This window comes from Pyrgilauda ruficollis, unplaced genomic scaffold, assembly GCF_017590135.1.
Source record: "Pyrgilauda ruficollis isolate IOZ18807 unplaced genomic scaffold, ASM1759013v1 scaffold2, whole genome shotgun sequence".
NCBI lineage: Eukaryota > Metazoa > Chordata > Aves > Passeriformes > Passeridae > Pyrgilauda > Pyrgilauda ruficollis.
This window is the reverse complement of record NW_024519206.1, coordinates 13,559,837-13,702,532: the sequence shown is the minus strand read 5'-3', so window position 1 is coordinate 13,702,532 and position 142,696 is coordinate 13,559,837. Positions and strand designations below refer to the sequence as shown.

General features: G+C 41.4%; 5 protein-coding genes and 1 long non-coding RNA gene across 9 annotated transcripts; 4 read left to right on the top strand and 2 right to left on the bottom strand.

The window, feature by feature from the left end:
- Positions 1-63: 63 nt before the first annotated feature.
- LOC121352914 lies at positions 64-3,895 on the top strand. Its single transcript, XR_005955008.1, has 3 exons — positions 64-1,451; positions 2,636-3,093; positions 3,792-3,895. It is a non-coding gene; the product is annotated as an uncharacterized LOC121352914 (long non-coding RNA).
- Positions 3,896-4,381: 486 nt separating this feature from the next.
- Positions 4,382-14,680, bottom strand: BTD (biotinidase). Of its 2 annotated transcripts, none has more exons than XM_041466292.1 (5): positions 14,543-14,680; positions 13,123-13,196; positions 9,657-9,891; positions 7,955-8,104; positions 4,382-6,723 (listed from the first exon to the last, which is right to left on the bottom strand). In XM_041466292.1, the coding sequence occupies exons 3-5, from the start codon at positions 9,885-9,887 to the stop codon at positions 5,542-5,544; spliced, it is 1,563 nt and encodes a 520-aa protein (XP_041322226.1). In that variant the 5' UTR covers positions 9,888-9,891; positions 13,123-13,196; positions 14,543-14,680; the 3' UTR covers positions 4,382-5,541. The 2 variants fall into 2 exon arrangements, with proteins under 2 accessions (XP_041322226.1, XP_041322227.1); XM_041466293.1 differs by lacking the exon at positions 14,543-14,680 and adding an exon at positions 13,636-13,842.
- HACL1 (2-hydroxyacyl-CoA lyase 1) lies at positions 14,149-35,303 on the top strand. Of its 2 annotated transcripts, none has more exons than XM_041466290.1 (17): positions 14,149-14,276; positions 15,229-15,333; positions 18,974-19,014; positions 19,566-19,646; positions 22,315-22,387; positions 22,872-22,949; positions 23,935-24,029; positions 24,442-24,554; positions 26,175-26,310; positions 27,459-27,564; positions 28,957-29,040; positions 29,321-29,422; positions 30,337-30,491; positions 31,641-31,799; positions 32,087-32,194; positions 32,796-32,982; positions 33,367-35,303. In XM_041466290.1, exons 1-17 carry the CDS (start codon positions 14,220-14,222, stop codon positions 33,397-33,399), a joined length of 1,713 nt encoding a protein of 570 aa, XP_041322224.1. In that variant the 5' UTR covers positions 14,149-14,219; the 3' UTR covers positions 33,400-35,303. The 2 variants fall into 2 exon arrangements, with proteins under 2 accessions (XP_041322224.1, XP_041322225.1); XM_041466291.1 differs by lacking the exon at positions 14,149-14,276 and adding an exon at positions 14,774-14,910.
- A 9,601-nt stretch (positions 35,304-44,904) lies between these two features.
- COLQ (collagen like tail subunit of asymmetric acetylcholinesterase) lies at positions 44,905-83,024 on the top strand. The gene is made up of 17 exons (XM_041466545.1): positions 44,905-45,010; positions 57,265-57,374; positions 59,276-59,371; positions 62,184-62,228; positions 62,991-63,017; positions 64,403-64,474; positions 66,858-66,920; positions 67,820-67,846; positions 68,458-68,502; positions 69,222-69,257; positions 70,140-70,220; positions 73,377-73,473; positions 75,106-75,245; positions 77,980-78,099; positions 78,569-78,689; positions 80,876-80,978; positions 82,955-83,024. Exons 1-17 carry the CDS (start codon positions 44,905-44,907, stop codon positions 83,022-83,024), a joined length of 1,359 nt encoding a protein of 452 aa, XP_041322479.1.
- Positions 83,025-94,176: 11,152 nt separating this feature from the next.
- On the bottom strand, positions 94,177-125,463 carry PLEKHA8 (pleckstrin homology domain containing A8). 2 transcript variants are annotated; one of them, XM_041466294.1, is made up of 14 exons: positions 125,341-125,463; positions 115,291-115,407; positions 114,484-114,639; positions 112,673-112,797; positions 111,095-111,253; positions 110,135-110,175; positions 109,282-109,439; positions 106,671-106,830; positions 106,181-106,266; positions 105,483-105,541; positions 104,075-104,205; positions 103,505-103,575; positions 102,157-102,218; positions 94,177-101,242 (listed from the first exon to the last, which is right to left on the bottom strand). In XM_041466294.1, the coding sequence occupies exons 1-14, from the start codon at positions 125,378-125,380 to the stop codon at positions 101,045-101,047; spliced, it is 1,563 nt and encodes a 520-aa protein (XP_041322228.1). In that variant the 5' UTR covers positions 125,381-125,463; the 3' UTR covers positions 94,177-101,044. The 2 variants fall into 2 exon arrangements, with proteins under 2 accessions (XP_041322228.1, XP_041322229.1); XM_041466295.1 differs by having other exon boundaries at positions 101,135-101,238.
- A 471-nt stretch (positions 125,464-125,934) lies between these two features.
- Positions 125,935-133,680, top strand: FKBP14 (FKBP prolyl isomerase 14). The gene is made up of 4 exons (XM_041466296.1): positions 125,935-126,249; positions 128,992-129,143; positions 131,793-131,920; positions 133,256-133,680. Exons 1-4 carry the CDS (start codon positions 126,041-126,043, stop codon positions 133,412-133,414), a joined length of 648 nt encoding a protein of 215 aa, XP_041322230.1. The 5' UTR covers positions 125,935-126,040; the 3' UTR covers positions 133,415-133,680.
- The last annotated feature ends 9,016 nt before the right edge of the window (positions 133,681-142,696 follow it).

Here is a 142,696-nt window from a genome sequence, read left to right as displayed (position 1 = left end):
AGTGTGGTGGTCTTTCTGTTGTTGATGCTGCAATAACTGGGTGAGAGGATCAGTGTGTAGAGAGATGGGAAGTGTCAGTGAGTGCTGCCCAAAGAACTGGCTCGCATGACTTGCGAGAAGCTTGTCACAATCAGGGAACATTTTTAACAGTGCTAGATGTCTGCAGGGAGCCCATACTACTCAATTCTATGTTTGGATCAGTGAAGTTCACATCTTAAAAAAGTAAAGCCTAAATTAAAAGGGTAAATGTTTATGGAACAGCAGTTCTGCAGAAGTGGAGGTTGTGCTTTGGCTCCATGTACCCAGGGCAGGCGAGGGAGCTCCATGGGCTCCTCTGGCTACAGCTGCAGGAGCAGCAGGAGGATCTTCCTCTTCTCCCACAACTTTGCACTGGGCCTCTGCTGATGGTATGTATCCACAAAAGAAATGCCATCACACTTCTGGTTAAAAAGCATTGATTCCCCCTGATAGTAATTTCTGATAATCCAGTCCTGTTGGAATCAGACTATCTACTTTGGAGAGAAGGGTATTTTTTTATCTCTTCATAAGTAGTTTAAACTTCTAACACAACTTCCATAGGTCTGAATTCAAACTTTGTAAAACTGATATTAATATCACACAAAAGTAAGTATTTAAATTCTTAACGCTGGTCAAGCCAATTCATACAAATCCTTAAATCCAAGACTGATAGTTATTGCCTCTTGGAGTAATCTCAGTGATTTGTGATGATTTCCTTATAATCCTCTTTAATATACTGCAGAAGCTGGCAAGACAGTTGGAGTAGAATTCTGATTGGGATGGAAAACTTTTTTTTTGTATATAAATGTGTAGCTGTGACTCTGAATCAGACAAGATAAGAATTTATAAAACATGGGGTTCCAAACTTTACAGACTGAAACCTGAGGTGGAAATGCTCTTGGGAATGTGGTGTGATCTTTGGGGTGATCATGTGCAGGGCCAGGAGTTGGGCTTCCATGATCTTAGTGGATTCTTTCCAGTCATAGCCTCTGAAATGAGAAGAGACACAGCACAGGCATCTTTGTTAGCTGATAGCATTGGCCTTTGCTTTTTCTGGAGTCCTTCTCACTCTAATATCCATGTGTTTTCATATGTTAAGTGCAAAGGTATCACTGTGCATTAATTTTAATGATGAAACAACTGGCTATTCTTAAGAAACCATCCTGTTATTGTATTTATGAGAATCTGTAAGCCTTACCACAAAATCCCTTCATTTTACTGCTTAACAGGAGAAGGAAATGCCTGGCTGGACATGGTGAATATCACCCAGGCTTCCATCCTGATCTGTGTTCCCTCTCAGACCTGCTGAGAGCAAAATGGTCTGAAATGGCAGCCTTGGAAAGAGCATTTTGTTCAGTTGTTCAAGCATCTACAGCCAGCAAGATCACAAGACTTTTTTGGTTTCCTTTCCGAGGGGAAGATAAGTTATAAATGTGACTAAAATTTTCAAATTCTACAGCTCATCTCACAACTGAACTTTCCTGACAGGGAAAGATGACTGTCCCTGCTTAGAGGACTTGGAGATTTCTTGCAGCTCTTTCCAACCTGGTATCCCAGTCTCTTTAGCACATTATTTGTCTTCAAATAAATCAGTATTTAAATTATCCCTGCTTCCCTGGTGTGCTGTGTGTTATTTTACATTAGGATAAATTTAGCTCACTCCATTCTATGCTATGTTTTGGCAATTTTCAAGCTGAGGTTGGGAAAAAGATCTTGCAGTGTTCCCCCATGTAACTGTAAACATAGTTGAATAATAGAGAACTTAAAGAGCCTTTCAAGTTGTCTTCACGTTGATGGTGTCACTAAATATTTAAAGAGGAAAAAAACACCTTACAATCTTTCTTTTTTTAATTAAAATTGCAATAGATGCAGCCAGAACTCTTGCTATTCAGGTTTACAACAGAACAAAACAAAACCTGCTTTGAAGTCTTGTCAAAGGACAGACTTGCAGGATTTCTTTTCTGTACCTGGGATCTGACATAAGTCTGACATCTCAGGTGTTCTATGTTAAAAGAATGGATAAGATAGCTTAAATAGTTTTATAACCAAATCTAGTGATTCATGTATCCTGTCATGTATTTCCTGTCTCTTGCCAAACTTTGTTACTCAAACTGTCTGCATAATTTTCTAAAAATCTTAAAAATCTTCCTAATCTAATAAAGTCTTAATTAATTCAACCTTTCTAATCTCTTCTGTCAAGAGTTTGTTTCATTTGTTGTGGTTCCCACTATTATCTCTGCTTTCTGACCTGTGTTGCCCGCACCTGCTCTCCTAGGGCAGGGAAAAAGAGCACAGTGACTCTCCCAAGTATTTTCATTGTTGTTGACTTTTAAAAACTTGAGGGAGTGATAATTCAGTTCAGCCTGTGAATATTTGGGGTTTTCATCTCACTGGCTGAGATCTGCCTCAAGGAGCTTGTGCCCAGCTGGGCCTTGTGAAGGTCTCTGATCTGAGCAGATTGTGTTGCCTCAGCCACTTCCCAAGTCTCTTGATAGCTCAACTCCAAGGTTCTGTTTTCCAGCTGTGTCACATCAGCTTCTTCCCATGCCTCTTGATAGCTCAACTCCAAGGTTGTTTTCCAGCTGCTCCTTTGATCTGCTTTCTGTTTCTCTTACAGTAAGGAGAGTATCCCGACATCCACCTGGAAAAATCACTGTTAATCCTGAAGCAGCAGATCCCTTATGAGGAACCTTCCAACCCCCTGGACTCACATGCTGTTACTCCTACCTGGACAGAGAGTTTTTATGGTTGTTATCCTTCCCAGGAGCAGTGTCCTTTAAAGACACCATCCCCTGCTGTCTCAGAGAGGAAGTTTCTTTAGTCTCAGTACAAATTCCAAATCCTGGTTTCACTTTGGTCCACAGACTGAGAGGTTTAAAGCTGCTCTAGATTTCAGCTCTACTTCCTCTACGTCAAAATCCTTGCGTCCTGGTTTGGTTTTGTTCCACTCTCAGACAGGAATGGCTTGGGAAGCTTTAATAAAACTTCACATCCACTAGATGATGGGATGCATTACAGTGTGTAACTAATGAACATCAGCTTTGCTGAAGGCTTCTCACACCTCCTCAGCACGTGGTAAGTAGCTTCACCCAAAAGACTGCAGGCTTGTTTGGGAACAGAGCAGTGCTGGGATTGCTGCTCCAGCACACACTTCCAGAAGCCATCCATGTGTGGGGCTGACTGCTGGTCACCCCAGGTCAGGCTCCAGCACACACTTCCAGAAGCCATCCATGTGTGGGGCTGTTGCAGGTGACTGCTGGTCACCCCAGGTCACACAGACACATCTGTTACTCAAGGATCAGGGTGGGAGGTAGGAGTAGATACTTCCTGCTAATCCATTGTGTCTAGTACTGCCTGTTCAACCTTTCCAGTGACTCTTTGCTGGAGGCAGCTGTTTTGGGTGAAGGGAACAAGGTATGAGAACACTCTCTGACACTGCCTGCTCCTCTCAGGGAGGGGACAGGAACGTACCTCATGCAAACTCTAGTAGGGCTGAGGTCTTGTTCTAACAATTTTAACATACCCAGACTTGGAATAGCTCTTTGGAACACACTTTGCAAGTATTTTACAGGTAAGTACCTCTTCTTTCCTTAAGCATAGCAAATATGTGTAATGCTATTTATTTGTTTAGCCTGACTTACTGTGACAATGGTCTGCTCTGGAACTAAATCCCAAGCAGTATTTTAGTGCATGAAGCTGCATGTTTTTCAGCCTCCGAAGTGAAGGGTCCTGAGAGCTGAAATCTCCAGTTGTTCATTGTTCCATTCTTTCAGACTTGGTCATGTGGTACTGGAAGCAGCAGCAGCACCACCAACCACTGCAAATGCTTTTCTGTTCTACCCTGTACGTCCTGGAATCATGCAGCATTCAGCAAGAACATGGTATGGGTGCCAAAGAATTAATGATCTTTAATAACCCTGTGGTGGAATGGCCTACTTTTATAGCAGCAAGTTTATGCCTAATGAGATACAGACATTCCCCTCTCCATATTTCTGTCCAATATATGCTGCAGGATAAACAAACCTGGTGTGCTGCTGTATCAGAGTGGTGTTCAACAAGGGCCTGATTCACAGGGATACAGACTGACAGAGCCCAAGATCTTCCATAATCATACACTAATTCTGTGTAAATATCTCAGAAACCCTAAGGTAGAAATTCAGCAGTTTTTCGGTTGTTTTGCTTTCTGAAACCAGAAAGTGAGCTCATTTGAAGCAGGAGCTGATTGAGCACCTCTCAGGACTCATCCTTGTAGCTGTGGTGGTTTCAGTTTGAACCAACTCAGACCACCAGAACAAAGAGAGACTCTGAGCTCTCCTGTCTCCTGTGCTCTGCTCCTCAGCCTGAGCAGCTGGAACACAAGGACTCACCAAAGGAACAGTTGTGTTTATTCCATTACTTAACAGCCATTACCCAGATGAAGTCATAATAGCCAATAAGACCCCATAAAATTATAATGCTTGAGAATACATTAACTTGTCTGAATGTAACCCCAAATTAATAACCTTTAAATATTCTCTTCCCAGCTTCTTCACTGCACTAGAACAGCTATAGCACTTAATCCAGTTATTGCTCTGGAAAAAATGGTGTGTTTTACTGAGCAGCACAAACCTGCCATCTGGCACATGAAGCATTGATGCAAAATCCTTGCTGTCCCACAGCTTATTATGTGCTTTTCATAACTCCTCTTGAATAAATTCATGAACAGTGTGTAAGATGTTTTAAAGTCAAAACAGTCTTAAAATGACTACTCTTTTAAACAGGGAAAGTTAAAGTACTCAAACAGTACATAACATGGCCACTGATATTCAATGCTGATGTTTTCTTTGAACATAATTCCTTGTGAATTGTGTCTTGCTGCAGTCTAGGCTTTCACAGTCACTGATACCCTGTTTCTCAGATTAGCCATTCTGTAGATGTTTACAACTGTAACATGCAGTTAAATGTGTAACAGGATTATAGATACCTGAGTGGCCAGTCCATGGTAATGATTTCAGCTGGAAGTTTTTGACTCTAAGAAAAAAAAAATCACGGCACCCTAACCAGAGATCAGAACTTCAGCAAATCAAAGCCATCTGTATGTATACCTACGTGTTCTTGTCCATGTTATGCACAATATTTATGTCTTCCAACCCTTTATTTTGTTTGTTTGGGTTTTTCCTCTTGCAGTAGTTTTCCATTCTATTAATTTCCACACTCCCAGCCAGGGCCCCCAAAAACCAAAGGATTAAACTACAAGGAACAAATTCAAATTCAGTTGAAATGAGAAGTGTCTGGTATAAATCATCTCACCAGATCACAGCAAGCTTTTACCTTTGCAAGGCAGTTCCTTCACTCCTGGTAGGACATAAGCTACCAGAGTACAGACTGTACTAACAGCCATTATTTCAAATGTGGGACCTAATCAGGCAGTGATGGGACAAACACACGTGAACCTCTAGCAAATATGGATATTTAACAATTTCTGTTAAGATACATACTCTGAACATATGGGCTGTTTTTTTCTGACTCACTCAAGTATCTGTGCTAGTCCTTTTCATACCATCGTCCATAGAGAGCAGCTGTCAGGAGGCCAGCAGATGTTCTATTTTTGCTGAGGAAATAGTGGTTGTTTTTCCAGCCCATGTGATCAGCAAAGTCCAAGGTAATACCAGATGTCAGCAACAAAGGAAAGATGTAAGGGGTGCTCATATTTCCCCATAGCTGGAAATCTATCAGAGCAGTGGCATCCGTGACCTCCTGTCCACAAGTGCTAAAGCTGAGACCACCACACTTCACCAAGGCACAGGCCTGGACATAATATGTGCCATGCACTGTGTGGAGCCCATCAAAAACTCCCAAAGCATATAATTCATCACTCAGAGCAGCTCTCCGATAGTTTAAGTAACAACAAAGGCTATTGGCACAAACCTGGAGCTCTCCCTTTTCCCCCCATAATGGAACAAAAGTGAAGTTGTCATACATCATTTCTGCATAAAAGGAAGGAGGTGACTGTTCCTTTCCTTTTTCAGATACTCTGCCAGAAGTCTCTTGCTCCTTAAAGCAAACTTCATCATCCAGTGAGGTGCTTGTAAAAGTCCTGCATGAGTCATGTAAGTTCTCTCTAAATCTTTCATTACTCTCTAAATTGGTTTTATAATCTGCAGTAATCACAGGAATTTCTGCTACTATGAGCTTGCCACCATAACTTTCCATGTTGTGATAGATGAATGATTTTACTGGAGTGTATATGCCACTCCCTGTCATGCCCAAGGTAGGGTGGTGGATGTTGGCTGCTAAAATATTGACATTGAAAGCTGTTGAAAAAGCTTGTTGAAACTCTACAGCAGACAAAAGCGGGAGCTGGTTCATCCAGGCAGTCGGATAAACAATTTGCTTCAAATTGTATTGTCTGATGAGGCTCACTGCAGGCTCAAAAAAGAGTATATCAAAGCAAGTGAACATGCCAAACTTGCCAGCAAAAGGGGTGTCAAAGAATGCATAGTCTGGCTCGGCAGGGGTGTCAAAGGCGTTCTCAAAGTACAGGTTGTGTTTGCGGTACGTGGCCAGCAGCGCGCCGTCGGCGGCGAACGCCACGTTGGTGTTGAACTGGTACCTCCCGTCCGGCGGGCACCGCGGCTCCGAGCGCTCGCACGGCTGCTTGGTCCCTAGGTTTGCCACAAGGAATATCTTGTTCTTCAGAGCCATGCAGCTCAGGCGCTGAACGACCTGCAGAACAGTATGGACAAATGATTTTGTGACAAGAGCTACTGGAACCAGTAGCTTTGCAGGCAGAAAGTTATTTCAGATGTTTATTTTAAAACAGCTCTGAAAAAAATTGTCTAAATTTTATTTCCTCAGAAGGAAGTAAGAAAATAAATCTATTCCAAGGGTGTTAATCTTTAGAAACTTGTGACTTGTAGGAGCACCAATGGCTTTAAAACAGTGTATGTCAACTGCAAACTTTGCCAAGGCAACACAACTGACCTGTGTGTGCCTTTAGAACAGCAAGATCATCTGCACTTGGATGTTTTTACTATAAATTTTTAGAAAGTAATTACTACCTATGACTTAGAGAAGCAGATATGGAAAGGGATAGACCTTGCATATTACAGCAAAGAAATAGAAAACATTGCAGACCACAGTATTACTGAGATATTTCTCCCATAACACAGAGTGCTGTACCAAAGACTGACATGACTGCAATCTCCAAACAGCATCTGAATGCCAAACTTAGCTCTTGCTTGTTTGGCAGTGATCACTGGTAACAAAGATTCAAATAGATCATTGTTTACAACTGTGATTCGTGTTCACACACAAATGCTGCTCACTAGGTACAGGCGTGATTTCTTTCATTATATTGATTACTGGAAGAATTAGCAGTCTGTATTTACTGAGCATGGTTATTTTCAGTTCAGGTCCAGAACAGTCAGTGACAATACTATTTTTGTAACATCCAGGTCACTCCTTATGTAATCACACTTGGTCCGTGCCAAGCTGTGACTTCTATTACATTGTATCAGCTAAGTCCTGTTACTTGTGCTAATCATTTGACAATGATTGCTGAGTCAGAATGCTGTGATGTCATTAAGTCATTAAAGCCAAATAACAAGAATGCACCAAAAGGGAAGCTACTACTGTCTTGTCTTATCTAAAACAATGTTGCTCAAACTAAACCCACACAGAAGGATCTTACGAAAGAGCAGTTACCATTTCAGAGGTTGGGGAGGAGGAGATGACAAATCCACATGGTTCATACACAACTGATCTCCTTGCATGTATGGATCTAAACCCTTCTCTGCTAAGAATGAATGTGGCGGAGCTTGAGCATCCAAGAAAACAGAATCTGGTACTAGGAGTTGTTAAACTTCTTGCTTACTTCCCTAAGCAACCCAACTTGAACTATTTCCCACTTGGAGCATTCAGTTATCCCACCCCTGCAGGCATCACCTGCATTTACCTCTGTGTCATTGTACAAATAGGGCTCTCTGCAGGGATTCCACTTCCCAGAGTGTGAATGCGGAACGAAATCCAAGTAAGGGTATATGGAGCTTCTGGTGAAGTTGAAGCCATGGATTCCATCTTCAGGAAAAACAATGATCTGTGCCCCCTGTATGTAAAACAAAGACATGTTTTGTAAGCAAGGCAAAGGGGGGATCTCATGGGTAAAAACAGTTAAAGAGAGTTAAGGATAACCCAATTATGTTTTGCCAATAGTGTAGCTTGAAGATGTCTTTTCTTCAACTTCATAGCAGGTGTAACTATGTAGTAGGTGTGTAACTGTATAAAGAAAACTTGTTTAACCTGACACATACCTTTATCTTGAAAAATAATGCATGTGACATCATTTTAAGGGCATGCAAATAAGAGCATACTGCATCCAATTTCTTACCAAAGATATCCTCCTTTCACACAAGTTAGGAGAATGTCATCATTCAGGTTAAAGACTGATAATGTTAAAACTTGTCTTAAATTTTTTATCAGAATTATGCTATTTGCATAGTTACATATATTGACACTTTGTCAAAGGTGCAGCATCACTTAATTAATTAGGAATTGGGTGATCTACAGCTCCCTGAATTATTCCAAAGCAAATACAGACTGACAGACACATGCATGAAGAGACTTCTCTAAATCCCATTATACTATAGGGTTGGACAGGATACTGGGAATGTTGATTTCAGAAACAGCTTCACTGTGAAAGCAGTGCACAGTCTGGTAAAAATGTAGTGATGCCAGAGGCTCAGCCTGAAATTCAGGGAGATCTGAACTGTTCCTAAAGATGAGGTGGACACAGTACCAGTCACTCAAATTCCTGTTCGTTTTCAAAAGTCAGCTCAAACGTGTTATCTATGTGATGGTTTTGGGATAATTTATGTGTCTTGAGTGCAGGGCTGCATAAAAATTGCTATTATGCTTCTGCCCAAATATCTGAACTTCTCAAGAAAAATAATGTTTTCAATTTATATAAAAATAGTAATTATTCTCTCCCACAACAACAGATTTCTGAAAACTTCAAGTCAGCTCTTCTCTGTGTAGGGCCAGTAACACTTGCTTCCTGTCACTAGAACCAGCCTGGGATTTCTTGGGAGGGGAGGAAAGAGGGCTGTGCCTAACAACAGCTGGCAATACTAGTCTTCCTCCTCTAAATATATTTAGACTGAGAACCATTCCATGGTGGGTAGGAGAAAGGAATGGAAAATTTTAGTTCCACAAAGTTGTTAAAAGCAGAACATTCATTTCCAAAGCATCTGACTTCCTTAGTTTTTAGAAACATTCAGGAATTTCCATTGAGAGCACTGGAATAAAACCAAACCCAAGACAGCTGCCAGCAAGACAAACTTTCAAGGAAACCCTTCCATTTAAGAAAAGAGAAAGGAGCTAGGTATTCAGACCAAAATAGAAAATTGATTTCCCTTTACTAAATAACGATGGGCATGTTTTTCCAAGCTTGGAATAGCCCGAGTCAGGCGGGATGCTAATTGGCCTGCTTCTTTTTCAAGCTGCTGGCAGGTCAGATCGTCTGAGAACCCAGACCATAGTTATGGATATAAATACAGCTTTAGTTGCCAGGGAACACAAATGTGAAAGATTATCTTCAAATAGCACCTCCTCTATATATACCCAGGGTGCACACGAGTGCTGCCTGGAGCTGGGCATACCTGCCTGGCAGCAGCCAGCGCTTGCTGCTCGTAGATGTCGAGGTTCCTGCCCATGAGCTCCAGCGCGGAGCGTCGCTCCACCAGCGCCGCCGGGGTCGGGCTCAGGATGGACTCGTGCTCGTACACGGCCGCCACGTAGTGCCCCTCCCTCCTCACCCTTCCTGAGACCACTTGATAGAAGAGAAAGCAGATGGACAGCTTCCAGCACAGAGCCACCATGGTGAATGCCATAAACCTAGAGGAGAAAAGCCCCAGATAGGTGGGGTGGGGGAGCTTGAGGAAAATGTCATGCCAGGAATTTGAATTTACAATTAAGTGTGGATGGTAAGTGAGGCTCTCAGCAGTGTGGTACTTTTAAGTTCCTGAATGACCATGTGCATGTTGTTTCTAAAGCTTAAATCCATCAGCACTGGTGCTTTAAACAACTATGTCCTGTTCAAAAGCATTTAAGCTTCATATACAGTTCTAGTGATCTCCTTGCTTGGTTTCCCTTTATAATTGACATTCATTTATAGATTATTTCACCATATATCAAAACATCTTTGAGAAAAGTTTAAAGCAGCTCACATATTTGCAGTTCCTCCCCGTTCAGTGATGGGAGATGTATTTAAAAGTAGCATTTCCCAAAATTACTTGGAGACTGTATTTAGCAGTCAAGCAGAAATAGGACTTATTTTATCAACAGTGAAACAGATAATTGCCAAGAGAATTACACTAGACAATACCTCTGCATCTATCACAAAAATGCCTCTCCTAATGGATTATGAATTCACTGTATTCTAACTCCAAATATGAAATAGGCAAATATTTCTCCTACAGTGCAGCTTTTTTGAGCACTTATAAAAATGTTGAGTGCAATTCAGATCTGCATTCCTCCCACGCAACGCAGATAAGTAAGTTTAAAAATGCTTTCATAGTAACAAAAATAAATTAAAAAATCTATACAAAATGGAGAAAATTTGCATTAGTTAGCTTTTCTTAGAAAAAATGAAGAACTATTGAGTCTGGAAGGCTGGAGCACTCTGCAATATGGGCTCCCCATGTAACCCTTTGACTTCCCAAGTTAGGAAAGGACTTAGAACAAGGACTGACACAGTCAATGGTTGTGCAACAGTTCAGAAAGACTACAGAAATGCCTTTTTATTCAGAATTATTCTCATAATATGAGAACCCTGTATTTGTCACCACAGTGTCACTAGTATCATTAAGGAATTAAATCTCAAATATTAGTGAAGTTGAAAGAGCGTGTAGGAGAGATTACTGGTGCTATACATTAATAGCTCTAAGTTCAGTTACTGATTTTTTAAATTGTATTTGCTCTCAGGGACCTTGTATCCAAGAAAAAAAAGTTCCAAAACACTCTTAGTGCCCTTCAGTCTTTGTGATCTACAGCTCCCTGAATTTTTCCAAAGCAAAAACAGACTGACAGACACATGCATGAAGAGACTTCTCTAAAGCTCAGCAGGAAAAAAAGATCAATCCTAAACTAATCACAGTCTTATTTTCATTCATGTTCTAGTAAATGTAGTTTTGTGCCTAAAAAAAGAAAGTCTATGGCAAGTTAACTGAAAATATCACTTTGCTTGAATTCCAGGATGAAAAACAGATAATAACAATCTTCAATACTGCTTTTTTTTTCCTAAACACCAACTGCTTAGTATCTAACAATGAGCAAATGGAAAAAGCATTATGTAGGACAGCAAAATTATAACCTTGGTGCCCATGGTAGGCAGAAGAATTATTTGTTCAACCAAAAGGTCTTAACATGTAATAGTAACACTTCTAAGGGTACAGGAGTAACTTAGCTGTTCAGTGCTGCTAAGCTCAACTACATATTCCAATTTCCTTGAGCTTTAATTAGCCAATGTGTCCATAGATACATGCCTTCAAGGGTAAATTTATTTAAAGTTTGATGAAAACAGAATAAAACCTCGGCCTCTCTGTAATCAGATGGATTAAAGATACTCATTTACATAAACAGTTTTGAAAAGTGATGTATGACAAGCTATCCTTGCTATATCCAAGCTATCCTAAAACATTTGGTACTTTTGGGGGGTGATTTGGCAATGTACACCAAGAATGGAGGGGCCTCCCTGTTCTGTGCAGCTCAGCTTTGCAACTGAAATACCAAAGCATATGTGAAGATATAAAGCAGTAGCAGGAGGAGGGAGTTCAGGGGTAGAAACCTCTCACAGTTAAGGAACATACTGAAAATAAACGAGCTGTGCTGCACTTCACTGACAAAAATCTCTTTTCTATTCCTTGTCACCCCTTCAAAGCCAAAATGCCTATTTAGGGCAGAAATGGGTTCTAGCCAGCTGCTCCTTAATAAAGTTGTCAACTAAAATGTAATTAGAATTCATCATTATTAGTGATGGAAAAAGTTGGAGAGTTTCAGATCACGAGATGGAATTGCTATGCATTAGAAAAAGTGCCTTTTTAAAAAGCCAAAAACACTAGTAAAAAAACCAAACAAACAGGTAGTGACCCTCTACAAAATGTTACATTTTACAAACATGCTTGGAGAGGTCTTATTTTTCTATCATGTTTCATTTCCTGGTGGTCAGAAACACTCCAAAGTACTAACCTGAATCTTTTGCTCACTTAGATGCACAAGAGGTTTAGCACTGAACATGCAACTCCACAACTCCATCTGGCTGAACCTGGGGCAGCTAAAATAACTAAAATAATTCCTCTGATTCCAAGCCTGGGTTGTGATTACTGCCAGTCCTACAGATGATGGCTGAGCACTTGTGTGAGTGCTCCCTAAAGCCTTTCCCCTGTCTGACAGCTTAAACAACAGGACTCTGCTCCCTCGTGGATTGCTTCTAACACAGAGCCATGACAAGCCCCAAGGCTGGGCTTGGGTGTATTAAACTTTCCAGCCAAAATAAGGATACCAATAGGGTTTACTCAGCCCTTAGGCTGTTGAGATACCAAGTAGTGTGTCTCTGCCACACTCTGGATGCTTTTACTACTAGAAGATGTCGCACCATCTCATAAATCCTTTCCTTGAAGGGAAGTTAATTTGCTTAGGATCTACAGAGCTGTCACCTCACCTGAGCCATGACTTGAAATTTTCATTACCTGAAATGCTTTACAATTTTATCTCTTTTTATGTCCCTTTTCTATGATTTATGTGGTCTTTTGCCTGACAGACAAGCTTCAGCAGGATCATGTCACGCAAATATAAATACTTCATAGCAGTATTACTGTCATGCAGTCACAATATTCCAGCTATAGTTCCACACAAAGGGTAAAAAGACTGGTGTCCAAGTTTGGATGCCAAGTTTTCTCCCCAGTCACACTGCAGCCTGTTTTCCTATTTACCTTTTCAGAACCACCTGATCTCAGTGTGTTGTGAAATAAAGCATCCACTCATTCGCTTTTCAACAGAACATGAAGCTTAGAAGTCTGTCACCTGTCACCACACCTGGATGTATAGACAGAGAAAAGCAACACATACCCTTCTTCTTCACACTTCTACGCTCAGAAGAATCTTGAAATAACAGAAGTAGCACAGCACTAGTCTGGGTCCTCCTGAGTGATTAATAGTAAATGCACGTTAAGCTATGCCCAACATATAGTATAATAACATAAACAGTCCTAACAGTAACATACACAGTAATGATTACTATTCAATGGGGAATGAAAAAATGAAGTGTTTTTTAGGCTGAATGGTAACCATGGATTGTGAGGTTGCTGACATTCCGCTATATATTATACAACATATTTTAAAAATACAGATAGTGAAATCCAAGGGGTTTTCCACTGATACTTCCTGTCTACTGCTTTTATTTGCTGCATTATATTACAGTATTTTATAATGTAGGTTTTGTGAAGGTTTTTGTTATCTATGCCCTCTGTGTTTTGTTATCTATGTTTTTTTGTTGTTTGGCGAGCGAGGGCGAATGGAGCGCTGCTGTCACCAGTGGTTTGACTGGACAAGCCGGACCGTGAGGCAAGGACGTGCTGTCACCTGTGTCACTTCGGCGACACGTGCCGGGATGGGCAGGGGGGCGTGCGCCGTCCCTCAGCCGGGATTTTGGGAGGGTGTCTGGCACTGCTCCCGGTGCGCGCCGGGCCCCGGCCCCTCACACAGCCCGCGCACTCTGCCCCGCTCCGCGCCCGCCGCCTCTGACCAGCCCCACACAGCCGGAGCGCGCGGGGACGGCTGCCCCGGGTACCGCGCGGCCCTGCGGCTCACGGAGGCCACCGGGGCTGCGGCCCTGTCACCAGCGATCCCTCCCGGCCCGGCCCGCCCCGCTCCCGGGAACACCCGGCCGGATCCTGATCCTGATCCTGGTCCCAGCCCCGATCCCGACCCCGCGCGCAGCGAGCCTCACGCTGCAGGGCCGGCGCCTCGCGGCCTCTGATTGGCTGCCCGCGCTGGCCAATAGGAAGCTGTTCCGATCTCCGCCCCGCGCAACCCGCCAACGGGGTCAGGGTTGCGTTCCTCGGGCCCGCCCCCTCCGTTGTCTGATTGGCCGAACCGCCTGTCAGCCACTGCGCGCGCCCTTCGCCCCGGGTGCCGGCCCGTTCCAGGCGGGCGGCGGGGCAGCCATGGAGGGCGAGGCGGTCAGCGGGGCGCAGATCATCGCCCAGGCCCTCAGGGCGCAAGTAAGAGCGCGGGGCGGGAGCCGGCAGCCTGCGCGCCGGGATAGCCTGCAGCGAGTGAATGTGCGCGGCCGGACTCACCCCGGGGCTGACGGAAAGGGCTCGCCCCGCCGCTCTGTGGGAGCGAGGGAGGGAGAGGAAGGGCGGTTCCGCCGCACTGCCCCGGCCCCCGGGCGGCGGTCCCCAGGCCGCCACTGATTCCCTTCTTCTGCAGGGCCTGCCCCATTCCCGAGCCTGCCCCGTTCCCGAGCTCAGCCGATCCCCGTTACCAGCAGGCGATGCCGAGGGTCCTCCGCGGCCCTGCCCGTGACAGCTGGATGTGCCTCCTGCGCCGCCTTTGCAGCGACGAAAACTCTGTGTTGTCTCTAGACTCGAGATGCTGGCACGGGTCTTGCGAGAAGACTTTGCGTTTGGCCTGTGAAACATGGAGAAGTAGTTAATTTGTAATCCAGACAAGCGTACTCTTCTCCATCTCTGTGTTTCCGTGGGTACGGTACTTTCCCAACCATTTATTGGGAGCTTTTTGCCCTTAATTTTCTGTGAAAGTGTGAAAACACAAGGTGCCATGAGGCATTTTCGGAGTAGAGGCAGCTGACATACTGAGAATCAGGAAAGTGATGTAGCAGAGATGTCCCAGGTAAGCATTGCTCGGTGGAAAGCACTAAACACACGTTGACTGAGGCACTGAACCTTTATCCCACTGCTTGTAGACTCCCACAATAAAATCCAGGGCTTTCACAACCACAGAGGGCTGACCTACAGACATCAGCTGATGTTTCCACATCAGCTTCTCATGATGTTTCCACATGGGAGCTTCTCTGTGACTATATATGTTACATTTTAGTTTTAGATTGCCTGTGTAGTTAGCATATCTGTGTTTGGCGTGTGCTTATTAAAGTTGTCTTTTGGGGAAAAAAAAAAAAAGTCTGACTTTTCTGAACTTTTTTCTTTACAGAATATTGAATACATGTTTGGCATTGTTGGTATTCCGGTCACTGAAATTGCAATTGCAGCCCAGGCAGTTGGGATAAAATATGTGGGAATGAGAAATGAGCAAGCTGTAAGTATATATCTGTAGTGGGACCAACCCTTTCCTTAACTGTTTTGCAGTGGAATCAAACCCAGTTTAAGTTTTCTTACTAGAAAGAATGTGGTCTCTGAATTCTCTTTAAAGAACCTATACAGGAGCAGCCACTGTTATTTTGGAATAATAGAGAACATTGGTGCATTGGGTTGAGTGTTTCTTTGTGCCCTTCTTTCCCCACTTCCATTTTAAAGTGGCCCCTCCTTTTCTGTTAAGGGAATTACATCTTCTTTCATTTAAAAATGCTATTCTCCAATAAGCGAGCAAGGATAGGAGACAGAAAAAAAAAATTAAAGACAGCATGTGATGGAGAAAAAAAAATTTAAGAAGTTACCTCCTTCAAGTGATATACTGTCAGATATTATCTGTCAGGTTTTGAGATGCTCATCCTGGGCTTTTTGTTTTTCTGTAGCTTTCTACACACTTCCCAATATTATCATTCTTACTCCAACTGGTAGTATTTTAGTTCTTTTTAGGACTTTATTATCTGGTCCTTTACTTTTTTTTTCCCCTGTCTGCGTGGTATTCTTAAGTGCCCAAAGAGGAAAGTTTACCTGTTGACTGATAAAGTTATTCTGACAATTTAAATAATTCCAGGTTTTTTTCCTTAACTGTGTTTTAAAAGCTCACAGAACAGCAAACTGCAGAAAGTAATAATGCTTCCAGGTGCTCAAAATCAGCCATGAACATACACATAGATCCTCTTATTTTTGTATATTTCAGCTTTATTGTGTAGGTGTCAGAAATTAAAGAGCCAAGCTCGTCAGCATTTTGGTGCTGTGCTGCTAGTTCTCATTTGTTTGGTTTCCCACAGTAGTAACTCTTTAATCTCCGTAGTTTCTTGGATAGTCTGGGGTTGAAGATAATAACCTTGGGATTATATGTTGTTTTGAAGAGTTGCTGCACAAGATGGGGAGCTGGCTGCTGAACTGGTGGCTGAGGGACCAGCAGCTTCCCATACCTGATCTATAGCAGTTGCCAGTTTTCCTTAATTTGTGTAGTTAATAACCTTTAGGATTGTCCCAGTCCTCAACAACGTATTGTTACAGTACTTCTTCTAAATCAGAGGGTTGTGAGCTGTATGTTTTGCTGTCTGATCCTTACATTGTTATATTGGAATGTGAGAATTCAGAGGAATGCATGTCTCTATGGAAAATCTGTAACATATGAGAGAGGCAAGCATCTACAAACATATTTAAAAGTTGTATTTGAGTTTTTGAAGAACTGGGAATTTGGCACAATCTTTATGTTCCTGTAGGCCATTTAGCAAATATTGTAGTTTTAGCTGTGGTTACTAACATGATTAAAATTAATTTCCTCATCTGTCTGTAATTAACAGAGAAGATTGCTTTGCACTGCCAAACGAGATGCTGTTCTATTTATTAGTCTTTACTAGATGAATGAGGCAAAAAACATTCTGCTGATTAATTATGAGCTGCTTTTGTTAGTAGAATAAAAACAGCACAAAGACTGTTTTAAAGTCAAAATGTCATGATTTCTCTTCTTTGGGGAGTTGAAAAGGATGAATGAAGCTGCATCTTGTAGTGAGTTTTGGTTTGTTCTTTATCCTCAGTGAATAATAGAGTAATTTCTTGGCAAAGGGTGAAAGGTATATATATAGAGTATATATATATCTATATATATCTATATATATATAGTATATTCAAGATATACTCAATATATATGTGTCATAGTTTTAAATGGCTCAGTCGTGTGGTCTGGCTGTGAAAGATGTCTCTACAGCTGCCTCCTTTTTTGGTGAAGGCAGCTGTATATGATACATGGAAAATTAAGGGATTTTTTCCCAAGCATTGAGTTTCTACCTCATTTCTAGGCCAGATGTAGCAAAAGGATTTCCCTGTAAAAGTGATAAAATTTTAATTAGTAGTGTTCATAGGAAATAGGGCCCATAAACAAGTCAAATCACAATAAAATCGCATGATGAGATAATAATCAAGCACTGTACTTGTTGCTTGGCATCCTTATGTTCTTATTCTGCCCAGGATGGTGGTGGAGTCACCATCCCTGGAGGTGTTCAAAAACGACTGGATGTGGCTCTTAGGGCCGTGCTCCAGTTGACAAGATGGTGATTGGTCACAGGTTGGACTCAGTGATCTTGGAGGTCTTTTCCAACCTTAATAATTCCGTGAAAAGCTCATAAAAGTGCAGAATAGAAACGCCTGATGAAAGCACGGAGCTGAAAGTAGCACTACCAATAGCATAAGCCGTTCTCCTGTGGCCTTTGACTTGGTGTAAGTTCCCCTGAAGCGCCTCACTTGCACCCACGTGCCCTTTGAACAGTGAAAACTGTGTTGCAACTTCACAGGGGTGTGTGTTTTTTGTATCTGTCCTTAGGTAATTAGAGATTGTTGCAGTTGTTCAGAAGACTGATAACCCAGCTCAGTTCTAAACTTCAAAACCCCCTTTACAATATGTTTATTGACAAAACACATTGCTTATGTTAGCTCTTAATCTTTAATAATAATTATCACTACATATTCAAAGCAATCTCTTTATATTTGTATCCTAAGGTAGTTGTGAGCATACAATATCCTGGAGTTAGTGCAGCTGTGAAGGGAATCAGGCTTAAAGAACCCTTTAATAATGGCAGCTGGAACCAAAGTGGGCATCTTACCACTAGAGTACTCAATTATAATTAAAATCAAATCTCCACTCTATTTAAAAATGAAAGAGGCAGGTTCTAAGGCCAGAAGCTTACTTTAAAAAAATTACGAAATATTGCAAAATTAGGTTTTTTTCCGCTAAGTGTTAGAACTCACTGATTTCAAGACAGGAGTATGAAAATATGAGAGACTGGGCAATGTCACATGTGAATTCTTGAGTTCTGTTGTCACCTGTGAACACAGGTTCTTGATCACATACTGTCATTTTACCAGGTGAAATTTATATCCAAATGTTTAATATCACTACAGGAATGGCTTAAAAACATATTCTGCCGTAACACTGCTGATGAGCTCTGCCAACACATGTTGTAGATGTCACTTTTGTGATTTTTCTTCAAAACATAATTTTTCTTTAAATGTGTGGTACCAAAGTGGAGTGAGACGTATTTCAGCAGCTCAGCTTGTAAAAGACAATCCCAAATCATCTAATTATTCTCTCCAATGTGAGATTTCAACCTTTTGCTTGATTTCTGAAATACAATTCAGAATGGCTGCATTTCTGCTTGTTCACTTTCTTTTGCAAGTCTCTCTTCCATGTTCATCCAGAAGGCAGTGGAAAGCAGAAGTTTTGTGTTTTGGTCTATTTCTTTTTCTTCCCTTGTTTTAGTTGGGTTTTTTTTGCTGCTTGATTGTTTTCTATTTCAAATCCCAAATAATCCTAATGTAATGCCTTCTGTAATTCAGAGCAGGAACCTGAATTGTGGAGAGAAGTGGAGAAGAGTCTTGAGATTTTTCACATTAATTTCCATGGACACATCCTATAATGGAAAGGGCGAAATGGAGCTTTTACTTACATTTAAGCTCTTATAGTCAGGGAAGAATCTGTACCTGCTTATTTTTAGTATTTTTGTTGAAAGTTATTTACAAAATATCATCAAATGTATGCATAATAATAATAATAATAGTATCACTAACTCCAGTATTTTCAACAGGCCTGTTATGCTGCATCTGCTGTTGGATATTTGACTGGCAGGTATGTAAAGAGTGTGCAAAGCTGTTAAGAAATGCTCACTAGTTAAGAATTACCATTTTTTATCTCATCACCTGGAATAGCAAGTGTCTCTGCCTGAATTAAATTTCAGTAAAATTTGTGTTGAATCAGATGCAGTTCTTCCAGTGTGAGCTTTCTTCATTAGAAACTGCTGATGAAGTGCAGTTGAGAAAACTGCAAACATAAGTTTCCCAAATTGGATATGAACATTAGGTAACAGAGCAAATGTGATAGAAGTCAGGAGCTGTGTCAGGATAAGCCTGTGTGTATTGCCCACCTCTGTGTGGGTGGCACATAACTGTTCACTTGCCTTTCTAATTGGAGTGATAGAGCTTCATAGTTTCTGATTTCCATGTCGACCTTTAGTCATTCATACAAATTCCTAGCCATTCATGAATTTTGGTGACATGTAAAGCTTTAATATTCTATATTTCACCACCTTACTAATTTTTATTAATTATTTATTTGGTGTTCTTTGTGCTCACTTTCCTTTTCTCTCTTCCTCCTTTTTTCTTTTTGTATTTTCTGTGTAGACCAGGAGTATGTCTTGTAGTGTCCGGTCCAGGTTTCTTACATGCCCTTGGAGGGATGGCAAATGCAACCATTAACTGCTGGTAATTTATCTGCATGTTTCCTTTAAAATTCCAATAATTGTGTGTTGTTACTTGTTTCAGATGTTGAGCTCCATGGTATTTAGTATTTTACTTTTTTTCCCCTTTCATGTGGATAATGAGAAAGGAATTCTTCATTTATCAACTTTAAAATTAGTTTAGTTACATTTTTTGTATTCTCATGGATAAAATTCTTGGTTTTGTCCTGCCCCATTGTGTGTATATTAGAAAATCTAGCAGTGTAACTGGTTGTATGGATGTGTTTGAAAATGAAGTCAATATTAGCCTGTAATGCTCTCATGATCATGGAGATCATCTGAAAGGTGTTTCCTAAACTTAAATTCATACTGCCTTTGAATTACTGTATTTCATATGTGAATAAATTCACAACTGCATTGTTAAAATCCCTATTTGCTCCCCACGCAGACATTTAGAGCAGTAATTAAGTATTGAACTAAATGATGTGCAGAGGGATAGTATTTACTCCTATAAGCCTTCACTGAGACGTGACAGCTTTGTCTGGTCTGTCACTGAAAGCTGTTCAGAAAGCTGTACTGAGGTATTTTGGGAAGAAGCTGTAGCAATACCAAGCAGATGTGTTCACAGAACAGAATGTGACCCAGAGCAGTGTGAACACTGGAACACTGAATTAGCAGTGGCTGATGGACAAGGGAAGCTCGGTAATGGGAACACTACAAATCAAGTCTGACATTTTGAAAAAAAAAGTCCTCTAGTGTTCAAATTCTTTTTTTAAAAACTGGGTTATTGACTAAAGCTTTGCTGTCACTATTTGACCTTAGACTAAAAAAGATTATAGGAAAACCTTGCTTTTGAATAGTTGGGAGTTTGATTATAAGAAAGAAGTGTACATGTAACTTAATGGATTTGCAGGAGACATTTTTGAGGGCAAACTGCATTTTCAAGGGAAAACCTCTTGATACTTCATGCTGAAAGTTACCTGCCATGCTGCTGCCTCCTGTCCTGTCTCATTCTGAGCAAGATTTTGTATCTCATTCTGGCTGTGACAATAAACTCCAAAGTGTGTGATAGTTGGTAAGATTTGGAGTAAACACAAGCAGGCTGAAATTGCAGTTAAATTTTTTTTTTCAGTTTACTGAAGTTGCTCTCTTGCAAGTCCATAAGACTTACCATTATTAGTTTCATTATAGTCAAATGTTCTTTCTGCTTCACTGTTGTTTTTGCCTTGGTCTATAACCACTGCTCTTCAAAATGTCTACAATATTGTGACAGTAGTACAATGATTTCCTTGAGGGAAAAACTTCTTTCTAGTCAGAATTATTTAAAACTTCAAGGGCAAAACTAAACCTTTTCAAGATACAGCTGTTGGGGCTGGCTTTCTAAATAGACCAGTTTTGTAATTGTATTTCATTATTGGGAAGTAGTAGCTAATTTGTTCATTAACATATTTAAATTAATTTGGAAAAGGCAAGTGAGAGGAACACAGGGTTTGTCGCTGTCAAATACTCTTGGATAGTAACAATCATTTTGCTAAGGGGAGAGAATAAGCAGAATGAAATGTATAGAGCAGTCACCAAGTGAATTTTTCCATAATGATTTTTCATGGGGGTAAGATACAGCCTGAAGTTCTCATTTCACTGCTCAGGGGAATTCAAACTGAGATTTTTGATGCATGGCAGAGAAATGGCCTGGTTATGAAGCTCGGATCTAGATACACATATCCCCAAGTCTTATGGGTGATTGAATTTAGGATTATGCATGGAACACTCTGCACATGTTTCAGCTTGATACATTTTATAGTTAAATGCAGTCTATAAGGCCATATCTGAAGAGAAATTGTTTAAGAGAAAAAGCCTAGAAAGCTATAGACCCAATACAGTGTGGATGAATAAGGAGATTAATAAAACAACTTTCCTCTGTTTACTCAGTGCTTAGCATTTTAAGAGTTTGACCTACAATTTGAATAAAAGACAGGTTTTCATTCGCTGTACGAAAATTATTTATTATATTTTTTGGAAATTACGGTAAAAATGTGCTCCTGTGGAATGTATAACCCTCATTGTAAAGTAATACTGCCTTCCTTGCATAGCTGTGAACTGGTTTAAGTTCAGGACTGCTTGCAGGCATGTTAATTTTTGGTCTGTTTTTTTTGGTTTTGCAGTTTTTTTACTAAAAACAAAATACAGGGGCTTGTGCTCTCAGCCAGCTAACTTGACTGTGTTCCAAATTGTATACGAAGAAAGCATCATCTTTTTGAAAAATTGTATCCTAGCTTGTTTCTTAGTTTTAGTGCTTGTGCTTATCCTTTACAATTATGCATCTTAATGCTTTTTGGACCAATCAATACTTTTTAACTTCTTATTAGGTGTTATCATTCCCTCAAACCACTGTGTCACCCATATTTTCAAATTTGAATGAAAACTGCCTGCAATGGGATTTGGTTTTAGAACTATGATCCAAGACACTTAATATGGCCAAATTGTCCCAAAACTGGTGACCCAAAAGCTGCTGGGAAGGCTACTGGCTGACACTCTGATATTTAGAATCCATTTCTGCATTCTGTATTTATTCTTGCACAGATCTGTGGATGCTGTATATATGAATATATATATAAGTATATGTGTGTGTATATATATATATATATATAAAAAAAAACAGCATTTTTTGTTTGTTTTTTAATATACTTTTCTAGGCCTTTGATTGTTATTGGCGGTTCTTCTGACAGAAATCAGGAAACCATGGGAGCTTTCCAAGAATTCCCACAGGTACACAGACATAAATTTCTGCAGGAAGGTATCAGTTAAATAATTCTTGTGTCTTCTTTATTGTAGGAAAAACAATCCTGAACACTAACATTTCCTAGCAGATCTTATAATGCTGTTGATTTGCTCCATCTACTGGTTTAAAATTGACATTGTGTAAATACTGCATATTGCCTTCATATCGGAATTCATACTCTGTTTTAGGTTTTCAGCTAGTATAAATTACCTTGGTTTGTTCTGAGATGGACAAAAGCAAAATGTCCAAGAAAATAAATCAGTTTATGAGAGAAGGAAAAAAAGCCAAAAAAATCAAGCACTTGGAGGAACGAGTGTGGTTTTGACAGTTTTCACCAGCTGCTACTGTATTTTTCTATGGGGAAGTGTCCACTTTGTTGGTTTTCATCTGGCATTTCTTTCATTTTATTCATGTGGAAATTAGAAAATTACTTTGATAAATCAATACAATGGTCATTTTGCCTTTATTCAGGTTGAAGCTGGCAGGCTGTACAACAAGCTGTCTGTCCGCCCAAGCAGCCTGGAAGTTATTCCTGCTGTTATTGAAAAGGTATGAAAAAATACAAAATGATCAACAGAACACCAGGTAACTGTCTTCTGTTTAAGTTTTGAGGGTTTATTTTTATATAGTTGGTATTCTGAGTAATTTGCCCTGGCAGATAGGAGGTGATGGTTGATTGAGTAAATTAACAACTGAGGAGGTTCTACCATATGAACAATGCTATGAAGTAGGCTAGAAATAGATCCTAGTCCAGTCAGATGCTTACTGATCCCTGCAGTGACTTTTGTTAGCTTCAGATAGAGTTGGAAAATTTTTATGAAATAAATGCTTTTAGGGAGAGATGCAATAACAAGAAATGCAATGATTCAGCTGTTTTACCACTGTCATGTGAAGGAGATTTGGAGGGGGCAGTGGAGATGGTTGTGCCTGGGGTTTGAGTTTGGCTGTTGCTCTGTTGGGTTTTTTTTGAGAGTGAGAAAAAAAACATCCTTATCTCTGTGCTTCAGAGAGGATTAGAGAAGTCTCTTGATACTGCTGTAGCAGCCCTTCAGCCATGTCAGCCTAAATTCTGCATACAGTCATACTGTTTCCAGAAGTGCAAATTCAGCAGAGCATCTACCTGCAATAGAAGAACTGGGATCAAAAGTAATAGAAAATGGAGGCATTGGTTATCTTGGTTTTACTCTCTTTGCGCTACTTTAAGTAGAATTCAGCATGAATGTTTAATTTTGTATCTCCAATCGTAACAGCGGATAATGCAGTTGTCTCATTGCAAATTAAACAAAGAATTTAAAGTCTAATACTGTGCATCTCCTGAAAGGCCCCAGCTGGTGTATAAGATAAAGTATAAATAGCTGTCAAAGCTTTATTTTGTTGGTATAAATCAATCCATAAAAGCTTCCACTGTGATGAATCAGCAAAATGAAACTACACACCTTGTCTGCCTACAGCAGAGTTTTCTTGCTTTTTTGAATATAAATATTTTTAAAATCCTGTCAAACAGTGATTAAAACTGTGATTGTATGTTTTCTAGGCTGTAAGGACCAGTATGTATGGTCGTCCAGGTTCCTGCTATATTGACATTCCTGGGGATTTTGTGAATCTTCAGGTGAACAAGAGCTCTGTCAAGTGCGTAAAGATTACGTTCATTATTTTTAAAGTCACTGAACAAAAGAAAATTCATTTATAGGTGAATTTTCTATTTTATTTTCCTAAACCAAGAAAATCCAGCCTCTAGATGTGACATTCCATCATAACATGATACAGATGACAGTAATGAAGTGTGCAAAAAAGAATGAGTTAATATGATAATATATTGATGTCACTCTGTAAATCTCTGAAACAACACTACCTACAAGATTAAAGAAACAAGGAGAGAAAACTTCAAAACCTGTTTTGAAAAAAAAAATTTCCTGTTCTAATAAATGCTGCAACATGGTGTGTAGCAACTGCAGTTTTATGCTAAACAATAGGTTTTGTCTTTTAGTATTTCTTGTTTTGAATTTTTTAAAGAGCCTCTTTTTGTTTTGCTTGGCTGCAGGTACATGGAGTGCTGCCTGCCACCTCCCATCAGCATGGCTGAACACTCTGCTGTATCCAAAGCAGCCTCTGTCATTGCTCTTTCCAAGCAGCCTCTGCTCATCATTGGCAAAGGTAGAATGCTTTGTTGTAGCTTTGAACTGTGCACATTCAGAACAAGAACTGTGATTGCTTTTCCCCAGAAGAGTTACCCATCTTCTTTTTAGTCTAACAAACCAACCAACCAGTATTAAAACCACAAAATTCTGTGGAATTTAATGTTAAAATCTGCTCTGGTTTTAGATATTTTTTTCTGTTCTGTAATGGTTTATTTTTAATCTAAGTTTAAAGAAAAATCAATTGATAAAATACAAGTTTATGTAGAAAAAAATCAGATAACTGTTGTCTTTAGTACTAGAGCCAATACCAAGGGATCACTTCCAAAATTCTGAACAATTTAAATTCTGTTAAAGAAATTATATTCCCTATCTGATGCTCTGGCATATATAGCAACAATCAGAGTAACCAAAGGTAATTTTTCTGTTGGTTCTTGCTGAAAGTGCCAGCCTACCTGTGTGGGGATGTACAGCAGCACAGCAGGTGCTGCTGCTGTTGCTGTTTTACAGACTTTTCTTTGTACTCTGCCAGTCTAATCAATTCCTGCAGATGGGGGTAATTATTTTCTGTGCTGGTTCACTTCTTTTGTGCCTCCTTGTGGAATGTTGACCAGTGCAGTGGTGTTTCTGTTGAAGATACAGGTCAGCTAGGAAGAGAATTAAAATAACCAGCCCATTTAACCCAGGCTATTTTCCTGTAGATGTGGGGAATGATCTCTGTCTGTGTTTAATTGGGGAGTTCAGTGATTGAAATTAGATGGATCTTATGATTGATTAAGTTATGAAATTGAAAACAGAAGGTGGATCAGAAGAGATTATGGGTTGGTTTTTTCCTCTCTGGCTGGATACACATGAAGAAAAGGGTGTTCTTTGAAAGGGAAAGGTGGAAAACTCAAAAAAAAAAAAGACGTGTTTTGTCAATGTCAGCAATTGAGAATCTACTCAACAAATGCACCTGGGTGTTGTGCTATATATTGTTGTTAGCAGAATTTTTGAAATATTTACAAAAGTATATTTTTCAGGAATTAAGACTCACATATTCAAGCCATTGCACAAGGACCAGTCAGTTATTCCAGGTTGCCTGGGCAAGCTTAATTCAGCAGCCATGTACTGCTGCAACATCATAGGAAATGTGTGCACAAACACATACCTTTGCAAGGACTTGTATGTGTTTCTCTCTTTTCTATAAAGGCTTATAGTAGAGTCTTTGGGCAGGTTGTTGTGGAGCAGGGGTAAGCAAGAAATTACATGACACAGCATAAAGGTCATCTCGTGTTGCTGCTGCAGAAGGCTCTGTCCCATAATACCAAATTTTACTCACTAAAAAATTGTCATTTTAAATAAACAAGATCTCCTATTTTTCCCTGTCCTGCTTAGCAAAAATTGATAAAATAGTTCAGCTGAAATCTTACAAAAAAACCGAGCAAACAAAACTTTTTGTAAAAAATATGTGAAATTTTAACTGCAGATATCTGTGGTTTGGCATGTTTAGTTTTCAGTTCTTCAGAATGAAAAGTAACAGGCAGTTTTCATAATGGGAAACAGTACTCTTTCTGCCATAATATAATCAGCTTAATTGAAATGCAAGCAAATACAGTTGGTTTCTGTAGTACTAAGCAGTCTCTTTCATTTCATTCAGGTGCTGCTTATTCACATGCTGAAAACAACATCAGAAAGTTGGTGGACCTTTGTGGACTGCCTTTTTTGCCTACACCAATGGCAAAAGGAGTAGTTCCTGATAACCATCCAAATTGTGTAGCTGCAGCAAGATCAACGTAAATATAAAGCAAGGCTTGTAATCCTAACAGCTGAGAAACAGCTAGGAATTTTGGTGGGCTACAGATGCCAGGAAAGAGAAAATTCATACCACAAAAATTTTTTCAACGATGTTTTGCACCTCACTGTAGAGCACTGGAGATCCTGCTGGAAAAGGGACAACAGATTTAAGTGGATCACTTTAGAATGCTGACCAGGAAGATACTTTGAGATATATTATATTCTGTAGCTATGAAACCTATGGCAAGTAGATGTATTAATGTTGCTAGTGTGTATTTTGTAACATAAAACAGAGCTGGCAGACAGGTTATGTTAAACATTTAACTTTGTGCACTAGACAAACTCCTTTTTGCTTTAAAACCATAAACAGAAACTTGAACTGCACATGTTGCAGTTGAAGTTTTGCCAGCTATTGTCTCTGTGTGGTGTTTGCAATACCCTATCATTAAATTGCACTTTATTTATAAAGAAAAGTAAGATATTTCAAACTACCCTGAATGACTATGTTTAAAGTGATTTTTAACAGGGTTTTTTTTTTGGCTTTTGGCAAAATTAATGTGAATGGACTCTAAGAACCCTACTATGTATGAATATGCACAGAGTCAGTTTGCAGATGGAGCATTTATATACCCTGAAAGTAAAATGCTGTCCATTGCTGAGCATATTAGCTTTAGCACTGTTAAGCACGCTGCTAGAAAGAATGGAGAATAAAAGAATATACCAAATATTGTCTGCCTATCTGAAAGGTAAATTAATGGGTGACTAAACTGAGAGGCCCATCCCAATCTTAATTTTGGCACCCACTGTTGCCAGTGTCACAATAGTGAGTCTTTTGCTTTAACCTCAGCATCATTTTAGCATCTTGTTGGTCTCCCAATGTAATGATTCCTCTCCTATATATGGTGTAATAGGAAAATAGTAATTAATTTTCTTCTGAAGTTCCTTAACTCTAGAATGGCTTGGTGATAGGCTGGATAAAAGGATACAGGGTTTTGGGGCTAAACAAGCAGCTTAGAGGAATTAGAAGACGAATTCTGTGTGTATTCTGGGGTTTGCTGTAGTGGGTAGGGTTGCTTCTAATTTTGCAAAGACTGTTAAATGTAGTAGTGATTCCTTCTTACCTGCTTCTGTCATTTCCATTTATTAGGGCATTACAGCATGCTGATGTAATCATCTTGCTTGGTGCAAGGTTGAATTGGATCTTGCATTTTGGTCTTCCACCAAGATATCGACAGGATGTAAAGGTTATTCAGGTAAGCAGGAAAATTATTATTATTATTATTATTATTATTATTATTATTATTATTATTATTATCACTTAATGGAAGTCTTCTGTGTTCTGGCATTGACCAGAGCAATTATTGTAAAATATTTTCGTAATGTATTTCATGTGGCAAATACTACCATGTGGACAGTGCAGTATGGTGCATATAGTTATGGTAATTCTCCAGAAGTACTTATGCTATCTTTAATTACTGTTTTTATTTCCTAACTTTTTTCAAGAATGCTTACAATATCGTTCTTAGTATCAAGAGCTTGGTGCTGCTGTAATGAGGAGGGCAGACACATCTATGCAGTTGGCCAATACAGGGTTAGACTCAGAATACTGTTGTGATCTTTGGAGCATTGGAATTTCTATGATTGATAGAAAACTGTCATTGAAATTGTGGAATCTTTTGTACTGCTCTCTTGGCTGATTTTTTTTTTTCTGAAAAAGAACTGCTTTCAGATCCTGTCATAATGTAAGAGCTCAGTCACTCAGAAATGAAATAAGAGAAAGAAAGGCTGTTTAACTAATTAATGCATTTGACAATCTGCCAGCTCTTAGAAAGAGAAGTCTTTAAATTGTGTCCTTAAAATCTCCTCTCCAAGACTCTGTGATCAAATAGTAATAGTTGATCCAACATATTGGCTGTCCTGCTTACACTGACCTGGAACTTAGTCTAAAGTGCCAAACTTCACAATAGCATTAATTTTTAAATTAATTTTTTAAAATACACATTATTTTTGCAAATATTATTTTTACAAATAATACATATTTTATGATTCCTCTTCCTAAAAAATATAAAGAAAATTTTTTTTCATGTCACTTAATTTTTTTCACAGTCAGAGATTAGTATTAAAACACTAAGTCAGTTCACAGTCTGTGTGACCTGGTCAAAAGTAATAGTTTATGTAACCTTAGAGGGCTCATGCATTACTGATAGATTTGCTTCCGTAGTTGCAACTTTTCAGTTTCTTCATGCTAACTAGGTTCTTACTGTCAAGTAGCATACACACAATTTTCTCAGTGAGAAAATTGCTGCTTTGTGTCAACTTTAAAGGTATACCTGAACCTAGATTTTTAACTCACATACAATGCTGTATTAAAGTTCCGCAGTGTCTGTAGGAGCTTGAAAGAAGCAAGCAGTCAACTTTAAAGATATATATGCCTTTTCATTAAAATAGGCATGTACCATAGGGTTTTACTTTGTATAAAGGGTTTCCTGATGTCATGTCAAGGAAAGACAAAGGAAGTTGCCTGTACAGCCGAAACAGGTTATGAAGACAATGTTAGACATCTATGTATGTTCCTCACTTGAACTGAAAAAAAAATTCTGGTTAACATCCTTGAGTTAATGGTTGTTTTTCTTTTTGAAATACAGATTGATATTTGTGCAGAAGAGCTGGGGAATAATGTAAGGCCATCTGCAACTTTATTAGGTCACATAAACGCCGTGACTGAGCAGGTAACGTAATGCCCCGTGTCCTCTGGTTTTGACCTCAATTTCCTCTGATTATTGTGGTGTAATTTATCAGTTAAAAATAAATAGCTGTTCAAGGAAAACCATTTTTCAGGCAGTATATTCGTGTTGTATATCCAGTCTATTCTCAAATTTTATGTTAAAGATTCTGATTAGTGTTACTGTGATTGTGCTGGGATGGTTCTTGATAATGTTATTATTGATGCTTTTGTTATCTTTTAAACATGTTGAAAGACTCCTTTACAACATTTTGATATTGTTCCAGCTCTTAGTAGAATTCAACAAAAGATCATGGAAATACCCTTCTAATTCAGAGTGGTGGCAGAAGCTAAGAGGGAAAATAAAGAACAACGAGGAAAGATCGAAGGTAGTGTGACATTAAAGAAATTAAAAGCTTTCTTGCTGTAACAGGCACTGATAAATTGTCAGTTTTGTAACTGGTCTATATCCAGCTTCCTCAATTATTTCTCAGTTAAGTCACCCAGACTTTGAAAATTTGTACCATTCTGGTACAGGCTTACTCTTCTTATGCTTAGGAACTGTAAGCATTATAGGTTAAGTTTTCTATGATTTTGTGTAAATTCAAACTGTGTAGAAATCATTACACTTTGGGATTGGATTCTTGAAGCCATTAGTAGGAGACCACAGCCAGAGCTGCTGTATTATGGGGAGTAGCTTTTAAGCAATGGACAGATACTCCAAGTAGTAGAAACAGGCTTAGGTGAAGACACATTCTTAGTTTTCTTCTAATTGTAATCATTGTTTGTAATTGTGCAGTTTAGCAATGCTGGTCTAGGTTTAATCTGTGTTAAAAGCAATGAAGGCCAAGAGACCACAGATGCTTGGTATATACCTAACTTTGTGTAACTCATATTCTGCAACTTCAGGTGCATGTTCCCAAGACTGGGATCTAAAATAATGTCATTTTAGCAGATTGCTCTTTTGAATTATCTCCCAGCACACAGATGACAGCTAACTTAGGGTTGTCAATAGTCACACCTGGTGCAGAAAAATTTCATGTCTCTTGGGTTAAACTGAGTTTTAATAGCTTCTGCTAATTATAGGCCGTTGAAGGGCTGCTGAGCTTGTTGAGCCTCTGATAAATATGTTGTGTCACCAGCACAGATACAGAAACAGTGACCTTCATGCAGTGCCTGAAAAACCAAATACTCCAGCCTTACCTAGCAGAGTGTATTTTATTTCCATGGTTATTATTTATGTGTCTCTGTTTTGCACCCTAAATTCTATTCATGGGAGTTACTAATATCTTTTATTTTTAAGGGATTAGCATTACAGAAATCTCTGCCTATGAATTATTATACAGTCTTTCATCACATCAGAGAGCTGATACCCAAGGACTGCATTTTAGTAAGCGAGGGAGCAAACACCATGGACATTGGACGAACTATGCTTCCAAATCTCTATCCCCGTCAAAGGTGTGATATCTTTTGTTCTGACTCAACGTGCTACATTTCTGCATAAATGTTTTCATTTAGCTAAGAGGAATAATGGCCTGGGAAAAAGAAGTATAATATGTTGGGAGAGGGATTAAGGAAAGTTTTCCACTCACATACTGATGTCCTGTCATTGATTTTAGCAATTCTCTGCATGCTTGGCAGCAGAATGGTGATAGTTGCTCTCTTCCTGTGGAAAGGGAGTGATGAAGATTGTGTTCAATTCCCTGACCTTGATGTTTGTTTCTGTGTTCAGAGTCTGTGGTAAATATTGATGAAAAATAAAAACAATTATTGGGATTTTTATGTTGAAAAGAATTCACGTGAAGAGTTTTTCTTTGGAACACTTCAGAACAGGGAAAACTTGAAAATTGGATTATATATTGGGCATGCTTTCATGTAAACCTGCATGCCTAAGGTGTGGGTACTCAAAATACTGCTTTGTGAGCAAAACAACCAGCAACACCCATGTACTTCCAGTAGAGCTGGGGAAAGTGTGTGTTCTTGCCCCTTATTTAAAATAAGTACACAGTAATGTTACTGGTTGTCTCTTCAGACTGCACTGCACATATCTGAAAGGAAATTCGAGTAGTTAACCCTAGAATAATCTACTACTTTATGTACTTTTTTATCCATTATGTGCTTCTGATGGAAATGATCTAACTAAATTATAGTTTTCAATTTGATTTCAAATGGTTGAACAGAAGACTAGAATTTGAACAGCAGTATTTAATCAATGGCTTTCAGACTAATAGTTATATTTTCAAGGAATTAAATATAGAAATATTTCATGTTGTCTGTCTCTACAGTAATTGAATGTTTTTGAAATACTGTAACTGTGCAAGCTAGAAGCATATGAGAATAGTTCTTTATTGTAGCACTAGTGTACAAGAGTTCTTCATTTTGATTTGAGCTCCAGTATGTTTATATCACTTAAAACATTTGCAGTTTTATCAAATGTTTGGCTGACTATAATAATCTCTACATGTGCTATCTCTTTATACCAATTATTTATAAAACAATATTTGCATACCATATGGCAAAGTATTGAAAGTAAAGGTAAGGCACCATGAATTAGTTGAAGAGATTGAGTAGAAATAAAGGGATAGTGATTCTGTATTCTCCCTTTAGGCTTGATGCAGGTACTTTTGGAACCATGGGAGTGGGGCTGGGTTTTGCCATAGCAGCTGCCATGGTAGCCAGGGACCGCACACCTGGAAGGCGAGTTGTCTGCATAGAAGGGGATAGTGCTTTTGGATTTTCTGGAATGGAGCTGGAGACTATCTGCAGGTAAGTGGTTTTTTTGCCTCAAGAAGATGCTCTTCAGGGTCACTTTAACTAGAAGAATTTAACTGCTGGTAGGTGGAGCATCCATGAAACACATGAAAACAAGACAGAAAACATACAAGCTCATTTTTTATTTTGTTGTGATGTAGTGCTTTACTAGTGATGGTTGAATCATTTTTCAGGTGGAAATGGTTTTTTTTTTTCATTTTACTTGTGAGGGAAATTACACTCTTAGCATCTTATAGAAGGGGCAAGTATTTCAGAATTCTTCCAAATGTGTCTTTATATAGATACAACTTGCCAATCCTGATAATCGTGGTGAACAACAATGGGATTTACACTGGTTTTGATGCTAATTCCTGGGAGGAGATGTTAAAGTTTGGTGACCCTGCTACATGGTAAGCATCTTCAAAGTATGTCCTTTGCAACTATGGAAGAAGTGACCAAAATGGTCATTCTCTTAATTTTTAATGCTTTGTGATCAAGATTAAAAGTACATTTATAAAATCAATTTAATCCTGGGCTAAGTTCATATAAGTAAGAACCAATTACCAAAAGCAAACAGCCTACCTAATTCCAGCCTACTGTTTGCACAACAGTGCAGTAGAGAGATGATTCTTTATTTGTTTTCTCAGGTTCTGCAGCACTTCAGCCCATACAGTACAGAGTTCATCATGGGCTAACTTTCAAAATCCTGATACTCGCCAAAATTACCCGAGTTCTGAGTTTACACAGGACTTCTGCTTCTGAGCTGGCATCTCTGTACAAAGACAACTAGGCTAAAGCTTAGCTGAGGAATGACTGCACAAGATAAAATTGAGTACAGTACCCTATAAACACATCTTAGGTGATACAGGAGCCATAGTTCTTTCAGCCCAGAAGAATTCATCCGGCCAGCACAATAATCATCTTGCATTTTAAAATTGGTGCTAAAGTAATTAAATTAGTCAGCCTGGCAATTTTCCCATACCATTAGTCATGTTTTCCATTCTGTTACAGTGTACCTCCTGTTTCTCTCCTGCCAAATGCACACTATGAGAAAATTATGTCTGCCTTTGGAGGAAAAGGATACTTTGTTAAAACACCAGAAGAGTTGCAGAATGCTCTGAAAGCAAGTGTGACTGACAAGCAAACACCTTCTCTTATAAATGTAATGATTGATCCACAGTCTGAGAGAAAGAAACAGGTATGTATGTGCTTTCCTTTCTTTTTCTGCAAGCTTCATAGTGGTGAGCTTCTGAAAACCTTAGGGACTATCACTTAAACCACAGAGGAGGCAGAGATGGTTGGAGGGCAGAAAGATTGTTCTTCGATTTGGGAGATGGAAAAAATAGGTCCTTTTGCACTATGCCATCTGCTTTCCTTGCTATCTGCTTGTTTGGGTTTTTCCCCCACTGGCTGTATAGTGCCCTTAATGACTGTTTCCAGTATTTAAGGTTATTCTTTTTCGTTCTAGACCAAAGGAGATGAAACATTTTTGAGCAGTCTGTATATTCTGTGGATTCCCTCTTACTGTTTGCCCATTCTGATGCAGTTTTTATTCTGTGTTGCTTTGTTTTTTTGCTTCCAGGAGTTTCCCTGGCTGACTCGTTCTAACCTGTAGTAGAAGAGGAAGATGATGGTGGTGCAAGGCAGCACGTTAAACAAAACTGAGTTGTTTTCTGGAAGTGGAACTGAAACAACTGTATTTTGCATAAGCATTGAAACAAAGTGGGATTTTAGAACTGCTGTTAGAGGAATCTTTAAATGCTGAAATTAGCTAATTGTAAAATGGGAAAGACACATATGAATGTATATCAGGCCTTCCATCAGATTGTACACAAACACTGATGATAAAATGATATACTTTTTCTTTACTCCAAGTAATACCCATTATCTGTGAATTAAAATCTTGAATGTTGTGGATGAACAGAATAAGGTGAGGGTTTTATGCTGTCCGAAGCATAGAAGTGTTTGCCAGTCTGCAATTATAGTAGCTTGATTTTTAACCAACTACACCACCATTCTACTTGTTAAAACATTTGTCCTCTAAGGACCAAACCAAAGCATCTTCCTGTGAATGATTCCTGATTGGCCTCATTATGCACAGAAACCTGTTGCACTTCCTAATTTTATCTTCCTAATTTTAACTTCCTAATTTTACAGATTGATTTTTCACCTTCTTCTGTAGGTAGAAGTAGTGTATTAAAAATGCAGACTTACTCAAGGGCTAAGCTTCTGTCTACTGATTTTTTTTTTACTTACACTTACGATGTTTGTAGGAAAAGCAAACCCTGGATTTTTGTTTGAAGCTTAGTGCTTCACAAACGCCACCATGTCTGTAGGCTGAAAATGTGGCCATATTTATTAGTGAGATTTCCAGTATTAATAGATTGTAAATCTTTATAATCAGAAACATTTTAAATAAAACATTACCACCACCATCACCAAAATATCAACAGTGATACCAGCAAAAAGACCACAAAAAACCCCCAAATGAAAGCAGAATTTTAAAAAATCCATCACCAGAGCAACAACAAAAAAAAAAGTAATAATGTTTAGCATAATGTTCATTTTGGCTGACATCACAAAGCAACCACCATTGTTTGTGCTGTGGCTGGCTAATTGTACAACAAACATTCTTCGTGTAACTATAGAAACCTTGAGTCTCACCTGCATGTGATGCAGAGGTGACATTTAAAGCAGATCTTTGGCCTGCCTGGTGTTTTTTTCTACTGTGTTTTCATTTGTTGCTGCATCTGACAATCTGACTTAGAGCTCAGACTTTAAAAATGAAATAGCTCTTTGTCTATGCTTCTGTCATGGCCTACAACAGGTACTATGCAGGATATTCTTAAACAGATTACTTTATATTTACATCTGGTCTTAAATGCACAGGTTTGTTGTTGTTACATGCAGAAAGGGGAATATTCTGTCTCTGATTTGGGTTTTGCTTGCTTTATTTTCTGTTATTCCATTGTCAGTAAGTGTTATCTAGTGGAAGGCACTTGATGACCTGAGGAGAGAAAGGACTGGGCTGGCAGGGGATTGTGTCCTGCAGTCAGGTTTGTTGCAAAAGGTTTGGCTTATTGGGTCTGGCACTTTAGTTTGGGTCTGGCCCAAGGCCATGGGTTACTGTTAGGCAGAGGAATGTAGGAATGTCTCTGCACACAAGTACAGGGAGAAAATATCAGAAAGAAATACTACCTGAAATAATCTGAAGTGCCAAATGATAAAAATCCTAGAATGAATACAGCTCACAAAAAAATGTAAGGCTGCTGTGTTCTCTGAGGTACTCTGCAAGAAAGATGGAACAATGTTGAATCTTGACATTAATTTTATTTCATTCTTCTTGTCTCACAAATTCATTTTGATACGTTTCTGTGATTAAACACAATCCATTATCATGGTGTAAAATACCTCTAAGAGTTAATGCTGGAACTGACCACAGGGGAGATAATTTGCATTGGATAAGCAAATGTAGAAAATACTGTTTTATACTTGAAAATTAATAAAAAGTGATTTTCATGCTGTTTCTTCTTTAATGAGAGTGTTTGAATTATGTCAGCATTTTTTGTCAGCTGTTGGATATCGGCTTATATTTAATTTCCTAAAATGTTGTTGAATAACTACAATAATATGCACAATTTATTTCAGTAAGTCAAGATGTGGAAAATGGAAAGCAAAGAATTTGAAACTCTGGGGAGGTGATAACATAATTGGTAACATCAGTTTGGATTTAATTAAGCTTTTAAAAAGCTTAAGAAAGAACTAACACTGCATTTCTTACCGCTTTAAAATAGACATAATACCGTGATACAGTAGAATTTCTTAGGTTGCAATGATTAGGGGGTTTGAGATGAGAGAGGGCATGATTTCCATGTAAAACCAAGGAGAGAGAAATCTCTGCTGCTTTGTTTATAGAGCTTACCTGCTGGGTATTGTTTTACACCATAGGGTTAACCTAAGAGGTGTGTTAGGCAGATGACATTACATGAAAGAGAACAGTTTCAAAGATGAGACAGAAATGTCTCTGACATGTCCTAATTTTATTAAAAGAAGAAAAAAATTACAGATATTCTAAGCTTGGAGAACGCTGTTACTCATGTGGCTTCACCAACTGGCAGTTTTCCTTCAACACCAGAACTTGGAATTAAAGGTATTGAACAGACTCAAGAGGAAGAAAATGTCTGGGCCTCATCTGAGGGAAGATGCTGTGAAAGAGGTAGTGAGTGTAATTTTCTGGGACATTCCAGGAGAAGTTTGTGTTTAAATAAGATGCAGTTCTGAGCCTCTTTCTTACGGTTTTCAGGTAAATCAAGATTACTTGAAATGCTTGCTGTACATGTTATGGGTGCCCTCCATTAATCATTAATCCAGTGCCTGTGAAAACTTTTCTAAGTTTTCTAAGGGCCTGCTCAGTTCTTGGGGTTAGGAAGACCAAGGTTCAGTCCAGCAGCACTTGTCCTCTACAGTAAAGACACATGGAAGGGGTTGAAACTTGGGACCAACAAGTGGTACAGGGTAAGTATTACAGAGATGTCCAAAACCCAGTGGGTAATTTCATTATGGGACCAGAGGTGAAACCATTAGGAGCCACACATAAATGGCCTGGTATGAGAAATAAGAACCATGGAATCACAGAATATTCTGAGTTGGAAGGGACCCAGAAGGATCATCCAGTCCTGCTCTTGAAGTGGGTGGCCCACAGGGATCAAATCCCCAACCTTGGCATTGTTAGCAGTGTGCTCCAGCCACCTGAGGTAAGAGGTCACATTTGTTACTGTCTCAGCACCTCACAAAATAGCATAACGTGTTGAGTGCATGTTCCTGCAGCCTCTTTTGTGCTCAGCTTGCTAACAGGTTTAGTTTGCAGTAATTCCACACTGCTCAGTAATTGTGTTCCACCTTCAGTCTGCAGTGAATTCTGTAGGCTCTGCCCTGTGAGCATTTGGGTGTACAGTGTGTCTGCTTGCCTTCAGCTGTTACGGCCATGTAGCACACGTGCATTGTCATGAGAAATCAGGTGTAGGTTTGGTCTGGCCAGATTTGATTTTAAGCACTCCTTCAAAAGCCCAAGTACACATAAAACAAGCAGCTTTGCATCTTCAACTCTGCCACTCTGGACCCACAAGCAACAAGCACACGCTGGCTGGAAGCTATGGTAAAAGTCTTATTAAGAAATATGTCTTCTGCACTGACTGCCTCTTACTGTATATGTTGTAATCAAAGTCCCCCCTGCAGTTCTTTTCAGGCTGTTTCAAGAGCTTGATGGCTGTACTTAGGGGAAAGAGGGCTTGACACTCCTCTACTTAGTAATGTTCTGAGGTGAGACCAGTGTCAGAGCTGCTCTTCTGTATGGCAAACTGGCAATGTGACTTCTGTGGATTTATTGACCTCTAAGTGCATATTGAAATGAGTAAAAACCAGCTATTCTGAAGGAGACATTTGCTGTTTCTTTTGATGAGGTGATTGAAACCAGATGGACAAGCTTTAAAGAGGCCCTCAGTAAAGCAGACCCTTCTAGGTAATTATGGCACATGTTAATATAAATGAGAGTTATTTCAGTGTCTGTTCTTTCCAGGAATCTCTAAGATGTCTGAAATAGTGATGAAATAAGTAAGAAAAGTTAATAAAATGACAGTCTGCTTGCTTGAGTCAATATGCCTAAGAAATTTTGGGTTTCATCAGTCTTTTCAAGGGGGTGATAGAAAAAACAAGGAAGGATGCTACTGAAAATGTTGCATAGTTTAATTATTTTTCTTTTTGTCAGCTATAGAATGTCTGAGAAATCTAACTAGCAATTATTTGTATGATACCTTGGATCAAATTCTAAACTGGATGCAGAGAAGAGATGCTTTTGAAGACAGGATATGAATTGCTGTACTTGAGATCTGGAGAAAGGGATTAGCATCTTATCTAGGATTGCATAAATCCATGGCCATGATGATCACACGAATGTAAGCAGCTTAGAACAGCTTTGCACATAAGTGATGGGAGATTTCCCCTAGTGCTGGTAATGTTACCACATGAGGAAGATAGTGGAAGACTCACGTAAGCCTTTTTATGTCTCCTATACAGTAATCTAAGGTTTTGTGGCTCTTGATTCCCGAAAGCAGTCACTGTTTCTTGGTGTGAATTTTGTGCAATGATTACCTGTAGCTGTTGTAGCATGAAACTTGCCAAAACCTGCAGGCCTACCTGAGAACAAAACTTTTGGACAGATACGCCGTTCAGTTTTCTCCTGTGGGTTTGCATACCTCTGCATACCTTGCAGCTCTATGGGTGATGTGATGTCAACACACACTCAGTGATCCAAGCTAGAGCTCCAGAATGTCTGGATGCAAGTCCCTCTTTAATTAAATCTTCACATTAAAAATATATTTCTCTTTAAATTTGCACTTTTCTAAGTGTTTGAAGGATTTGTCTTCTGTCTCCTTGGCACTGTCATTAAGACAATGTGCATGTATGGCATTTTATAAGCCTTGGTGCTGGGAAGTACTGTACCAGAACTGGTGGATATGCAGACATACTTCAGGTTCCAGCTAAAGCTGGGCCTTAACCAGGCTATAGAACACCTGCTTGCTCTGCAAATACAGGGGTATCATTCAAGTGCCCAGAAAATAAGTAAAAATCTGTTAGGTAAAATTAATATTTCAGTCCTGCCAGCAATTTCAATCTACCCCACCTAAGCAGCTAATGCTGGGTCTCATTTTATGTAGTTGAAATCAGTGAGACCTTATTTTGGTGGAAAAGCTGTTTTTTCTCAAAGTTTTCATCTCTGTGTGCCAAATTACCATTTGGTAAGAATGTCTTAAATACAAATTAGTGAATCTTCAAAAGTAGGACTTTATGATGGAATTCTAATGCAGTCTTAATTACAGTTCCCTGGTTCTGCAAAGGGTGCTGAGAAAATTCTCTTGTCTAATTTGATTAGGTGCAGTTATCCTGTGTTTGGCAGATGACAACCCTGGCATCCCAGAATGACTGGGCAACAGGCAGTGCCCAGGCATTTTCTATGGCTGCTGCGGTAACTCTGTAGCTGGGCTTCAAAATTTGAACCACTGTAAAAAGAGAAATCCTCTCCACCTTTAGCCTGAACCAGCATCTTTTAAAATCAGCCTGAGATTCATGATCAGCTTACAAAAACAGAGCAGTTTTCCACCATGGATGTGGCTTGCCCAGCAGCTATGGTGCCAGAGGACTCTGACTGAGTCCTGCTTGCTGAGTGTCATGATCAGCACTTGTAGCCATCCCTTTGCTTAAAACACCCTAAAAATCAAAAACATTCTGCTATTTCTTCTTGCTCTTTTACTGTGACCTATTTCTTTACCTTTCCCCAGCTTTATAATGTTGGTTCTTCTGTCAAGCCTTTGGGTAAACCCTTGGATGTTGTCCTCTGCTACTGCTCCCCAAGTGGTTTTAGCAGCTCCGCTCCTGGTTTTGCATTCTGTAAGTCACAGGATCCCGAAACATTTGATGCCCAGAGGTATCCAGGAGAGAGAAAAATGAGCCATGGGAAAATGAGGCTTCCTGTTATTTAAAAGACAAGGTGTCTGCAGCTTTTTCAGGCCCTGATTTGGCAAGGCACCTGTGCATATGCTTCATTTCAGGAGCACCTTCATTGCTTTCACTTGCAGGCCTGCAGTTACACTCATTATTAAGTATTTTCCTGAGCTAGTGGTGCTTTGGCCTCTCATCTGAAGGGCACTACAACCTTCTGTAGAGGATTCCTGTGACTGGGGCATTCTCCTAGGCATGTATGCACTGGTGTTTGGATCCATGTTTCTTTGCATCTCAGTGTTGTAATGGGCTGTACTGCAGCATGAAAGTCAGGATGCTGCGTTGCAAGGCATCCATGAAACTCTCTGGAATTGAAAGTCCTGAGTTTAGTGTGAGCATTAATAATTTTTTTCTGAAAAATAAAAACAAAATTTTCTCTGTTGACAGAGAAAAAAGATTGTGCTTTGTGGTGTTTAATTCATTGGGCTCTTTGGCAAGACAGATGATAAATCACTTAAATTAGGAGTTGTGGCAGCCAATTACTGCCAGATATTCCTGTGTTCTGTGCTTCCAGCAGCATGGCAGCAATACTGGTACAGGCAGTGAGTTCTGCAGACATTTACTAATCAAAGTAAATTGCAGTAGACAATCCAAATGAAAAGAAGATGAAAAAAATTGCCCTGCACACAATTTGCATCTCTTCTAGTTGGAATTACCAAGACCAGACTGGGTTATAGCTGTGACTTGTTTGTGATTCACTGTCTGAGGATGTTGAAGACAATATATCTGCTTAGATACTGGTGACTGGAGACCTGAGTTGGCTGGGACTATGACTGTCAAGGCCATCTTCTTTGTTCTGTAGGACATTTTCCTATGAATCATTCTGAGGTTTTGTATGTTTGCCCCAGATTTTCAAAACCTGGCAATCCTGGACATATACCTTTATTCTCTGCATATGTGTGAGCATGTATGATGAGTGCATCTCATCCAAGAAGCATTCCATGTTCTGCAGTTTGACAGGCAAGGTTTAAAACAAACACGAAGTGAAAAAGAGAAAGAAGAGCACTTTTATAAAGGTCAGCACCTGAATCATTGTTTTAAAGTTGTTCTACTTAATTGTGCCTTCCAACAGTACAAGTCCACAAGTGGGGTAGTTTTGGTAGCTTTGATGGAAGTCACTTTGAATTATCCCATAAACTTTAATCATGTCCTTAACTCTTTTGTACAGACTTCAGTAGAAAAAGAAATGTGTGCATGTGGATTACTCATTGGAGTGAAAAAAAAAAAAAAAAAAGTGAAGGACTGAGCCTTTGAATTAAGTCTTAAAGTTAACATTTCAAGATGAACTTCCTAAACATGGAATGAGAGCTCGGCTGCTCTGTAAACAAATATGCCCTGAAGAGTGTAAAGATAAATCAGCTTCCCTAGTCACTTTTGCATTTCTGTGAACCATAGAGCACAGAGAAAAGAGGAGGCCAGAAGGCTGCTGCTTGTTGTGGAATGTATAACATCCATTAAGTGCCTAATTTGCAAAAAGGAGTTGCTTCTGGAAATTGCTAGTCATAGATGTCCTGCCATCAATGTCCTCCTTCACCCTGTTCATGCCGAGGGTGGTGATGTGAAGACTGACTCGTGCTGGCTTGCCTTCAGCCAGCCACCTGCTCCTGTCCTGATATCCAGCTGGGAGACTGGCGCTGCTGGAGCTGTGGGTGAGCCAGAGCTCCGCCAAGTGTGAATGTGCTTGGGTTTACTTCATGCCAGTTAGTGGCTCTGTTCCTATTGGGCTTCTGGATTAAATTTAAATACACCAGCAGGGAAATGGTGAAGCCACTCACTGGCTTTGTGCACTTATTATCATTTTGCTTCAGCAGCTGCCTTTGTACTTTAGGCAACACCATCTTCCAAGGTGACGTTAGCTGTGTTGTCATAGCACTAAATCTAAGTGTTAGACATAACTGAGCCAAGTGTGCAAAACTGAACATGTATTTTTATTGTGAAAAACAATTGTTGCTAAATAACTATCTCACAAGGAAAATGTAATTATAAAGATTCTTCTCCAGCTCCTGCTCTAATTGAATGAACAGGATTCTTCTGTACTGCTTTGCAGACACGAGCTGTTATTGAATTACTGCATTAACTTGGGGTAGCTGTTTTACCTTTGCCCCACTCAGCAAAACAGCTTTCAGACTTTTGAACTAGAAATTATATATTATCTCAACAGGACACGGGGGAATGGTTTTAAACTAAAAGAGGGTAGATCTAGGCTACATAAAAGGAATTTTTTTTTTTTTTTTTTTTTTTTTGTGGTGAGGATGGTGAGACAGTGGAACAGTTTGCCCCAGGAAATTGTGGATGCCCCTTCCCTAAAAACATTCAAGTTCAGATTGGGTGGAGCTCTGAGCAACCTGATCTAGTTGAAATGTCCCTGCTTATTGCAGGGGTTTGGACTAGATGACCTATCTAACCCAAATTATTCTATGATTATCTTGTCCTTCTAACTAGAATGGTGTTCATGAAAGAATTTGAGATTGATGGTATTTTAACTATATTCGTTTTACCTTGTCTCGTTGATGCAGTACCTGCCAACCAAAATTGAACAGGGCTGGGAAGAAACTTTCTTTTTAACAAGTATTCATTAATTCTTGCATAGAAAAAGGTTCATAAATTCTGTTTATGTGGCAGTGTCATCAGCAGATTCCTCCACGCACTTCTAAGAGTTCAAGTTTGGGCTGCAAAGGTCAAGCAACAGCTCCTTGAACAGACAAACTTTCCAGGCTATTCTTTTCATTATGTGTTGGTTGGCTTTTGGCATTTTTAGTTGCTGTGGCATCTACCATAAATTAAAAAAAAAAAAAAAAAAAAAAAAAAAAAAAAAAGAATAGCTGGAGAAATGCATTACTTGGCTGAGCAAGTTCTCAGGGCTCAGGGCCTGGAAATCACATGTTTGTCAAGTCTCTCATGCCAGACTCCCCCTGCTACATGACACATTCCCTCCTCAGGATTCTCTGTGCCATAGGCACTGCTGCCATGGAGGCCAGAAAGAAGCTGTGTGACCAGGTGTGCAGCCTTGTCACCCAGCCTGCGACAGGGAATGTCAGTCTGCTGCGCTGCCACCTGCCTACCTCCAACCAATAAGGCCACAGCCACTGGCCATTTTATTTCCAATGGACTTTGTCCTTCTCTTGTGAAATCACTGCCAACCTTGCCAGCAGCCTCAGCTGGTAAGGCCAACACCTTAAAATTAGAGGAAGCAGAGCACAGGACTTGCACTCCGATGTGGCCCGGCTTGCTGCCCTGTAATGAGAGTTCTCCACTAAAATCTAAAGAGAGAATGGAACTACATAATGAAGAAGAGGTCTCTTCAATCAAATATAAGTCCAAACATCTCATTTTGAGTTTTTGTGGGCAATGGTGTGTTTTCCACTGAAGAGGGTGTGCCCACAGAGATTTCTCCTCTCATTGGCTGGGAGCCATTTCAGGCCAAACAGGCTCAGAGTGATGGAGATGCTATGCTGAAAGAAAGGAGAACATTGACAAAACCTCTATTTTAATCAGGGTTCTCCACTGCAATAAGTTGATTAAAAATCTCTATTTAAGAATTGACTGCAAAGCTAACTTCGTGTGTTTTTTTGTAACTGTGAACCAGCCCTGGCTTTCTGGCTACCTCTGATATAGAATCATAGAAGCAGGGGAAAGATATTGGTCCTACTGCATGATCTTAGTTCTTTCTAGTATTATTGGATTAATTATTTCCTCATCAAATAGAACTTGTTTTGTACTAGAAATTTCTACCAATTTTTCAATTGCTAAAAGGCTGCTGGAGGATTTCAGCAGGATTTGGAATTATTCACTTGTTCCTTTGACTAACTATTGTGTTGGTCACCTATTTTCAGAGGTGAATATTTTAACACAATCTTGACATTTTAACATTTGAGCAATTTTTTTCCAGCCTCCATGCAGACTTCTAACATGGGGATTGCAGCTGGACATTTATCTTGCATGCTTAGGGCTTGTCATGATAAACTTCCCAAGAGCTATTCCTTTCCCTCTGAGATATAGCATGCCAAAAGAACTAATGGCACTCACTTCATCCATGGTTATCTTGGTCAAAGAAGAAAGAGAACAAATTACTATCTTCACTAAGAAAAGCCAAATACTAAAAAGTAACAGACAGTGGAATAAAGTGGGTAAGATTAAATTAAAGTAGAAAATATGTTATCCAAAATATTGCAGTACTGGAAAGAGATTTTAGAAAGCATTATGGTTATATTAAGCATGTCCTTTAGGGATAAAAATGAGTAAGGCAGATGTGATTCTTCCCAAGTAGCCATTACATTTAGAAAAATTTTGTCAATATGTTTGCAGTGTGTTGAAAGTAACAGCCAAGACTGTTTAACCAGAATTGTGGAAATACCTCACTTTGCTCTTCAGTGGAATTAATGCCCAGGGGGGACATGTCACCATTTCTGTCAGTGGGAACTCTTCTCAAATGGGGAAAAAAAATACATTCTATAATTAATACAAAGTATTTTCAAATTTTTCTTGGGGGAAACTATAAACAATGGGCAAAAAAAAAAAAAAAATCTCCATCTGGGAGAGAATAATGTTTTTCACAGCAAAGGATGTACCTCTGATTTTCATGGAAACCACTGTCAGATTCCAGGCAGAAAGGAAGATCTCTCTGATACTTATTTAGAGGGCACAAATTAATCTGTAGAGCCCTGCATGTTGCAATAAGGCACAGAAACCCCAAACTTTTGTACAGGTAGCAAGGGTACCTGCTGCTTTTTAGAGAATTTCTGAATTCTCTGAAACCAGGGAGGTTTATTTTCTTTGCATGGTGCTGTGTAGTGTGTTGTCTACCTCCACACCCAGAGCTGATAGCATTTAATTCACCCCATCATGGCATTTGTATTGTTTCTTCCCCCTGTTGCACCCCATCAGTGAACTCTGCAATCCTGCAATGCCTGGCACTGTCAGTGATACAGTAATTTTCACTTAAACCCAGAATAATAAAGTGTTTGTCAGTTTGTGAAGCCTTTGTGGCATCATCCCTCACCTTGAGCTGCACTCTGTACATAAATGCAACATGTGTAGCTATCAGGGATGAGCAGATGGTAGGTCACTGCTCATCGCTCATTAAGGCAATTAGTGACCTGTAGGAGATGATCAATCAGGGATTTTATCCATCTCGACGCCGGTGTCTGGTTGCCTGACTGAAGGATTCTGTTTACAGTCCAGTTCTTAATTTCTCCCATTCCTGCTCATCATTATTATTATCCAAAGAGCCTTTTTGCTTCTGTTAGCAAAACCAGAATCCCCCGTGCCTCAGTTTTAGCAGCTAATGTCCACAATAGGGGCAACTGATCCAGCACAGGAGTTAAATATAACTGTGTCTAGTGTAAGGAGAAGATTTAATGGGAAATGGTTGGCATTCTTTCTTCCTAAAGGCATGGAGAGGGAGGGGGAAGAGAGAGAGAGAGAGAGAGAGAGAGACGTACACAGACAGACACACGCATCCCATAGTGAGGGCAGAGGCAGAGAGCAGGCAAGGGAGAGAGGGCAGAGAGAGAGCCCCAAAGCAGCCTTGTGCCTCTGAGCTGGGATCTGCCAGGGCAGAGCCAGCATGCTGCTCCTCAGCCCGCTTGTCCGGGGATCTTACCTGCTGCTTTTCTTCTGCTTTGCTTTGTCTCAGACTGCGTACGCTGACAATGTCTTCTCACTTTCAGCAGGTAAATTGCTTTAAGTCGTTGCTTTTCCTCGCTTGGAGCACTCTGCACTCTGATTCTTGCACTTTCTGGTGATTGGGAACACAGGAGGAAAAAAACCCCTTCAAATAGCAGATCTCAGCTGAGGGATTTTGCATTGCAGATCTGCTCAGCCACAAGTCAGGACACTTTGTTGCTTGGTCGGTTTTGCTTTTTGCCTTATAATTTCTGGTTTTAAACCCCTCCCTTCTCTTCCCCATGAGAAATAATGAGCAAGATCCTCGGCTGTTCAAAAATGCTTTTTTTCCATTGGCCTCTGTGGTGCTGTGCTAAGGCATGGATCTGGCCCAATTAGTTTATTTCTTGCATGTCTGCATGTTTCTTTCTATTTTGGATGAGTTTAGGCAGAATACGGCAAGGGAAAGAAAATGAATCTCAATGTATATCTGCTTCTATAAATAAAGCCCTGACCTCAATGAGTGCTGCCGGTGCCCGACTGGATGTTAGCAGAATAAACATCATCTGGCTCTGGCTATGACACTAACAAATACTCGGATGACTTACATAGCAAACAAGAGCCCACTGCATGGAAAATCCCTGCTAGGCAAAGACAAAACAAATTAGTTGTCAGCTGAGCCAGGGCACTGGAAATCCCTCTTAATAGATTTTACAGTTTCAGCAGTAAGACTTCCCTTCAGTCACGTTCTGTGCGAGGGAAGAGGAAAGGCAGCGAGAGCTCTGACTCCATCTTCTTTGAGGAACATCCACCAGTTTATGGCAAATTGCTGTCTCCCACCTTCTGCCTGCTATTCTGTATCAATACAGATGCTTCTAACTAATGTCCTGTGTTCCTTCAGTGTTAGATTTGAGATGGTTCAACTGAGGTTGGCAGGTCAGGGCCTGCTGTACCTATAGATCCTCCCCATGGCTTTCACAGTGATCAGAGGGCTGCATATTTTAAGTCTGTACATAAAATCAACCCTGGACATGACTTAAAGGCACACAGCCTTTCTTGCTCTCAAATCCCTCTGCTGTACCCACGGAGCCAAATGGTTTACCTTCAAGCTCTCTAAGATGCTGAAAAGCCTTTAAATTTGTTACCATTTATTTTCTATTGGGATGTGCTTTTTCTGTTATGTTGACATTAGTCAACGGTGAGGTACAGGAATCACCAGGATTTATTTTCCCTGATATACTCCAAATTGCTTTGCAATAACATCAGACCTCAAAACTTGTTTTGAAGACCTTTGTATTTTTCTGATGCTTGTAGATGACACACAGGCAAGCAAGAATGTGATGTTTCCTTTGCCTACTCCTGTGCCACACACTTGTGTTTCTACAGAAGGCATTTGATCTGTCCTGTTAAATAACAGTTCAACAAATAACCTGCCCATAAAAAGAAGGAAGACTTGTCATCTCTGCTGAAACCACAGTAGAAGAGGTAAACATGAAGGAAAATGCCAGAGCCTGCTCCTTGTAGTGGAGCATTTTCCACAGGGCAGTCCTGGGCTCTGCAAGACCCCATTGGGCAGACCCCCACCCCACAGTCTGCTCCATGGCAAAGTCCCACAAAGTCCCTCTGTTCTACTTGCCAAGACACTGAAAATCACCTTTATATCCAACAAGCTCTTAGTGCGGCTCCTGCCATTTATGCATTGTCAATGTTTGCTTGATAAAATGTGGAAAAAACAGCAGTTGGCCGAAGATTCTGTCATAATCCCACAGCTGCAGGGCTGGATTGAGACATACCTATGTGTCATTATTACTTGGTAATCAGGGCTATTTGGTATTAAAAATATAATCAGGTATTCCTTTAGTGCTTTGGTTGCATCTGTACTTTAAGAAACTTCTAAGAAAAAAAGCAGTATGTTCTATTTTTCTGGTAGAAATCTGACAGTTGGCACAGAAGATGAATTCATTAAATTTACTCTGAAGGTGAATTAATTCTGCTTACATTCTCAGTTATTTTAGTGATTTCTCAAATGTTCTCTGACTGTCAGCAGAGTCAATTATTTGTATTCGGCACCAGGATTCTTTCATTTAAAGAATGAATTTCAGCAGTGCACTTTCCAATTCTGAAACTAATCCCATTTAGCAGAGAGAATGTTCTTAAGCAATGGCTTGTCTTTCCTATAGTTGGAGAAAAAACATTCGGGTATCTTCCAGGTGTGTCTGGAAACTTCTAGCCTAAAGGAACTTTTATTTCTGTCCTCACAAATCTTTGCAAAGCAACAGGTCACAAATAAACAGGTCACTTAAATAAAAAGCTTACAGGTCCCAAAGCAGTAACTAGAAAGCAAAGAGGAAACAGCCTGTAGGGTGGAAAAGTGTTTGTACAATAACTGGGGAAAGAAGAATAAGCCGGATCTTTGTTTTCCACCAACTCCACCTTAGAGTCTCATCAGCCTCAAGCAACAGTGCATCCTGGTTTCTAGAAGTATTTTGAGTGTCATGTCAGCTCCAAGGAGTTGAGTCTCACAAAGCTGAAGCATCATTTCTGGAGAAAATGTTCCAGGGAATAATATTATAACATATTATAACAGCATCTAGCCGTGGTTCCACATGGCAGTGAAGAACCCCAGGGTGGGTAGCTCAGCTCCTGGAGACAGCAGGTTATTTTCAGGATAACCTGTCATGCCCCACCCTTACACTACTTGTGTTTGTGGTGTCATTTACATCTATTTTTCAAAGCTCTGCCCTACTGAGGTTCCTGAACTGCTGCACTCACATGATGAAGGCATGAGTTCTGTAGTCATTTTTAGTAGGGCTGTATGAACCAGTCTGGACCTTGTAGGAACCACCCTGAAGAAAGCCACCTTCCAAATTCAGGTAGTAGAAAGACTCTCTTCCTCTCCTTCTCATTCCTTCTCCTCCCCTTTACTGCTCACCCAGGCCCATCAAGGTTTGACAGTGAGATGGGACAGTATTTCAATTACCAGAAGCATCTGAAGAAAAAGAACTGCATCTCAGTGCTTCTTCTGGCCTTTTATGCATGCCACAAGAACACCCCTTGATTCAGTTGGCTCCTACAGTCAATACTGATTCATAGTCCTTTGGAAATATTCTGGTGGATCAGTTTAAAAGAACTCAATGGGATATCAGAGCACTATTGACAGTATTCCTCACACTTTCTTTGCCTTTGTCCTATTATTTTCCTGAAGAAAAGGAACATTATATCTCACTGGGTATTAGGTTCATCCTCTTTGAGTCATGAAGGTGTAATATTTGCAACCAGATATCTTGTGGCAAAGCTGCAGAAAATAATTCCGTTTTCTTGTGGACTGACTCTGTTGGAGCCATGGTGATGGGCCGGGAAGAGCAGCTGTGTGGGGTGGCAGCCGTGGCTGGGCAGCACAGAGAAGGGACCTTGGGAGCCACTGTGGTGCTGTGCTGTGGGCAGAGGGCATTGTGCATTTGTGAGAGAAACAGCAGGACAGAAAGGACACAGAAACAAGGGATGATTCCTGACATTGGGGGAGCTGGGATCAGGGCTGTGATCCCAACTGAATCTTTCTATAAAATTAATATCTGACCCCATCATCAGGGTTTGGTTTTCTTTTCCCTGCAGGAACCTGAACTATTGTCATGATGGACAGCAAAGCTGTCAGGTGGATGTATTTTGTTTCTAAACAGAGTAATTGTAAATATTTATTTATGTAAAATCACAAGAGAATGACTTATCAGAGTGTTTGCAAGAGAAAGAAAGTTGCATAAGGAATTTAAAACAAGATGAAGAAGACTTTCAAAAGGCAGCAGTCAGAGCCTGCTGGGGAAAGGGCCCAAAGGGTGACTAGCAAGCAAAAATATCAGACCAGGGAAGGAAACCTGGCTCTGCTCTGTAAATCAGCATGGGCCCAGGAGGTGCTGAGCATCCTGGTACCATTGGGTAGTGGGTTTCTCATGGAACAAACATAAGCAGGAAAGCTGGGGTTAGATTAAAATTCCTGATAGAAATGAGCCACTGGCAAAGGCTACAGCTTCATTAGAAGAAGGAAAGCAAAGTATATTAGCCATGAGAGGGCAGTCACCTAGCTGTGGAACTGAGCAGCCAAAGGTCTTGGGGCAGGATGTTTGAGAGCTTCCTGTCTTGTTTGTGATTCATATCAGCCTGAAAGGGAAACAAAATATTCTTTCAGTGGATTCTCTGTTCAGCTTCAGAGAAGAAAATAACCTTGTGATTGGCTGGTTTAACTTGATAGCCCAAATGGGGAGCTGGAAAGATAAGCCAAAAGAAGGAAGGCATAGTGGCTACCTTTCTAAGCTGATAAAGATTCCTGAGCAGCTTCTGGGGAAGGCTTGGACTTGTAGCAAATTAACAGCCTAGTATCATGTGGTTACTGTTGCTTCAAGTAAATGAGTTTTTAAATAAGCAGAGTTTAAAAAACACCTGATTTGACTTTATCTGTATATTCTCCCCTGGTAGATATCACCTGTGAAAGTCCCAAACTGGGTGTCCTGCTCAGGTCACTGTAGATGATACTCAGGAAAGGAATCACCTTAGGACTCACAGACCTTCTCTGGTGGTGTATGCTGCAAAAGCTGTGCTCAGTGAGGTGAGAGCAGAGCAGCCACACTGGTGCACAGCCTGCCCGTGACTCCGTGCCTGCATCCACCTTCTCGTCAGCAAGGACAAAGGAAGGGAGCCCTGATGTCATCCTCAGTAGACAAGGCCCCCCAGAGATGCCCTGATATTCACAGTAAACCAGTGAGTAGGAACCCACTCAATCCTGTGGGTAAGGGACAAGGAAAGGACATCAGACGTTGGGCCTTGCAGCAGTAAATAAAAATCAGAAGAGGACATAGCCTCTAGTGAGGAAGCTGGAACCTGTCTGCAGCAAAGCTCCTTAAGTGCAGCCCTGGCCTTGCATGCAGGAGAAGGAAGAGGCTTCTGACGTGTTTATGGCATTACTTGGCATTACATATGGTTGACAAGGTGCTTGTGTTGTCAGAAAGGTTCAGTGATAATGCAGATGAAGTGAAGGGCTTCAGTGAAATGCTGTTGAAGTTGAAATTCATGACATTCGCTTGTTGGGTTGTGAAGAAGTCCTCCAGCTGCCAGGGACAGAAGTCAGTACAGGAGCTGAGGCAGTGCTTGCTTGGCTTTCCAGCCAAGGAAGCAGTAACTGATCTGGAGGTTTCTCTATAACCTCTGCATGCTTCCGACAGGCAGCATTCCCCAAAGGAGAACCTCAGCTGAAAGTGATCTGCAGCTGACGTGGAGATCCAGCTGGTCCAAGTTGTCCATGCTGTACCATTGCCATGAATGAGGACAGCACTGTCTGTAGTCCATGGGTATTGGACATGCTGGTGAATGCTAGATTTTTGTTATGAGCAGACTGAAAGGTGGAGGCTTAAATTCCAGCACAGCAGAGCTCCACCAACAAGCAATCCAAAGTGATGCAAAATCAGCTTAGTCCCCATGTAGCTGTAGACAGATGGTGTTTGTAGACCTCTGCCTTTAGTACAGACAGTCCATTTGTGGGCATGTCAATATTACCAGACCCCTGCACAGGAGGGGAACAGTCTGTGGCTTCACATTTCAGCCGCCTTGCATCTGACAATCTGTTTCCTATCAGACACTGAGGCTTCCCATGGGTGGGCTCTTGGCACAGAAGCACCAGCAGTGCGACTGCAGCAAAAGAAACTGCTAATCTTAGTTAAAACCATAGAAAAGTATCAATTGTGTTTAGGCAGGAGGACGTTTGCTGTCACAATAGAGCCTGTATCCCTGCAGTCTTTAGCTCCTGGAGCTAGGGTGGTGTGTGGCTGCAGACTCAGCTGTGGTGCAGCACAGCACTCAGCCAGGACACAGCTGGGAAATCTGTCTTGTGCTGCAGCTTAGGAGGTAGAAAAGAACAGGGAAAGACCTTCAAATCTAGGGGGAATTGTTTGAGGAAGATCAGAAATAAACAAGAGAGGAAAAACTCTACAGGAATTAACAGACCCCAGCCTAGGTGTTCTGTTTGCTCCCTTCTCCTCTCCAAGGAATCACCCTTTTAACGGGAAGGAAGTTGTGGGGACTCTCTGTAGTCACACAGCTGTGATGGTAAAAGAGAATTTGGGAAGACGAGATGGGTGTAGGAAAACCACAGACGAGAACTGAAGCATTGTGAGGAGAAGAGGTTCACCATTTTCCTCAGGAACTAGCAAGAAGTTGTGGATAAATGTAGCTTCTGGGGAATGCACACAAGTAAAGGCAGTGCCACAATTTCAGTTTTCTTCTACCCAGGGAAGTGCTTATGGAGTATTTTTACCAGCTTCTTGAAACTACAAAGTTAACAATTTTTTACAGTACAAAGTCAATACATAGTTGGGTTTTTTGGTCAAAGGCAGAAGAACAAGGTTGCCTGGCCTGGGAATCTGTTGCAGCAAGGGAGTCAGGAGGAATTAGTCTAGTTAATGGCAACAAGCTTTCAAAGAAGAATTGAGAGGCTTTTCTCTGAAGTCTTTTTGAGTGCACAGCAACACCCACAGTCTCGTAGGGATTGTCTGGGACTGTCTGAGCATATGGTGGAGCAACATCAAAGTCAAGTACATGTTTGATCTATGCCAGCACTGACAGATGAAGATCTTGCACTTGCAGAAGGGTGGAACTGGTGTCTCTCAGCTGTGTTGCTACTTACACAAACTTACACAGAGTGGGAGAGGACTGTGTGGCAGTGAACGACATGCAGAAGTCTTTCGGAGCATCCTGCTTTAATCTTTTGGGCTTTAGGCTCTTCTACAGGTTACAGTAAATTCTTAGGCTTTAATACTCAGAGTATTTGTGCTATTGCTCTGGTGTGAAGAGCAGTTGAGTTTTATGATCTGGATCATAAAATGATTGAGATGAGATACTGTAATTCACCAGATGGTACTGTAATTGAGTTATCCCTGGACTTGGGGGACTTGCTTAGCTTCTCTGTGCCTCAGTTTCTCATGCACTGATGGGGAGTGCATGGAATTGTTAACATATTTTAGCAATGCCTAGAGCTCTGGAGCTCTGCAAGTGAAAGGCAATAGAAGGAAAATTGCACAGAATGGCCCTGTCAGGGTTATTGGGATTTATAAGACATAGGTTTATTTTTCAAACCTGTTTTATAACCACTGAAGTGTTACACCCATCAGATTTTACTGGGCTTTTTCATTGTTTCATGAAACAGAATGCAGAGCCAACACAAGCAAATCCTCCTCTCTCTCTCTCCCTGTACTGATCTCAGAATTTTTCTTCTGCAGTGAGTCTGAGAGAACAGTGTATAATCTTCTGGTGTATGTGTTGTCCTCACACATGCACAAACACACAGATAAAATGTCCAAAATGTTACATACAGGGAGTAAAAGACCTTTCCTTTGCTAAAAAAACCCACAGGCCCCTTTGCTCTCCTACATCTTACCATGTCTGCTGTGGTTTTTAGGGTTGACCTCAGAGATGCAGCCACCCCTCTCTCCCCAACCAGGCTGCCAGACCTGCTGAGGGATGTGGGCTAAATGTTAGGTGGGGATGGAGAACAGAGTGTCCTTGCTCCTGTGGCCAGGTGAATATCCAGACCTGCTGTCAGGCAGAGTGCCAGGGATTATGCTATTGTCAAGCTTTGGGAACACAGACTGATTTTTAAATTTTTTTTTTTTATTTTATTTATATATTTATGACAGTTTTTGAGTGTGCATCTGCTGGCAAAGTACTGCTGCCACAGCCTGTGGTTCTTCAGAGATTAAAAATGGAGCACTTTCAAATTTTTTTGAGATTTTTCTTGACTGTGCTAGATTAACATTTAGAACTTAGTAGTCTTTTTCAGCCTAAAGAATGCTAGGATTCTATTAAAAGAAACTTGCAAGGTTTCATTGGGATTTCTTAATTTTCTCCAATTAATTGAAATAATTTCTGATCTGTGTTGTTCTGTTTCTTTAGGAGTCTGAAGCTCATCTAAAGCAAAAGGAAACTAGTAGCAGGGCAGAGCTGTATCTCTGTGTCTCATTTTGTAATTCCCATGGGAATTTCATGGGTCACCACCTCCTCCACACAGACATCATTACCTAAGCTTGATATATTTCTTTGGCATATTTAATGTGGTTTATAGGAAAGGATATATTGCAGCCATCAACTATAAGGTTCAAGTTCACAAATGTACTAAGAGATGCAGACAATACACTAAGTTGACTGTTCAACCCAGCTCCAAACACAAGCTGTATTCTCATCTCTGCTTATATGCCCTTAAAGCACACTTTGGGTCAAAAAGTTTCATAAAACACACTTTAGAGAAGCATACATTGATAATGATGGGCATTATCTTTGGGCACTTCTCTCTGGCATTTTGAAGGAGAACTTAATATCTGCTTCTGCTCTGTAAACAAAGGCAGCTTTAACAAGCTCTTAAACTTTCCTAACTCTGGAGAATGTGCCCTAGTTGCTTGCAGTAGATGACCAGAGTGGAGCTGGGTGGCTGCAGCCTGTGGTGCTCTGCTCTCCTTGCAAGGAGGCTGAGAGGAGCCTGAATGAATGACAACAAAGCAGATGAAAGGCTCGGTTTCAGCTGGACAAGCCCACATTCATTAACTGGCTGGTCTGCCCAGCTGGTTTATTATTAATTCTGAGTGCCATGCGTGTGGGAGAAGCATCTGTGATGGGTGTCAGCCGTCAGAGGGCTCCGTCCAGCAGAGCCCTGCCTGTCACAAGCTGGGCAAGCCACCAGCCCTGCTGTCAGGGTGAGACTTTGGGTAATAGCTCGGCTTCCCATCAGGGCTTGCTGGATCAGTGTGGTCATAAATAGGAAGGGAAACACATGTTAAGTATCCTTTTCCTTTCTTGTCCTTTCCTCCTGGTGTTCAGCTTACAGCTTTGTGATTTTAGGATGAAAGGTACTTTCATGGTTTATTTATGATTTTTTTTTTCAGTGAAATCTTGCAAATCTGGCTTGAATCCAGCAGAATATCTTTGGTATTTCTGTTGCACCTGTGGGGTTGAAGACTCCTCCAGGATCTGCCCTAGGAGGCCTCACAGACCTCACTCCAGGGGACTCAGCCTGGGTGAAGGCTTCTCTCTGGCTCTGTGTTGTACCATCTTGAATAAGAGTTCCCAAATCCCAGGAAATCTGCAGCAGAAAAATGAAACATCACACCTTATCTAAAGTACTTAGCTTATTTCTGAAGCTACCATTGACAGTATACCCATAGATTTATGAAATCACTTTCTGGAACTGGATTAACTCATAGCCCTGCCCATAAAAATAACCTGAGAATGCAAATGTATTCTGTTTCAATGGTGATTATTTTAATTTTTATGTTCTTTGAAAACAACTGCCTCTTGGACAAGTCCTAAAAGGATTTTGTATTTTTTTCTTATTGAATGTGTTCTTTGGCATTAGAGTTGTTGAAAGAGCAGCCTCTGTATGAGATATTTAAACGCATGCTCTGTGTAGGCAGGCTCTTCATATTTCACAGAAAACTATGACAGTCCTATTCTTGGGCTGAGATTTTTTCCACTGATGGGGACTGGAGTATTCTGAAGCTGTGTTTAGCAAACAAAGCTAACCTGGAGCCTAAAAATACGCATTGCATTTGCAAAGAGCCTGTAAGCCCGCCAAGGTAACCCTTTTGTGATATAAATCAAGGCAATACTGTAATAGTTGTACATCTTGGACCTATTGCAGTTACTGCCAAAACCCATACCAAAGAAATGTGGTGCTTACTGGAAGATCAGATTAAAGCAGTCCTACCTGCAGTCCCTTTGTGAATCATTGTTTTTTTTGCTCCTTCTGCTGTCACATCACCTGTCATACCTGTGTGGGGAAGGTTCTTGGGTCTAGAATCACTATTTTCTTAAATATTTTCTTGACAAATGCACCTTTCAGAGCATAGCCAGGGTTACTGATGGAGCCCCTGAAAGATTAACTACCCAAGTAATTACATAATTGATACCTGTCCTGTGTAGCAATACCTTTACTATTAATGGTATATAATTACTTGGTATATAATAATAGTGTCTATTAGAATTTAGTATCTATCTATAGGAATAGCATCTATTAGTAATAGTGTCTAATAATATATATAGTAATAGTATCTATTACTGTTATGGTAGTCAGATTTTGCTTGTCTCCTCATTGAGATCAGTACATGCTGTCACTGCTCATACCAGCAAACCCTGAGTGGGCTTCAACATAACTTGTGTTACAGTAGCATAAAGACTGAAATCAGGTGGGTTTTTTTACCATCTCACTTAGGTATAGTGTTTTTCATAATAAAGCTGTTCCACAGATTTTCAGGCTTTTCTTCTAAAAAGGAGAATACATATTTTTTTATAATCCAGGACTGGAGTTTACTCATGAGGGTGTGATAAGTATCATATTAGAACTATAGCTGTACATCTCTATTTAATCTTTTATTTGCAAAATATTTAAAGAACAACTTTTTTTTTTTTTTTTTTTTTTTTTTTTTTTTAGTATCAGTACAACTGCAGTAGTGTAAACCTTTTTCCTGCAGAAAAAGAGTTGCTGGTAGAGATCTCTTAGCACCTAAGCCACATCAGGCTAGTTTTGATATTCTTATTCTCGCTGAATGATAATAATCCTACTGAAATTTTAACTAGACCATGAAATGTGGTGATACTGAGAAAGATTATATTGGAATGTGGCCTAAAATAAAGTAATCACATTTTATACCCTGTTAAATTACAAGCTGTCCATTACCTCAATACTGCACTATTTTGTCCCAATGCAATATGTTCAAATTCAATCCTGAAACACAGACAACCACAGAAGTTGTCTGTTAAAAATTGAAAAAATTGTTTATAGCTGCATAACAGTGACTTAATTGAGGTTAAGCCAATACAAAACTCAGTTCTTCATATCTTGGTATTTTATTATATGTAAGTGCTGGAGACAGGTGACTCACACTTCTGTTACTTTTTAAAGGACACTGGAATTTCAGTACCTATTTAAAGCTTTAAATTGAAAAAATATACCTATTTTTTTTAATATAAATCTTCTGCCTTTCTCTTAAATTGAAGTTTTTGACTGAGTTTCAAACTTGTGAGGAAAAACTGAGAGTCTTCATTATGGACCCTTCCAGAATTCAATTGACTTCGGTCTCAAAGATATGATCACAAATAGTGTTTTAATAGAGAAAAAAATCTGGATGACATGAACTACCCCAGAATGCTGCTGAATCTCTCCTCTTGGCAGCTCCTTTCTGTGCATCAGGACTGAGAAAATGTCACCCCCATTAACATGGGAAAGAACTGAGTAATACCTTTTCTGAGACATTTGAAAATCTAGAAGTAGCTCTGTTCTTCCCTTACCTTGAGATGTGACTAATATCCAGCCTGCAATTGATTTGCACTCAAATCTAGCAATTCCATCAGGTTTGTCTTCCCAGAAACTTAATTTAGAGATTTTCTATTAATACCAGATACTTCACCATAGGCTTTTCTTCTTGGCTCCCTGCCACCCTTCAATTCACAGACACCCACTCCAGCTGCCACTAGCCAGAGGAAGAAACCAACAGGCATAAATAAATATTTGCTATCCTTGCAAAAACCTTTGAAGAAAGCTCTCACTCTGATCAGAGATGTATTTCCCAAGAAGTAAATTAGATTCAGGGGAAAAAATGCAGTGTATAAATGCACCATAATGCAACTTCCTTTGTGAATTTTGGTCACAGCCTCTTATATTTTGATGGAAGTTTACCTCTCAGACAATGCTAAATACACTGCCAAACACAGGTGAGGTACTGCCTTACCAGTCAGTCTGTGACAAAGCTGTCAGCTAAGTTTGGGTTGTGGGGTATTTATTCTTAGGGATGATGCACAAATCAGAAATACAGCAACCTGGTTGCAGTTCCAGAGGAAATACAAGTCAATGTGTTGTGGAACAGCTTTGCGCTTCCCACTTAGCGCAGAAGTGCCTAAAGTGATTCAGTTCCCAGGGAAGGTGATGGCCAGCAACACTGAGTGCTTTCCTGGTGGCAAGTGGGCTGTAACAGGGACCAGAAGATGCTATTTGGAACAGCCTTTTGGAACAGAGGGTAGAGAAAACAATAAATGCTTGATTCATTTTCTAGTGTGACCAATCTGGAATTTTCAATATTCTGCCTGTGCCAGAGCCACATTTAGAGCTTAGAACTCTCCATAGCCTTTGGAACTTAGAGACTTAAGGGTCCACCAGGTTTCTTAAATCCCTGTTTGGATTACAGCATTGTAACCAATGCATACAGGATGTAGGACAACACTGAAATGGCAACTTCTCTTATTCTGTAAGAAATTATTGTGCTGCTCAAGACCACAGATGAGTGTTTGTATTGAACAGATCTCCCTTGTTTGGAACAGAAGAAGGAGCACTGCAGGGCGTGCTGCCTCCTTGGCCCTCCTCCACCGCCCCTGTTCCCACCTCCATACTTCAGGCACAGCTGGAGCACTGTAAGTGTGGCTTTTACTTCTTTTACATGAGTTTGAATGACAAAGAACGAAGCATCCTCTCGAGCACTGCTTCATGGTGTCACTCAGCAAACCTGCCTGGCTGTGCTGATAGGGCTCTGTGAGGACAATCACACAGCATCCCAGACTGGGGCTTGAAGTAAATATCAAATGGATCAAGGAATGAAATGAGGCTGGATTTGTTCCTGCAGTTAATTCAATTAACTTTAAATCTTTTCCTTACTCTCTATTGAAACCTTCTTAGAGTGAGGCAATCCTGAAGCAGAGGAAATGGCAATGCAGTACACCAGTAAGGACAGAAAGGCAATTTTCCATCCTGCACAATGATTTCTGCGTATATGTATATATGTATATGTCCTATTCTGCATCACATTTGCCTTACCTAGCAGGTGAAATGAAGGTCCTGGAATCCTCCTGTGGAGCCTACCCCCACCATTTCATTTTGCAGAAACACATATGTGTTTGAGATGCTGGTATCAGTTTTCACTCCATGTGTGATAAATGTCCATACACATATGCTGACATAAGCATGTACAGCCTACAATGGGAATATGACATAGCAATTTGCCCAAGTACTCTTACTGCTGGTACTGCTAACTACAACATATCCTCTATCCCAGCATAAAGAATTTTTCTACCTACTCAGTAATTCCTGTTCCTTAATTTTAGTATTCATTTACCATATACAAACACTGCAATTATTGCTAGTGTTCTAAATAAGTGATGATTAAATAGTAAATAATGTAAATAATATAAATAATATAAACAATGTAATAATAAATGTAAATAATAACGTAAACAAATAATAATATAAATAATATAAATGGTAAATAATATAAATCTTAATAATAGTAAATAATGATTAGTAAGATATCAGGCAAGAAGTAACCCAAGAAGAAGTATGGTGTGAAATCCTCTACCGCCTTCTGATTGATCAGGATTGAACTCAGGGTGCTGTTCTCTCCAGAACTTTGCCTTCCTTGTCACCTCTCCTGCCTGTGCCTTGATTTCCACGGAAAGGAGATCCACAGACAGGATCTCTTTAGGAATGTTGTGTACTCCTTCAGTAAGAATGAGACTGGAACCAGGGTCCCTGAGATTCCTTCAAACAGCTTAGAGAGTAATCTGAGCCAAAAATCACCCTTCACACCATCTCCCTGTAGAAACATGATATGAAAATAAGCAGTTACACGCAGGGTGGGAGCCATGTGAATTAAACCATGAGCAGTTTGTTCTTTGGAGCCTGTAGTCAGAGCTTTACTGGAAAATGGCCTTTTTCTTGGAGGCTGAAGACCAGTTGTTTCGGTCCAGTGTTTCTGGCTCAGTGCTCATCTGTGTTTCCAGGGGAGATCACTTTTGTAACAGGACATAAATAAGGCATTGCACTGGTGAAAGCTTAATGCTGAAGTCAGAAGATCAGACATTCATTGATCATTTAAGGCACTGGCTCTGATCTGCAGTGAATGAATGCCTCCAGGTTGGTACCTTCTGGAGCGAAGTTCACGCTGCCTGTGCCTTCCCTGCATGAAGTCTCTATTTTTAGAGCAAAGATGCTATTCCTGGAGTGGAGCTGCTGCTGGCAAAGTGGGACAGAGAGGGCAGGGTCAGGTCTAAGAATAGGCCCGGGGCAGCCCAGCTGTGATGTGCCTCTGTGAGAGGAAGAGGAGGTAGAGAGGGAGGAGAAGGAAGCATGGGGCAGGAGGCTATGGAGGTGCTAATGTTCAAGCATCCATGAAGATAACCTTGTGACAAGCCCCAGACTTCTCCCAAAGGGACCAAATAAACTCTTTTGAGGCTGTGCTGTATGGTGGCTGGAATTTTAGGCATTTCTCCAACAGGCTACATGTGGCTGCATGTTCACTCATATGTTTGATGTTTCATAGAAGCTGGATATGGAAGAGTTGTGTCATGAGCTCCAGATAATACAGGCTTCCTCTCTGTCTGAATTGCACTGCTCTGCAGGGCCTCCTGGCCCCCAGGTGAGTGAGGCATATGTGATGAAACCACATCGTTCTCTCACTTGCTCCAAAGTCCTTACAAAGCTGTGAAATTCATGAAACCGCTTTTTACCACCCAATAAGCATGCCAAGCTCTGGCTAAATTTCATTTTGATATGACTTTGCATAAATCATGTAGTCTTTTTACCCTATGTTCTCATCCCTGCCTTATACACTTCATTCTGTTTCAAGTTCACCCTTCATTTTTGTGGAGTTTTACAGTGGGTAGCACCCATCAAAAATCACAGATGCATCATCACTTCCTTCAGAGGCTTCTTGTCAGTTTTTTCTTTGCTTTAGACTCTGTTCTCTTTTTTTGTGAGGACAAGAGCCTGTGAAGTGGATGCACAAGGCATAAAATGGACTGGGATGTCAGCAGAGTACATCCCTGAGAAGGCAAACATCTACAGTAAAATCAGGGGCAAGGAGGGGCTTAGCAGGGCAGTGGGGTGTGATTCAGGAGGCGCAGGATCTCCTAGCTGGACCTCAACATTTCTGCCTCTGACTTGCTGGACAACCTCAGACTGGTCTTTTTGACCTCATACCTCATTTTCTACAATTTATTCTTTCAGAAATCTTCAGAGGAAGGTCAGAGATCTTAGAGTCACGTAACAGTTTGAGTTGGAAGGGACCTTTAAAGGTCAACAAGTACAACCTCCCTACAATGAACAGAGGCAATACAACTATACCATGTTGCTCAGAGCCCCATCCAACCTGGCCTTCTTCTGAGGAGGAGATGAACCACTTCTAGAAGGAAGTTCTTTATGAACATCTCTGTATTGTTGAGAGGATCATCCGTTTGCTTTTCCATTCCAGTTCCTTCCAAAGAAAATGGAGAGTTTTCATGAAGAGGCACTTCCAGTTCCTGCTGGGGCACAGGCAACCAATCTGTGTGCTGTGCCTGGTGCCAGTGATCTTCCTCAAGCCCCCTGGGTGTCAGTTGACTGCCAAGACACAGCTCAGGGCCTGTGCTCAGCAAAGCCGTGACTGAGGCTTTGGCAGCCTGAGAAGCTAACAAGCACCCAAACACTATTTAAAAAGTAGGGACAACACATCAAAGTAAAGACTCAGTTATGTGGCAAAAAGCTTAGCTTTAATTATTTATAAGTCAGTACTTCAGAAGATAATTGGAGAGTCTAGAAGTTTCAAGGTGAAACCCACAAAGCCTTTTTGTAGAATCATAGAATTGTTTGGGTTGGAAGAGATCATCTAGTTCCAACTCCCCATGAACTTTGTCTTTATTATTTTGCCATTTTGTCTTTGCTGAGATAGAGGGTGAAGAAGATTCATTTAGTTCATGAGAGTGGAAAAGTGTGGTCAGGAGTGATGTCTAGTGTTTGCCTAGTTCTGTCTTGAGGGAAGTCTTCTCTTCATTATGAAACAGCCTAGCAGTGTGATTGGCCATGATCCAGAGTTGCTGTTCACATGAAAAAAACACTTGTTATTTCAGTCTTTGCTAGGCTGTCTTTAAAAAAAAAACAATCCTCTTGATATTCTCTCTGACTTAAATTGCAAGAAAGTAATTTTAATTCTATTGTTCTACAAAGTCCATTGCTATAAATAATATTAATCTTGCTACCAAATGACCTATGATGCCTCCAAGAACATTTTTAAATAGAGCAAGCTGGCAGGTTTTATCATAACAGCAGACAGCAGGATGGGTATAACATGGCTTTGGAATTTTTAATTACAAATTACAGGACTGTGCCTTGTACAGAGAAAATGTTAGAACCAGCAGTCTTTTGGGAAATACTTTTGTGACAATGGCCTCCTGCAAAGAAATACTACCATTACAAAGACATCTAGTTATTACTTCTGAATTCTTCTGTGGCTTACAGGGCTTTCAGATGAGTTGCAAAAGCCCATACTGTTGACTCATAGCTGAATTTTAATAAATTTTCATAAGAAGGAGAATTAGATTTGTAAAGGTATAAGTTTTAGTGTAATTCCTCCCATGTGTATCCTAATGTAAAAAGAAATAAATAAGATTAAATTTGGTGCTGACTCTAATAGGGTGCATTGATTTTCACTACTGAAAACCTAAAATAACTCTACTGACTAAAGTAGTTGGAGTAATTTGTATCTGAGGATAGATTTTTCTCCTATTCATGTACAATTTGATCACATTTTGAACAGTATAATATGGGCAGGATCCCAACCTGGAGCGAGTGATTTTTACAGTGAATCTAATGCTTCTCTGATGCAGGCTCATGGGATTCTTCTCCTTAGTCATTTAAAAGTAAAAGGTGATCAATGAACCAAAGCCTTCTAGAAACAAATCTGGCATTTTTTTTTCAGAGAAAGGTGTTCAAGGTCTCTCAAGAAGTCTTCTGAAAGGAGAATCAGCCTTGTTTGACAGAGAGAAATATTTTCAGAATTCAGAAATGGTGCAATCCCAATGTCCATCCCATCCTGCAGAGCCCATCCCACATGTTTTATGCTACTTCCATTACCACCCCTTGGGCTGACCTCTTTTGCCAGCTGATGGGGTGTCTCCATGTCCTGGTTGCTGATTCTTCAGGTCTCTGATAACTTCTCACCTCTCATTTGCCCTAGGCTTGTTTTTCTTCCAGTTTCTTCTCATTTATGAGATTCCCCTGCCCTTCCCATTCCCATGTCATTCCAAATCTCCATCCTGCTGTTCAGCAGTGGCACAGACCTGGTGTTTGGAGGCCACATTCAAACACAACACCCAATACCTCAGGTCCCAAGAGACACATACAGGGTCTAGGGCTGATGGAACACAGACACCTCACTAATGCAGTTTAATAATAGTGTCCATGTTCCTCCCTAGGGTCCACAAGGAATTCCTGGTATAATGGGACCAAAAGGGGAGAAGGTAAGTGTCTGTTTTCATGGAGTTTGATGTGGTTTTGAGGAGCAAAGAAGCAGGGGAGGATGTTCACTTTTTTTCTTTGTCTCTTTGGCGAATGGTGGGCCTTATGAATAGAAGATTTAGCTTTAATTTGAACACAAAGCTGTGAATCAGCTTGAAGCTATAATTTTAAACTTAGTCTTTCTGTGTTCGTTTTCAGTCTTGAAGTGACCTATGTTCTTCTTTTGTGACCTGTGTTTAGGGTATGCTTTGGGAAAGCATCTCAGGGGCAAAACTCAGCAATTTTACTGACCCAAAGGCCTTTGAGCTCCCTGTCCCTCCTGGAGAACACGAGGAGCAGAGCTCTCCCATGCAGTGCGAATTGTATGGGACAGCTCAGGTATTAAAGCTGGCCTATATGTTATGTTTTCAGTTGTGCAAAGATTTGTTCCATAATGATGCCAAAGAGCCTTATAGCTGAAGCTGAGCAGCTAATTGTGTGATTTGTTATACAAGGAGTTGACTGTAGATTTAGTGCTGAGAACACAGGAAAGACCAAGGAGCTCTGATACAGTAATTCTTCTCATTTTACCTTTCTAAGCACAGTTTTGACATGAAGATATTCACAGTGTTTTGTTTGGTGGTGTTTGTTTTTTTGGGGAAGGGATTGTGGGTTTGCATGTTTGTTTGTTTGTTTTTTTAATAGAAATGCATTGATGCATTGACTTGGGAGCCACTGTGCTTCATGTGGTGACTGCAAGACTGACATATCCCTTTCTCTGGCAGGGGGAGATTGGCAGACCTGGAAGAAAGGTATGAATAAAGGTGCTGTCTCAGAAACTCATACAATATTTAATAGTAGCTGCCAGAGAGGGATCCAGACAACACTTCAATAAAATTTAGCTGATGTTGAAGTTTAGCCTATTAGTGCTTCTCTCACTGGTACCCAGAGTGGATGGCAGGGATCTCTGGCTGCAGGGCTGGAGAGCTGTCCCAGCTGGCTTGAATTTGACAAATTCCCTGAGTGAAAGCACAGAGAGAAGCCAACGAGTGGGATATTACCTGAAGTGCTTGTGTGGACAATGGGAAACAGATTACTGGAGTTATAAAATATTTACTAAAAAAACCTCAAAGCAAAATCAAACTTTTTTACTCATCCAAAGTCTAAACAAGGCTCAGCCAGATACCCCTGAAGGAGAAACAACCATTAATGATTACCCTTCCAGAGCTCTGGCACCAATGCAATATGCTGACTACAATCCTATGCTTGGGGACACATGAGCCGTGATATATTGTCAAAAATATGTGCCCCTACATGTGATGAAACAGAATATGTTATCTCAGTCACTAAGTACATCCATTTAATGTAATTAACTTTAAAGAAGTCAGAAATCCAGGATGAAATCAGAGATATGCAGGGGGTGGTCACTAACTAGGAAAAGAAGTACACTTCTAATAATATACCAAGGATTTTGACACCTTTCTAATAATACACCAAGGATTTTGACACCAGCTACCAATCAGTAATTCAAATAAATATAAAACATAAACAGAAGAGGTAATTTTCTTTAATATATTTTCAAATGCCCTACAGTAAACAAAAATATTATTAATATAAATTCAAGGGTTCAAAACAGCAATGTCTTTGAGAGAATAATACACCAACCTACAAAAAAGTGCTAAACTTTAAACACGGTACATCAACACTCACTCTTCTGACAAATACAAGTAAGTTCTGAAAGAGAAGTCACTCAGGTTGGAAATAAAACTGTACAACTCTTGTTAAAAGCTGTCTGGCCCATGAGAGTTCACTCTTGGCCCTGAATGTCATGATGATATTTCTGAGATCATATTGTCAAGCAGTGTAATGCAGTGGAACAGCACTGATCTGCAGCATTTTAGGAGATATTCAAAGAGTGATTTACAAGCAGCAATTAAAACTGTATGTACATATGTAGTTATTGGTAGTCATATAGTAGTTAATAAAGAGCAATTAAGCTAGCAATGTAGGAATGTTCAGAATAAGGACCATAGTAACAGGAATAGTTAGTTAAAGATTTGGTTCTGCTCTCAACATAAATTGGATTTGTATGGATATAAGTAAACACTTGTAGGTCTTTTCATCCCCTGTCTGCAGCAGTGACCTGTGTAGGAATGGTGCTTTTATGAACCATTGTAACCCATGTTTTCCGTTCAAGGGCAGACCAGGTCCCCCGGGCGTCCCTGGGATGCCAGGACCAGTAGGATGGCCTGGACCTATGGGACAGAAGGTAAGACTAAAATTCACATGGAACAAACTGCTCAACATCACAATCTGAATAGAAGAGTTGTCTTGGGAAATCTCTAAACAGCTGCTTGCAGGAGGCTGGGAAGCTGCAGCTGTGCAAGCACACCCTGTGCTAGTCCCCTTTCTTACACTGCTCTGCAGAGTCTAGGCTTAGGTTACTCCACCTTCAGTCCAGACCCTACAGCACTCCTTACATGAATTAAACATGTCAAAGGGAAACTGAAAATTATTACAATGAAGCCTTACTGATATCTCACGATCACACAAATCAGTGTTTCTAAACTGATTGCCATCATTATGATTATTCTTGATGAGGATCCCTTTGCCTGAAGATGTACTGTGAGCTCATGATCAGAGGGAAAATACCAGGCTGATATCAAGGGAAAGAGATGACAAACCATGAGAATGGCTAATCACATCTTTGAAGTTCATTCCCATACAAACAAACATTAATTCCTGTTATTTTTATTAACCAACAGCAGAAGAAATGACAGGATGTGCTTTGCTACTGCAAAATGGCTGCTTCATCTGCATTTGTTATAAAAAAAGCTTCAGGATAGTCCTTTAGCAAGCACTGGCTTGTGCAAAAGGTATAACAGCTTTTCATAGGAGCTATGGTTTATGGAGCTTCTACAGGGACTTTTGAGACAACTTGCTTTTCTTCAATCCAGGATGCATTAGGCTAATGGACTGCACACAATGCCTAGTTTGAAGCTGCTTTTTCTGTAAATCTTTGACTCTTCATTTTGTCTATGAAGGTTGATGCCCCCACATCAGAGGATGTGGTGCATTAGCTCTTGATATTGCAAGAATAGTAGGAGGTGACTTGTGAATTTAAGCCACATCTGGGAAGCAGACTTTCAAGATCTTTCCAGCCATGTTAAATGAAGAACATCATATTATAGTGTGTGGGAATGTAAGCAAGCAGCAAGAGAGTATGTACTTAAAAGAAATCAATGTTACTTTAAACTGTGAGATGGGAAATGGTTGCCCCCACAAGCACATTGTGTGCTATGATTTCCCACAGCAGGAGCAAAGAGGGCAGAGGAAAGGTTCAATCAACTCCTTCCTTCATAGTCTTAGTGAAGGAAGAGAGGAAAGCAGACAGAAAGCTCATATACACTCAGTCTTCTTCTTGTATAGGCGTTCATTTTATTTATGTAGTCTTCCTAATTTTGATTAATCTCCTTTGCCTTATTAGTCCAAATTAGTCTATTACTGTGTTTTTTCATCATACTCCTAGAAGCATTCCTCATATTCAGAAGTAATACTTTTTCCTACACTTTAACTGCAAGTCCTTCTTGCTGTTTGATGATGATTCTTCTGCTTTTATAGTCTCTTCTAATACTGGTCTCCTCTGTTCTTTAGGTAGGTTCACAGTTTCATTTCTTCTCGTCTTCATAAATTTCATTTTCCTGCCTGTCAGTGAAGGCTCCAGTTGAATACAGTGCAGAAGATAGTAGTTATTTCTGTAGTTATTTCATTTGGTCATGTCCCTCTCTGTCCCCATCTCTGATCTCCACAAACTTGCAATATTCTTCCTCACCACAGATATTTGCTGAATCCCCATCTTGCTGTTAATCTCCAGTAAGCTGCTGTTTCAGGTTTTTAAACTCATATCCACCTCTGTGGATATTTGTCATTTCCTCAGCTGGTTCTTCTTGTCTTCTCTTACTTTGACACAGCCTAACTTCAGTCCCTATTTCTCTTACTTCATTCCTTCAAGTCTTGTCTGAACTTCTGCAGGGGCAGCAGCCAATGGGAAAATCCCCACCATTTCTTGGACAGTGAAGGCTAAAGGGGAGTAAGAGCCAAATATGTCCTGCTGGTAGCACTGCTGCATGTCTGGGGGTCTACTCTCTATTTCATATTAGATATAATTAGTTGACAGCAGCCAGAGAAGTGGTTGTAAAACTTTTTCATTATTTACTGGTTCCAAATGACTGTTCAGCACATGGTGCCTCAGAACTACAACAAAAATAGTCACTATGCCCCCACAAGTTGTGAGGCATGCAGCAAAACGCCTTTCTTTTCTGCAGCTCAGTGGAGGTGATGCTGGGTAGAGACAATGCACCTTCACTCAGAAAAGGATGCACTGCTGATGGTGCTTTGCTTGCATGTCCTTTAAAAACAGCTGGGAAAACTGAAGCAAAAGTTACCCACGCAAGAAAATTCAAATAGAAGATGAAGATAAGATGTGAGGGCTCAGGCAGAATACAATTGCAATATAAACCCCTGCCCACAACGCTACACCAAGGTCAGGCTTAACTATTTGACATAAAACCTGAACCAGTGAACCGTCAGACATTCAAATATGACCTCATTGGAGAGCCTCATTCAATAACTCTCTTTATTGAACCCTTTAGGGTGAAAAGGGAGAATTGGGTGTGATGGGATTGCCAGGTACAAGAGGACCAATGGGCTCCAAGGTTTGTTAACCAAACTGCATTTTCAGACGTTGGTTTCTAACGCTCTGCTGACAGCTGCTTCCCTCATGAATTTTCTGGAAAGCATTTATCAAGATATATGTGTCTAATACAGATAAAAAATATATTCTACATCAAGCAAGGTTATGTTGTCTGTTTGAGCTTGGCTGTGTTTTTTGGCTTTTCATAAAAATGCTTTGGCATAAATGTTTGTAATTTATTTTAAAAGCAAGCTCAGATATAATTGTGTCCCACTGGAAAAATGGAGTTCTTAAGCATATCTGCAGCATTAAATCCTGTCTGCAATGCTTTCCACCCACCTCATAAGACTGTGAAGATAATTTTGGTCCCCTACTAGAACTAGGTATATTACTGGCAGTTGAAATAAATTATATAATTAGTTTCTTCAAATAGAAGATTGGAAAGAAAAGCTGAACACTTTTGTTTATTCTATGTTTCTTTAAGAGAAACTCAGTTTTATGTTAATGATCGCACTAGATTACTTAAGTGTAACTTAAGTAGGTTCCATAGGGGAAAAAACAGCAACCAAACACACAAAACACAAAAAATTATTTTAGATTATTAATTGTGTTATCTAATGCTTTATTTACATTCAGTCACAATTTATTTCGCTTGTTTCAATTTCAAAGCATAATCAAAGCCGCTGGCTTTACCTGGCTTTTTCATAATGGCTTTTGGGCTGAGCTGTCTTGCATTTAATTCACATTTCACAATTCGGTTTCAGTGCAATTTTAGGAGCTGTAAATATTCATTTGCCTTCATGTGTTGATGCAATTAATTATTTGTGCTTCATTCTTTTTCTTCACTTCAAAGTTTGAAAGTCCGGCTTCTTGGGTGATCTTGAAAGCGAGAAGCATTAAAATATCTATCATTCCCTTTAGGGTTTTCCTGGAACTAGAGGAGAAAAGGTCAGTATGACAACAGCATAATGTATAATTTAACATTTGGAAACACATTTAAAAAAAAATGCAACTGTAGAAATGAGGTTGAATTTTGATGAAGTCTAAAAGTCCCACTGAGAAATGAAAACTCGTATTGAGAAGGAGCAGTCTTGTGACTTGAGCTGGGTGCTGAAGAAGTGAGTTTTACACCCTGTATCCTCATGAACAAGCTGCTACGGTGAAACTCACTACAGGTTCCCCATCTGCAGCATGGGTAAAACAATCCTTAATTGCTGGTCTGGTTTAGTTAGGTGACACATGCTTTGGCACTGGGACACTTTGTGCTCTAGGATCTTATAGTGCGACCTGAACTGAGGAAAGAAGCCAACTGGGAAAAAAAATTCAATTTGAAAACATTATGTCCAGGAAAGCATATATTTAAAGTAATTATCTGGGGAGAATTAGTCCCTTTTCCTACATTAATTCTGTTATGATATCAGTAATGAAGCATATCCCTCACTCTGAAGATATTACTGTATTCTGTTGACTTCAATAATGCATTGTATAGGAAAAATATTTTTTGCTTCATCATGAAATGGTAGTAATTAGGCTGTTGTTCTACTGTTATCTCTCTTCAGGGATCCAGAGGTGACAGAGGCGACAAAGGAGTCAAAGGAGACCCGGTAATTCTCTTTTCCAGATGGCTGTGAATGTGCATCTGAGGATCAATGTGTTCTGGCAGGGAAAAACAGGAGGGGCATGGAGGAAAGGATCCTGAAAGCATCTTCCAGGGAGGGCAGGAGTGGTGAGGGAAAGCAGGGGTCCCATCTGCTGGGAGGGCAGTAGGCAGCTCCATGTCCCTGTGTCCCCAGCCCGGTGCCAGGGGTTGGTGAGTCACAGGAGGATTCCCCTGGAGGTCGTCCCAGCCCCTCCTGGGCTGTGCAGCCCAGAACCACAGCAGCTTCCCAAAATGCTTTCAGCTGGTCATGTGATAATACTGGAAGAGGAAGAGGGGGAGAGATTCGTGGCTTGGGAGTTCTTTGGACTAAGAAAGGAAAAATAAACTACTTTTGGTGTAAATGGAGAAATGCCATCCCCAGGCAGGCTTTGGGACTTGTCCAGGCAGCAGAGCTGCCTGTAGTCAAGAGAACAATCAGGATGATTTTGCCAGAGAAGCAGAAACTGGCAGCAGAGGATCAGACAGAGAGTAATGGCACCATACAAGGAGCTTTATAGTAAAGTTTTGCTTATAAATCTCCACCTATTGCATTACCTGCAGTGCTGAGTCAGGTTTTTAACTGATAGCCACACATGGCACTTATTTTTTTCCTTCCAATGAAGGTGCTGCTTTGTCAAAGATCACTACACATTTTCTGATTATTTTTATCCTTTGACTTTGTAGGGAGAAATAGGCTTCCCCGGAATGCTGGGACAAAAAGTAAGTGGGCATGATGTTTTGGGGAGTTGTGTGAAATGCTGAGACAGGCTCAATGCGTGGATTCAGAGACTTCCTGGATGGCATAAGACATTGAAGTTCTTGTTTGACTCAGAAACCAGCACTGCCTGGACTTCATCAAATTCTTTAGTCTTTTTAGTTTAAGAGAAAACTCAGATTTAGCTCTTTGGTGCTGTTTCTCTTTTTCCCCCAGATTATTTCTTTAGTTATAATCTCTCTCCTATTTAACTGCCCTAATTACTAAGGTTTTATTCACTTGAAACTAGTAAATATTTCCTTCTTGATACTCTAAAACAAAATGGCACTACTGTATATAGCAGTGATAACCCTGACAGGTTCTTAAGTCATCATTATTCTGTACTTGAAAAACAATCAAAATTCAGGTGCTGTCTTATGGAAAACCTAAAGGTGGATAATTTTAGTACATAATCAAACCATGTCTCTGAAATTAGAAAAGGAATTGATAGTTGTTTCTAGAGAGATTAGAAGGTGGTGAATTCACCTTCCTTTCCCTAGATATTTTCATCACACATGCATCTTAACAGCAAAGCAAGACATTGCAAAGGGGTCAGAGAGCTTTCCCAACCTCGACCCCTCCAAGTCTCTAAGTGTGTTTTTGATCTCACGTGGCCTCTTCCTTAGGAAAGGATTTTTCAGGGGAATGTGGATAAATGGTATGAGCTTCTTTTTACTTTATGTTTGTTTTAAAATATTTTATTATAATTTTGGATTTCTAAGAAAGAAACGTTGCTAGCATTATCTAGAGGAATCATGTGAATGAAAACCACGTGCATCTGCTGTTTTGCTCAAGGAAGGTAAAACCATGTACTTAACTCCTTCTTCCTTCCCTCTGCAACCACCAAGGGGGAGATGGGCCCCAAGGGACAGTCTGGAGTACCAGGACACAGAGGACCTATAGGAAGACCTGGAAAACGAGGCAAACAGGTAGGACCACGGTGTTTCCTCTTCCTGTGACTCATGGCATCTGTGTGACTGTGGTCTAAGCTCTTGTACCATGCACTGTGTTGCACAGGGAGTGGAGAGAGGCCCTAGAACTCCTCACAGGCATGCACAGGCTGCACAGGAGTTAAAGCCTCAGATTTAGGGCTGGAGTCTTGTCTGCAGCATTCAGCTCCCTGCCCAGGCAGCATGGGAAAAGTTGGTTTTATCCTGGATTGGTAGTGAAATCATTTAATATTGTTCAAGCAGATCTTGAAGTCCTCCTTTGAATCCTAAGCAGCACAGAGCTATGGTCCTATCCCCACCTGACAGCTAGAGAGCTCAAAATTATGCTAGCAGAGCTATATCTTCAGAGTTTCAGGTGAATTGTAAAGATACTGACTCCATCAACGCAGCATTTCAGTGGTAGGTGCTCAGCTGGAAGTAGTTTATTTACAGTCTTCTTATGCCCAGCGTGGCAAGGAGAGGCACATCCCTCCTTCACTGTTGCCCTGATAAGAGCAGGTAATATCTGGAGTGACAAAGTAGCCAATTTGGGGGAAAAAGAAGAGTTAGGTGTTAGGGAGGAAGTAATAGATCCCCAAGTAAGGGAGGTATGAGTAATATAAGTCTCCTAGATGATCCACAATACATTTTTTTGTTCTAGATTTGTCAGGTTTTAAAAGTTGGTGTGTGCTCTTTGCTGGTTTTGAGTTTGCTTTTTTTTTTTTTTTTAAACACTCTTCATCTGTCCTTCCTGTGTGCTGTGGAATATCTTTCCATAGTGTAAGACAAGAGAAGATGCAGTGCCTGCAGATCAACTTGAACACTGTGCACTCCTTATTTGACCTTAGACATTTTGTCACCTTATGCGGTGGCTTAATAAAAAAATGGTGACATAAGCATGTCATAATTTAAGACAACAATCAGTGCGACCAAAAGACCTATGGTCTGCTTCTAGATTGGTGTTTCCAGTCCCAAGGCTCAGTACACAAACCCCTTTCTGGTGCCCTGAGAGCAACCTTAGCACTGATTCAGCATGAAAAAGGCTTTCCCTCTCTGTAACTGGTGAACCTGCTATTTCCTTTCTTCTTTTCTAATCCTTTGAAAAAAACAGGGAGTGGCATTTTAAAGTTCTGTGGGTCTGGCTGCCACCTTCAAGTGCTGTAGTTCTGTTTGTTCAGCTGGGGAGATAGTTTCCACCAGAATGGGGCCATTTCCTGTCTCTTGATCCAGCTGACATGCCTAGATAAAAGCAGCTAAATTAAGCAGGTGTCACTTCCACTTCCATTTCCAGATATGTCTTGATTAGCTCACTGACTTCTTCAAGTCTCCCTGCCTCTGGGACAGGCTCTTCCTGAAACGTGGCCAGGAGCTGGGAGTCACAAGTCACAGCCTTACACAGCTGACCGAGATACAGCACCCAAAGCTTTATAACTTGGGAACTGATCCCAAGCAAACCCAAGTTTAGGGTTTCAGTCTTGAGAAGGAGGAATGACTTAGGGCTTTAGGTAATTTGAAAGAAAGGGCATGAACACAAATATTGTCAATGGGAAAAGCTTCTTCCATTGCCATGGGCACGTGCAAAAGATAAACAAGGAAAAACATTGAACATCAAGCCTTACCATCATTATTTAATCCATCAATGCTAAGCAGGAGGGCATTAAGCATTCATCCCTCCAAGCAGGGGACACAGAAAACAGCTTGTTTTCAGTCAGTACACATCTGACTGGCACCGCCTTGCCTCTGTCAAATTGCTATTGTGTGGGGGAAGGAGATTTCCCACAGTCTTCTTCGGGGCTACAAAATCCTGGTCTGCTAGTTCTGTGTTGCATAGTGTAAGAAGTAATTAGAGATCAGCATCACTGACATTCACATAAATCCTGAAATGTTTTTATGGCTCAGAGCTTACCTAATAGGATTAAACGAAGCAAATATTCAATTAGTTCTTTATAGGCCATGGCAAAATCAGCCTTCCTCTGCTGAAATGGTGCAAGCGACATTCAAATGTATCCATGGGATGTAACATATTCTATAACAAGAATTATTTCAGCATATATTAATATATATGCTTTGCTACTCTTAAATTAGACATGCAACCATTCACTGTATGATTCTGAATGCACATTAACCTGGAATTACACCATCTTCAAGGAAAAAAATCTCCTTTGTCATTAAAAGAAAGCTTACATAGCACACATCATTTTTATTATGTTAAATAATGTTTGCTGTTACATAAAATCAAGTGAGATATTTAAACTTTAAGCTACGTAATACACTTCTGAAATTAAAGCTGAGAAATCCAAGCCTTGGAGAGTATATGAGCAGGAAGGTAAATATAGTTATTTTTAATAAGTGTCACTGTATTAAATTCAGGAGCAAAAAATGAGAAGGTGCCAAACAGTTCTAGGCTGAAACTTTCAAATGCCTTAGGGTATGGCTGCACAAACAAGCTCCCACGAGGCAAATTAGGGCTGATTTTAGAGAATATTAGCTATTGCGTGTTAACTGTGTGCAAGCCTCTCTCCCACAGGTAATTTTGCAGCATTTGCTTCTGCTGCCAGAGAAACATAATTTTTCAGCATGGTGTTGCTAAACACTAAGCTGCACTTGTAAGGCCAAGCCCTTGCTTGGCTTGTGATGATTTCCTATCCTAGCTATACACATGGTGGAAGCCGAGGAGATACAGGAATCCAGGCACCTCAAACATTCTGAAAATAGTGTGAGCATCAATGTCATTAGTGAGCTCCTGAAAGGTTGCACCCTAAGACTGGGAAATGCCGCTCTGGAAGCCCTGGACAACTCCTCAGTGATTTTGCCCTTTCTTTCTCAGTGGCACTCACTTCTAGAGAGTTACTGGGGTTAAAAAGGCATCCTTAAAGAAAGGCTATCAAATGATTGAAGTCAGAGCAGGATTGTTCCTGACCCCACACAGGGCAGGTCCCTGTGACCCTTCTCATTTGGGAGCAGAAGTCCTGCCTGGGCACACCTTTCTGTCTCCACCTAGGAGAGGAGAGGCCCTGTTCCCCGGGGTGGTGTCCATGAAGCTCACATTTCTTCTGGCAAAGATCTTGGCTTTCTTAAATGGGAAGCCAGTGCTGGCTGGGATAGGTTGCTTGTTGCTGACAGTTTAGCCAAGAAATGGATGTCACTTTCTTGCAGGGACTGAAGGGAGACATTGGACCGGCAGGTGTCATGGGCCCACCCGGTAGGCCTGGCCCTGTTGGCCAGCCGGGCCCCCCTGGACCGTCAGGACTAGGTAAGCCCAAAATGAGGTGACCCCCCAGGAGTGTCCCCGCTCCCCAGCCCCTCCTGTCTCATCAGGGACACATAGGCCGCTCTGCACAAAGTGCTGCAAGGCTTTGTTTGCTCTTCCATCAATGGCAAGGAGAGAATTTCTCCTGGAGGCAGGTCATGCCATCCTTGTCCATTATTTTAAAACCTACTTTATGGCTTCTGATGTTTCAGATAAAACCAAAGCTAAATCCTATGCGGTCCCTGAGGGATTTTTTTAGATGGGGACGATGAAAAGCCATCTGGCAGCCTTGGAGAGACAAGGTAATCTCCATCATCAAAGGTCTGCCTCTGCAGATATCCTGGCTCACAGTGAAAAACTGTGATTTCTAATCAGCCAGGAATGTTCACCCTGTGCGGCTCTGCAAAGGAAAAACAGATGAGACTCAAGTTACAGTGTCATTAAGGAAAGAAGGGAAGGGAATGGAAAGGGATAGGAGCTGGGGGAAGAAAACAGCAGTGGAGAAAATCTCTATATAATTAAGTGCTTAAAATCTATTTTCATTGCAATTGTGTGTATTGTAGAAATTATGACAAAAACCTTGTAATAAAGTAATTGTACATCCTCAGAGCATGCACATGAACCCTGGTCAGCTTCTGGGTCCAAACATGGATGCATAGGACAATACATGACCCACAATACGCAATGTCGCCTTCCATTTTGCTTCCCCTTTTCTTTCCCTTGCTTGCATTAGGAGACAGGAGGTCTCTTCTTGTGGTGCTGTGGAAATGGAACATCCGTAAAACTGGGCGCAGCTTCAGAATCTTCATATATCTCATGTCTCCCATTAAGAAACATCTTTGCTTGAGTAAATTGCTGGAAGCTTTCAGAAGGCAGAATTTTTACCGTGCTGATGGGAAGGCAGCCAGGACCTTGAGATTACTTTTTCAAGGCTTTATTCCATCCACAGAAAGTTTATGTGTCAGGGTTATTAATCTTTTTCCTCCAGAATATAAATTCTGATCCTAAAAGACATTTCTGTAATGATGCAACGGCTTGCAGTATGACGATATTGGCTCTTAATCTAAATCTGCAGAGCAGTGCATCCTTGCCAAACTTTGAAAGTTAAAGAGCAGTATTTTTTTTATTAATGTTTCATTAAAACATTAAAAATCTCCTGTATTTTTAGTTGGGTTTTTGCTGTATAGAAACCTGTATAGAAACAGCATTGCTCAAGTTGTTGTAAAAAGGCACAAGTCCAATCTGTTGTGCACTTCTACAGAGACTGACTCTACAAGGCTTGGTGCGTAGGTGCTGTAGAGTGATCTGTGTGTTCATCCTCTCCTGAATTTCTGTAGCTTCAAATGGGCTGACATTTATTCTAAGCAAATGGTCTCTCTTCCTCTGTAAAACTGGAAGGAAAATTCAGAGGGTGATCTGAAATAATATGACTGTGGTAAAAAACTGGAATCTTTCTCCTGAAGTACTGGAATTAGTGCCTCCCTTCGGTTCCCAGTGGAATTGGTGGGAGCTGTGCCTATCTGAAAACCTGGGCAAATGCATATACCCACCTGACCTGTACTTTTTCCACTAAGGCTGTGTGTGTGTGGTGTGTAGTAACCTCATAACAAGGCAACCTGGAATTCTGCTTCCTAGGGCAATTTGCAATAGGACCAAAGGGAGAAAGAGGACTTCCAGGGCCTCCAGGGAGATGTCTCTGCAGAACCCCACAGCATATGAGTAACCCATCATATGAGCAATCTGTGTTTGGACACAGCTACCCAAAAGTTCCCGCGGTAAGCAGGTTTTCTGGGAGGGGATGTGAGTGGTCCTGAAATGCTTTTATTATGAGAGGTGTTGTACTCACTAATACTTTTTGTTTAATAGGAAGATATATAGGCAATGTGTGATTTCTAGTACCTAAAACCTCTGAGATCCAGAGGTACAAAAGAGTTCAGTTGTAACTTGTGTGACTGATGTGCTGAGATGCAGCTGTTCCAAAACAACAGTAAGGTAGCATATTTTTGGAAATATTTTTCTAGCCTAGGGGTGCTCTCTTTCATCTACTACTGTACATATATGATCTGTCCTTTATATTTCATGAAATCAAAATACATTTCAGATTGGTCAGTAAAGTGAGAATACCTTTCTCACTCTGTTTGTTTGGGGCTTTTTTAAGACGGTGATTTCAGAATTGAATATAGGGATCAAGCATTTCGCATATGCAATGGGTCTTTCTCCCAAAGCACAGGCCCTCAATAACAGGAGTTTCCACAAACTGTGAGAATCAGGTGTCTGGGCTCCAGTCTGCAGGCATACACATTATATAGCTGATTTACATCTCTAGCCTTGAAAGCATTTTTATGAGCAAATTGGACAAAATACTTTAAAGGACAAGGCATCGGTGAAATGTGACCTAGTAATTTTTTATCACTGATTTATTTGGGCTTTGTAACTACTGTTTATGTACTTCTCCTTCTGCTGGGCCCTGCCTCATTATTCTGTGCAGTGCAGCACTTAGTCAGTGATGAAGATGCTCCCTTGGTGCTGTGTGCCAGCACGGCTCAGCCACTCCACCCATGCAAGTGGAAATGGTGTGGAGTCTGGCTGTCTCTGAATGCCAATGAGCAGCAATTAGCTTTGTTAAAGCCCCACCTGTCACACTGTCAGAAAGCTGTCTTGGTGTGTGGAAGGGACACACTCACAACACTGTTAAACTGGGTGTCACTGGGTCATTGAGCTCAGCCTTTTGCACGAGTGTGTTTCAAGTCTTGTCAGCTGTGCCAGCTGCTCACTCATCCCTGGCTGCGGTGCATTAGAAAAAACCTCCTGTTGTTCTGAAAACATAATGGTGAGAGATGAACGTGCTGAAATGAAGGTGTATATCACACCACACTGTGTGCAAAAAAACCCCATCATGTACTTTGCAACATGGAAAACTCATAGGAAAAGCTTTAAAGTGCTCTCAATATAATGTAGAGGTCTCATTACCCTCCTTCTCCATCAGGCACAGTTTCCCATCTTAAAAGACAGTAATGGTAGTAATAGATCTTAAAAGATAGTAATGAAAGTGTAAATATTTAAAAAAGCTATCACTATGAGCCCCCAGGTGCCATTTTGTTGCCAGGAATGTGGGATGGCAAAAAGGCAAGTCTTAGCTCTGGAAATGAGGCACTTCCAGAGCAGCAATCCCTGTTTTCCTGCCTCCCCATTTGTTTTACTCCCTCGAGTGTAAAGAACACTTTAACTTAAACTAGATCTTAAACATCACTATTGTTTATTCTGTTCAGATCCCCACCTATCTTGGGCCACTTGAAAGCTCTTTTCAGGGTTCTATAGCTGCCACATGGAAAAGATCCAGAGATGGTGCCCTGTGCCCTGGCCCTGTGGTTTGCCAAAGCAGCACATCCTCAGTGCCATCACTCATGCACCCAGCAGCTCCTCCAGAGGAGGGCAGAGGCTGGGAAACAAAGTGCTGTTTTTCTGTCACTGCCTTAGATTCATTCCATTTTTTGAAATCTTGTGCAATTTTAAAGGCTGATATCTGTAATGGTTTGAGACAGCATAGTTTTGCTATTGATTTCAAGAGAAGTTTGAGCTCTGGGGCTGGGTCCTGAGCTCCTGAACACAATTACAGAATCAGTTCTGTGCTGCCTTCCTATTTCTTTGCTTCCTTTCATTCAAGCTGAAGGCATTTTTATTCAATGCTTCCTTAATGAAATGGCCTTTGTCCAGGGTTATGGGAATGTTCTGCTATGTAAAAATGTCAAGGTAACTTGTTTTTAAAAGAGCCAATTCTGTTTATGCTGGTGAGAATCAGACTCAGACCTAAATCTATTTTGCCCAGAAGCACTCCATTTGCTTTTTCTTAATTTAAAAACGGCTTGAATCTTACAAAAATTAACTTGATTAAGCTGCTCAAGGAAGAGATTATTTCCTAATGCCTTTTACATCCAATTTCAGTGACTGAGACATTAAAGAAATGGGTAAGAGAGCAGCTTGTCCTAATTTTTCCATTTTGAACTATTTTTTTTTCAGTGTAATTGAAGACTTGGCTTTAGACCACAGTATGTGCATTTAAAGAAATATGCATTTTAGTGCCAATTAAATCTAAAGAAAGCACAAAGAGGTAAAAGTTAAGTAAAGGTTGTATTGAACCATGCATTATTTATTCTGTAGCCACAAACATGTCTAAAAAGTTATAGTCAATCCACAAAAAGCACTTATGCCCATTTGGATTTTGCAATTGTTTCAGCATCAAACCATTTGAGCATCAGAAAGTTCTTCTCAGCAGTCATTGTGCACCACTAGTTGCATGATTTTTACTTGAGGATGTGCATTTCAAAATAAGGGCCCAGGAAACTCCATTCTTTCCATGGGTGTAAGTTCTCACCTCCTCTCTAAAAACAACTGAACCATTTTCCTGTATATTATTTACCTATTTGAAGATACATATGCCAAAGTAGATTCTGTGATAATCCAAAGAACTTCTTGAGAAGGTCACCATTCACCTCTTTTTGTGTGCCCCAGATTTTTGTGGTGAATAATCAAGAAGAATTGGACCGGTTAAACACCGAAAACGCTTTAGCTTTTAGAAGAGATCAGAGATCTTTGTATTTCAAGGATACCTTTGGATGGCTCCCAGTCCAGGTGAAAATATGACTGTGGTCTCAGAAAACCCGTGAGTGCATGTTCCATTTTGAAATACAGAACATACTTCCATACTTAAGGTTTCATACAGAATCAGTTAAGCAAATGGGGGGAAGACTCATTTTGGAACACTACCACAACTGTACATAATTCTGTGAATTTTGTTCACAGGAGTCTTAATTACTGAGGAATCAACTCAGCAGTGTTGCAGGTTTTGCTCACCTCCCTGTGAACCACTGGTGAACAAGCTAAAGCAGAGTTCAGGGAATTATGGTGGTAAAAAGAGTTTTTATTTAGTACAAAATAAGGCAAAACTCACCAGGGTATAGAGTTGCAGAACGAAAACCCTGCAAACCAAACTCACATATCTACTTATTGCTTTAAGGGCCCCCCAGAGCCCTTCTCCTCTGCTTGCTGTCCAGGCTGCTGCTGGTCTGGTTCAGTAACCACTGTGTGTTTGCCTGGCCAGCTCACCCCTTTGTACCCTGTGGATTACCGCTTCGAGGAGCGGGGTACCTGTGGAGATGGCATCGTGCAGGATGGGGAGGAGTGCGACGACGGCAACGCAGTTGTGACTGATGACTGCATAAGTAAGTCACAGCACAGCAGGAGGGGCTTCTTCCTGCCAGGGAAGGTGCATCAGTTGTACCATAGGGTACAGTGCTTGTGTGTAGGAGAGCTTGTGTGGTTTGTGGATCCAGTGCAGGCCTGGGGAAAGGGAGGCACAATGGCCACCGGGTGAAAACTGAGGCTTCCATGCATGTGGATGGTGCACACCACACAGGACAGAGATGACAACAGCACTTCTCTGCATCCTTGCTGAGTCAGAGACTCTGCATTTCATATCCAGCAGCTGGTTTACACACTCACGCCTTTCCTGGGGGCTGCCAGCTCTCTCTAAAAGCTGTAGCACACCTTTGCAGTGCAGCACAGCCCTTGGGATAGACACTGAAGCCCTTGGGATAGACACTGTTTCTTATGATAAAATAAGAACAACACTTTGGATTTTGTTATTCACTTGCATAGCGAAGGTGTCAGCCCACTCCCTTCACTATCAGGTTTACACAACATTTAATTAATGTCTACTCTATCTTCCTTTCATTTTGCTGATTGTGGATGGCAAAGAGCATATAAGCATTTGAGCAGCTGTGGTAACCTTCACTTCTCCCTCTCAGTTACTTTTACATCTTGAATCCTTCCCCAGAGCATAGCCCTACACCATTTCCACATAGTAGCTTTGGTGCTCTGTTGTTCCCAGCAAAGGGATGCTTCTTCACAATTCAGAGCAATATCACCCAGCACGGAAAGACGCAATTTTTCTTTTATATATCACTCCCTGACTTTGAAAATGGGGTGTGTGCAGCCATGCCCTATGCAAGTTTCTCCATCCACCTGTCCATCACCCTTCCCCTTATGACTTAGGAATCCCAGCCAACTTCTCAATGACAACAGGAAAGAGATTTCAAAGGCAATTCCATCTCAACAGGTCTAGGGAGATATATAAATAAAAGCCCTGCTAAGCTTGCCTGACTGCAGAGTACTCCAGAGAGACAGCAGACAACATCTCTCCTGTTTCCAGACATGAGAAAACGATTAAATTAGAATTTGCAATCAGCCGTGGGGAACAACCATGTGGCAAGATAGTGTTCATTAGTTCTAGTGCCTGCGAAATTGTGCACTCTGTGTCTGAGGGCACATCATGCTCTCTGTGCTATGCATCGGGCAAAGCCTCAGTGGAGGCCTTGCCGTACACAGATTTCTGACACTGATGTGACCCATCATTGAGTTATTTGGAAATGAGCACGTTGTCGTCATTCTTCTCCTGTAACTGAACCAAAAGGAAAAGGCTAGCCAAATGTTAAATGGATTTTATTGTAAAACAGGCTTGTTGGTCTTAGAAGTATCAATTTCTGATAAACACGTCCTTGGTGCAATTAATTCATCATTTCTATTTGTAAACAACCCATGTTAGCCTCTTAAAAACTCCCCGAGTGTCTGTTTAATCCTTTGCTTAACACCAATGGATTTTCCCAGAAGATTTCAAAGAGATTTTAACTAAATTAATTTGTTCATGTTAGAAAGTCATTCTCAATATGCTGAAGATATCAAAATCAAAGTCCAATTGCTAAAATGGCAAACAAACCCACAAATTACTGCAGCCTACATGTCAGTCACCATGAAAAAATGTGACAAATCCCACTCACGCTCAAGTCAGTAGGAGTCAGCAGTGGGAAAAACATGGTTTTGGCAAACTTTATATATTTTATTTCTTTATAGACAGGCTGAATAATTCAGTTCATATGTGAAAAATGAACACACATGTCTGTCACAGCAGACAAACAGAGATATTGCACAGAATTGGATAAAGGTCTAGGTTGGGAATTTCAAACCAGTCAACAACCTAGGATTACTTTTTTGAGATTGCGGCTTCCCCAAATCATTTATGTTAACTGTATTTCATGTTTCCCTTAACTTGTTTTGATGGCAATTATCTATAGCAATAATAAGTTTTGAATAAGTGCTGTTGTAATTAGTGATTCTGTAGTAATTATTTTTAGTATTTATCCATTCTTTCCATTCATCACTGAAATTAGGCTAAAAAAGTACATTCTTTGTAGTGAACAGTACTGCTCCTCCTAAGACAGTCCTTACAGAATGCCTTCCCCAAAATATCTTGCTTTATCCTTAACCCTTAAAAAGCTAGTTCCAGTTACTTCACCTGTTTCTTTTACATCTGAAGTGCCTGGAAGGTATTTATTTCTTTATTTTTCACTAGGGTGTCGCCGTGCTTACTGCGGAGATGGCTACAAGCACGAGGGGGTGGAAGACTGTGATGGGATGGATTTTGGATACTTGACATGTAGAACATACCTTCCTGGGTATGTAAGAGGAGGTCTTCACTTTGGTTTGGTGGGGTTTTTTGGTTTTGTTTATGGAAGGGGGTTTTGTGTGTGTTTTTCCTTTCTTTTTTCTCTTTTCCATCTTTAAAACAGAGGAGTTTCACCCACTTAAATCTTGTTCCAGTGGGACCACTGCAAGTAGCAGGGAAGAAAGAGTCTATCAAATTATTTCTGTATATCATTGACTTCAAGGGCTAAGTCTCATTTCACAGTAAGAAGTACATGCCTCTTACTGTGCAAAACAAATGAAGGTCACATAGAATTATGTTTGCCTATTTCTTGCTAAGATTTCCTTATATTTATTAATATAATGCCCAGACATGACATAAGAAAAGTATGACAAGATGATCACACTGAAGGAAAAAAAGCCCACAACATCCAAACCGACCTCTTGCTGCCCTTCCCATTAATGGGTACTCTGGGGGTGTGTTTGCTTCTGAATCAAGCAGTCATCTGTCAGCTTTTCCAAAGTGCAGGAAATCCATTCACCAGCAGATGCAAAGCCATGCATCTGTGTAGCAAAGTCCTTCATTTAAAGCATCTGCTTACTGTTGACTTGCCTTCTCTGCCTTTGTTTAGGCAGCATCCTCTGGTCAGCGTTTTGCCTCCAACAGCAGCACCTTTATTTAGCTGTCAGGTATTGTTAGTGGCTAACAGGAAACATTTAATTTGCAAATTAAATTATGTGCAGAGCCCTCATCATTCAGGGCACAGTAATGTGCTAATTGACAGGAATAAGAAACCACAGGATGTCTTTGTAAATCTAGTGCTGTGCTAATCCTTCCACTGTAATTGTTGGAGCACTTTTGGCATAAGAGATTACTAAAATCCAGACCAGTCAACCTGACAAAACTGAAACATTTTCGAGACTTCATCTTGAGACAGTGTGGAGTTGTTCTACTGTGAAAACTATTCCCTTCTAAGAGTCTGAAATGTGGTGCCCAACATAGCAACACAAAAGCTTGAGGAAAACTTTATAAATTTCACTTTGCTTGTATATTCAAGCTGTTGAAGAGCAACTGAGATATTTTATTTTTGTGTGTAGTCTGCAAATTATCTGCCAAACTAAAGAAAAAGCTGTGAATCATGAGAAAGTGGGCTGAGTACGTGAGTATGACACTCCCATGGGAGTTTTACCCTGAAGTAACCTTTCCTCCAAGAGCTCTGCTGCAACTGATTTTCCCCTTTTTTACTCTTTCCAGCCCACAGATCCCTCCTCCTGTTTCACACACCTTCTCTTCAGATTTTATGTTAGTCTGAGAATGTGGGTTATCCTAGGACGTAGTTTTAAAACTGCTTAGTCCACAGCTTTATGTTGTACATGGGTTATTCAATTAGACATTCCAGCAATAAAAACTCATTTAAATTCTTATTAACAATTCTGGTCAGGTCTTCAGTAGGTAGAGTCACTGCTCAGTTTAAGTCAGTAGAAAGACAAAATCTCTGGTTTTCCTTATTTTGCAAGGACTTTTCAATTCACTCTTTTAAAAATTATTTCTAATGTGGGAATGTGCCACTCTCATTATTTCAAGTACATGAAAAAGAAGTTAAAGGACAGGCACAGTCATGCCTGCTGAAGCTATTGGGAGTAACTGGAAAAACACTTAACTCAGAGCCTCAGATATTTTGTTCCACAGCTCCCGTGGGTGAGCGCCAGGGCCTTTTTCATCCACCCCCATGAAATGCTCTAGTCCTGATGCCAACAGGGATTTTATTTTTTTTAATTGACATTACTGGGAGTTAAGTCTTCACTCATAGTTTCTCCTGGACGTCTGTTTTGCTGACAGAGGAGAACACAGTCGAGCACTGATGAAAATTGCCCTCCTGTTTTGTTTTCCATATGCTGCTGCATATGCATATTCCAAGGTTCTTCACTCCTACAGAGAGTTACATCCAGGAGCCATGTAAGTGAACCATACCATGCTTTGAAACTGAGATATTCTCTTTTATTCCAGGTCTTACGGGAAATTGCGCTGCACTTCTTACTGCTACATTGACTCCACACAGTGTCGATACTTCACATGAGGGGAGCAGAGGTGGGGAGCATCCCACGCCTAGGGGGTGCTAGGTGCTACATTATCACCTATCCAAGAAGGACTGGGACAAAAAAAAAAAAAAAACAAACCCACCCACCTCTGGGACAACAAACAAAGACACATCATGCTGCTGATGGCCATTCTGAGATTTTTTTTTTTTTAATGTAGATTTGTCAGATAGGGAAAAATAGGACCACTGCATCCTGTCTTAATAGAGAAATAAATGTCAAGCTGTGTGTGCCAGTGAGACTTCCATGCGGCTGTGGATGGCAACTTGCTCTCCATCACAAAAGCAACATTAAACTACTGGAAGCTGAGTTTCATTAACCAGGAATGTCATGTAACAATTACCTCGACTTAGCACTGTTAAACCCAAATATAATCTCTTCAGGGGTCTCTCTTTAACCCTTCTCTGCATAAACACAAAGCATATCCTGGATGCAGTGTTTAGAAGGACTTTCTCTTTTATTACAACGTGAACTTAGCAAGTGTTGTATCCACTAGAGATGACTTCAGCAACTCTAAGGTTACCAATGCTCCTTCATTGGTCAAAGGAGTTAAAGTTCTTTCAGAATCAGCAAATCAGTCAAATAAGCTGGTTAACATCACCTTCAGGCAAAGGTGCTGTCTGTGTGTGTCTGTGCACTACAAGCAGTCACAGGAGGCCGGCAAAACACACCACAAAGGACAAACTGGACAAATAAACTGTGAAATAGCCAAGAAGTCCTCTCCCAGGAGAAAATCAGACAAGGAGGGAAGATAAAGAACGTATTTCTGTATTTTTCTCCTCTGTGCTGAGCTGGCTGGGCTCTGCCTGACCCCAAGGGGCTGGGAGAGCATCGGTTCCCTGCCTGAAACCACGGTCATGTATGTACACATTGTCTTCTCTCTGGTGTCCACACTGGAAGGTCTTTGCATTTGCAACCCCTTGTCCACCCAGCCATCGTCACTCAATTCCCAGTTTTCCCCTGTGCTCCCTCCCCCTCTGCCACAGGCTGTTTCTGCCACCGCATGCCCCAGTGCGTGTGCTCACGTTTGTGTTGCCAAAATCAGACCGCGGAGTAGCACGTTCAGGGATGCTCGGTCATGCTGTGCAATGTACATGTGGAGTTTTGGGTTTTGGGAAGGTCTCTCAACTATATAAGCTCTGATTGGGGTCAGGGTAATGATATACTTATTTATTAGCAAGTAGTAAAGAGCAAATTTCACATGGAAAGCATATGAAATGTTACATGAAAAAGAGTCAATAACAGAAAATGAAACCAAGCATGTGTAGAATTCAGGACTAAAAGCCTTAAAACTAGGCATTACTTTCATACAAGCCACTCTTTCCTGCTTTGTGGTAAATGTTGTACAGGACTGTGTGAAATGTGTGAGTTATCTGTGCCAGTGACAGCACTGCAACAGCTGCGCTGACACTGGCACTTCTGTAGAGGTTAAATAAAGGTGGATGTTGTGTTATAATGATAATGCATTAAAGCAATCAAGAAACACATGCAACTTTTACCACCTGCCTAGAAGACTTTAACTATGCATGTATAAAGTGATATTGGAAATCACCAATTAGCAACAAAAAAAAAAAGAAAATTTGTGTACTCTTCATGATTATCACTTACCTGGGCTATTTATGTTGCTATGAAGCCAAGTCACCAGCATTTGTAGCCCAGTTCAACAGTTTACTTTTATTTTTTTTTCTTAACTGAGGTCTTAATAAAAGGTCCAGGAACCGCTGGGACAAGAAAATTGCCACAAACTCTGGAAATCTGGGCACTAGCACAGCTGCCTTTTTAATTTCCTGTGCTAGTGCAAGCAGCAGGTTGCAGCAGCATCACACCACGAGGAGCAGGCTCTGGTTGTTGGGAGGCTCTCGAGGACAAACACACTCCCAGCAGCACATCCTGCTGGCCATCCCTCTGGGTGAACCCCTGGCAGAATCTGCTGGTGTTACCATCCTGGGATGGAGACACTCCATCTGAACTACTCACCTTCTCCAAGGAGTTCATCTCAACCCCCCAAAAGGCTGGAGTCTCTGAGAAATTGGTAATTCCAGTGGCCTTTCACCTTCAGTTTTTAGTTGGATCATTTTTCATTAAAAGCTCCTACCTCCAAAGGACATCTAAATAACAAGGTGATGTGCATGGATCATAGAAAGTGTAAACAGAAGATGTGGTCACCCAGGTAAAACTGTACTGCTCATGTTCAGAAAGGGGCCTATCAGCCTGGTCAGTCTGGGAACACTTGCACAGCATGGATTTTAAATGGACAAAGCAAGGTAAAATATAAGAAAACAAAAAAAAGTTTCATACTACCATTGCTCCCCTCAGAAGATAAAGCATGAGAAAGACACCTGGGAAGGTGTAAAGTATTTAAAATACTGCAAAAGAAATATTTTGCCCTCATTTCTGACATACCTGATTTATCATTAATTGGGTGTTCTTCAACTGGGTGATGCCTGGTCTGCTGCAAATTGTTTCCCCTCCTTCTCTGAGTTTGGGAACTTAAAACATTGTGCCAAGACCGGTTCAAAAGTCAATTGGAATATTTCAGTTCATTGGACTTTTGTATCTGCATACACTTGTGGGAGAGTTTTCTAATGGTTAGTATGCAACTCTAGGCAAGTACAAAGAATTATGTCATGCACTGTATTAATGTATACCAAAAAATCTGGCTTGCACTTAATATATGATTAAATATATGTAATTGCCTACTGTGTATATTAGCAGCTCATGTCAATAAATCATGCTACCTTAGTTCCCCTGTGTCCTTACTTACACTTATTTTGGATTTAACAGCACAGTTTTTAAATATAATTACCTAGTTTAAGATGCTGGGGAGGGAAAAAACACCTCTTTTCCTATGCCTGCTGCCTCTCCCTGCCTGCCGTGGGATCCAGTTCTGTGTGGGCACAGTGACATGCACACAGCCTGGGAGTGTGACGGTGCACCCCTGCTCCTGGGCTTGCCACTGCCTCATCCCCAAAGTGACCCCTGCAGCACGCCACGGGCAGAACAGCTCCACTTCCACTGATTTCCCATTGGAATCTGTAATGTTCTTGGTTTTAATAAGGCTTGGGCTGTAGTTTGGGGGATTACCTCCTCCTGCTGCCTGATAATGTATTTACTGGCTGCTTTGTAACTCTCTATCGGAGGCTGAGCTGATGGCTGTGAAACAGAAAGCAGCAGCCTTGGGTGCTGATGGACAATGGGAATGGTGATGTTGGCACCTGGGATTTGGGCACTCCTGGAAACAGGCACCCAGGCTTTGGGAAGAGGGTCCTGCCTGCTTCCAGAAGAGGATCCTGCCTTGCAGCCTGGGTGTCTGTTGTCCCAAGGCTTTTGTGTATAACAGGGAGTTCCAGAGAAGGGCAGTCCTTCCTGTCCCCAGGGGAAAAGGAAGTGTATTGACAGACAGAGAATAAGTTGAGTCTATTTTCTGCCTGTCCTTTCTAAAAACTCAGCTTCTGTGACACTCACCTCTCTGGCACCCAAATGCCTACGTCATTTGTCATTCCTTGCTTCCCTTCAAATTGTTCAAAATCATAGCTGTCAAATCTGTCCTTGCCCATAAATCTGGCCATGCACCTCATCTTCTTCTTTCTTTCTTCTCATTTCCTCTAAAGACACCAAAGTTCATATCCTTTGTAGCCTCCTGAAAACTCTGCAATGCCCTTGCTGCTCTGCTGGGTTTCATCAGCTTCTCCTTCAGTCTCTCACACCATGCCTTTTCTAACATCTTCTGCTTGTGACAGCCCTGCCATATGCCACAGCAAAGCCCCTTGCTCATGGTCCTTACCTTCTAAAAATTGTAGGATGCGTTTCCCACTCCAGCCCCACCCATTTGTACAAGGAGAGAGGGGATTGGTGGTTATCCTGAAACTGTGAGTCCCCAAGAACTGTCCTTGAGCACCAGCTGTTTATGAGGAATAACAGTAGCAAGTCCCCAGTTAGCTGCATTAGGGGGCAACACAATACACTCGGCTGCCACATACAATCAGGAGACGTCTTTTAAAAACATGACCAAAATAAACCCAAGAGAAGGAAATCAGTGCTGTGCTGTGGTTCTTTGCTGATATTTAATTCTATCACACACAATGCTGCAAGGAGATGTTTAAAGACCTGTTGGAAAAATGACATTTTAATTCACAAAAGGTGAGGCAATGAGAGCACTTTCTAAAAGGCTTTCAAGTTCTTTCTCTGATAGCTTTTGCCTAAGGAGATGGAAATGGCAAAGCAAGGGTCCCTTCCCAGGAAACCATTCCCTTGCAAGGAAAGCACAGAATAATGGGCTATCAAACTCTGCAGCATAAGGTACTGGCAAAAGGACAGACAACAGGTGAATGCAAAATTTAGATCAAGAATTTGGATCAGAGTAATGATGCTTCTTAATCTGGCAAGAGACCATACAACATGTAGACCATTAGAGCGCTGTCAGGCCTTAACCAAAGAGAGAAAAGGAACAAAGCCTAAGCAAATGGGCCATTTGTGTCTTTAATGAACATAGTAAAAAACCCCCACAATATTAATATGTCCAGTTACATGCCCAGCAATGTGCTCTATGCAGAAGGCTGGTGTCACTCCAGGGCCAAAAAGGCCAGAGCAAAGCCTGGGCACATGCTTTCATTGCATCAATAATTACTGGGGCATTGAGGAGGATGGCCCTGAACCAGGCCAGCCAGGGAAGGCTGCACTTGAAAGGAAGGCCAGACCAAATTATATTAGAGGAGTGTACTCCTGATGGAAATTACATTAGTGGCTACTTCCCTCTCTCCATCCCTGACAAAATCTTGGCACTTAAAAGGCACTGAGTTATAGCCCCGGCCTTTTACAGCTTTTAATTCACTCTGACATTTTCCCTGAGCATCTGAGGGAGGGTCCAGTTTGGATGCATAATCTTCTCCAGTGACAGAGAAGAGGGTTTAAACAGACATATTTTGCTGCAGCCTTCCCACACACTACTGAGCAAGTGGCCCTCCTGCATGGAGTGCTACTCAGGATTTTCTTTGGAAAGGAGTGGGAAGGAGAATGGTGGAGCTGAACCTCCCAAAGCCACTGACAGCAAAGCCAAGGGATGCAGGGCATTGCATGGAGCAGGAACCACTCTGGCCAGTGTGGCTGGGCTGGGAAGGGCACAATAAATCAGCCAGGAGGAAGAGGAGGTAACATGAACCTACTCACACAGCAGCATGTTTAGTATATTTAGCAGCTTGGCAACTGATCACCCTCTCTTTGCCGGTCTAAAGTGTCACCATTCAATGAGGGAATAAACTGACATCAGCATTAAATTCAAGCCCACAGCAAATTGTCTTTGACCCTTGTGCCAGGTGTGGAGGAAGCTTTCAGAAATCATCTTGAAGAGCAGTCAGACCCTGTCAGGGTCCGTAGCATCCTCTGTAGGGTAGACAGGGGAGTGGGTGTTGATGGTTATTCACTCTCACCCTCCTGGGAGGAAGAGACACCCAGTGGAATTTCCCACTGAGCCATCTCAGAGTGCTGACTTGCACCATGGAAAATGCATGCATGCAACACTCACTTTCCTTTGCCCTCCCAGCCAGAACACCCCCAGTTTGATGGAACAAGAAGAGAATCACTTGAGAACCCCATCTGTTCCCTGAACCCTTTGTGGGGTCCCAGAAACTCTTTAGTGACTAATTTTGTTTGGAATAGAAAAGCTACCATTGCTCCCTGCCTTGTTCACTTCAATTAGCCCCATGAAACTCATCATGCATGAGCTGGGAGAGGCTGTGCTGAGCCAGTCAGACATTTGGGGCAGGTTATGTTTGGTGCTTCCCATGCCTTCCTCTTAGAGGTTATTTGATGGACAAATGGGGATATAAAGGAGCCTGGCAACCCTGATGCTTCACAGCAATGTAAATTTCTTTTACACATTTCCGCTAGGTTTGACATTTTACCTGCCTGGTACTATTACTGCTCTGAGGACAGGATGTGCCAAGAAAGAGAACATTGAGGACTGCTCAGGTTTTGAGTTGTTAGCAGATTTAAAGGGGAGAATGACTGATGAGAGGTGAGAAACAGAATAGTTCAGGCAACTGAACTCTACAGAACTGGCTGGTTGAAATGTGCATATTATGGGCCAGGATCTACAGGGGGACTGGTTGTGAAATGCAATGAAATGCTGGGTGTAAACTGTGATGCCCCAGTACGTTCAGGTAAACCATCATAACAAGTTACTGTTTTGTGTCATTTGAGCAGAGGTTGGTTGTCAAACCCAGCTCAGCCCCAAAGCAGAAGCATGGCACCAGTGGGAAAAGCTGGCAATCCTGCTGGTCTTGGTGGGCGCAGGGAAGGGCAGACAGGCTTGCTCTGTGCCAGGACTTTTTGAGCAAGACAATATATGGTGTGAAAGGCTGCAGGATTACAGCTTCTAAATAAAGCTCTGAGAGCTGTACCTGTTGCTGCCTGGGGTCAGCAAGCTGTGCCTTGTGCTGCCTGAGACTGAGCTGTTACGCTAACTTCAAGATGTCAAATGTTTGTCCTCTGCTCCACACTATCACTTATTTGATGAGCAATTATGTCCTATAGGTTTGTGGCAGGGATGATTAAACTGCCAATGGAAAAAATGGAATAAATAGCTTGACATCACAGAGTTGGTACTGGGTTGTACTGGCAAAGAAGAGAGCCCTAAGGACATGCAAATAACGTGGTTATTCCTCCTGCATTCAGCAGTCAAGAATCTGTCAGGCCATTTGCAAGGGGACTCCCCTGCTCTCTCCACCAGTAGTGTCCCTGTACTGTGCAGCCCTGAGGATGCTGGGGCTCCAGCTGCAGGGTACAGAGAGCTAAAGCTTCCTGCCAAAGCCCCCAGAAGGCCATGGGGGGGTTTCTGCAGCACGGTGGGAGTGATGCCCGTGGCTCTGGCTCCTCTCTTTGCTTGCAACGCTCACATCCACATTTCCCAGCAGGGTGGTCTTCTTGGTGAGCACACGGATATGTGAAGGCTGATGGCTTCTTAATTTCTGCTGTGACCACAGCAGATGAATTGCATGGGGGTTTGGGAGTGGAAGGAGCTCCCCCCACCCCACAACAGCTGTGGCTCAACTGAGGCTGAAGGACACAGGCCTATCAGATGTAATTTACCAATGTGGTTATATACGCCCTATATTTATTTAGGGATATAAACAGAGCTTTCCAGGCCCTGCCTTGGTTCCACCCAACTTTGAAGCTCATAAGAAACTTCTTTAAGGCAAGACTCCCTCAGCAGATTTTTTTTTCCTGTCTATTTCTGTTTTAATAAAAAGGTGATAACAAATAGCTATTTTCAAAAAGTTCCATTGGTGTAGGAATATCCTGGTTTTATGTGTTCTTAGACATCTCTATCAATAGAAAAGAAAGGAGAGCTCCATTTGAGATAGTTGGTAAACAAAAAATGTGATTGTGGACAGATAAATCCTCTCCCTGGATGGATAACAGCTACATACTCACAGGCTGAGAACATTGCTGGATGATATAGGGTTAAGAAAATGTAAATTAATATTTAATTACTTTATCCAAAGCGGAAGAGCTTGGACAGGAGGGAGTCCTATTTCAGAAGGAGCGTAGTCTGGATATATGAACTCTCCACACAAGACTTACATAAGTAAACAAAGTGCTATATGAAGAAACTTCTGGGCTGGCTGACAAGAAGCATGTCCAAGTGCTTTGAAATAGCCCAGGGTTTTCCCAAGATTCTGCCCAGGGGCTGGATTGAGCCCCAGGGGACAGCAGCCTGCTCAAGGTGACTGATGAAGTGTGAGGCGGGGATAAGTAACAGTGACTATTTATACTCTGAGAGTGCACTGTAGATGGAAGGTGACAGAATATAGACCCTTAAAAGACTAGTGGGAAGGAAAGGGAATTGAGTAAGCTGGACTGAAGAAAATAAATAATGAAATGTCTTGGCATGACCCACTGGGTGACTGGGACGTTCAGTACATCCCGACAAGGAGAGGAGCACGTGCAAGAAGGTTCCTGTGCCCGGCTGGCACATCTGCTGAGGCAGAACTGTCAGTGCCTCACACCACAGCCAGGGGCACAGAACAAAGCTGTGAGGGAGAGCAGGCCCTTGCTCTTGGTGAGGGGTTTTTGGCAAGAAAGCCCATTGTATTTGCAGGTCACCCCTGTGGCAGGGAGGGGTCTGATGATGAATCTGACTATGCTTTCCGAAGGCTAATTTATTACTTCATAATACTATATTATATTAAAGAATACTAAACCATACTATTCTAAAGAATACAGAAAAGGTACTTATTCAATGCTAAAAAGAAAATAATGAAAACTCGTTACTCTCTCCAGAGTCCCGACACAGCTTGGCCCTGATTGGCCAAGAGTCAACTCACACCAGAAAGCAATGAAATCACCTGTGGATAAACAATCTCCAAACACATTCCACACATGAGCAAACACAGGAGAAGCAAATGAGATAACAATTGTTTTCCTTTTTTTCTGAGGCTTCTCAGCTTCCCAGGACAAAAATCCTGGGCGAAGGGATTTTTCCAGAGAATGTGAATGCCACAAGAGCCTCTCCGTGCTGGCCCAGGGCTCGGAGAGGCGCAGGTTTCACAGACATCCACCGCACCCTGCTGCACCCAGCCATGTTGCACTTGTGGGGCAGAGCTGCTCGGTTGGTTTGGGAAAGCTGCTGCTCCCTTGTGTGCTACACAGAGCACTGAGCTCGAGTACCCAAGGCCACAGAGCCGATGTCACATCTGGCAGAGAGCGAGGTGCGCCCGGGGTGGCAGCAGAGGTGGCACTGCCCAGCTCCTCCCGCCTGCAGGAAGAGGTGGGTACCAGCTGCTAAGCAAGAGAGCAAGTGGAAAGCTCTGACCTATAGGAAACTATGTGAGGCACGTCTGGTCTCTGAAGACTACAGATGAGCTGGCAATACCAGCACTGGAAACAGATGCTAAACTGATTGGAAGTTAATTTTGGCAGAAAGCTACAGCTGGAGCAGGAGCCCTGGTACAAACAAATTGATGAAAAATGCATTTCGGAGTCTCAGATCTGTTTGATTTTGGGAAAACAGGGAGCTGCCCTCTCTTTGGCATTGTTGTAGGGCTTTGCTCAGGCCACACATCAGTGCATCTTGCTGAAAGCAGTAAGGTACAGGCAGAGAAAGCAGCCAAACGCTGCTGGTTGGCACCAGCATCCACTGGGGAAGCAGCATCTTAGTGAAGCTCCTTGCTGATGGCTCTGGAAGGCTGTGCCACCAATTTCAGCTCCTCCTGCTGCAGGCAGAACTCCTGCACAGAGGGTGACACCTCCCTAGAGTCATGGGTAAACAATGAAAGACCCTGGAGAAATTTTATGAGACCTTGCAAGCGAGGACACCAGCAAAGAAATACAGGCTGGTAAAAAGTGAAAGCTAGAGGAATGCCAGAACAAAACAAAAGCTGGAAAAGCCTTTTTCCCTAATCCCCAAAGTTGGGTTGAGCCTGTAGTGCCATCAGTGCAACTTCTCTGAGAACCATCCCCCTACAGGGGCAGGGCAGGGAAGCTGGAAGATTTCTGAGGCTTTTTTTTTTTTTTTTTGGCAACACACAAGAAACAAATCTAAAACCTGTGTTAGACACAGGAGGAGTGGAATAAATATCTGCTCATTAAGAAATATATTTGGGTCAATGTACTGAAATAATAGGAAAAAATATATGGTGACGTCTTGTACAAAAGCATTCAAACGGACGGACAGACAGCTTGGTTGCACCAATGTCTGGAAAGGTCTGGTGTACTGCAGTATCTCCTGCAATTCCTCCTCTCAGTCCTCATATTTGTGCTTGATTCTTAACCAGTTCTCAAATGGTAAAACTTTTCTTTCCATGGCTAAAATTCAGGGAACAACTTTGTATAAACGTGTTAAGCTGATGCTTAAAACCTGTATTCCAGATTTTGCTGTAGTGCTGAACTATGGTCCCATATTTTGCATTTCAATAGCTTTTATTTCCTAGAGGTCAGCAAAACTGCATGCCAGCCCCATGCTGCCCGCAGGTAGGCAGGGTTTCCAGCTGGGCTAGAAGGAAACCAGCCCACTGAAGGCTGCACTCTGCCTCGTTGCTTTGGTGCTGTAAACTTGCACTGTCTTTCCCTCTTAAAATCAGAAACATAGTTTTTATCCATACAAATGAACCCTAAGGAAAAAGAATATTTAATGATATTTTTGTTATTACAGAATCTAATGTGTCCTCTTTGATATTCCCAGTTTAACAGCAGCACCTGTGTGTTCCTACAAACCCTACATGCTCAGCACACCAATTTATTATTTTGAACCATGGATCTAGATTCCTGCAGGGACAGGAATTTAGCAGCCAGCATCACATGCCCTGACCTTTACTAACAAATATAGCAAACTGTCAGAGCTGGGGCTCTTTCTGCAGTTCATCTGTAAGGGCAACAGATTCACTTTTCTAATCAGCAGAAGTTGCAGCGAGGTGACTCTTGTCAGGGAAGTATCTTTTTGTTGAGAAATCCCAGTGCATGGGATTTCTACCAGAACATGTCAGTGCAGTGCTGCTGTCTTGTGTTTGGCTGTTCAGGAGAATGAGGCAGTTTGCAGAGGGGACTGACGACTCATGCTCAGCCCTCAATGAAGCAAATACAACTCCTGGCCTTTGCAAGGATGATGCTCTGGGGTCAACTGCAATTAGAAGTGTTGAGAATCTCCTGAATCCCTTGGGAGACAGCAGCTCTGGCTGATCAGTGCTGCTGCAATGGCATATGTGCACCCCATCCCACCTCTGCCACAGGGCTGGTCAGGCACAGGCAAGGGCTCTTCTGCAGCTGAGAAAATGCCTCTGCCACGGCCCAGCTCTCTGCCTGGTTGTTGCCATTTAACAGAGGGACTTGCCCTTGCTAGAGTGACACGACTGAGTATCACAGATCTGCTGTCAGGTCCATGCTGTCTTGAGATGGAGAAAGAAAAGGGAGAGGGAAAGGGATACGTCCCACCCACATTAAGAAGCACCAGTCCTTACCCGCATCTCAAGATGATCACACAGGAGTTGCTGAAGTCTTTGACATCTCTGTGGAAGAGACTCAAGTCCAAGGACAAAAAATACATGTAATTGGAAAATACAAATTCCTCTCACGCTGCCCAGCTGGGTTTTGTAACTACAACCTTCCCATATTTACACTAGCCAAGGACCCACAAGCACATGCCAGACACAGCTTTTATTCTCACAGTCTGAACAGGCTTCACGTGTGTTAACATTCTTCATACAAAGATACATACAGGCAGTTTCTGTCAACCAGAAACATACTGGTTTCGACTGTTCACACAGTAACCATAACAAATGGAGTCCTGAAGAGCACTTTAGGCCCTATATTGTAATAAAAGAAACAAAATCCATGCAAGGAGAAAACGAGATTTAAAAACATGCTTATTTAAAATAAGTTTATTATAATGAAATAATATAAAAGTCTGTCAAAGTCTTAAAAACGCTCCAAAAGAAGAGACAGATGCTGTATGATTTGAGAGATGATGCAGACTGGAAACTGCAGGGTCTTTCAGACTGGAAACTGCTTATGACAGCACACTTTGTGCAAAGCTTACACTGAGAGAGGTGATTTGGGGGGGCACGAACAAGCCCTTAGAATTCAGTAAATTTAAAGTGTGAGGCAATATACCTTCTCTTTGTCTTTAAATGTATGTCAGTATGTATATATTTTAGTATGTAAAGTAAGGCTTACATTAAGCTTAGCTTGACATTGATAAAAATGTATGCCCAAATCTGGCTTGAAAAAAAGCCAAAAATAGGAAAGGAAACCATAAAAGCAAGCTGCCTTGGTTTTCAGTTTAATTATTGTATTCTGGAAAGCAATTTAGTCATATAGTTTCAAGTAGACATAAATCTCAAACTTTCAACATGGCTTTAAATAAAGGAATCAGTAACTTTTGGACACTTTGAATGCTGAAATGCAAAAGAAAGTTGACATACTTAGTGTTAAGCAGAAATAAGGAAACGAAAACAAGGAAGTTTCATATTTAAAAAATCCAGCTTTAGCACATCTGAAGTATGTGGGGGAGAAATCTTACACCCAGAAAGGGATATTAAAAATGACAATCTAAGACTGCATTTTGAAGAACTGCATGCCAGTGGGATGGCGCACGTGTGTGTAAGTGAAGAACACGCCTATGTCATAACTTCAAACCAAGTGCTTTAATCCTTGTGTCAACTGTGAGCAGGATCAGCTATGGCCTGGGTTTGCTCAGAGGCAGTAAGTGCACTATGACACCCCTCCTGCATAAGAGAGGTTTGATATTGCTTGGAGCAAGCAGAAATTTGCAGGGTTTATTCACCAGGGGGCTACAGAAGGCATCAACGAGGCATGAATTCAGTTATTTACACACTGATTTTTTGTTTTGTTACCTGCGCTATGCAGGCAAGAGGAGAAAAACAAGTAAACTAAAACAACAAAACCAAAAAACCTTGTGCTTTCATTCCTATGAGGCAGAACATCCAAGTCTGAAATGCCCCAATTTACACTGCCAGCCAAAGAATTCTGAATATCCGAGTTTATATTTGCATGCCTTATAAAACATCCTGCTCTGACAGCAACAGCTTTCGCAGCAAAGCAGGGGACAATGGAGAGAAAGGAAAGACCAGGTGAGGAAAAAGGTCAAGACAGCCAAGTATGAATAGACTAATGATCTTTCCTGGTGTGTGAAAGGCAGTTTAAGCTTCCCTAAAGGTTTTCACAGAAGCTGAAGTGACAATGAAAAGAAAGGGTTAGAAGGTACAGCATATGGACATATGTAGCACTTTTTTCTATAATGGCCCACACCCCTTAGCCAAAGCAGGCTGCAAACACCTGGGGCAGATTTTGGGCATACTTTTTACATGTCCAACCAACTAAGCAACACTTTTCAAACTAGGAAAGATTTCAAAAGCAAACAGCTGTAACTTAAATCCTGATGATGCTTTACAAAAAGCTTTCAAGTGAAGGTACATGGCCCTTAACTTTAAATGCATCTGGTTAAAGGGAGATCCACAGCACAACGGCGTCAAGATGGGATATTTCAATGACTTGTTATGTTTACACTAAAGCACTTGAGTATGCAGTTCATATTCTACAATTGTAATGTCACAAAACTTCAATATGGAACTGAGTATGGTGACTTTAAATAGCAGAGAGGACTCCAGAACACAGGTTGTTTAAAAAGAAAAAAAAACCCACAAAATAAATAAAATAAATAAAGTATCCGATTGCTAAGCAGAACTTGACTGAAATTGACAGCTCTGCACTGATGTGAATGACATTTATATTACAAAGATGTGTTCATGATCTCTATTCAAATATGCTGACTGCAATTATTCAGTACTAGGTAGCACTTCTATCAGATTGCTTTGGGATTTACCATGTCTCAGCAAGGATGCACGCTATACAGACACTGCCTGCCTCATATGCTGCATCAGACTTCTACGCTCAGCTATACTAACTTCACAAAAAGCAGCCTTACTCCCCCCTAGGGTAAGGCTGTGATTACTCTTATTTCACCTTGAGTAAGTAAAATCCCTGAGAATATGCAACTGTCAGACACTGAAGGAAACAGCCAAAAGCATTTCTAAAGGAAAGGGATGCAAAACTTCAGACTAGCACAACGTAAGAAAGCAAAGCAGTTCATGTGAAGTATAGAGAGCCAGGGTGCTGTTATCTGAGAGTCATGTGGATGTCTATCAGTGTGCAGGTCAGTTGTTCATAAATGTCAGCCATTAAAAAACACAACAAAGAAAACAACCCTAACTAATCAACAAACCAAACAGATGAAACAGAAAACACTGACCTTCTCTCCAATTCTAAATTTGAAGGCCAAAAATTAGTTGCTTGTTCTCTACAAATATTCTAATGCCATCCTCTCTGCTTGCCAAACTGACACCACAGAAAAAGACAGTGAGCTGTCTATCAGTGCATTTGCTTCCACTTGGTCATCTAGCCCACTACATCCTGAGAAGTGTAACTTGGAGTTCAGCTCTGCAACATGCTGCATGGGTTTCTTTCTCAGTGGTGGTTTGACTGCAAAGATAGCATTCAGAAGTCTCAGAAGTGCTCAACGCTCTGCAAGAGCAGTGCATGGAGAAAGAAGTGCAAGTTTTGAAGGCAAGGAGACCTTGCTCAGTTCATTCTCTGCCCGGCCCCTGTTTAACAACAAGCACAGAGGGGCCTGCTGGAGGCAGGGTCTCCTAAAAACGTTCTCAAGCACCAATTCCAGAGTTCAGAAAAAACAACTTTACACAAAACAGCAAGATGAAAAAGCCTGCTCTGAGGCAGGATGCCATGCTGATTAGAGAACATGTAATGTGGAACACTTGCCCTGCTTGTTGGACGACAGAAGAATTGTAGAACTTAGTAACTGGAGCTAGTGGCCCAATGAAGCTGTTCTTTGCCTACAAAATACAGCCTCCTGACTTTTTGTAACAAATTTTGCATCTGATACACACCCAACAGGCCAGTAGCTCTCCTGCTAGTTAAAAAACAAACCAAAACAAGACAGAAACCCCAAAAATACCTCCAAATACTCCAAGCTGAATATACTTTCCTACTACTGGAAAAACTTAGAGCAAAAAGGAATTCAATTTTTTTTCATGATCTGACAGTTAATTTCTAGAGAAGAGAGATCTCTTCCTGGTCTTCCCATAATCTAGCTGACATTTTGTGGAAATGTGGTCTCCATTATCTTTCCAGACCATTCAGCGAAAAACTATTACAGTGAAGTTTCCCACAGAACAGCTGAAAATGAGGAAACTACACAGGGTGGAAAGTTGGTTGCTCTCCTGCAGGGATGGATTCTTTGGATTCACGCTTAGAAGCAGCAGACAACTAAATTCCAAAGGCTCTCAGCCTCATTTTTAGCACTGTGAGTAGTGAAATAATTGAATAGAGCTTTGGTCAAAAGTTTTGACTTTGTACTCACACACATACTTAATTAAAGAAAATCCACAAAACTAAAACCTGATTCCTTCTGATCCTTCTTGACTACCTAGGAACTACAGATGGGTAAAACTCAGAGAAGGTGACAGAACAAGAAGTCACACTATTTAAACAGTCTCTTGGGAATCTGGAGAGTCCCAGCTGACTGGAAGCTGGCAAGCATTGTCCTGATTTTCAAGAAGGGGAAGAAGGGCCCAGGAAATTACAGGCCTGTCAGTCTCACTTCAGTGCCAAGTAAAATCATGGGAAGGACTATTCTGGGAGGTATTGGAAAGCACCTGAAAGACAATGCAGTCATTGGTCAGAGCAAGCACAGCTTCATGAGAGGGAAGTCCTGATTGTCAAAACTGATTTCCTTCTACGACAGGGTAGCACACTTAGTTATCTAGGAAAACCAGCTGATGTCATCTTTTTGGACTTCAGCAAAGCTTTCAACACTGTCTCTCACAGTATCCTTCTGGACAAGATGACCAACACACAGCTCAATAACCACGTTACATGATCAGTGAGCAACTGGCTGGGCACAAATGGTTGTAGTGACTCATCAGACTGATGTCCTGTCCCTAGTGGAGTTCCACATGGCCCCATCCTTGGCCCTGTGCTTTTCAACATTTTCATAAATGACTTGGACACAGGACTGGAAGGGATGCTAAGTAAGTTTGCCAACACCACCAAATTGGGAGGAGCTAAACTGAGATTCTCTTGAGGGCAGGGAGGCCCTGCAGACAGACCCTGACAGACTGGAGATGGGCAATCACCAAATGCATCAAGTTTAGCAAGGGCAAGTGCCAGATTCTGCACCTGGGACAGAACAGTCCTGGTTGTGTGCACAGACAGGAATGAGATGCTGGAGAGCAGCACTGCAGAGAGCTGCAGTGAGAGGTCCTGGCTGACGGCAAGTTAAATTTGACTCAGCAGTGCCCTGACAGCTGAGAGGGCCAACCCTGTCCTGAGGGGCAGACACAGCATTGCCAGCCGGGCAAGGGAGGGGATTGTCCTGCTCTGCTCTGAGCTGGGGTGGCCTCAGCTCAAGTTCTGGGGGCAGTTTTGGGTGCCACAATATAAAAAACCCATTAAGCTGTCAGAGAGTGTCCAAAGGAGGGCCATGAGGATGGTGAAGGGTCTGGAGGGGAAGCCAGGACGAGGTCACTTGGTTTGTTCAGCATTGGAGAAGGGAGACTGAGGGGAAACCTCACTGTGGTCTTCAACATCCTCACGAGGGGAAGAGAGGAACAGACACTGATCTCTTCACTCTCATGACCAGTGACAGGATTCAAGGAAATTACATAAAGTTGAGTCAGGGGATGTTCAGGTTGGATACCAGGTAAAAGCTTTACACCCAGAGGGTGGCTGGACACTGGAATAGGCTCCCAAGGGAAATGGTCACTGAGCCCATCTGATTTCAAGCAGCTTTTGGACAATGCTCTCAGGCACATGGTGGGATTCTTGGGGTGTCTTGTGCAGGGCCAGGAGTTGGGCTTGATGATCCAACCCCTTGGGTCTCTTCTAACACAGCATATTCTATGACTCTACGAATATCTAGTTAGAGTCCTGGTATCTTTCTTTATGCAGAAAGTTTGATGTTGGCCTTTTCTTCAAGTATCACATGCTTTTCTTAAAGCTCACAATGCTAGGCTCTTTAGAGAGGATCAAGTATTCAGTGTGCAGAGGCTCCTGTCACAGAGCAATGCAGGGCAGCAGGTCTGCAGTACATTCATTTTACTAACAACACTGGTCTTAGCCTAGCAAAAGCCAGCCCTACTTCTGTGAGTATGGCAACACTGCCTTCTGTATTTATGAAAACTTTCTAATTCTAAGTACCTCACTAGCACAGTCTTCACCCCTCCTACACATGAGTTAAACTCAGCTCTTTGTACAAAGCCATCTGAAACCCCAGGTCAACACAGAGAGACCTGCTTATGCCTTGAACTGGAGTCAGTAATTCACAGACAGCCTTCTGGTTGGTCATCAACACAACTAGAAGTTTTGTTGCTAACCATATCACTAGCTAAAAGGAGTTCTTCACTATTTTTAATAGCAGCAATGCTAACAAACACATTTTTATCTGTATCAGCAAAATGGGAAAAAGGAGAAATCTTTCTTAACTTTTAAGTCACTTCTAAATAATTTCAAAATTCGAGATTTGTAATTGGTCCCATGTTTAATAGCTCCATCACAAATTTTAGCTTCCCCTATACTTTACTCATTTCATGTCCACTTGCATGAATTTTCTGCCCATAATGACAGTCTAGGAAGGATTTTAATGATATCTGATTTTCAAACTGCTAGCTGTACTCAACTTAAAAGCAAGTATTACAGCTTTGCATGAATTTGATTCAAGAAACCCCTGAAACCTAAAAGATTTATATGGCAGGGAAGCCACAGCACGTACTGCAAGCTGGTCAGGGAACACAACATCATGTTCCAAAGACTAGACCTTGGGGCCACTCAGACCACCAGCCACATACACCTGTGGTGAAGATCTCTGCAATATTTGGATTAAAAAGTTTATTTAATTTAATAAATATTTATGTCATGCAAATATATTATTTGCATTAAAGAGCTCCAACCCAAATTGAGGGACAAACTCACCACATTATAAGCTGGTGTTTAGCTGTCCTCCTCTTCTGCTATCAGGGTAAAAATAACTCTTACTATCCTCCTACACCACAGCAGGGAGTGGGCACAGGGAATGGCAGAGTCAGAGGCAGCAGCACCTGCCTGGGTGCCATGTTGGTGACCCAACAGCTCTGCTGCATGAGCAGATCTCTCCTAGGTAAAGCAGCAAAGGCCAAATTCTGCTCTGTTACTTTGAGGTGAAGAGAAGAGGAGGTGCACAGGCAGAAGAGAAACAGTCAAAAACATTCATCACGGACATAGTTATGATCCAAAGAGAGACAGTACCTCTGCATTTAAATGCAACACAAACGTGATGAAAAGATAAAAATCACACATACCCTTCCCCCCAAAACACTCAACACCCTTCCCACCTGAAAAGATACAATGAACAGAAACGATGTCCCAAAACCAAAATGGAAGAAATCTTTGTTAACAGACACAGTCCCTGAATTTTTAAGATGTGGTCTTGCTGTACTTATACCACCTCATCTGACTCCAAACCATGTATTTCATAGAGAGTGTCCAAGATATTTAGCTGCTTTTCCATGGCTGGTAAGTAAATGTTGAGGTCTCTCTGCATTCCTTTGTAAAATGTTTCTTCCTGAGGATCGCACTCATCTACAGACAGAGCTGCCACAAAATCTTCATACGTTGGAGCTGCCCTCAAAGCTAACTGAGAGAGGAAACAAAGCTTTTAGATTTGCAACACAGAATGGGAAAAGAAATACAACTAAAGCCATGAAAAACTTCTAAAACTTCCCTCTTTGCATTTAGATTGCATAGCTTCAATTTCATCACGTGTACGTGCATATATTGAGAATTTTAACTAGAAGGGAGGTTAACTTTATAAAATATTATTTTTTTATTATTTTTGTGTAGATCCCCAGTTAAAGATATCTTCACAGATGCCAGACTTTTAGAAAGTGTCTGTGTATCATATTTTGTATAAATAAATTGAGCACATCAGAAATCCATTAAATACAAACCCCAAATAAAGTATAGTTTGTTACGGGAGCTCCCAACCCAGTGTTACACATCATCACCAAATTCTCAACAGGCTCTTTAGAAAGCTCTCTCCAACAATTCTGCTCCTCTCAAAGTCATGATTGCCTGGATGAGGTTTTCCTTTTTCCTTTTGTAATTTCAGTGATAATTTTCCAGTGACAGACACAAGGGGGAGCTGCCAGACTGGACGAAACATTTCCTCTACCCAACTCCCCACACACGCTGTGCTAACCCTGTCTGAATACTCTTCATATTCAAAGAGATATCAATCTTCAAAAACGCAACCTCGAAGCCTCTTTTCTTCATTTAATAGTACTGCAAGACTGTGCTCAAAAGCACATAATTAAAAAATTGTGCATGCAAGTGCAATCTGCCTGTTTCATCTCTAGAAATAAGGCTCCACCCTGAAAGTCCAGTACTAAATACAGCGAAAGCCACAATCCTCACTTTGAAAATAAGGTCTGGCAAAGGAATCTATTCATTTTAATACGTAGAATTTGAACACAGTTTATTAATTACACACAATATAAGATCACATGGACAAGGCCCCCAGGTCTATCAGCAGCCAAGATAAATACTTACCGCGAAGACCCCGCGAACAACCCAACCATGGTGCTGCCGTAATGTCTTTCCATAAGCATTGTCTTAAAGGAAAAAAAAATTAAAAATCAAGAGATGATGTATGGCAGTTTTAAGTTTGCATCACAAAGAGAACACAGAGCTTAGAAATGACTATTCAAGGGTATATTCTTGCCATCCAACATAAATAATGGCTGTTTCCAAGTACCTAAGTTATGACTGAAAGGAGATGACAGATTTGGGATTTCTGCACTGGGGTCTCAGCTCCCCTGTCAAATCTCCTTCAAGTCATCCATAGCAAGTAAGTGTTCTAACAGACAGGAAGGCTAATGTGAAGTCTAAGAAAATACTGTATGGAGTGAAATTCCAACAGTAAACCAAAGCTGCAGTGATGGTACAGATATAGAAGAGCTTTTCAAGGGAAGAAAGGGAATCAAAAAGTAGAAAAAAACAGCAGCATGACTCTGCTGCAGACACAGAGCAATTCAAGGAGCAGTTCAGTGCTGAAGTCTTCAGACTCAGAAGGTCAAATAAATGCCTAATCATTTTGCAATTCAAGGAGCAGTTCAGTGCTGAAGTCTTCAGACTCAGTGTTAAACACCCATGGTGTTTAACACCCATATCTGGTAGCAATATATTTACAGCCTCACTTCCAAGAGCTGCTACATACTTCAGTGTAGTAGTTCTTTTTACTAATCCTATACTGTGTAAAAGAAGATAATATAAAAAGCTTTTTAATGGTTGTTTTGAAGTTGCTTTAAAGGATTATTACAACATTATACTGCATGCATATAGAGAGGGTCTTGCTCAGGAGTAACCAAGTCAAGTCTAAGGAGAATTTGTATTTTGTTTTGTATATACTATGGCCAGTAGCTTGACAAAGAAAATGTCAGAAATTGCGTACTTGGAAAAAAATCCTTCTTCTTTGTTACAACCGCCCTTCTATTTCATGCAGGGAATTCACAGCCAAATTGGCAAAGAGGTGATTTCAAAGAATGATGGCCAATCACACAAGGAATTAGAAAACTAACAAAACAGCAATTATACATTTGGGAGAGCTCCCACTGCAAACCAGTAGAGAAATTTGAATGAGTCAAAGCACTTGACTGTCTCCTCTGCCAAAAGTATGCCAATTAAAGGAATCTTTATTTGCTGATGAATCGACATTTACCAGTTATCTGGTAACCCATCTCAAGGCAGCCATTTTAAAATATTTGCAGTTTTCAAAAATGCTATGTCTTAGAGATCACTTTCCTCATCAGCCACTGAAGACACAGGTTCTAAACAAGGAGGAAAGCAGCCAAGTGTGTGAATTTAGAAGCACATGAAGGACAAAGAAATTAGTACTTACTCAGAGCTGTTTGGATATTCTTTTCTCCATTCTTCACTTCTGTCAAAAACCCTTTCAAGAACTTTAAACCTCTGCCAGGAGGAACCCATGAAATAAAAACAAACCATGTTTATAAGAAAGTAATCCAAAGTATAACAAAGCCCCCAAAGTTGCAATACAACTCCAAAGTGCAATAAAACTCAGTATTAAGGAGCCAATTTCAATCTGAACAAAATTGCAGCCACCTCCTCCAGCCTCTCTCCCAGTCCAAGGGAAAACCACTTTGCTAAGTATTTCTGCTGCAGTTTGAAACCATCTGCTTGATGCCCTAGCCAAGTAGGATCAGTCATTCACTGTAACTTCACTTGTACAGGAAAAAAAGTTTGCCTGCAATGGTTTTTTTTTTTTTCAGGCCTTTTGGCAAAGTTGCAGTGATACAACCACAGAAAGCACATGAACCTTGAAGCTGGTCAGTTTGGACTGACGGAGCCTGTGGGAAGTAACCAGCCTGCCCCATGTACATAAGAGTGCACTTAGGTGAAAGGCTTCTCATTCAGCAGTTCACAGAGAAGGCAGCTACAAGGCCATTACCTTTTCAGCCACAGGAGAGCCTCTGTAGCAGAGTTTCTAACTTGTGCTACACCTGCGTTCACTTCATGGAGCACAATCTTCTGAAGGGTATCAAACTCTTCTTTGTTGGTTATAAATTTCTGGTTTATTTTCTGGAAGGAACATAACAGGCAAAGCTTTAGGCCTTTTAAGGCCCAACAGGGACCTATAAACACCAGCCATTTACCAGGACTCTTCCCTGCTAAGAGATACTACAGATTCCCAAGGATGTCACACACTCCCCATGGCATGGCTGCTCTGACAGCCTGGGCATGCCATCCCAGGGCACACCCCAGACACATCTGGCTAACACAACCAAAATAAAGCATTTCAAAATTTACATGGGACCTAGCAAAACTTTACATGGGACCTAGCATTTCTGTCCAACAAAATGCTTGAAGTTCCCATGATATCCTCCCCACTGGAGGAAAGGAGTTAATTCAAACTGCTCTTCAAGCCAAGTCCTATTTGCCCAGAGCTTCAACTACAAGCAAAATTTACCTTCTGACCACTACAAATTCTCAATATTACAGTTAGCAGTGCTCAGCACACCTCTGGTTTTCATTTATTCCCTAGTTTCTATACACAAGTCCTCAGGCAAACAAAAAAGCCAATATATAAGGGGCATACAAACAGATTTTTCTTCTGCATTAAAGGAGTAGCTGCCTGTCACCCAACAATAAATATTCTATGTTTTTAAATAGCATTCTTTTCTCTTGTTATTTTCAGTCTTTCAGTGGCTACTTTCTATAAGATAAGCAACCAAACAAATCTGATTGTATACAATATTCCTTAGCATCAGAAGATGTTTTCTTTTATTTATATTTTTCTTTTTCAAATGCTACGAAAAGTCTTGCTATGAACTTTGTCTCATAACCAGTATTTCAAAAGGTTCTTGAAGGTTCTTCAGAAAGTACTTGAAGCTAGAAGAACTTCCAGTGCAAGAACCAAGCCTGCATGGGCTGCCCCCGTCTGCTGAGCAATTGCTTCTCAAACTGCTTCTCAATCCTACTTGATTGAGCCAAAGGGTTTTTCCCCCACCCCCTCCATTTATTTTACAGGTTAAGTCAACATTGCTAGCATCACATCATGACTTATAACCTATACAGCTCAGGACCAAAGTCATATTCATTAGGTGTAACAGATGTTTTACTTGGCAGTCAATCAAGTATTTTGTAAGTTTGCACACAAGTGGATTTATTAAACACAGCATGTACTGTCAGAACAGAATTAGGAGCATTTCAGTGTTTTAATCTGACAGATGGTACCATTATCAAATATTAAATAACCTTCCAGTACTGACTCCTACCACAAAGATCCTTGAGCACTTGTGTCTAAAGTAGATATTTTGTTTAAAAAATGAAAACCAGTAGTAGAAATAAGTTGTTACCTTGATGTTGCCTACAAAATCCATTTTAACTGGAGCAAAAACAGTTGGTCCCAGCTTGTCTAGGGAAAAACAAGAGCCATATTTTAAAATTGTGTCTTTTTCCAGTTCTTATGCTTCAGTAAAAATAATTTAATTTACTCATTTAACAATCCTTCTAAATGGCAAGAAAATACTTAATGAATGACAAACCAATGTTTTGCTCTGGAGTAGAACAAATCCATCCCAGTCGATACATGTGTTAAAATACTCTGACCTACAGTTCAGAAGTCTTCAAAAGGCTGCATGCACACAGAGCCAACACATCCACTAGATGCAGGGGTCAAGCTGGTGGGGGGCTGTGCTGGGTGAAGATCAAAGTCTTTGGAAAAATCAAATAGAGAGTACAGCTGATGGTGCGCTGTCAGCTGTAGCAGACTGTAAGGCATCTGTGCTGCTTTTCTGAGGGGGAGAAATCACTGTTCCATACAGACACCTAGACTGCCAAACAGTTTATATGTGGGTCCCATCTAAATGAGAGTGGATCCTCTTTAAAGCAGAGGGGTAAGAAACATGTTCTGGTACCAATCAAACTGATTCTGCTGGTACTGCTTCTACTGTATCACTTAAGTGAAGAAACAAATTTTCCAACCCAACTGCTCCACCTTTGCTTGCTGCTAGCAGCAGTCAGAAGGAGTCAGAAGAAAAGAACAGAACCTTACCCAGAACAGGCACAATTGCATAACACGACTCCAGGAACTCTTCTGTTGGTATGCCCTCTTCCTCCCGAAGCTCAATATCACTGAACCTGGTGTCCAGGACAAGGAGAAAATATTGTTACCTTAACAATTATTCTTACGTAACTTCCAAAAGCAAAATTAGATTTCCTGTCCAAGTTATTTGCATAGAGAGAAAACTTATAGACATGAAACCACCAACAAGGCTTTTATTATGTTAAAGTAATTGACTGCAGAGAACACACACTGGGTGGTGTGCAAGCAAGGCCTGCAATTACAAACAAGGAAAAACCTCCCATTTAACTCTGTACAGCTAATTTTGCAAAAGATACCTTCTTCCAATTACTGTGCTGTAGGCAGTCTTGTCAAATAACCTCAGTAAATACAGCTTTACAGACAAAAAAATCTTAAAAATAAGTCCATTTAACGCTTAACATTAAGTTGCAATAATCCTTTTAATTGAAATCTGTACTACCTATTGCTCATGACACTGAAGAAGGTAGGAGAATCATTTTCATTTCTTTCTTCCTCACACAGAGTCAATCCACTTAAAGAATTTGTTTCTGACTGCAGCAACCTGTGGGCACCACAGCCTTCTACAGCTTGCAGCTTGTCCTCTCCATCGTCTTTAATGCCTAACATTTATAGGAAACAAAAGAAAAACAAAAAAAAAAAAGAAAACTAATCAAATGCACATATTGTTATTCCTTTTCATCAATATGCCTTTCCATTTGAAGGAAGGCACTTGGATACCTGGATAATGCAAGCTTAAAAGCATCCCTGCCAGCACCACTGCAGGTTTGGTAGGTGCTCAGACCACATTTCAATCAGTCACTCCCCATTTCTTTAATCAGACAAACCAAGCACCAGGCTGCAGTACAGGTGAGCCCACACAACCTCAGCAAGGACAATCTTGTGAGAAAGAAGAGCACCGAAGAAGCAATTTGGTGCAGCAGGGAGCTGACTCATCTCCTTGAAAGGAAGATTACTTCTCACATGGTTGTAACTTCCCCAGTATTGCTGAAGTGCCACAGTGCATTTTCAAAAGCAAAAGAGTAATAGCAACAGTGTTTACTCCTTCTGATAGGTAAGCAAACTGGCTGCTTAAATGGACACTTACAGGGTATCAAAGGTTGCTATGTTCTCCCTGATTTCTATAAATATCTTTAAAGTTTCCCAGAAAAAGATCCAGGTTCATCTTCCCTACTGTGGTTTATTTTATTTCTTCTTTGGGGCCAAGTACATCTGTTTCACATACAGCACAAGGAAGACAAAGGAAAGACAAAATCTTTCATATACATCCCATACATGGCAAGACCTTCTGACCTCATGGAGAACTTCAGAGAACAAGTAAAGAAGCAAAAATGATTCACAGCACCTGCATCATACAAGCCATAGCTACGGCACATCTTGCTGCCAGACTGTCAAACTACAGTCCAGAATTTCCCAGGGAACCTGTCTTTCCAGGAAAGGAATACTCTCAAGTGTCAGTGAGGATTAGAGAGAGACATGAAGCAGAATTGAGCTTCTGGGTGACAGGATCAAGCTGCAAGGAACTCTCTTCCTCCAGGTGACAACTGAAATCAGGCTCACAGCAGTGCCAATTAGTTGCAGAACCACTGAACAAAACTGGTGCTGGGTGAAAAGAAAACCCCTCACACCCAGACCAGCCATTCTCCAGCCTCAGACACCACTGACATTCACTAGCAAAGTGTCTCTGCCAAGGAATGACAGAGGTTTGAGTGATGCCACTGATCTGTCCTTCACCAAGCCACATAGACTGGGGAGTAGAGAAACAGCCCAGGTCTGCAGTGACACTGCAGGAGTGCTATGCAAAAACCCTGGGTCCTCTGAAATTTCAAACTCAAACACTGTAAGCCCTAAATGACAGAAATTTGCTATGGAACTTACGTGCTCAAGCACTTTTAAACACTGACTGCTCTTAAAAGAGGGGAGGAAAACTATCTGAGACAGGGCAGAGCTCTTGGGGTCAGAGGGAGCACCCAGGTACAGCCATCAGCAAGACAAAGCCTATGGGCTGGCTGGGTCAGCCCACCCTCTATGGATGGTCTGCACATCCTAACTCCACCCCATATTGACATCAAAATTCTGCAGCTCAAATATCTGTACCCAAAAGAAGGTAGCCTTTTCTCTTTTGTGCACAGAAACCACAGTAGCTAAATGACACCAAAAACTTGAATTAGTTTGATGTCCTTGCTTTAGTGCTATTTTATTGGTATTATGCTAGATGGTGTCATGAGTGTGTTATTCTGCAGGGACTTGCCAGATTATATAGTACCAACCCCAAAAATGGGAAAAACTCCAAAGAGAACCCATAAGGGCAAAATGACTATCATCATTAACTTGGACTTAAAAACTTCTGCTGACTCACTGACTGCATATTTATGTTTTGGAATAACAGCCAGGCAGAGAAAGCCGCTGCTCAAGAACAGTACAGTCCATTCAACAGGATATGCAAAAATCATGTTACATGAATAGTGATCCAAATTAAGTTCAGCAGCCTTAAAAATATAAGCACATTGGAGAGAATTTTATACTGAATTAGTTCAACAGTATTTCACTGAAGTCACACACAAATCTAACTTTCACACTATTGCTAAGGTAAAGGAAGAAATAAGATGCTTTCTAGGATACTCTTAGTTGCAGAAAATGGGTTAATTTTCTGTAAACATTTGTCAGAGCAATCAAGAGTGTAAGTTCAAGCCCTCAGACACACACACAAAGCTTCCACAGCCCCTTCTAACACTGCAGCCCTACATACTAGCAGGGAATAATGTGTCTGCCCACAGTGCACAGAGAGCCCAAGCCCTGCCAGGCTTCAATCTGCACCTGGAGAGACTCAACTCGTCCAAAACCAAATTTTTTTCCATTCAGTCCCAAGTTAGTCATCAACAAAGGCAGCAGGAGCTATGCTGTGAAAACTTGCAAGAGGCAGGATCAGACTAAAAGACTGATATTCCCTCTCCTTGGAGTCAGGGATCAGCAGTCTCACAAGTAGGCTACACTTTCCTTAATTTACACCTATAGAATAACCATCCTGGACAAAAGACTGTGCATGTACTTACCCGCCAAATCCTTTGCTACATGATCTTCAACATAAACACCACCAGTCCCCTCATTTGTTTCCAAGTTTAAACATTCCATACTTTTAATAACTGCTTGCTCTTGATAGTTAATTTCTGCTTTTACACAGCCATTTTCACAGTGGTTCAATTCCACCTGCCTGAAGAAAGGAAAAGAATAATACTTAGTGCATAAAGCATTGCTTGGTAAGCTTCTTCCTGTGAACATACAAATAACAGGAGAAAAATAGTTGACAGAAGTTATAGGCTGTCACAGGTTGCTCTGAGCAAAGAACTTGTCTAAAATAACAAGAATGAGGCAGTTTTTTGCAGCAAAGAGGATTAAAGACTCAACCTCAGCTTGCAGAGTTCAAGTATATTTACAATGATCTTTATTAAAAAGGTACATAATAAAAAAATACGATTACAGAAGAGAAGATTGCAGGCAGGTATTGTAACTTCTGGAATCTCTAGAGGGGATCCTCATTAGTACTTTAAAATATACATCCTTGCCACCTACTCCAGGAATCAGTCTGCTCACCATCAATGATTTTTATGAGCTTATGGAGTGGAACCTAAAATGCAGGAAGGAGCACTGAAGTAGGAGACAGCTGGCTGGTGATTGAGCAGTAAGACACCAAGTGGACTGCAGAGGAAAATGAAAGGGAAAGGGCTGATACAGAACAGACATGAAGTGGGATGAGCCAGATCCCTTTGTTTCACCTGCTTCCAAGTAGGCAGTTCAGAGCAACACAATTCTGTCTGCATCCAGTAAGAGTACAGTAGCAATAAGGAAAGAACAGACACTATCCAACATAGATTAGAAAGAGACTGACAGTAAAGCCTTCTGTTATACCTTTCTGTTGAGGTGTGACTGGACAAGACAGAGTGCTTTACCTGAAAGATATGGAGGGGGGAGAATATTATTTAAAGCAAGAAGACTGTATCATGCTTCTTAAACTTCACATTTTATTAAACACAAGTTGGAGTCAGCAAAAAAACCCTCCCTAATTCTGACCTGGAGGCAGTATACAGACAAGTATGAAAATGGTGCTACATTATTATACTATTACAGTATTCTAAAGAAACAAAGGAAAAGAAAGAAAATAAGAAGATTTCTTTCAGAAGCTAGTTAGCAAGTGTCAAGTGAGCCACAGCATACGGAAGAGAAACAGTGCAGTGAGCTTCCTTGGCAATGTTTTCTTTACTTAATCAAAAAGTTTTGAAAAAAATAGAAGAAACATGAAGCTAGATATCAGGTATGGTGAAGCAATCTCATTTCTCAGATGCAGTCATGCATCTACCTTTCTACATAGATCTTAACTTCCTGTTTGCCAGACATGCTCCAGTTTTCCATATACAGTTATGGATCCAGCAATCAACAAAGTGCCCTTCTCATTAGAAAGATAAACTCATCAGCTTCCACTGGCATATTAGCACATATCCAATACTGCTGTAGCTTAACAGAGTAATAATTGCTGTGAGCTCCCACATGGACAAACCTGCTGTAGAGGCAAGGTATTTTGAAACACCACTGCATGACTTTCTGTGAAACACCACTGTGTAACTTTCAGGCCCTGAAAGTTAATGTTTAATAATTTTCACCTGTCATTAAAGGTTAAGAGATTGGTCACTGCTTATTAAAAAAATGGCCCTACCTCACTTGCAAACCACAAGAAATAGCAGAGTATGTAAAGTGTAGGACCAGTAGTTATGATAAGGGTAAAAAGGCATTCCCTACTTCTACAAATGCCACTTTTGACAAAAGAACCCATTAGCATCCCTGCTGAGACTGAGAGAAGATACTGGCCATTACCTTGCTCGTTCTGAGAACTGCTAAATTTGGGGATCCAGGTGGGGTCTGATGCAATAACTCAGAAGTGAAGGCAGTATTTGCAATCTGCATACATTCTTCAAGAGTCTTCAGGAAAGTGTCACAGGTTGATTTCAACAGAGCTCCCATATCAATCTCACTCTGTGGGAAGAAATCAATTGGAAGAAATAGACTCACCACAGATCAATTTGGAACAACTGATGTCTGCAAAGCCCACAGACGCTACAGTTGTGATTTCTGGTTAACATGAATTAAAATTCAATGTGTCAGCTGCTCAGAGGACTGGCATCACATATTACTGTGGCTATGTCCCCCTGCAGTATTACCATTCTTTTCAGCCTCTCAGTACAAGCAGCTTAATATGCTTGTGTTTTGAAATCAATGCCTCTTAGCTATCTTATTGGTGTTAAAAGTGCATAAAATACTAAGCCTGAACATATTCAACAACAGCATTCCAGGAAACACCACTGACAGGAGATATTAAAATTAAATAGATGTAGAATGATCTGCAGATAATAATTTCAAAAACCCCATCAACAAAAACTTATTGGAAATGATAAAAATGCAGAATGAGGTATCACATTGCCTCTTCATCTCTGCAAAGTGAGTTATTGTTGCTGAAATGCTTTTAGCAATAAATCTTTGCAGTTAAATGCCAGTAAGATCAGGGAAAGAGAGTCTTCCTCCAGATGCATGAAATATGAGCAGTATAAACAGCACATTACAGGTGAACACATGTGAGCTGCAAGTTCTAACAGTGCCTTTTGGTCATTTGTACACCACATCATGCTTCTGCACTGTCTTTTAATTCACCTTAAACAGTTTATCAGGTATCTTTACAGAGATAGTTTGGACATCAAAACAAAGGTTTGATCAACCTTCAGGTGTTTTGCCTGCTTGTTCTGCATGTGAGGACTCATCTCTCCAGTGGAAGGCATCCTGGAATGCCACACCAGCTTCTCTAGCAAGGGAAGTGCATCCTTCTTCACACATTTCTCTCTCAAAGCAAGGGGCAGATCACTGTCTTTAGGAGATCCCTCTTAAATGAGGCTTCTTTAGTCAGAAATATTTGCAAGGTTTGAAAATTTAACTTAAGTGAGGCAAACCAAGCAGTTATTTATGTCACTTTTGCTCTTTTTGTGGTCTGCAACACCTCCTGACCTTTTAAGGGCTTTGGATGCATTGTGCTGAGCAGGATATTAATGACTCAGGCAGAAAAATGTGCACTTCATGCAAATTATCTTTTTATAAAGGATCTTTTGCTTTTTTTCGATCCACTGTAAACACATGGTCACCTACAGGGGTGTTACTGTCTAGATCACAGATATCAGATCTCATCTCACTACTTGCTAGTCCAGCAAAGGGCAAGTCATTTGCAACAATATAGTAATACTCCATTTAAACACGAACTGTTGTGTGAGCACTTTATTTCCCTCAGGTTCTCTGCAGAAGAAGGTTGCAACATTAAGTAACTGTGAGTGAATACTACACTGGGTATCCAGAAAAGCTCATGTGCCCAAGACATTACACATATGGTCTGCAACAAAAATAGAACTGTACCTCTGGTTCTGACACACCAGAAATGCTGGCTTCCTTTGTTTTATGCACTTGCTGAACAAGGAGGTTACAGTACAGTCTAAGTTCAGACATTTTGGTCTTCAAGGCTTCTGTGTTTTCAGTGAACTCTAAAAGTTAAACAAAAGAGAAGTTAAATTTACTGTATCCAGTGCAAGGCAAGTACACAACATTTGGTCTTAGCAGGCCTTTTAAACAGGAGAAAAGTCCCACATATAATATTTGTTTTCACAAAGTAGTTTAAGCTGCAAGCAATAGCATTGTTTAGATAGGGCTGCAGGTAGGAAACACTGGACATAAAAGATGCATTCTGTCCAACAGCAAGGGATTAATTTAATATAGGTAACCTTGAATCATGGGATGGATGAGATTGGAAGACACCTTTGGAGACCAGCTAGTCCTACTCCCCTGTTCAAGGACAGTCAGAGCAAATTACTCAGGTCTAGTCGGGTTTTGAACAGTGCTAAGGATGGAGACTACACAACCTCTCCTGTGCAGCCTTTCAGTGCTCCCTCATCTTCACAACATAAACATTTTTGCTTATGTTTCAACTGAGTGGTTTGTATCAAAATTCATGCATATCTTCTCTTGTTCATTCAGTGAGAAGACTCTGGCTTCATCTTTTTTATGCTTTCTCACTAGACATTTCCTTTAATCATCTTAGTAGCCCTTTGCTGGACTCACTCCAGTGTGTCCATATGTTTCTTGTACTGGGAAACAGACAGTGCAGAACTGAGGAGACTAATCCAGATAAGATTAACAGTAATTCTGAGATTTTTCAGAAGTAATGTTTTTGATATTAAGAGTCCCTGAATGATAAAATAAATTGTCTGTTAGTAAGACTAACATGGTTTAGTTCTGCAAATACATTACTAGCTTTTCACTATTTTACAGATCCAACTTTGTTCTGCTTCTAGGCCCTGCACATCAGATCCCCATCTGGTGAAGAACTCTACAGTAGCATCTTCTGCTCAGTTCTCACTCAGTCTGAACCAGTAGATGCAAAGCCTGGAGATAACACACATAAGGCTAAGAGTAGAAGCAAATCCTCACCTCAGGGAAAGGAAGTGCTTGTCACCCCCTGCATTTACTCAGGACATGAATAATTTGCTGTTTTCCCGTCTTCTGTATAGTCACTGTGCTGAGGTTACACAAGGTTAAGGCATGGGGCCTCACAATGTTCTGTGACTGATGCCACACTTGTGAGCAAGAGGGGTTTTCACTGGGGGAGGGAAGTGAGATTGCTGATGAAAGCAAAGTGCTAAGTGAATTAATTTTCATAGCTTGATCATGACCAGATTTAAATTTCTGAATACTAATAGATTTGGAACCCAATGCAAACTTTTTCTTAATTGCTGAGGCAATTCTCAAAGGGCAGAAGACAGCCCAATTAGAACATGGAAGGGTGTGAGGAACTCCAAAGCTGAAGAGATACTGGTGTGAGAGGCTGGGTCATCATATTTAGACAGCTGTACAAGGTATACATTCTTGTACACTCTGCATCACAGTGACCCCTAACCAGGGATTATTTACTCACTGTACTTACAGAACCCATCAACACATGGTTTTCAAATTATTTTTATATAGTGTATTTTAAGAAAAAAATAAAGTTTTCAAATCCCTGCCCTGAGAATTAATACCTGAGATTTCTAGTTAATACTCCCACATGTCTTAGCTTTCAGCAGCACCGAAGACCTGAAGCACAGGCTGGACACTGAAGTTATATGTACATGCACTAGGGAAAGCATGGGGAAATATAAAGCAAACATCATGTGCCAGCAAAAGAGTGTTCTTGCCTTTTTCCTTTTGTGTCCTGCTGTCAGTCAGACAGGCTTTGGCAGTTCCAAGTGCAACCAGCCACTTTTGCCTTTCAACTGCATTTCTTGCCTTCAGATAGAAGTACTGTTCCCCTGGGATAATCAGGTCCATTCGTGTGTTATCTGCAGGATGAACTGAAAGCAAGACAGATCTCAGACCAGCCCCTTGGCCCTTCCCAGCCCAACCAAACATCCCAACAGATGTATTAGGTGGCAGGTCAAACAGAAATGAAAGAGGAGAAATCTATGTTCCAAACTTCCCCCACTGCCATTTTATGACTTCTCTTCTGAGTTAGGGAACGGACAGGACATGCATGTGTACAGTTATCAAAGACAGTTTTGTGATCAGTATAATCTGAGAGTCTTTATTGGAAAAGGCATCCTTTTCTGGCAAGCCTCTCCTTTAAGCTTCCAGCCCTTAAGTGAACCTCAAAAATGTGGCAATACGACTGAGCAGACCTAGTACTGAAGTTTATTATTCATGTTTCTAGCTTCAGCTCTGTGCTTATGAGGAATCATTTGAAGCTTTGTGATGTTCCACCACAGCTCATGGAAAGCAGTGACCCACCTGCACGTAGAATACCCATGATAGTAGAGACTTGCGGTCCTCTCAACATTTTCAAAATACTATAGTATAAGAACTTGCATGTACATCAAGTAACTGCAAATGCATACCAGAGAAATCAAGCTGCCAAATAGCTCTTGTTGCCTGAAATCTCATCTTGAATGCAACATTATTGGACAAACTTAATGCAACTGAGTGTTACTGTATCTTATTCAAGTTACCTTGAATTTCACACACAGCCATTTGGATGCTTCCCTTACAACCCTTCCAGGCATCTTCCTGAGAGTCATAATAGGACAGGATGCCACCACAGAGAAGGAACCACCGAGGCTGCCAGCCTGAAAAACAAAACTGTATTTCTCAGTTACGCCTCTCCCTGTAATTCCACCATCTCTCTCACTTGAGATTTGCTGCAAATATGTCCCCAAAGATTCTCAGTATCCCTGGAAAACTAAACCCTTTGAAGTATTAAGATTTGTGGACAGACTTGGATGTTGTACACCATAACCCCTGCTTGATGGCACCTACATGTCCATTATGCACACAGCTGGAGCCAGCAGCATGTGTCTCAAAATGCCATATGTCATTTTCAGTAGTTTTGCTAACACAGCATCATTGACTCATTCTGTCTTCCAAAACCACCTCCTCAGTTCAGCACCCCCCAATTCCTTCCACCACTCCTCAACCCACCACTTCACTCTTCCCAAAAGCCACCCCTGCTGTCTTGTCTTACAAGTCTTCCTCCCTTGAAGGAAGGGCTAGCCAGGTTATCTTGAAAAACATGTAAGAATCTCTTAAAAATCAACAGACGAACAGAGGCGGATCTGTTGATTTCTGAACATTCTGAATACCATCTTTCAGTGAAGCAGTTTCCAACAGCTCTTGAAACTCCTTGTGCTGCCCACATAAAACATAGTCTTGAATTATGACCTGCACTTGTGGATACCTTCCCAGAGAAAAACCAGAACAAGGCTAGACCCACACCAGTAGTTCTGGGTACACTTTTGCCCACCCTGCTGCCCAACTTTAGAAGTAAATCATCCTTTTTTTCTGCTTTTGGAAGCACAACAGCAGTATGAAAAGATAAAATCAAACATGATCTGACAGCTGCCATTTATGTCTAATTAAAAACTACAAGCTCATTAACTTAAGAAGAAATGAGGCAGCAACGTCACTGGAGGAAAGCAGCTTTCATTTACTGAGCTGCAACAAGCTTCCCTGGCCAGGTCCAATGGATTGAGATTCTGACACTCCCACATTGTGCCAGCCAACCATCTCTGAAAGAATCACTTGGACAAAACCGTGTGGGCCACATGGCTCTTAGATATTTTGGCAGAGGGTGTTCATTTCCGCTGTCCCTGCACCAGGGCTCTGCCAACCAGAACTGTGCGGCAGGGGCCCAGGCTGGGATTGGACTTGTATCACATTGGAGGAATGACAGCTCCTTTCCAGCTAGAAACTGGCTCCTTAGACAACTGCTGAAACCAAGCACAACACAGTTTAAGATTAGAAAGGCCTAAAGGCTCAGGCTAACAGCAGGAATATGGTCTGGCTTTCCCCCCCCCCCACCCCCCCTTTTAATGTTTTAAATCAATACCACTGCATTCAGTCCAGCCCAGTTTATAGATTGCTGAACCCTGTGTGGTGGCTGGAAAACAAATTAAACAAATATTATTTTGTTCCCTTCTAGATCTCTTCCATTATTTCCCAGAAGAATATAAAAACATCAAAACTCCAAAGTACTCTCAACACTTCTTCACTTTATATGAAGGGGGAAAAAACAATCACAAGCATGAGAAATGAAAATAAATAAAAAAAAAGAATCAGTAACACTGATTTCTATTTGTCTTGCTTCCAAAATAAAGCAACTATCCTGAAAGTCACTACTGATATGTGGGAACTCACAAAAAAAAGGAAGTGATTGTTCAGCAAAGAGAAGCAGTTAATTGCTTCAGACACTCAATGGCACAGAACCAATTCTTTAAATAATGCACAGTGCCACAGTCAATACAAGCCTCTAATTCAGTCTGGAGCTCCTGCTGCTGTGCATGAATCATTTCAGCCATGGTCCTACAGCTTACAATTGCAGCTGAGGCTCAACCAAATTGTGTCCCATCCATCAAAGGCTGTGCAATCAATTAGCCAGCATACAGATCGCTCTGCCTCCATCACTTTGGAGGCTGGTTAAAAATATGTTATGAACGAATATATTTTTTGAGACTTTTGGTTGGTTGTTTTGGTTCTGGGTCTTGGGGTTTTTTTTGTGGGGAACAGAGCAACTATCTGTAGCTCTTTGCAGGAGCCAACTCTTTTTTAATTATTAGATACATACTAAAAACAGATTGTGATAGACAATTTTTACCTAGGACAATATATATTTTCAGAACACAATTGTTACACTAATAAAACTACATTTTTGTAAAAGGAAAACAATTTAAAAAAAACTCACAGCAAGGTTCTGTCAGAAGATGCACTAACTACCTGGTACTCACTGACATTGAGTCAGCAGCCATGGGAAGGTTAACCTAAACAACCAGCTAAAAATAGCATCTAGCTGACAAATCATGTATCACAGGGATACAATCTTTAATTACAGGAGCTTCACTTTTGCAGACAAGTGAAGAATGGAAGAACGAAAAAAACCAAAACAAAAACCAAAGAAGCAAAAAGATACTTAGGCACTTCCAATAACACAAATCTTGGGTTTATTCATGTTATTTGCCTCCTATAAATTGTCATAGGAATATTGCAATTTTTGGAACTGAGTATTCAAATTTCACCTGATACAGAAAGGTAAAGCTGAACCTTTTAAGGTCCTACTGGTGCCAGCATTAACACAACTTTGAAGAAGAATTTAAGTCCATTATACTGGTGGTGCACAGGGAGGAAAAAATACAGCTGGTACTTCCAACATCTCATTTTAGAGGCACAGTACCATTAACAGTAAAAATCGACCTTACTGGGAAAGGTATGTACAAAAACATCCCTAATAAATCACAAAGCACAATAAAAAGTGACTAGTAGCTTAAGGTCTCAGTCATAGAAGAGAGTGAAGATATTCCAGATGACTTCACAGGCACTGGTCAAAGTACATATCACAATCCTGTGTGAAACTTACAGTTAGTACCTGCAGTACCTGGAAGATCTGATATTGTCCACTACAAAATCAGATATTTAAGCTGTCTGTGCCTGCTAAGGATTCACTACTTCTCGAGAAGTTTCCACAGAAACAAAGATCTGCCGACTTCCATCATTACACTTCAGGAAATCTGGATGTAGCTATCACTGAGCAAACTTGACATTTCTTGATAACACAGTTGAAACTTGGACATAATTCAAACTTTAATGTCATACAACTCAGACTCCAGACAGCATTCCTTCCAAAGTGCCAAGCCTGAAGAAAGCAAACCAAAACCAACATTTGAAGACATGTAGATCATGTCAAACATCTACAAAGCCAAGCCATCTGGGACAACTACATACTCAAGAAGTCAAATTGATGACCTGGAAAACAAGCTGCAATTAAGAGACATCACTTCCACCTGCATTTCTAAAATGCATAAAGCCCAGACATCCAGTTTTTTATTACTTGCTTTCCATGAGAATTATGTAACACTTTAGGCTTATTAATTTCTTGAGCTTCAGAATAAGTTTTTGTACAACTTTTGCAATAGATAGTCCTTGGACTCCTTGAACCTAATCCAGACTTTAACTGCAGATAGGAGATAATGATGAACTTTCCATGTTACAACATCTGTCTAATAGGAGGAGTTAAAGCCACCATCACCTCCCTACTGCTTATAACAAGGGCAAGATCCAAGACTTGGTTACAGGTGGCATAGCAGGACAGATTGCTGTTTTTCTGTGCAGGGTCGCAAAGAAGTCAGAGAGTGGCTGCCCTGATAGTCAGAGCCATCTGACAGTGAGAATGAGCAATACCCATAGTTTCATCCCACCCTGAGCAAATGTAAACTGTGCCACGTGCTCGCCGTCCCATCTCCAGCTTTATCTCCAGAGGGCAAAAGCACCACACCGTCTGCCCAGTGCTGTGTCAGCGACTGATAGCTGGACCAGAACTGCTGAAAACTCAGCTCTAGCAGGGCAAAGACACTGTCAGTCAACCAGGCTTCTAGTCAGAAAAAGCAATTAGCAAGAAAGGATCTTACACAGACCAAACTTCACACTCTCCTCCTTTTTTCTCATTCAAGGAACAGAAGCAAAAGATTATCCTGACATAAGCATTTTGCACTCAAAACTGGTGCCTACTTTTTCTATACAGCCTCCTAAGGCTACCCAGAATTTTGGGAAGGGCAATCCCAGGTGCTGGAACACATTTTGCAGCCTTAACTCTATAGCAGAACAATCTGACAGGATAAAAATCCAGTGTGTATCCATAAGGAACAGCAGAAAGGCAGACAAGAGCGTGTAACAATCTATGCTTCTGTAAGCTACTATTCTGTCACCTAGAGAGCAGCTTCTGGAAATGCTCATATTGCAAAATTACTCTGATTATGTGCATATTAACCACAGGAATCAATGCAAAAAGCCCCTAAAGGTAATGAAGATCAAAGATTTAGCACCTAAACAACGGTATCATTTCTTAAAGCACTCGCTTGAGGGACACTAGAGGTTCAAGTGAAGGAAGCAACAGCAGGAACAGGCTCTAACACAGTGACCTTCTCCCAAACGACTTTTCTCACAGGGATTCCATGAAGCCCATTTTTGTTTCAGTCATAACTGTTAGGGCAATGTCAGCAGCATTGAAAGAGCATCCTGTCATCACAGGGCAACTGGGTTTGTCTGCAAACGATTTTATGGCAGTGACCAGCCAAGGCACAGAGAGCACAATGTACCAGTCAGGCATTTTTTAAGGGGACAAAGTGAAAGGGCAGAGAGGGGATCATGGTGAAGGCAGAAGTTCAACAACACAGGCCCTCTGCTCAGACACTAATTCAAATAATACAAAGCTTCTGGGAGTTTTCCTCCTCTGTTTACACTTCCCAGCCCCAGCAAACCAGCTGCTCCTCTCTCTGACCCCTGGGGTGGTTATGAGGCCAGACTAAGTTAACACACTGAATTTATGTAAGAACACACAGATACCACATGATGGTATCTTTTCACCATCAGTCCACCACACCTTTGGTTTCTGTCCTACCCAGTCACTTCCTGTGATCACTTACTCACTTCAGTGCAGAGGGACTGAATGCAGAGGCACCGGTACTGCAGCATACCTGGCAGGGAATGCTGCGCCATGGAGGCTCTGCAGCACTGCTCTAACACTTACAGAGGATATAGGGGACACCGATTTCCATTCCTGCAGCCTCATCAAACTTTGCTACTGTGAGCACTTTACATAATTCCAAAAAGGCTGGACAAAAGCAAGGTTGCTGCACGAAGAAATACAGAAGGAAAGGGAAGAAAATAATGAGAAAGGTCAAATCACACAAAGACAACTAAGCAAAATCCAAAGAGAATTAACTAATCAGTCCCTGAAGTATACTACATGAAAAGTCTCATCCAGCCAGAACTGGCTGAGAGTCAGGCATTCATCTAAACCAACACCTGGATCCTGAGAGCAGCCACAGCCAGTAATAGAAGGCAGACCATTGCCCTGAAGGCAACAGAAACCTCAGCTGTCTAGGTCCACCTCCACAAAAACCAGACTTCTAATTTTATACAATCAGAACTTGGACTACACCCAGAGGCTAAAATGAAAGGGGACATTATAAAAGGCTTTTTAGAACCAAGTCTTTATCTAAGTGTGAAGTTTTTGATTAATTCCTCCATGTCTGGAAACAGAGGAGCTTATTTCCAGAGCTTGCTATCCAGCTGGAAGGATATGTATCTCTCATTCCAAAAGGTCAGATTTCTTAAACTCTCAAAACAAAGACTCGCTCTAAGTAATATCATGTGCATCCAGATCCAAGATACAAGAACTAATGCTTTTTCTCATTTTCTTGAGCTCTACCCCCAAGTTTATTAAGGAACTCTGAATCATTAGAGACAAGAGCAATTTAAAGTTTTATGTGAAAGCTGAAATATACTGCTTGGTGTTGACTCTTGGTTTATCTTGGGATAAACTGAAAAGAATCCAAAGTACAACAATAAACTGAGAGGGGATGATTACATACACGTAGATGGGGAGAGCTAACTGAAGTATGTGGCATGATACAGCGTCACTGGTGATGGCATGAAGGTGAGTCTGTCATGCCTTGAGGAAGATTAATTACTTAGGGTTAGAATTACTCAGCACAAATAAGAAAGTGAATATTTAAATATCAGGAACTCAGCTTTGTAAAGGAAAGTGATCACAGCCATTTTATAGAACATCTAACAAATACCAGGCAAGCCAGTGGAATCAGTCATCATTTTCATGTAATGATGAACCCCACAGCCAAGAGCTGATCCACACCATCTCTTCCAGAGTTAGCAGCAATCCTGCCTGTGGCCAGCAATTCCAAGTAGAGTGTGTGCCTACACCAAAGATCTGAACTGAACTGAATTTCAGCAGAAAGAAAAAAATCAACTTAGAAGTGGCAAGTTCTCACACACACCACTGAAGGCAGGTATTCCCCAACTCCATGCGGCTTCCCAGTAATAGCTTACTCATTCTATAAACCTGATGAGAAAAAAATCATCTATGCCTTTCACAAGGCAAACTCCAAAGACTAAATCAATTTATTTTATTAATCAGAAGTTGTGCTCAACAAAAAGCATGCATTGCAGGTAAAGTTCAGTCAGAGAGTCCCATGGGAGGCAGTTTCCAAGCAGCCAAGAGCAGCCTTCATGTGCAGCTCAGCTCTGCTCTGTCCTTTCTTTATCCTGCCAGCAGCATTCCCCAGCTGGAGATCAGTCACGCTATGATACTGCAGCCAGGATCTGCCTTTGATGCTGCCCACACCACAATGGTTTGTGCTCAGCCAGGACTGCAGGCAGTGGCAGCACAACACACCGAGGAGCTATAGGGAGGGCACACGGTGGCACTTTTATCATCCCAACTGCTTACTACAGTAAGAGGTACTGAAACAATAGTTACACACCCAGCACCCACCAAGCAAAGCAAACATCAGATAGAGACTTTTGGCAAAGGATGAAATCTAGGAATTTTTTAAGATCATGTTACATGCTTTGACTATAAGCTCAGCTGAGGCCAACTTACATGCCTGCATGATTTAAGTCACCCTGCTCTGCGTTTTGAGGATTAATAATTTGAAGTTTGCAGATGCATTATATATACATCTGCACAAGGAAAAAGTGCTGTCTCACTTTATATGACAATAATTCTGCCTGCAAAGTTCCCTGCTCTTTTAAGGTTTTAACCAATTTAGTGGGAGAATAGACAAGAGCAACCAAAAGACACACACTGCAAACAAAAGATCCAAACAGATTTTCATTGGCTAGAACTTTGTGAATGTATATCTGATCCAAAGATGACACACTTCACTTGAACTTAAACAAAAGTAACACACTGAGAAATCGCTATCTGGTGGCTATTGCATTAGGGGACAGAAAAACTCTAAAAATCTCAGTTTTCTAATCTCAAGAGATTTCCAAGTTAGCACTGGAAACCCTGCATAAAGAAACCACAATGTGAGTGCAGGATCAAGAGCAGAGGAAAAACCCTACCTCCAAGCAGAAACCAGGTAATACTGATTTAATTTATTCTAATCTATATAAAGCAAACAAGTGTATTTATTACAAAGAAGATAACTTGTTTAAACAGTAAGGCAAACTGATCTGTCTTTCAATTGGTGGCAATCATGGTGAGCTTTCTTTGCCCTTTACCCACAGCAAACCAAACTCGTTTCCTATTTCTGAAACGTTCCTGCTGTCAATAACTATGTAATTTGCAACACAGATCTAGCTCTGGGTCCAAGAGCTGGGAGGAAATGGGTTGATGTGGACTTGACCTCTCATGATGGCAATGACATAAGACATTACGAAATCAAAATTCCCAGAAAAGACTCAATTACCAACAAACTCGCATCAGCTCCTCTCTCACAGCAAGAAGGAAAAGCAGTTCTTTTCTGCAGTTTTATGCTTGTTCTTTTTTGAATGTTCTATCTCTTCTCTGACTGCGAGGGATCCTCCTCATTCTGAGGTACATCGGCACTGTGTTATTAGCACAGGCACACACCAACACAGAGGGATGACACACAATCTCCCCACTTTTTGCATGCACCGTTTACAGTGTACCGTGCCTGATTCATCAACCTTGAGCAACAGGAAAAGCATGCTGGGGGCAGAAAACTGGCAGAAATGCTGTTCTGGATGACCTGTTGAACCTTCTTATTTCCCTTAATCCCTAAAAGGAGGTTTTCCTGTCTCTCACTCTCCAGCTCTTTGTTATTGCTACAAAGATTGCTACATTCCAGAATGAATTTTTTTTTTTTTTTTTTTTTTTTTTTCTATCTCTGCATAAATTGAAAACTTAATGGTTTCAGGGCAGGAAGTCTTCATTTTACAGAAAAAGAAAGCACTGTAGTATGTACAGACAGCTTGCAGAACAGCAAATTTACTGTTCTCAAACACACCATGGGCCTTCTACAACCTAACAAAAGGCATAGGGTGACGCTGACCACGACACTCACTAGAAGAGTCAAGTTTCAAACAAGAAATCAGAAGGATGCTTCAATCTTCCATCACAGATTTTCTCTGTGCTGACGGCAAAACCTCTCCTAGTTTTCAGCCAGTACAAATCTTACAGATGCAAGGAAAAGTTGCCTGCAGTCTGCATTCACTTGACTGAGATTTGCAAAGTATTTGAATGGCCTTCTTCATGAAGGGCCATTCGATTGGAAGTGCTTATCAATGTGGCCAGCAAAAGAAAACTTAATTTTGATGAAAACAGAATACTTCTTAGTCTTCATCTTACCATCAAAACAGAAGACCAGCTGATCCTACCACAGGCACACTCAGGCACCAAAAATGTCAAAAGCCAGTCAGTTATCTACAACATGCATTGTTTCTCGCAGACACACATTCCCAGGTCTCATGGCACGAAACCAAGCACGAGGGTTCCAGACACATCCCAGCATCTCAGCAATGCAAAGAAAAACATGTAAAACTTTCGATCAGCTGAACCATAGGTGGTGTTAGTATGGGGAAAGGACTAGCATCACTACCACAGTTCTGCAATTGACATGAAAAGGCAAGCATGGCTGCTCCTACTGCCACTTCATAATTCAAGAGCATTCACAAATAATTAACAACAAAAGAAAAAAAATCCATGTCTGTTCACTGAGACCAGACAAATTTTGATTGTCATCTCAGAACACCTATTGCCTAAAGGGGAAAAGTCACAGCAATCTTCTAGCACAACAATAAATCCAGCCTCGTGCTGCTGCTGCCCTCCCCATTCCTAGCACACGAATTCAACACTCGCTTGTGCTTCAGCTTTTTCTTTGTTTAATTCTGATATCCTACACTTTCCCAGCTAACCAGAGCGCTGCAGCTGTTCCAGCCTCTCGGGAAAAAAGTCAAGCAAGGCGGCAGCCCTTGTACGCACACACTGCTGAGCAACACTCGCACCTGGCAATGTCAAGGTGCTGGTGGTTATTTCTCTCTGACCTTCAAGTTTCCAAACTGTTCCCACAAACCGCAGAGGGGTCTGCACCTGGCAAGACCCCATCCACAACCCCAAACCACACGGCGGGGCCCCACCTGACTCGAAGGCATCCGGCATCCATCCCACGGGAACACAGGGGGCTTCTGACCCCACCACCTTTAACCTCTGCTGAGCAAACCCTGGCCACACACGGCTGCTTCCAACCTGCCGTGACAATCAAGCCTTCCGTGGCACCGGAACACCCGAAAAATTTAAATTTGGGCCTGGAGCTAGCCGGACCCCCTCCACCTTTTTTTTTTGCCTTTGTGGTTTTTTGCGTGCCTTCTCATCCGAACCCCCCAAGTGAGACTGAATGGCAACAGTTTTTCTCCCAGCTCTGGGAATGCCCCAAATCCTCGCTAGAAGTTCCGCGGGGGCGTGCGGAGAACGGGGAAGTTCGCTGCTGGAGCTGTGACCCAGAGCATCCAAACTACCCAAACCCCAACCCACGACCCCGGACGGGCACTGGCACCGGGATAAACGCCGGGCAGTGACGATAAGGCAGCGCCGGGGCTGCTCCCCTGCATGGCGGGGTCAAGGGGCAGCGCTAACCCGCACCCAGCAAGCGCAGTGAATATATATACATGTATGTACTTGTATAAATACATCTAGGAGGAGATGACGGCGCCCGTCCCGCAAAGGCTGAGCACTGGCAGGAACTCACCGCTCAGGTAGTTGGTCCACTTGTACAGGACCCCCTCCATGCCGGCCGGCCCCCGGCCCCATGCAGCGCGGCCGCCCCCCGGCGGGGTCACGCCGCCCGCCGCCGCCGCCCGCGCTCCGCCGTGCCGCCCCGGCCCGCGCCGCGCCCGCCCCCCGCCGCCGCCGCCGCCACGCTCTCAGCGCAGGGAGCGCCGCAGCCGCACAGCCACGGCACGTCCCCGCAACACTACGTCAGCGCAACCCGCGCTGTGAATCGCGGCTCGCGTGACAGGCGGGAGTGAGAGGCGGGCGGAGGGGGCAGGAGCGGAATGCCCAGAGCAGGTGGCCTCTCGCGGCCAATCGGAACTCGCCCTCGCTGCCGCCACCGCCCAATCAACGGCCGGCAGCGGCCGGCTCTATTGTGCGCGCGCTCCGCGGGGCTGCCCCGCTCCTCGGCACTCCTGGAGCGCCCGGTCCGCCCATCCCACCTCGGCTGCTCAGGCCTGCCGATTGGATGAGCTGAGAGACGGACAGGGACGCACCCCAATGGGCGACAGCTCTCCCTGAGCTCACCCTGCGCGGAGCCAATCAGCGAGCGCGGCGCCGGTGCCGGGCCGTCGGGAGCCGGGGCTGGCGGCCGTGCGCGCCGCTGCCACGTCGGACGGGCCGGCCGGGCTCGGGGCGCGGGATGGCGGCACGCTGAGAGCAGCCAGGCGGCGGCGATGGCGGCGGGGCTGCTGCTGCTCTGCTCCGCCCTGCTGTGCGCCGCGCTGGGCTGCGCGGGCGCGGCGCTGATCCCCCCGGCGGCCGACGTGAAGGTGGAGGTGCTGCACAAGCCCTTCCTCTGCCACAGGAGGACCAAGTGGGGGGACATGCTGCTGGTTCACTACGAGGGCTACTTGGAGAGGGACGGCTCCATGTTTCACTCGACGTAAGTGAGCGGCGCGTCTTCTCCGGGCGAGCTGCTGGCTGAGCTTGAGTGGGGAAATATACATGTACACACACACACACACACACATATATATATATATATATGCGTGTGTATGTGTATATATATGTGTATATATATATGTTATATATATACGTGTGTATATTATCTGTATATATATATATATATATAAAAAATAGGATCGTAGAATGCCTACAGTTGGACGTGACCTTAAAGATTCCTTCACTAGATCAGGTTGCTCCGAGCATCCTCACCCGACGCGCCTTTGAACGCTGCCCAGGTTGCTCAGAGCCCCATCCAGCCTGGCTGTGAACACCTCCAGGAATGGCTTGTGAACAGCTCCCTGGGCAGCCTGTTCCAGTGGCTCACCACCCTCAGAGTAAAGAACTTCTTTCTAGTATCTAATCTGAGCCTACTCTCGCTTTAAAGCCATCACCCCTTGTCCTGTCACTACACACCCTTTTAAATTGTCTCTCTCCATCATTTTTGTAGGCTCCCTTGAGGTACTGGAAAGGTACAATTAGGTCACCGTGGAGCTTTCTCTTTACCAGGCTGAACAATCCCAGCTCTTTCAGGAGCGGTGCTGCTCCATCCCTCCAACAATCTTGGTGCACCTTCTCTGGACTTGCTCCTTTATGTGTGTGTATATATATATGTATTTATTTTAATATAGGTGATCTTTTCTGGTCATGCTTTCCTGAATCCAGGCCTCTCACAGGGGTCCACAATCCATCTGCAAATAGCTCTGTGAGGAGCCTTTTGTCAGGGGCAAGTGGTTTTTTGTTTGGTTGGTTATTTTTTACTCCTCCCTGCCCAAATGCCCAAAAGCAATGCATGAATGCCGTATTTGTTTTGGGATAAAAGAGCTTAAATAACGCTGCATAAACTTGTCATTGGGGTCCCTCCCATTGGTACCTGTTCTCAGAAAGTTTGGTGTGAAGCAGTGTCTCACAGTGCTGTACAAGGTGAACACCAACAGGAAGGCCAGTCTCCTTTCCCAAGGTTATAAAATAAATCTTGCTTAGCATTTGTTTTATGGTCAGTCCGTAGGAAGTAGAGCCACATAGCATTTTTTAAAAGATGGGGATGTTATGCGTGGAGCACCTCTCCTGTGTGGAAAAGGCTGAGAGAACTGGCACTGTTCAGCCTGGAAAAGAGAAGGCTTTGAGGTGACCTAATTGTGGCTTTCCACTACCTGAAGAAAGATGGAGAGAGACTTTTTGCAAGGGCATGTCGCCACAGAACAAGGGGGGATGGCTTCAAACTTAGAGTGGAGTTAGATCAGGTTATTAGAAGGAAGTTTTTTACTCTGAGGATAGTGAGACACTGGAACAGGCTGCCCGGGGAAGTTGCTGACAACCTGGAGGTGTTCCATGCCGGCTTGGATGGGGCTCTGAGAACCCGGTCTAGGTGAAGGTGTCCCGGCCTATGGCACAGGGGGTTGGAACTGGATGATCTTTAAAGTCCCTTCCAATCCAAACCATTCTGTGATTCTGTGATTTAGGTGCAGGTTTTGCTATTTGATCTCAGCGGTTTAATAGGTCTTGTGCTATGCATAAATTTCTGTTTGGTTCCTAAAGCAAACTACAGGCAGAGAATGAAGCAGACAGGCGGAATAATTTAAAAAAAAAAAAAAAAAAAAAGTTACACGTGTCCTTCCACCAGCGGCAGCACAATCACAGCTTTTCATTATTCTTTACCTGCCCTCGACCAGACAAGTCAACATACCAGAGCCACAGAAATGCAAATAGGAGGAAGAGCCAGAAATTCGAGGGAGTCTGCTAAGAGCCTGCAAGGACTTGCTAATGCTGGATGTCCTGTAAAACATCAGCGAAGTGTTGATAGTGGGAGACAGCAAATTCAAGTCTCTGCCGGCTACCTGAAGGCTACTTTTGTATATGAAATAAAAAAAAAAAAAAGACAGTTTTGCATGTTTATGCTCTTGCAGACGATTCAACTAAAATCTCACTAATTTTCTCTTCTAGTTAACCTGCCTCTTTAAAAGGACTTCTAGTGACACACTAAAGTTTTTGCTGCTGACTAACTTCTGTAAGTGTTCTGGTTTCTTCTTAAACATCTCTCCTGCATGACTAGTAAATAGAGCTTTCAAATTCCTTGTCTGTTAGTGGAGTGAAAGTAGTCCGGGTTGTACCATCTGGTTAAATCAGAAAAGGGTCTTGTCTCCCAAATCTAAAGTTGAATGTTTTGCATGCAGTTGTTTCTGTTTTTTTTCTAGACTGTTACGTAGTTGCTTTGTTGGTTCCCCCTCCCCCCCCCCCCCCCCCCCCACAATGTCTTCTTTTGAAAGAGATGAGACTGATGCTTCTGAGCATGTTAAAATGTATATTGCTATGATAACCATGCTGGTCTGTGATTTGCAATTTACAATGGCCTTGACTGTAGATTTTTAAGAAAATGCCTTTTCTGGTCTGATCAGTTTCCAAGTGGAAGTAGGTGGTCAGGGAAGTGGAGGTGGAGATCTGGGTTGTTAGTGTTGTGATACACACACAAAGTAATTATTGTTTTATTTCTTTCCACTTCCCAAAGAGCCTTGTCATGCAAAGCATAAGTTTTACAGGCTTTGAAAGTGTAGGTCTTTCACTGAAGAGGTGTCAAGGTGCTGAATGGTGCTGTGTTTGTATATCTACATTGTGAGCATATTCCATTGACCCTTTGTGGAGCTTGACGTTTAAATACGAAGTGTTTTATTCCTTTCTTTTCCAGTCACAAGCACAACAATGGTCAACCTATGTGGTTTACACTTGGCATAAGGGAAGCTCTCAAAGGCTGGGACAGAGGGTTGAAGGACATGTGTGTGGGAGAGAAGCGGAAGCTGACTATTCCACCAGCCCTTGCTTATGGAAAAGAAGGGAAAGGTAAAACATGTGAAGCACTCCCCTTGCTCTAATTGTTTCTAAACTCTGTGTTTTTCTGTTATTCTTGGCCTAAGAGGTTAGCAAGCTTTCAAGCTTTCCAGGTTGATTCCGTTAAAGAAGAAGAATGGAGAGAGTCAAGTGCTCTTTCTCATAAATTTGTTTCCTGCAGTAATATCTGTTAAGTGGCTGTGTGGTGAATGCAGGGAAAAAACCCAGAAACTGATGGAACCTGCTGTGCTGTATGTTCTGAGTGTCTTTTCTGTTAGTGCTGTGCTCAACAGTGCCCTGCTTTTTCTTTTTTTTATTTAGTTTGGTTTTTTTCCTCCCTTCTTTTACAGTCAAGTGGAGGTGGTTGCTTAGGTAACAGTTGGCTTTTTGGCTGTTGGATCTGTTTTTGTGGCAATACTTCATGAATGTGCCATGTGCAAAACTCATTCTTGCTTTCAGGTTTCTTTGAGACCCCTAAGAAACTCCCTGTACTGCTTCCCAACCAGTTCTTAGATGATACAGTAAGAAGTCACTGTTTATTTCTCCATATAGGGACATTAATTATTTTCCTCTTACAGCTATTTTCCGTTTGGGCAGTGGTCCCTGTTATCCACAGTAAGATGTGCATGGGCAGTCGCATTGTCACCTACTGAAAATGCACTGACTGCTGTGCAGACAGATATAAACATCTCAGCCTGTCTGCTACTGAGGGTGTTCAGGGCTTTTCCTTTCAAATATTTCCAGATTCCTTTAACAGGATGGCCAGATTTGGAATGTGCAGTTAAGTGAGTGACAGCTTGAATGGTTCTACTTCCGCTTTATGGGATTTGTTTTAGTTACCTTTTTTTGAGCAATTATTATGAGTATTTATGTCATGACAAGAGTTGCAACAAATGACCTACAGTAGTGGAAGGTTCCAAAGCAGAAAGGATAAATGTCTAGAAACATGCAGGCCATCCTGCTGATGTTCTCTCCCATCACTACGAGACTGTTTTGGGAATGAGGACTGTTTGCATTTCTGTGCCTTCTGGCAAGTAGGGCTGCACACAGCTTAGGACTCCATACTACCTCCTGCCAGGTAGTATTCATTCTTACAGTACACTTCATACTCTCCTTTATTAAAGGTACCTGCTCAGCACATATTTTTCTGGAAGCCCTGGTTTACAGTTCAAGATACAGTATTAGAAGTAATCATATTTCTTTGTGGTTGTCATTTAATCTTTATGCAGAGCTCAGCTGTAATTTTTCCACAAAAATATGTGAAGCGTTGCAGTGCTCATGTAGTTATCACAGGCCTAATTGTTTGATTAATATGTAAAGCACTGTAGTTGTTCTTCAAAGACTTGCAAGCTTCACCTCTGTGTTTACTGCAAGAAGGTTAAACAGCTAAAAACTGCTAACTGCTGTAAGAAATTATTTGCTGTAGGAAGACTTTGAAGTATTTGAGCATAATTATGTTGCTGTTTTCAAGTGATGCCCTTGAAGATGGAATTATTTAATTTTCTTCATACTTTCATCCAAATGTACATAATTTCAATAGCCTCCCACCTTGGTTGCTGTCTGACTCATCATTTGAGTCAGATGCCTTTTTCTGTAAGACTCAAAAAAATTACCTGTGTTCCAAACCCTAAACAGGGCACTGTGCCCTGTATTTCCAGAAGATTCTGCACTTTTATTCATCCCAGAAATCTCCAAGCCTGTTTGTTGTTGCAGTTAAATTAACACCATAATTCCAAAGTGGTAGATGTGGATTATTTTTCCCTGTCTTCTCAAGGCACAGAAATATTTTTTGGGCTACTGCCATCCAATATAGGGATATATTTGGTCCTATTCAACCTCTGTATAAAGGAGCAAAGTGATGTGCTAAAAGGTCTTTGACAGTAGCTTCAGCCATCAGCATGAGAGCATATCACATCTCTGTCAAAGCCAGTGCCTGATAAACTGATATCCTTGAGGTGTGGTGGCATGGGGGAGTGCTCTGTGGCACTATTAGGAAGTTACCAGTCTGTTCACCTACATCAAAAATGATGTTGTGATAACACAGGCCTTGTGATCAGGTTTGGGTACTTGGTTTCTGCTGTGTGTTTGGAAACAGCTCGGTGCTTTGTGCCCTGAGTCCAGAGACTGCTGTGGGAGACCAGCATCATCCCTGGCTTTCTTTCCCTGCAAAAGAGTTTTTCCAGGGGCAGAACAGCAGATACAAGGTATCAGTTGGCAGAAGAGAGGAATCTGGGGACTGATAGGACATCCGGAGGACTAAATTCTCCCTTCCTGCTGCCCTGTACATTAGTCTTGGCTCTAACCTGTCTACTTCACTGTTTTCCAGTTTATCTGGCTCTGGCCATGAAAGAAAAAATATTCAAGAACACTGTTTGATAAACTTGTGATGGTAATTGCTGAATAAGAGCTTGTATTAGCACCTGCTAGTCTCCAACAAAATCAGTTGCGTCTAAAGTTACATTTATGCAGTAAAGGCTGCTCAGAGTCCAGGCTGCAGGGTGAAATGGTTGTGGTCATCACTGTTACAGATACTTGTCCTTACTAGTTCAAATGCAGGCTGCTTTGAAATGACTAGGCTTGCTGGAACATTGCTCTGACACATGTGGCTTTTGTATGTCATTGAGTATATAGTTGGTTTTAACTTTTCTCCATTTTGGGCAGGAAAAATTCCACCTGAGAGCACACTGATTTTCAACATTGACCTTCTGGAAATTAGAAATGGACCAAGGTCTCATGAGTCATTCCAAGAGATGGATCTTAATGATGACTGGAAACTATCCAAGCAAGAGGTGGGTTATCCTTCTCTTGTGAGCAAATCTAACAGGATGGGAGAGTGGGAAAGAATGCACATCTGTGCTGCACTGCTCTGAGCCTTGCATCCTAGTGAAAATTTTGGTCTGGAGGTTCAAAAGGAGCCTTGGTAAGCTGAGGATAGACATGTGACTTGTGTGCTGCACGCTTGTGGAAGACTTGGATAAAGTAAAGCATCTTAGATATAAAACCAGACTTCAGGGCTTTTTGGATTTAATTGCTGATTTATTAATAAACTGGGATTCCTTCTGCTGCAGGGCAATCCTATTTTATAGCTTTCACTCTATGAAGGACATGTATTCAGCACTATTCACCATCTGTTTGGCTCTCATTTTCAAACTTCTGCTTTTTCAGCAAAAGTGATCCATGAGAAGCTAGTATAAGCCACTGAGTTCTTTTTGATTTGGTTCTGGTACCAGTTTACCAGACTCAGAAGGCTAATTAATAATTTGTATGCATCAGACAGTCAGTGTGTATAATGTCTGCATATTAGGAATGTAAGCAATAACCCTAACAGATTCCAGAGACTGAAGTGACTAAAACAGACCTGAAACATGACCCATGGTTCTTATACAAGTGGTATCTGTTTAATAGATGAATATGTTGGTATTGTAATTTTTGTAGAAGGCTCTGCTATTCAGAACACTTTGTGTCTCCATAGTTAAACCTCAAAAATTTACTAAAAGCAATCTGAAGTTGTTGAAAACACTGCTTACCATTACTATCTACCTCAATGTAAGTAAGTGTTCCAGTGGTCTGTTTAAAACCTGCCTTGGGTCTTCATCCTTAAAAATTTTGAGACATCTAGAAATCTTTTAATGTATTTCCCATTGAAGCAGCAAACACTGAGATTGCGGACAGATTTCTGTATATATCTGGGGTGGCTGTTTATGTGTACTGGGTTGCTAGAGTGCTAGAATGTGGAAAAGCTGTCTCTAACCAATTGGTAGCTAATAATTTTTGCCCAGCTATTTTTACTTTACTGTATAGACATCAGAAGACAGGCTGTCCTGACTTATTTTTTGAGTCAGATACCATAAAGGTATGGCAACAGCTTTTTTAAAAACAGCTTTTTTAAAAACAGCTTTTTTAAAACAGCTAGTTTTACTGTCATTTCTATCACTAAAGACCCTTCATTCAAAGAGACTGCAGAATCAGTTAGACAAGTATTATTCTGGCAGTGGCATAGGAAGGGAGGTATCTGTTATTTAATACCACCATCCTGAGTGCAGCATCCCTCTGTTATGCTGCAGTAATCAACTCTTTCATAAGTCTGAAAACTAAAATGTTCATTCTCACCTTTTGTCTAACAGGTCAAAATTTACTTGAAGAAAGAATTTGAAAAGCATGGAGCAGTGGTAAATGACACCCAGCATGATGCTTTGGTTGAAGACATATTTGATAAAGAGGACGAAGACAGTGACGGGTTTATATCTGCAAGGGAATTCACGTACAAGCATGATGAGCTGTAGAAAGAAAAGAGTGGCATAATTTTTTTTGACACAAATAGCAGTGACTTAGACTGTCTGGTTCTCGTGTCATCTTAATTCTCTGTTTCGGAATTGACAATTGCTGTTGGCAAAGAAACACTTTGTTTATATAAAAGAGAATTTCTGTTCATTATGTACAAATGTTTTAAAGTATTTTAAAGTGTGAAAATGTATCTCCTCTGATACAGCGAAGACTTGCACATCAGTGTTTTTGAAGTTTTGTATTAAATTATTTTTCAGAAATGAAACAAACTTTCCATTTATCATTCATTATGAAAATCAAAATCCAGTTCAGTGATTTGTTTGTGTGCCAAGGTCACTTTCAGCAGCTACCTTATGTATTACTTGTAGTCTGTGGCTTAATTACTTGACCTTCCTTCTTGAGTGTCACTGCTTGAAAAGCAGTTTGCTGACCTTGGGTTTTTTTGTTGCAGAATTTTAAAAGATGTAGTAGAAGGCATCAGCATCTATATGGCTGAGAAACTGATACAAAGCTGAAGGAGAAGAATGACTATCATGTGCTGGTTTTGCCCTTCTAAAGGGAGAGTGTTACCACCCACACCAGTAATTGTCTGCGTTTTTCGTTAAATTTTGTGAACGTAGCAGGAGTTAAATTTCAGACTTGCCAGCAACAATCTAGGAAACAACTGTAATTTTTTGGAAAGCAGCAAGTTGTGCTGCAGTGCTGAGGTGGTCAATGTACACACACATTTGTTTTGAAACTCAGACTTGACATTCATCAGAAAAGCTCATACTTTTCTCTCACAGTTTGAGGGGGATCTTGAGCAGAATGTAACAAGTCTGAAGTTTTTCCTCTTTGCAGAAGAGACAGAGTATACTGACTGGAGGATCAGTATGGTCTGAAGAACAGTTTCCTTTGGCTTGTCTGCTTTGCAGCTGTGTGAGTTGCAGAACTTGTTTTGTTGCCCCTTTGCAGCATTTTTCACAAGTAGCACACAAGTGATATGAATTTTAAACAAAAAAATGAATTTTTAGAAAAAAAGAGGTGTTGAGGTAAGTGTTATGGTGCTGTGTCTTTACAGAGGTGGAGATCATTAGGATTTCAAACACAAAATTGGAGTTGAAAGAACTTTTTGGCAAATAAATATTTTGCAATTGTCCATGGTTTCTTAATTGAGAGGGCAAGGTATCTCAGGGACATAATTTATCCTGACATGAGTCTATGAACCTAACCTATGGGTCTGTGAACACAGCATTGTGCTTGCAAATTGTTGCCCAAAGCTATGTAAGGATGCAAAGCAAATCCAGTTGTATGAGAGTGAGATTGCTGCATTGCACTAACCCTTATGTACTGCAAACTGCATTCAGGGCTCTCAGTGCTGTAGGTGTGTTAGAATTTTCCTGCCATCTAGTGTTGCAACTGAGGATTAGAGAACTGCTTCACTGAACTGAGCTCAGCTGCACAGGAGCATTTAGAGAAGCCTGTCAATAGTGACAACTGGAGGGAAAAGAAAAGTTCTGAGGCACTGAAGTTCTTAGCACTGAAAAGTTCAGTGCTAAGCTGCTCTGTTTTGGTTTTCTTCCGGCATCTGACGTTTTGTGGGTGATGTTCTAAGTGATAGGAATTGCAACCATGTATTTTGTTTTCAGTAACCTTAGGTCTTTTTCCTCAGTGATGCCATCTGCTTTTCTTGAACCCAATACAACTTTTACTTACAATGCTGTGAGTTTTAGTAAAATAGTGTAGGAAAATGTCTCCCTTTTGTTTTAGGCTCATTTCCTGCCTTTATTCTTTTATTGTGAAGAAATAATGAATAGTCACTACCTATTTAGCTGTTCTTACTGGTCATGGTTCTGCATATTGATATTTTTTTCTCATTACTCACAAAAAATCAAGCTTGCCTAACATCAGTTTGCCCAAGGCTGGTTGCATGTTCTGTGCTGGCTGTCTTGATTTCCCCTACAGTCGGCGGAGCACTGGGCTTGTGTGGGCAGCTCATTGCACGTGTATTTATCTTGTATTGAGATAGCTGCCTTACCAAATGGAGTCTTTCTCTGTTGACTGTGTGGGGAACCTAGACAATTACAGCCTAGGCCAAGGGAGGATAACAGGGTATGAAGCTGATCTTTAAGCCAGTCTTGCCTAGATGTGGGGACTGACAGGTACCCAACCAACCGAAGAGGAAATACTGTGTGTGTGCTGCTGGGAAGGGCAGAACTGAGGCTTTCACTGGGTCTGAGAGGGTTTTAGATCATTGTTTGTAGTGTTTACTATGTTCTCAAAACATCTGGCTAGGGAATGAAAGCATAAAATCATGGAATAAAATTTGCCCATGTTACCGACCTCATACATTAAAAGTTAAGATTAAATAATGGGGTGCCAATATGTGACTCCAATAAGGGCCAATTGTTTCTTTTGTATTAAATAGTTTATAGTCAGTGACTGCTGTGAAATGTACATAGACATAATATTCTGTTTGGATTTTTAAAGCATTTCATAAAAATAACTTTCAGTGAACATATAGTTATTTGTTAATGCCAGCACAGTGTTAAAGCTGCAAGACCAAGATACTTTATTTGGTGTTGTGTATAGGTTTATGCCAACTGAGAGTATGGTTTTTCTTAGTAATTTTTTTGAAAGCTGTGTTAAATTCTGAAATTGAACTGAAAATGTTTTTTTTTAAAGTGCAGATTCAGCAGCAGATTTGAGAAGTCACTTCAACTTGATTATCATTTGCTACTGTTAAAAGTCCTCCTGTGAAGATGAAGGCTTTCTTAGGTAGAAATAGCACTGCCTCTTTTAATCTCAATTGCATTTGCTTGTTAATCCACAGAACAAACTGCTGCAGTGCCAGCAGGAGCCAGCCAGCAACCTGCAGGACACCAGAGGCAGGCAGCTGCCTGTCCCCTGAAGTGGGGAGGAATACTGCAACTTCAGTGGCACTCAGGAACATGTTGGCTGGCTTGTATGTGAAGTGTGAAGTGTATTTCCCCTGAAGAAACAAACCCTCACTGCATATCTGTAAAACATGGCACTTGAAAAAGTGGAGAGGGTTCAAAATGGAGCACTTTCTTTCTGCATCCTACAGCCTTCTTCAAATATTTCTTGTTAGTTTGTGGTTATTTTGGAAAATATATGGTGATGTTTTTTAGAACTGCAGCCTGTCATTCACAGCCAGTACCTAACAATTACAGTGGGAGTTGCTGCCTTCTGTAGGTACAGAAGCAGCCTTCAGAGCACATTTTATTTGAAAATTCTTGATAAGCAATGCAATGACAAGAAAGCTTTTGGCAAAGCTTCAGGAATGGTGCTTTAGTCTGAAATGTTTTTTAAAGTTTTCTTTTTTGAGATAAACTGACGAGGCAAACAGAATAAATCACTTTATTTGATTTTAAATCTTTTCAGTAACTTATGTAATAGAATTATAGAATCATTTATGTTGGAAAAGACCCTTAAGATCATCCAATCCAACTGTTAACCCAGCACTGCCAAGTCCACCACTCAATCATGTCTGAGTGCCCCAGCTACATGTCTTTTGAATACCTGCAGGTGTTTCAGTGGTTCCTCCACCACATTCCTGAGTGACCTCTCCTAATGCTTGACAACCCTTTACATGAAGAAATTTTTCCTAACATCCAAACTAAACCTCCCCTGGTACAACTTGAGGATATCTCCTTTTGTCCTGTGCCTTGTTACTCGGGAGAAAAGCCCTACGCTCACCTCACTACAGCCACTTGTCAGGCAGCTGTAGAGAGTGAAAGGGTTTTCCCCCCTCAGCCTCCTTTTCCCTGGGCTGAACACTCCCAACTCCCTCAGCCTCTCCTCGTCAAACCTGTGCTCCAGACCCTTGTGCAGCTTCATCCCCTTTTCCGGATGCACTCCAGCACTTCAGTGTCTTCTAGTAACAAGCCCCAAATGAACACAGGGTTTGAGCTGCAGCCTCACCAGGGCTGAGTACAGAGGGACAATCCCTGCCCTGGTCCTGCTGGCCACACTGCTGCTGATCCAAGCCAGGGTGCCAGTGGCCTTTTTGGCCACCTGGGCACACGCTGGCTCATGTTCAGCTGCTGTTGACCAGCACCCTCAGGTCCTTTTTTGCTGGGCAGCTTTCCAGGCACTCTGCCCCAGCCTGTAGCACTGCCTGGGGATGATGTGACCCAGCACTTGGGGGTTGAATCTCATTCAGCTGGACTCAGCCCATTGATCCAGCTTGTCCAAATCCCTCTGTAGAGCATGTCCTTGTGCTGCCAGGAACTCCTAAGCAGAGTGTGTTTTGGGATTATGGTGAGTACGATATGTTAGAGAGTCATAAAATTGCAGTGTTAAATACATATTGAACAAATTGCTGCCATTTCTTCTTCATCATATCTTGAATGAAAGTGATACATAGTTGGTTTCCTGAGTACTTGGTGTAAAATACAAGTTGTACAGGTCAGCCCTTAAATTACCTTTGTCGTAGGTGTTCCCCACATCCCATTCTTTATGCTGTTAGATACATGGGGTTCTATACCTTGATCCAGAAATCCTAGTTTCAGATGTGGGTGAGTACCAGCAGGCTTGGGAAAGCTCACTGCTTTGGGGCATTCTGGGAAAAGACACAAAGCTAGGGAAAATGTCAGAGAGAGTGGAATTATGTAGAGGGATGTGAGAAATACGAAAAGATTTTCTTTCCTAGATCCTTTGGCATCTGGTTAGTTGGAAGAAAGAGCACTGGCAGCTACTGTTGTAGGGACTGCAAGTAATAAGGCTAGTTTCTGTTTTGACTTTGATAAGAACTGCTTTGGACAGTTCCTATATGGAATTTAAGGCAAAATTTAAATTCACACTTCCAAGGTTTGTTAAAGAGTTTTCAGAATGGTATATTGAGTTTACTTCTTGAAAATACATTGGCCTCATCATAGAGTTTTTGCAAAAATGCCCAAAACACAGCCCAAAACACACTACCCCAAACCCCTGAATTTGTCTTCAATGCTGAATTGTTTTTGGTAACAGGAAATAGATCAAAACTGCTTATATTTGTATAATCCTGGATAATTTTAGCTTCTCTTGAAAGTTAATCGCAATGCTTACATTCTGTGTCCTAGTTTTCTCCAGGTTCATAGGAAAAACAACTCTCTGACAAAATAAAGTTCTTTCTTTAGCTATACTGCTTCTGTTTTCATGCCTGTGCTTGATTATGTCAACAGTTTCACAGAAGGAATATAATTGACAATCTCAGTGGGAGGCTGTATAGGGACAAGAACTTGGATATCATCTCTTCCAGCCTGGAGGGGATTTAGATGGAGGCTCCTACTGCATCACATTTCTTCCTCCTGGGAATTTTTGTTCCAAAAAAAGGTTGGTTTAGCTAGGGGTTGTACCTGTCAGAGAACATGTGGTATTTCTGTTAAATCAAGTAAAAAAAGTAGGAGCTTGGTTTATCTGAGAAAGTTGCCATGACAGAGGATAGTTTGAAATAGGATAGCAGGTAAATAATTTTTTTGCAAATTTTCTGAAGGTCATGTTCCTTGTAGGCTTGAGTTTGTCCAAAGGGATAATTTTTTTTTTCTTTTTACTTTTTTTTCTTTTCTTTTCTTATAACTGCTTTGCATCTTCATTAGGTTAAAAAGGATGAATCTACTTTTAAATATTAGGGTCTGATTGCAGAAATCCAGTGGAGCCAACTCATCAGAGCTCCCCAAATCCTAGCTATGTTTTCCTCTAAAAAATCTGATTCTGATGCTAACTACCATTAAGAGCTGCTCTTCATTTTAGACACGATGCTTCTAATTTCTAGTTTGTGTCATGACCTGCATAAGGAGATTAAATGATGCAGGATAATTGATTCCTCATCTGGGATTCAGACTGGAAGCATTAAATCAATCCTGTCCTCTTTCATCTTTTTGCCATTGCAATTTCTTTAAAGCAGTTATGTTTCCTCTTCTGCCACTTTCCCTGAGTAGTGAATTAGATAATACCTATTTTTTTGTGTGTGCTTGGCCTGCTCTCTCTCTGGGAGTAAATAGCAGAGTTTAGCTCTGGTCTCCCTAATCTGCTGGGATATCTCTTTAGAGAATTGGTTTTCATTCCACAAATGCAATACAAAATGGTTTTGGTGAACCTGTGTTCATCTCTGGGTATGGACTAATTGTAGTTGAAAGAAAATCATGACCTGCTGGATTTTACTCTTAGCAACACTGACCACAATACTTAAGAGAGACAAAACTGGTGGTGTTCCTTCATTTTCACAGAGGGTGAGAATTTACCTTTGCATCCAGTATCTCAGCCCTCATGTGCCATCATGTCTGTACTGCTGTTGTCACTACCAGCAGCTGGGTTAAAACCTGGGCTTCACATGTTCACGTGGACATCATGCTGTGCAGTGCACTCTTCCCAGAATAAATCATGTGAGGTTCCATTTTCTTCATGCAGGAAAAGCCAAATCTTTACTCACATAGCTTATTTTATACAGTTTTCACAGGCCTCATGTGCAACATCTATTGGCTGGTAGTTTTCTTACTACTTCATTTATTGGTCAGAAGATGATTTATGTGTATATGCTAAGGTTCAGGTTGTTTACATTTTTCTTTTGTGGGTTCTCATGGAACAGATCTAATGTTTATGCAGGTGCATATTCACCCATTCACTTATTTTTCACCCAAGAATCGGTTGTTATGTTAACAAACCATTCATACAAAGATTGTTTTCACATGGGAACTTGCAAAGTACTTGCTTAGAAGAAATGACAGGCTTGCTATTGATTTAACAGAGCAGGCCTGATTTTATGAGACCTTTCTTTTATAATTTTTCTACCTATCTGCAACACACTCTGACGTAATCCAACGCTCCACCTCTGCAAAACAGTCTGAAGCAAAGCTCCCAGACTCGTGGCGCTCACCTTGCAGCTGACAAATGAGCACAAACTGCAGTGGGAGCACGTATGGAGCAGAAGCAGCCAATGCTTCCATGCCTTTAGTACCAGATTCTGCTCCTGCCAACCCGAGCCAAGCCCAGCTCACCTGGGCACCTTTTGAAACAGACACAACCTGCACCCACACAGTGCTGGGGCTGTGTGGGATGGGCTCTGGGGCACCAGTTCTGCTCTGCCAGACCTCTGCTGGCTTTGGACCTTCACACCTTGTTTCCTGAGCAGGCAGCTGTCAGTGGGATGTGTCAGAGCCTCAGGACAGACTGGAATGGCACCAGCCAGGGTCGTGCTGTCATACCACTCCTTTACATCAGTACAGCTACAGGCAGGCTTGGAGAAAACACCAGGGCTCTTGGGCTAGCAGGGAATAGCAGAGAAGATAAGCAGGGGAATATCACTCCGTATCATCCACTTTTTCTTGGCTAATATCCACAGCAAACATGAGGAAGTTTAAAAACTCCTGGGTAATTTATCATTTACATTTCTCTGTTAAAATATGTACATAATGTGCAATCAGCATGAAACTTACAATACGGTGTGAGCTTTCTAATTTTGCCCATCCGTTAACTACTCTTGCAGTTGTTAACTACTATCTTCCAGTGGTACCTTGTGGATAAGGCCATTTATGTAAACATGGACTCTTTTATGGCAGAGATACTCAGTTGACAACATTTTAGAAAACACATTTTTTCCTATCCTTTCAGAATACAGGTGCCAAAAGCACTTCTTTTATTTTAGTTAGAAATATTTCTGTTATCAGTGATCTCTTCCCACCTTGCAGCTATCGACCCCTTCCAAGAATAAGGAAAATGGCTTAATCATTGAGAGAGATTTTGGAGTCAAAACTCCTTGAAGCCATATTGCAAAAAAACCAAACCAAAACTCTCCAAGTTTTAAGTCTCCTGAAAAATGGAATACTGGAAAATGCTGCAGCAAAAGCGTCTGTAGCCCAGGAAGGACATGCCACTGCTCACAGTCCCCAGTGAATGATGTGTATGGGAGGAGGGAAAAGGTTGCTGACCCAGGCATAACTTCTAGGAGTACTCAGCAGACCTGTTGCTGTGGTTACTAACCAGAGCCTCCCCTGAATGAGTGCTATTTGCACTGCACCAGATGGCTGATAAATCACACAGGGGAATTTGCTGGCCCTTGTGCTACTGTCCAGTCCTTTCTCCAAGTGCTATGATTTAATTTGCAGCAATTCACACATAGATTATTTAGTCATGACACACTAATATAAGACATGAAACTGCTGCAGGTGTGCAGTCACTTTAATGAACTTCTGTATCACCCATACAACAACAACAACAATGTATTTTGTCTTATGTATTGATGTTCACATTGTTGCAATTTGATGAACAATGCTAAGCTGAGAAAAAAAACCTATGCCTGAATTTTAATATAATTTTAATAACATAGTTACTGTAGCACATTTACTGCAGAGGGAAGTGAGATGCCTTTTGCAGTTCATCAGCCTGCCACAAGCATTTCTGTACAGGCAGCATCAAAAACAATGAAGCATAGATGAAGATTAAACACGCTCATTGCATAAGAAAGTAATGCTTTTGCCTCTGTATTTTCTGCTACTTCCTTGTCATTACTGCCTTGCCCTCTCAGGATGACAGTCCATCTGCCTGGACTATTTATTATTATGAGTCTTTAGCTATTGTCAAATGCTTTAGCCTCGCTCTTACAAGTGGCATTCTAACACATTAAAAAAGCCAATAATATTAAATATGTCTTGTGATACACTTCAGAGTCTGAAACATAAATATCCTGTCCCAGATTTCTATTAATTAAAATAAGGAAAACAACAAAATTTATGGAAACCAAGCAAGAGACTGATGAATTTTTGATACATTACTCCAAGAGTAGGCAACCTTCTTGACTGGGCAATGGAGCAGCTTGGTTGTGTGGTTCAGTGCTGTTGTGCCCAACAAGCTTCTGGACACTGAGAGTACCTGGAGCATGCCTGGAGTCCTTGCAGCACTCTGTCCCTGTCACACTGAGGAGTCGTGTTCTGTTCTGTCACTTGTGTAATGGGGATATGAATCACCTTCTGTGGTGCATGAGTAAGAGCTCAGCATCTAAGCCTGCTGCTGTGCCTACAGTCACTTTTTATGTACAGCTGCAGCCATTTCCATAGATTAAACTTCAATGGTATAATTGGATGAAGAGATTGCAGCCAGGATTTCTCTTATCTTTTTCATTTTGAACATTCACAGAGCTCAGCAAGTGACATCTTTATTTTACATCACAATCCAGCACCTGCCATCCCTTTTCTTTGTTATGGACAGAAGCCACCTTTAGTGTGGGAGAATTACTCTCAATTCTCTGGTCCAGTCTTCTGACTATATAAAATACCCCAAAACACCCAAGTGCCATTGATACTTCT

What these genes read in the sequence shown, in the direction of transcription:
- BTD (XM_041466292.1), bottom strand. Translation starts at nt 9,887, where the DNA reads ATGGCATTCACCATGGTGGCTCTGTGCTGGAAGCTGTCCATCTGCTTT. An exon ending in CGCTGGCTGCTGCCAGGCAG is followed by an intron (nt 8,105 to 9,656) that starts GTATGCCCAGCT and finishes TTTTACATACAG; the next exon opens with GGGGCACAGATCATTGTTTT. An exon ending in ATTTGTACAATGACACAGAG is followed by an intron (nt 6,724 to 7,954) that starts GTAAATGCAGGT and finishes ACTGTTCTGCAG; the next exon opens with GTCGTTCAGCGCCTGAGCTG.
- FKBP14 (XM_041466296.1), top strand. Translation starts at nt 126,041, where the DNA reads ATGGCGGCGGGGCTGCTGCTGCTCTGCTCCGCCCTGCTGTGCGCCGCG. An exon ending in GGCTCCATGTTTCACTCGAC is followed by an intron (nt 126,250 to 128,991) that starts GTAAGTGAGCGG and finishes TTTCTTTTCCAG; the next exon opens with TCACAAGCACAACAATGGTC. An exon ending in TTATGGAAAAGAAGGGAAAG is followed by an intron (nt 129,144 to 131,792) that starts GTAAAACATGTG and finishes CATTTTGGGCAG; the next exon opens with GAAAAATTCCACCTGAGAGC.
- HACL1 (XM_041466290.1), top strand. Translation starts at nt 14,220, where the DNA reads ATGGAGGGCGAGGCGGTCAGCGGGGCGCAGATCATCGCCCAGGCCCTC. An exon ending in GAATGAGAAATGAGCAAGCT is followed by an intron (nt 15,334 to 18,973) that starts GTAAGTATATAT and finishes TATTTTCAACAG; the next exon opens with GCCTGTTATGCTGCATCTGC. An exon ending in GAGCTGGAGACTATCTGCAG is followed by an intron (nt 31,800 to 32,086) that starts GTAAGTGGTTTT and finishes GTCTTTATATAG; the next exon opens with ATACAACTTGCCAATCCTGA.
- COLQ (XM_041466545.1), top strand. Translation starts at nt 44,905, where the DNA reads ATGCTGCTCCTCAGCCCGCTTGTCCGGGGATCTTACCTGCTGCTTTTC. An exon ending in CAGGGCCTCCTGGCCCCCAG is followed by an intron (nt 59,372 to 62,183) that starts GTGAGTGAGGCA and finishes GTTCCTCCCTAG; the next exon opens with GGTCCACAAGGAATTCCTGG. An exon ending in TGTAGAACATACCTTCCTGG is followed by an intron (nt 80,979 to 82,954) that starts GTATGTAAGAGG and finishes CTTTTATTCCAG; the next exon opens with GTCTTACGGGAAATTGCGCT.
- PLEKHA8 (XM_041466294.1), bottom strand. Translation starts at nt 125,380, where the DNA reads ATGGAGGGGGTCCTGTACAAGTGGACCAACTACCTGAGCG. An exon ending in CAGGACACAAAAGGAAAAAG is followed by an intron (nt 112,798 to 114,483) that starts GCAAGAACACTC and finishes TTTAACTTTTAG; the next exon opens with AGTTCACTGAAAACACAGAA. An exon ending in CTGGTGTGTCAGAACCAGAG is followed by an intron (nt 111,254 to 112,672) that starts GTACAGTTCTAT and finishes TTCTTCCCACAG; the next exon opens with AGTGAGATTGATATGGGAGC.